Genomic DNA, 123,256 nt, shown 5'->3' on the forward strand with positions numbered 1-123,256 from the left:
ATCTTTTTGTATTGGTGACAATAGCTTTTGTTGCTGGTGACAGTAGCTTTTGTGACCTCGTTGGAAATCTCACCAGCGTAGCTTTTGTTTGTGACAGTAGTTTTTGTTGCTGGTGATAGTAGTTTTTGTGACCTCGCCGGAAATCTCACTAGCGTAGCTTTTGTTGTTGGTGATGGTGACAGTAGCCATTTGTTGCTGAGAGTATCTTTTTGTATTGGTGACAATAGCTTTTGTTGCTGGTGACAGTAGCTTTTGTGACCTTGTTGGAAATCTCACCAGCGTAGCTTTTGTTTGTGACAGTAGTTTTTGTTGCTGGTGATAGTAGTTTTTGTGACCTCGCCGGAAATCTCACTAGCGTAGCTTTTGTTGCTGGTGATAGTAGCTTTTATTGCTAGTAATAGTAGCTTTTGTGACCTCGCCGGAGGTTGCCGGAAATCTTATAGTTTGCAGGCAAAAAACAACTACCTACTTTTAGCTCAGATTTTCTCCTTACCATATGATGTTGGGCAAGGAGGTATGTTTGGATAGGCCAGACGGAGAGGACAAGCTTCCTCATATTGCTTCTTCTACTTTGGGGGGTTCTTTTTCTTTGATACCAACAGGCGCCCCCTCTTCTTGGCTGTAGGCTAGCCTTCATTTTCATCCTGCATTGCTTGTACCAAAGTATTGTTACGTCCCTTACCTTAATTTACCGGTTTACTAGTCATTTGGACGGTAGACGACAACTATTCTTACTTTTTACTTTTGTTTCGAACTTTTAGTGGACTAAAAAGTTGACTTTTTGTTTCGTTCATCATTTAAGAAAATTTTCTTTATGAAAGTTGTAGAGGACGTTCAATTAAGACCGTGGACACGTGGCACGTTGGAATCGATGAGAAAGTTATGGTCTAAAACGTAAAAATTATTGTTCCGAAAAATTTACTAAAAATAGCCCATTTACCTTTGGTAAGTTTCCATTTTCAGAAACTTACCCCACGCCGCTAACCATTTTTCTCTCCGTAAAACTCGTGAACCCAACTCGACCCGAACCAGAAACCTGACGAATCCTCCGTCATAGCGCCACCTCAGGCCGCCGGACCTGCACCATTCGGTTCGCCTCTTCTCGTCGATTCGATTTCCAGCTTCAAACTCCACCAATAGGCGGCAACGATGAATCAAAGAGTTTAAGTTCTCGGCTGACCCGTTTTCTTCTTCCGATCAGTTCTCGGTTTCTCGGCCTCCTCAAGCGGCTCCACTAGTCGGGTTTTGAAGCTGATCATTCTTTTTCCAACCATTCAATTAAGTATCTTGCGCCGACTCAAAGCAAGGAGGCAGAATCGAAGAATTGAAATTCTAGGATTTTTCCGATTCTTTTTTAGGTGATTTCCAAATTTTTGGCTTCTAGTTGGATTTTGTTGTAGTTTTAGGAATGGAAGGGGTTGTTGAGAGGAACATTTCGGCACCTGTTTTGTGATCCAATTTAGGGGTTGACTCGGCGGCGCATGTGCCTCTTCTGGCCTTCTGCCTTGGCTTATTTGATCGAGCTTGGCGATACGAAGGTGTTGATATGAATTTGTGGTGATTGGTGAACTTTTGAAAACGATCGGAATTTCAGAATTTTCGTATTTTTTATTTATAATTCGAGGAGATCCGATCGTTGAATCGTCCTTATTTTTCATTCGGATGCTAAAGTAATTAAGTTGGTGAAACTCTTGAAGTTTGGGTTGATTCTGATGTGATTTCGGAGATTCGACGAATTACCTGTGCCAGGGGTTTTCAAGTTTCGTTTTAAAATCGTATTTAATTTTTGAATTATCATTACTAATTGTAATGGTGTACAGGAAGATGTGCAGATCTGTTATCTCCAGACTCTACAAATAGAGATGATGAAGATAGTGAAGATTTTGTACCTCATAGGTCTTCTACATGGTTCTAACTTCTAAGTTACTCATGTAATTCAAGGTGTAATGTATGATATGTACAAAGAATGTATATAAGGCGTGATGGCCTAGCCTCCCATTGGGTTTCCAGCTATCAAAAAAAAAAAAGATGTTTATTTCAAAAATTTTCAGAGTTATCGGCGATTCAGCGTTTACCGTTTCATCTTAAATTATTACAAATTACTATATAACAAGGTTTATTCAAGGTCTTTTTCTATATATAATAGACAATTGATAAAATAATCATATCTAAAAGTTTCACTTAAAATTTCCATCATTTTTCTTGATTATTTACCGAAATTGATATATCCTCGATATTTCCGTCGAAATTTCCGTTTCCGAGACCATCGAAATTTCCTCGAAACTCGATATTTTGGTCCTTGGTTAAAACCGGTTCAAATTTGTCAATCACTTACTATTGTATCAAGATCAAGGTTTCAAATTTCGGTTTCGGTTTCGATTTCGATACTTCAAATTTAAGGAAATTTCGGAGAAAGTTTCGATTTCGGTGGAAAGACGAAAACGCCCAGCATGTGAGGTCAAGTTAACTAAGAAATTGGATGGAATAGCTAGAGAGCCATTAATCTTGTGCATATTCATGACCAAAAAAGGAGTAAGCACATTAATACACGAAGACAAATGCCAGCAGCAAGGCCAAGCTTCAGTTAAGCAGATGCTAGTCAAATACCAAAAGACAAACAAGAAATGATTAGGTGGCGTTCGGTAACGTTTTCAAGTCATGTTTTTCATTTTATAAAATGAAAATTGCTTGAAAATGCGTTCGTTGGTCTGTTTTCAAAAATGCAGAAAATAAAAATTGAAAATAATTTTTTATTTTACTTGTAAAACAGGAAAACGACAAATAGACGTTTTAACATTTTCATTCTCATATTTTAGAAAACACAGAGATATATTTTCCAAAACAAAGAAAAAAAAGAACGTGCTCTCTTCTTCCATATTCTCACGTCGCTCTTGCATTTGTTTGGTCTATTATATGAAGGTCTTTAAATTGTTTTTAGAATAAACTACCGGACACATTTTCGGATCTCAAAAATCCAATCTTGTTTTCTCGTTTTCATTTTCAAAATCGGTTTTTGAAAAATCATTTTTAAAAACGTTACCGGACAAGCCCTAAATGAGTCGAGGAAATACGATTTACTACGCCTACTCACACCTCACCTACGGAAACAACCTTCATATCTTCCTTCAAAATCTCTTCAAGATCAACCATCCACTGCCCTCCTTCAACAAATTCGCTTTCACACAACCGGGATGAAAAGTAGGAGGCCACCACATTGCCCGTCTTCACACAATGGGACCAGGAATTACCAGTAGTGAGCTCTCCTAAGCTAAGCTTTATATCATCCCGAAGCGTTCACTTTGAATCCAGAAGCGTTCTTCCAACAACTTGGTTAGTCAATAATTCACTTCCACCTTCGAACTCGATCTTCAAACTCTTATAATCCAAGGCAAGAGAACAAGCAAGCTTCGCAGCCTTCACTTCTGCATCGAATGGAAATCCTGCTACCACCCTGGTAGCCAAACCATCCATAAGCTCTCCATGATCATTCCGAACCAGAGAACAGAGTCCACCAATTCCTACACCACTCCTTTTAGAAAATGCAGAATGAAAATTGATCTTGATAGATCCTTTAGCAAGGGGTTGCCAAAGGCTACAAAAAATAAACAAGAAAACCACAATCAATATTTATAAACAAATAAAAATTAAACAAAGCGGAGAAAATACAAGAAGTGTTTTACTCACCTCAATTCGGAAGAAACAGCAGCATAAAGTACAACAGTACTAGAATCAACATCAACATCCTGGTCTGATATACTACAAGTCTGATATACCAAGAAAAAACTTCACTCTCAATCATTCATAGACAACAGTAAGCCTATTTCTCCAATTTTCATCCAATTTCTCCTTACAGGCAAGCAGGGCAATCCTTGAAGCAGTTCGATTCTCAAACCTTTCGCACTTACTCCATTGAATATTCTCCTGGTGGTACCGGGTGATTAACCCAGCCACCGACGGTGCCAAGGATGCGCCAAAATCTTCGAACGTCGTGAAGGGCGTTCGGAAAAAATGAGACTCAAGCACAAATGGTCGGCCTGCAAGTTGTTTTGTGGAAAGTCGTAAAGCCATGAGGCACGCTTTTGCTTCTGCATCAGGTGCCGATGTGGCCACCCCAAGCTCACATTCAGAAAAGACCAGAGAACGATCAGCATCGCGTGCAATGACACATAATCCAACCTTACAACTTGACTTGACCCAAAAGGAGCTGCAATTCAACTTAACCTGGAATGCATGAGGACTCCAGAATCTATACACAAAGGCAAAAACAAATCAGTCCTATTGAAAAATTATTGAGAAAAAAAGAAACAAATTATAAAAATAATTTATACATATCGTTGACAACCAGTGATACTGCACCTCCAGCGAAAATTTCAGCACCTAACTCTAAATCCTGTAACATTTTAAAAAACAAACATCATTTAATAAACAAAGATACACAATTTTAAAGATCACACAGAAAACGTCAAAACCACATATTCAGGAACCCAAGTAGCAGCTCATATTCCAACAAATTTCAAGCAAATGAAAGAAAATGATCACTTTGACAAACATTTGAACCAGTGTTAAAAGCTCATATTCCAACAAATTTCGAGTAAATGAGAGAAAATGATCACTCTAAAACCTATCACATTTTAAAAAAACAAACATCATTTAATGAACAAAGCCACACAATTTTAAAGATCACACAGACAACGTCAAAACCACATATTCAGGAACCCAAGTAGCTGCTCATATTCCAACAAATTTCAACCAAATGAAAGAAAATGATCACTGACAAACATTTAAACCAGTGTTAAAAGCTCATATTCCAACAAATTTCGAGTAAATGACAGAAAAAGATTACTTCGACAAAGATTTGAATCAGTGTTAATAGCTCAGATTACAACAAATTTCAAGCAAATGAAAGAAAATGAACACTTCGAATTTCAAGCAGACAAAAGAAAATGATCACTTTAACAAACATTTGAACCAGTGTTAATACCTCAGATTCCAACAAATTTGGAGTAAATGAGAGAAAATGATCACTTCGACAAAGATTCCAACAAATCTTCGAACGTCGTGAAGGGCGTTCGGAAAAAGTGAGACTCAAGCACAAATGGTCGGCCTGCAAGTCGTTCTGTGGCAAGTCGTAAAGCCATGAGGCATGCTTTTGCTTCTGCATCAGGTGCCGATGTGGCCACCCCAAGCTCACATTCAGAAAAGACCAGAGAACGATCAGCATCGCGTGCAATGACACATAATCCAACCTTACAACTTGACTTGACCCAAAAGGAGCTGCAATTCAACTTAACCCAGAATGCATGAGGATGCCAGAATCTATACACAAAGTCAAAAACAAATCAGTCCTATTGAAAACTTAATGAGAAAAAAAAGAAGAAACAAATTATAAAAATAATTTATACCTATCGTTGACAACCAGTTATACTGCACCGTACCTCTAGCGAAAATTTCAGCACCTAACTCTAAATCCTGTCACATTTTAAAAAAAAACATCATTTAATGAACAAAGATACACAATTTTAAAGATCACACAGAAAACGTCAAAACCACATATTCAGGAACCCAAGTAGCAGCTCATATTCCAACAAATTTCAAGCAAATGAAAGAAAATGATCACTTTGACAAACATTTGAAACAGTGTTAAAAGCTCAGATTCCAACAAATTTCGAGAAAATGATCACTTCGACAGTTTCGTGTTTGGTAAATAATATTTTTAAAAGTGCTGTCAGTACATAAAACAACTACCAAACGTGTTTTTATCCACAACAGATTCTAAAAGCAACCTCTAGGCTGCTTCTAAAATCTGCTGTCAGTGACCCGTAACTTTCAATTAAAGCTGCTTTTTATTTATTAACCAAACACATTAAAATCTAAAATTTTGAACAAAAGCTGATTTTTTTTAAAAGCGAAGCAATCCCAAACGGGGCCTTAGTGAGCTATCGTTGTAGGATGACACACATCAATAACCAATCGTACATTAGTATTTCGGAATATCACGATTGAGCTGAAATTGATCAGAACAAAATAACTTACTCATTGAGGATTTGAGAAAGGACGAGTAATTTTTAATTTCATTCTTAGCTATAATATTAGACCAAAAAACAAAACAAAAAAAATCCTTAGCTATAATAATAAAAGTTTGATGATTTTTAATTTCATCCTTAGCTATAATAAAAATAAAAGGAAAAATGATTTTGAATTTCATATCAAACTAAATGTGTATTTCCACTTGCATATTTGTTTAGTTTAGAAACCAAATGTGTATTACAGAAACACAAATGTACTCTTTAACAAAATTTACAGGTCGTTTGCACCTCTCTAAATTTTATTTGTTTTCACAACTTTTCCCCATCCACAACTTCAGCCACTTCAATTTCAAGCCATGCCTAGTTTCATGCTTTCATTTCCGTGGTTCCTTGTATCTTCATGTAGCATTGATAAGTTTAACATTATCATACCCCACTAGTGACTTGAAGCAAAATATTTTCCATATCCTGATAGATTACATCTCGACTTATACAGAAAACAGAAAAAAAAGTAGAAGTTAATAATGACCATAAAAGGAAATTCTACTTACATCAAGCATGAAGCCCAAAGTATTCAGCAAATGATATTAATTATTGCAATTGTCAATGTCAAAATCCACAAGCAAAAGCCTTGCTCTTTCTGCAGCACAGTTTTGTGTGTCTCCAGGACTTTTTGAAACTAAACTCTACAATAACATTTGATATGAGAAACAATACGCATTAGCATCACAATAATGTCATTTATATCTTGAGAGAAATTATGCCAAAAGTTGGGTCAGAGCAATATCGAATAAAAACAAGTGACATGGCAATAGACATGGTGCATACTTTGAATTCTAAAGTGTACACCTGTTCAACTTCCAAGGCCTCTCATTCTCTTAAGTGCTCACAAAGTGAACAAATCTACAAGGGAGCTCCTTGTATTAGTACAGAATATCAGTTTCCTAGGGAGAGAATTATCATTGTAACACAATCTATTGAACAGCAAAGCTCTCTACACAGTCACAACTTTGTATAACAAAGTGTTTAGCCTATGAAAGCATATGCACACTTTTCTCACATTAAAAAGAAGACGAGTATAGGGTTGAGTTTTGTGTTTAAAGTTTAAACTCAGGAACTGATTCCAAATTACAATTCATACATGTTAGTGTCAGGTGTGTGAGTGTGTCTAAGCTAAGCATCAAACTTATGCACTTTTCAGACTTGTGGCAAATACCATATCTACATATATAGAGAGAGATGCATTCAATTCCATTACTGACCTTTCAACTGTTGTTTCTGTAGAGAGAGATTCAACAAAACAGAAGTTATTTACTCCGTCTTCCCATTTGCAGATATAACAAGGTCACACCGATCAAGACAGATGGGAAATCAAATAAAAATGAGGAAACTGGTATGATTGCTACTTTTACAGTTATATACTTTACCATAATAAAGTCCACAGTAACACAAGAAATTAACAAATTCTGCTTGCCATACAATTCAAGAAGAAATGATCAAACACTCGTACACCACCTATATAACCCCAAAAGATCCAATATCAAAGTATAAATGACACTCTGATCACTTAAGGAACAATACCAAAGATCAATGGATATGTTGCAGATATAGAATCGAAAGTTAAATCCTGACCTGAAATTAGACTTTAGATATAAAGAGAAAATATATAACAACATGAAAGCCGTGACCAAAATCACTGATAATGTGTTAACCTATTCCTTCTCCTCATAAGCCTTGTAATGTCCAACTGAATAGCCCAAATTTCATGTGAAAGATATTATCATTGAACAAGAGATAGAGAGGAATTGAGAGAAAATCACATGAATGTAATCATATAAGGTGTCCAGTAGCACTTGAATCACGAAAATAGCCTGATTTTGTTCAAGTTTCAAACCATCTCCTACACTATTGGAGTATAGGAGGGTGCAGTTCTTGTAATGTTTCTTGTTCTCCAGATCACAAGGCAATAAGAACCCCAATCAGTGCGTCGAAAAAGATACTTCAATAATCACTCCCTCTCTACACCATTGTTGTAGACCCTTAAGACCTAAGAGAATGCTCATCCCACATAATTTAGCAAGTATTACTTTAGAATAACAAAAACTTGCAACTATAGAAACTCAAAAAGAATTGCATCATAGACAGTATAATCATAAATAGCTGGATACCGGCCTTAAGATGGAAGCTCAAATTTAATGACCAATCCAGCAGAACTAAATCAAATTGCCGAGAAACTGTTCTTAAGGACAACTTAAGGCATTACTACAGGTACTCAAAATTCCAATAAAAATTAATAACCTCACATCTACGTACAGCATAATCAGACACTAAAGCTAGCAGTGGTACTGAATGAACAGCATGACAAAAGTTCCAAATGACATACTGTATGTAATCACATCCACATTTGGCACACCCATAGATAGATTATATATGTTATGTAATTGAAAACAGCAAACATCACCATAACAATGCATATGTACACTAGAGCAACCACTCCAACAATATCTCTTTGCCAATTAATAGCATATTAGAAGGAAAGATAAAGTAAAAACAAAACAAAAAATGACCTCATTCAATAGCAAACCACGACAACATCTCAACTGTCTGCTAAGTTGAAGATATACTCCATACTATCTGTCATAGATCCATCTCTTCCAACTGCTTCTCAGCACTAACATCCTTCTCAATTTCAGTGGCAGAAAATTTTACAAAAATAGTTATCGTGTCACATCCTCAGCCCCAAACCTTTGAAAAAAGATTTTTAGCAGAATCTTGTGAAGTCTGCTGTTTCAGCAGCTACTTGTCTGTGGACTGTTTCTCTTTCATTTGAACAAAGAGCCCTTGCAATACACCTAGAATCTCCTATGACCAATGCACTTTTGTATCGTATGAGTAAACTTTACATAATGATCTATTCAGACATCGTCTAGGATTGCTTATAATTGCTCAAAAATTCAGGCCTTGTCTACAAAATGTGGATAACACATATTTTTCCCCATGTATATTAGATTACAGCAATGTAAAGAAAGCAGACTGATTTGAATTTCACAAAGGACATGAAGAAACTATGCATAATTGATCCACATATGTTCGGTTAGATCTCTAATGGCTGCAGGGAGGGGAAAAAAAGAAAAGGAGAAAACTTTGGCATCAACTAACCTTTTCAAAGCTAAAGCCTTGAGTTCCACGTGGAGAGTTTTGTAACAAACCAGCCCTGATGATGGTGTAAGGGATTCCTGAGGCCATCAGTATTGACTCATCTTCTTCGGCTAATTTTCTTTCATTGCTTTTCACGAGAGCTTGAATGCCACCGGCACCTTTGTAAACAGACAACTGCTACCTTATTAATCACAGTAAAAAAAACATTTCCTTTCTTACAGTGGTGATGTTTCTAACAGAGAGAGAGAGAGAGAGAGAGGTACTTGAGATAAGAGAATGACATGCATGGCTTACCTCTTTCAAGCTCCCAACAGCAGATAAGAAACCTTCCTGACAAAAGAAAAAACATTCAAATGACATTTTTAAGGTTCCAGTTTCAAAAGAGGTATGTGATGTTAAAAAGATTGCCACAACTAAGAAACTAAATGGCTTTGCAACGGTAGATATAGATTACAATATCACGCTCATAGCAAAATTACAATCTAAGAATATGAAAGGCAGAGTGATATAAAGTTGGCGAAATGGGATCTATGTATAATGTATAGAGCATGCTTTACATGATAATATAGGAGGACAAAATTAAGTCGGTAAGTTCCAGGTGTAGACATTGCATACATTTGGGCATATTACTGTGGAAAATCCTCTCAGAGCTCTCCTTAGGAATGGCTTGTCCCTTGAATCTCCAATCAATGACTTCGTAAACAAAAACCACAACCATGTAATGAGTGTATAAGGTACAATCACTACAATGACAAAGAAATATGAATAAAGCAACCAGAAAGACTAACAGAATATCCTTATTTCCCTCTCAGAAGAGGTAAATTTATAGCAACTAGTTCCCACCTACACAACCTTATTGGTGATACAAAGCCCCATTTACCACAGTCAATGAAAGTAAAGTATTAAACTTTTCAATTTACTTCTCCTTTCGGGAAAAAAAAAAAAAGTATCAAACATTCATATAGCATCAAAGACAAAATCCTGAGATTGTGAGAAACTGGTATTGCCAGCAATAGCCAACCAGCTGAGGAGCTGATGTTGCCAAGAATTGTCAGATGCAGGTAGCCAATAAATCCAAACAGCCATGAATATCATTATTTTGTTTTCAGAGAAAAAAAGGAAGGAGAAGAAGTGCAAAGATCGGCGACGTGCAAATCCTAATTTCATCTGCGGAGGTACTCTTCTCTCTTCATGCATCATGCAGACGAGGGAAACAAATGTCCTTTTTCAGAACCACCCGGCGCACGACGCTGGTAACACCTGTCTCGGGGGCAACCACGCAAAATATCAGAACAAATGCAGGGTAAAACCGTCAGGTCACTATTCATTTCGCTAAAAGACAAGCTAAATGAACAGTGATTTTGAGGTTAGGTTTAGTATACGTATAATTTTCTGTTAAATTTTCACCGTAGCTCCGAGGAGGAGGAGAAAAAGAAATGCTGCTCCTCTCTGGTAGTGTTCGCTCGGTTTGGCCATGTCTGTCTGTCTGATCGTGCCATTTCCAAAGCTGCTATTATAGGCCCATGTGGGGCTGGGTTCATATGGAGATCAAGGATAACAAAGGGATTAAGAACAGGTTCATGAATTGGTATATAATTCAACTTCTCTAACTCTTCTCCCGTCAAAATTAATGTGTGTTTGGTGGTAATCTGTTGCTCGATTTTTGTTTTTTTGTGTGTTTGTTAGTATGATTTATCACTACGAAAGGACGTAAACTATCCTATGGAGATTTAACTCCAGATAAAGTTCACTGCTTGTAGCTCACAACATCAGCACAACTAATGTCATATATGAATTGGGGCTCTAGGTGTTAGTTGTATCCGGATTGCCTGAACCTAAGTAGCAGCAAGGAGTTGAATTGCTTGGCAAGCTAGTAAATGGTAGTTACAGAACAAATGAAGTTCATATATTTGGACATCCTCAGTGTCTAAGCACAACGGAGACCATAACAAAATCAAGTCCCATGGAACTATAGTTTGCATCTATTGAAATACCTTCCCTTGGGATGAGATAAATTTCGAATGGTTCCAATCTCCCACTTCAGCGGAGACCATAACAAAATCAAGTCCCATGGAACTAAGTTTGCTTCTATTGAAATACCTTTCCTCTGGGATGAGATAAATTTTGAATGGTTTTCCAATCTCCCACTTCATATTGCACCTCCGGAAATTAAATTGTTGAAGACTTTGTAAGATGAAAAAATAGTTTAGAAACCAAATGCGCATCAACACACACTCCTTTTTCTTTCAGCAAATCAGAAGGATTTTATTCCAAACAAGAAACCAAAATTAGGGACTGCTGCTACGCAAATCTTATTTGATAAAAAGAAAAACAAACAAGTACGAAATTAAATTGCTATAAAATACATTCGGAAGGATCAGCTCTCCCATCATACTTGAGATTCCAACAGCCTCTGTTAGGGATTTGATGGCTCGACTGCGTCCCCGTCCCCGTCCATACTCGCAGGTGGCATTTGGTATCGGCACAAGGGACAAGTGTGATCTCTCTTCAGCCACTGGACAATGCAATCTACATGATAGTGGTGGGCGCAGGGTAAACTAGTAATCAGTTCATCAACACATTCTACAAAGTCTTTGATACAAATGGCACATGTTGGAATCTCTCGGATAACATCTTCTTCCAAACTATCAAATCTCACTTTCTTCAAACCTTCAATCGAGGATCTAGATGCAGGAATAGTAAGAAGTGACATATATGTTCCTAGCAGGGACACTGTAGAAGCATGCGCAGTAGGAGTGATAGGAGTAGGGGAAGCACGTAAATTAACAACGATCGGTTCTCTTGCAACCAAATCAATGATATCCTGATAGTCAACACTACCGAAAGAGCAAACACGGGTGTGTATTATTACCACAGAAATAGGCAGCTCGGGGACTTGAGCAAACTGAATTATTTTCTCAAGAATAGGTGGCTGTTCTTCTAGTGGGACACCTCCCGCAAAAAGTAGCCAGCGCATGTCTCTTCCGGTTAAGAATTCGGGAGTGATCCAATTGCCTCTTTGACGTACCAAGCTACGTCGATCATGCGTGAAGTTTGCAAGATCATCATGCCAGACGCGGCTTTGCCTGTAGAGAGATAGGTTGATCTGAATATGACCCTCCGGGATTGGTTGCCGTGGTCTATGTGACTGAAATACTTTGCTCCTATATATATATTCCTCCCTTCGGACATGCTTGAAGAACTGATATTAGAAGAAAAAATGGCGATTTAATCAGTAACCTGTAGTAGTAGGAGCTAGTAGTAGTAATCCTCCTTTAATCAATCTGTGAGGGTAAAGGAGTATCTTGAAGAATTGATGTTAATGGTGAATAAATCGATGGATGAGTATGTTCTACTAGTTAAAGATGAAGAGGACTATATATAGCTAGCTATCCCTAAATCAAAGAGGAGTAAAACCCCATTTTCTACCAGGATTAGGAAAAGCTGCCTCCCTAAATCACCAAGGAGTAAAAAGAAGAATTTGTTTTAAACAGATAAACATGTCTTAACGAGTTAACGACGCAAATTGAAATATTGTATCTAAAGTCAGTCTACTCTTTAGTTACTTTGGGAAGCGTCTGTCGGGGCCCAAATTTAACATTAATTGAAAATAATTTTTAATAAATGTTAAATTATGATGTCGGGCCCAAATTTAACATTAATTTTTAATAATTTTTATCGTCTGTCGGGGCCCTCAGTTTATGATGGCAGATACATTGAACGGGTTAATAAGCTTTCTGCCTTTTTGGGTGATGAAAAGATCTCCACAATTGTTGGACGGGTACTGAGCCATCGTTCAACGAAGATCCCTATGCTTGGCCTCATTAGCCTTATACTGTGAGTGAACATTTTCTTTTTAAATAATATGCATGCAATAATGTTTCCAAAATAATCGTTTATTTATATCTTGTTTTCAGAATATGAAATTTTGGCTTGGTTTATTGTTTTGGTATTCGGTGATTATTTTTCGGAATATGAATTAATTTTGGTTATTGGCTTGATCCTCGATCATCATTTTTGGAAATGGTTGACAATTGTTTACTTGATTTGAATTCTGTCATGACCTTCGGATCCTCTGCCATACTTGTTGTGAGCATGTTACCATGCTAGCATGTCATTTCAATTTTCGAGGCGATGTGACTATTACCTTCGGGGTGGAGTAACGAAAGCCCTTTTATGCCTTTGTGGTGATGTGGTGCTACCTTAGTGGTAGTATCATGAAAGCCCAGTACCCTATCCACCTCTGTGGTGTATAGGTACAGGAGTATGGGAGTACTTTTAGCCTGAGAGGCCTTTACTCAAGCTTGGGATACTCACTTGTATGACTTATACTTATTCTCCTTGTTCTACTTTTTACTTGACTAGCGGGACTAGTTCAATTTTACTTGATCAGCGGGGCTGGTCTACATTTACGAGTTATAGGAATCCTTAGTTTTCTTTCGATACTTATTCTCCTTGTTCTACTTTTTACTTGACTAGCGGGGTTGGTCCGATTTTACTTGATTAGTGGGGCTGTCCAGATTTACGAGTTATCGGAATCCTCGGTTTTCTTTCACTACTTAACCAGTGGGGTGACGTTGGTCCAAATTATAAGTTTTCAGTTTTCAGTTTTCACAAATTTATTATTCTTTGAAATATTTTTCTTCAACACTTACATGCATCATTGATTTTACAAAAGTAAATGTGGGAAAGTATTAAGTTATCATTTTTCGTTTTATTTCAGATTATTTATTTTCGTCCACTCACGCTAACGTTTTTCAATTACTTTCCCTAAGGCCTTTCGGTTTCAAATGCGCAGTTTGCAGATTAGCTGGTTCAACATAGTAGGATTTGAGGCATAGCATCTGCTGCGGTTGTATTTTGATTGTAGGCTTCCTATCAAACCTACCTATATCTTGATTTCTTTTACTCTGTGAGATTGCCTTGATAACCTGTGGGATTAAAGATTTTCAATTGAGACTTGTATTTGTGTAATTGGAGTTGATGTGATTTGGGGAGCAGGGTGACTCCAGAAGTTGAGGATGGTGTTTGATATTAAAAGTGTATATTGTGATTTCTACAGGTTTTGGGTAGTCTATCTTTAGGGATGATTCTTCCGAATTAGAAGTGTATATTGTGATTCCTACAGGTTTTGGGTCAAGCGCAAATTCTTGTCGCGTAACTTCGCAAAAGCATTTGACGAGTGTGGAACATGCTTTTGTCGCGTAGCGCAAAAAAGAAACAGTTGTTTAGGCCATGTGCAATGTAGCCATTGGTTGCTTTAGAAATTTGAAACCAACAGTCACTAAATCTGGATAATTTGTTTCAATTAATGAGGAGATCTAACTTGTAACGCCCCAAACTGCACCTCATCAGCTTGAGCACGTCACAGTGCCGCATGTCTCTAAGACATAAACTGAATGTTCAATTTACATCCTAAAAACCCGCAAGGCATTTTAGTTAAATCGCTTTTCGTAAATCGCGTAGCAGAAACGTTGAAATACTTTTTGAGGTGAAAACTTTTTAGAATCATTTATCGAACTTATTCGTCTAAAGCGCTTCTAGATCTCCACTAGGGTAAATAAGAGTTGGTACACTCCGATACAGGACGAAATAAGGAATAACAAGTTCCAAATTAACGACTCTCAAGTGATAGAGTTCAAGACTAGACACAGAACCTGAATTCAGTTACTACTATTCACCGAAACTATCTCCGCGCACCCTGCTCCGTCCGTCAATCCCGTCACCAGTGCACAGTACCTGCATCCACACTGTTGTAGGGGTGAGCTTTCGTCCTCGCTGCTCATTGGGAAATCATCTCGACTAGGTTTGAAAACAATGTAATATTGCTTTGTGGCCACAGTATAAAAACATACTCAAAACCTTGTCATTTAAAGAACTACAAACTTTAAAATATTTTTCAACTCGAAAACCGATGCATGATACTTAAATAAATACGGCGCCAAATCCAAGTATTACCTAATGGCCGGTCCCATAGACCCACTACACGACCTTACCTCAAACTAATTTATAACCAGGTAAGCGTAGCGAGAGCGTCCGCTACCTAGCTACACACATGGATCGGGTCGTCATTGTCCGACCGGTGTAGCTAACCCTCCGGAGGTTTTGGGGATCAAACCCAAGGAAGTCAGAGCCACCCTTCGCTCTCAAGCCATCACATCTCTCACGATTTGGTTAGTATGCATTGCATTTTAACATAACCAAACCACATAAACTTAACATGCATCATTTAATAAAAATCGTAATATAATAAACCCACTAATCGAGGAGAGTCTCGAATCCCCTACCTGAATTCCGATGCTTTTCTTCACGTACTCCGAGAGTCGCGAACCTTCCGTTCCTCGGGTAACTGGAGTCCTAGATTTCCGACATATTGCTCGTCAATATCTCATTGGATAAATATTAACGTTTTGATGGTAAAATAATCGTCTGATCAATCTTTCCTAGTTTGACAAGGAGTTAGACGAACATTGACCCATTTGACCAATCACAACTACATTGACAAATAATCTCAATTACTCGACACTTTACTTGAAATTAGAAAATCGACAAATTTCTATTCCTTTCCCCGAATTTTGCATCACATAGTAATTCTGTCGAATTTACTATGGACACCCATACCTATTTTAGACCATTTTCCCGCATTCACAACTATTCTTTTAACATAACTCCATTTCACAATTGTGATATCAGTTACTACTCTTAGTAACAGATTCACCAACTCGTTCAACTTGCTTCCCAAATCAAAATAACTTCAACTCACCACAACTATGACAATTTGATAGAATCAAACATATAACCAGGGAGATCAAATCCCAGCAACCATATAACCAGTTCTAACTTCAGCAACCTCCAAAAACAAGAATCAAACTCTTAATCGAAATCCACCCAAACTTTTGACAAGAATTCTCGAAAAGGACAGTACCATTCCAAGAACTTGGATTACCTTTGACAATCAATTGACAGAACCGGATCATAATCCAACTTCATCAGTTCGATCTGCTCGGTGACCCAAGCTTCGTCCAAGTGTCAAGTCGGGCTCCAGGACGTCGCAGATGAACCCAGGAAACCGGAAAAGCCACCGTCGTCAGTAGCTCCATCGAACCCGATAACACCCAAAAGAGCCAGTCGATCAAAACTCAATCAATTCCAAAACTAAACTCAGCAAGACGTAGAGCGTGATGAGAGGACCAAAATCCATATCTCATGCATCGCCGGAAATTGCAAAAACTTCGCCGGAAAACCCGAAGCTTTTGGGCTTCGATTCTCTCTCCTCGCTCCATGCATGGATGATCCGTGACCAGAGGAGGAACCACGATAAGAAGACACATCGGGCATGACCGGTGCACCGCTGTGAAGTCGCCGGACGAGGGAGATTCCGTCGGATCTCCTTTGCGGGTTACCGGGTCGAGAATCCGGGTGGAAGAGCCCAGAGACCTCTCGATCATTCTGGGATGTTTGATCTGATCCAGCCCTATTTATAGCCTCCCTTAATTGAATTTCAACGGCTACGATGAGGCGGTGAGAATTTGGACGCCTCAGATTGCACCGTGGGTTTTCTCTTTACTTAAAATGAATTTCTATGATTTTCCAACTTCAGAAATTCATAATAAATAGTTCCGGTGTAGGAAAAATTCCCTGAAAATTCTCACAGACTCGTAACGTCGCGTATTTTATTATAGACTCCAAACTTTGGAGATTCCACCTTGTGAAAAATCCTCAATAATTAGTCCCGAAGACCTTAATAATTACCGAGATCGTCAAATTTATTCCAAACTATCTCACCTTATCTCGATAGACTTTTCCGGGGCTCACAGTTCCACCCCCCTTAAATAAATTTCGTCCTCGAAATTTCATGATTGGTCAATTGGTCAATAACTCATTCCTTTATGTCAGACTCCAGTTCCCATACTACTTTTTGATTTATGATTTCTTGTGGTACAACTCGAACATTACTAGTCATATATATATATCACCATCGGAGCTAAACCTTTTTCTTTACCAAGTGTTCCTCATCTATCCTTCACAGGATACACTTCGCTCCGATCAATTACATCACATTGTACCCACAAGACTTTTCTTGTAATAGCAAGACTGAGTAATTAACAATCTCATTACTTTCCTCGCAATAGCCTCACTTGGCATATTCATAGATGACTCACGTCCACACCAAATTCTGCTCATCATAAGTACAGAGCTATTCAGAAATTTTGAGCTTCAATAGAGCTATACAAGACTACCCGTAGGTAAAATCGTATCATCTCGTGGAATCCACGCCAACTATGAAAATAAATCGACGTCGTTGTAATTCATAGCTTCCGACAGCCATTAACGACTCATGAAATACACTTTCCCTTAAGAGTTCATCGGTCGTCACCAACATAAGACTCGCAAGTCATCGTGGAAGAGTTTCTTGTCCTCCGAAAGGACAAACACGCACTGAAACTGGCTGAATATCTAATCTTTCTAGTCAAACTTTCGAGGAAAACACCATGGAACCTAACAACCGGTTTCCAAGATTTACTCCACGACTTGTCACATGACGACAATTTACGAGTTATCTCGCCGTCCATTTGAGTTCGTTACGTATCTGTTCGTGACTGCCACTTTTGCTAGCGTATCTACTCCATGAACTCATAGGCGAAATACTAATTCCGACCACGTTGACGATATGCCTAACATGAAAATCTTCAATCATGTTGCTACTCTCGCAACAGATTTGTGTCTGCAATCCACGTCAACGCATCGTTAGAACGCGTCGTTAGACACTCTTTTGTCAAACCAACTAATGGTCTTGATAGAATGCTTTGATAAGCGCTTACATCACGATCCGACGAAATTCGAAGATCACCACGTGGAGTTCATCTCTTACAGATTCGAGGTCCGCATGCCAGTTGTCGTAGTAGCGTTTCCGAAGCTTTGTCCCTACTTAACGAATTTACCCGGAACGAAAAATACGCATTGGCCCGTAGGACGACTTCCGTTCGCTACACAATAGTTCGCATTTACTAATTTTCGCTAATGTAACTATTCCACGAAGTCAAGATCGAAGTAGCCTTGAACAATGTCTGTAACACGTCGAGCGTCGAGTCTTGTAACTATAGGTTAGTGACCAACTGGTCGTAATCATGTCCACTTTCGCAGTCTAGTAGGAAGACCACCCTTATTCCTTTTACAACCTTCTTGTTTCTCCAGTGTGATGTTTTTAGCAACTACAAGGGTATAGAAAACATTCTTTCCACCCTTAGTTTACGCTGAAACAGTTGCGTTTGTACAAGGAAACCACATTACTGAACAATTTCCAAAATTTGCAGGAAAAGCGAAAGTACTCGAATAATTTCAAAGGATAGAATTTTGAAAGTATAACCAAGTTACGAAACAAGTTCACACCCAAAATTAGAACTTTTCTTTGTCAACTGCGCACTTGAATTGTGAAAATCACCCCGACTTCAATTCGGATAGGAGCAAAATCAGACATTTCCAAATCTAACCAGGAGTGGGAAATTCAAATTGTCGAAGCTGGGTAAAAATACATTCCAAGTGGCTACATCGTAAAATCAGAAAAAGTTTCAGAAATTTAGTTTCGACTCGGAAACTGTTTTGAGACATCGAGTTTCTCATTTTTAAACGAAACTTAAAATGTAAAATTCTTTGACAACGGGAGGAGAATTTGGTAAACCTTTATACGAAATAGCTTTTGAAAATGCTTCGAAGTTAGCCGTAAAAGCACAAGCTACAAGTTTTCAAGAAATCTGAAATTTTTACAAATCGAGAAATGAAACAATTTTCTTGGTAGGGAAAACTCAACGCTAAAACCAAAGAAAAACATCTGTAAAATGCATAAGATGGAAATAGGCCTATCACAATAGGGGAACAAGAGAGTAGAACAACAAATATAGACTTTAGGCAAGGAAGAAATGTTTTCGTACTCCCCGTAGACTCCTACCGAAGATGTACCTTATCCGATAATGCCAGAATCCCGAAGACTGGTCGATTCTTCCTTGAAAGACGTCCTATCTCACGATTCCCCGTTATCGACTTTAGCAACTAATGGAGGTTCAAACGAACTCAATCCCGCATGAATTGCACACGTCGACTCCTAGAGTCAAACCGTCTCGATTTCAGAAACAAGTAACCTTGTTTATCGTACGTACACGCGTTTGGCAACAAGAAACTTGAGCCAACTACTTGTGCAGGCGACACGAAGCCTCTACCATATATGTACGAGCAAATTGAAGAAGCATAATTCATAAAGCAGTAATTGAGATCGCGCCGTGGAGATACTCATTCGTCTCCTACACCCATTATGATACGCTTCCTGCTCATGCTCAAAATGCCTCAGCTCCTTCAATCGTCACTAGAATGCCCAAACGCTGTGAAATGTATCGTAGGAGGACCTTAGTCAAACCTATAAGTTCTGATGCGCGTAGCTTCCTCCGTGAATTCGGATTTTACAATCCTAAAGTTTCGACAAGCAACGTCGGACTAGTGCGAACACCAACAGAACTCCTTTCGCTTTAACTCAGAATCAACATGTTCAAGTGAAGATTGCCTTTCGCTGCTCAGTGGATGGAGAGAGCTGAAGATCCACTTTTCCACAAATCGAACGTTAAGGAACAGAAAATGTCGACGAGTTAAGCTCGACAAGATCTTTCCGAGAAGAGATTAGCATTTCGCGGGGTCTTCTTCCTTGAACGACATTTCTAGTCTAACACGAAGAACATCCGTCCAACACTACTTATTAAATAATACGATACGTGGACCTGTGGGTTATGACTCACACTATAACGATTTCATTACCAAAATCACCACCACCACGAATGAATCAATTTTTCACTACTCAGACAACCAAAAGACTTCACAATATAACTTCCAACAACATCACAGACATATATTTAGCTTCCAGGGACTAAGTTTGTCGTTCACATAACTTTTTCCTTTACTCTTCTTCTTTATACTGGGCCACACCTTTGCCGTGGTCTGTGCACTGTGGAGGAGCATTTGGGTGGCATAGAGTTCGCTTATTCTCAAGGAATTGATATACTAAAAATCAACAACTGGACTCGATAAAGTATACGAAACAAGAAAACAATAACCGAGTCCCAGCCCAAACAACCAAATAAATCGGACTCGATTACGATTACAAAATGAATCACAACAACCGAGTCCATAACTAACAATCGAATAAATCGAACTCGATAAGAATTACAAGATAGAGTACAAGCATCGAGTCCAACCAACAGTATTCAAACAAAATGGATTCACTTGATACTCGACAAAGGATATGCATAATTCAGAAGTGAATCCAACAACCCATTCAAGATTCGAATAAATAATACGTTATGAGCGCAAGCCCATAACAAGTTAATCCGGAAAACGACTAAACTTCCAAAGAAAGAATTATGATTTCCAAGAATGAATCTAAAGTTGAAAATCCATCGAAAGGACGAACATTTGTCACAAGGATTGGATTCGAAGTTCAAAGTGATAAAGCAGTTGAAATTTCAGAACCAATTGAATAAGACTTCGATTACCAAACAGATTCTATATTACAGGAAAACTTGAGAACCAAGACTTTAGACGAACTTCGAAAAACCTTTTTAAACACCACGAGGTTTTCTTTACGGAGCAATTCAAATGTTCAAAACCAAGCTGAAATAATCGCTACAACAGTAGTTTCTGCTTAAAATCTGTCTTTTCCGACAAAATGCATTTGAGTGTCGGCTCAACCAAAATCACGTCAATGATTTTAAATCGCAACTAAAATTTCAAGTCACAACGCAAAATAGTTTCTTTGCCAAATCATTTTTCTAAAACACAGTTTCCGAAGCACAATTTTGAATTTTCCGAGCCGACAAAAACATTTGTGGTACCAGAAATTGTAAATCAACAGAAAATGAAAACTTTGGAAACATTGCTCTGATACCACTTTCTGAAGCAGAATTTTCAAATAACAGGGTTTAGTCGGTAATTCTTGCACCCCTTTATTTTCGAAAATCGGTTAAAATTCCTTGAGCACATTTTGAAATAACTGTTTTGAAGTAATGTAATGTATATATGTATAACAGTAATTCCGATTCCTTGAACACTGGGCGTTCGATAAAATAGTCCACATTTACCATTTCATTGGTTGTATTTTCATAATGTTCATTACTACTATTTATTTACATCATATATTTATCATTTACAATAAATAAATTAATAGAATGTCCAATGAACGGTAACTGATCCAATAATCTAGACACAAATGATGAAAACATAGTGAACAGTGTACTGATTTACTTAACAGTGTACTGATTTACCCAATAACCTAACAGGTAAACTTACTTTAATACGTATTTTTTACTCTCGTTCATGTTCATGCCCCCGACAGATTAACAAAGTACAAAAAAAGGGATGAATGCTCACCCCTTGCCCTCTTACCCCTTGCCTCTGCTCAAATGGATCAACATGCTCTAAATCTGGTCTCTAGTTTTGCAATTTGTGAGATAATTCTTTTGTTTAGTATGGCCCCCACACCATTTTGTACGTATGTTACTACCTCCACATTTTTTCCAAACTATCGGACCTCACCAAATGTATCGTTCTCCTATAAATACCTCCCCACTATGACCACCATCATTACTCCACAACCTCACCAGCTCCTCTCCTCTGCTTCTTTTACATCGTCTTCTTCAACCTTTCCTCCTCACTTCTCCATTGTTTCCTTCCGTCTTGCATGGCAGTGAGCTTCTTGAGGCACGAGGTATCCGACCTCTGTCTAGCCAAGCCGGCTCTGAGGTCCCTCTCCGTCTCCGCCACCGTCGCCGATGCCTTAGAGGCCCTCAAAACCTCCGAAGAAAACTTCCTCAGCATTTGGGATTGCAACCACCACTCCAAAACCCTCGCCGGCGATCAGTGCCGCTGCGTCGGGAAGGTCTGCATGGTCGATGTGATTTGCTACTTTCCCAAGATGCCAACCTCGTGTCTCCCTCCGCTGCTCTAAAGGCACCCGTCTCTGAAATCATGACAGAGACTGCAGGAACCGTGATGCACGTAGAGCCTTCTTGCAGGTACTTTACCAATTCCAACCCATCTCTCAGAAGTTCTGGTTTTACTCAAATTCTGGGCTTTTTTCATTTGCAGTTTCATTTTGGCTGTGTACAACTCATTTTGTTAATAAATTTTTATACTTTTCGCAAAACTAATCTGATTTTATTTAAAAAGTTTTCAAATTTGGTCACTTATTTTGGTTAATTAGTACAGTCTCTAATCTCTGTTTCCTCTGTTTTCAGCTTACTAAAAGCCATTGATCTAATGCTCCAAGGAATCCAAAACCTGGTGGTACCAATCCAAACCAGACAAAGCAGCAACTCAAGAAGAAAGCAACACCCAAAACCCATCAACAGCACCACAAGCACCATCCACAACGGACAAGAGTTCTGCTGGCTCACACAGGAAGATGTAGTCCGGTTCCTCCTCAACTCTATTGGGGTCTTCTCACCCCTTCCTGCTCTCTCAATCGACTCACTCGGCCTCATCAACACCGCTGACATCTTGGCCATCAACTACCACTCCCCGGCTGACTCCGCCGTCCAGCTCATAACTCAGTCGCTGACACAACAAACCTCAGTGGCGGTTGTGGACATTGATGGTGTGTTAATCGGCGAGATCTCGCCTTTTACTCTTTCCAGCTGTGACGAGTCGGTGGCTGCAGCTATCGCCACTCTGTCATGCGGAGAGCTCATGGCCTACATTGACTGTGGAGGACCCCCTGAGTACTTGATCAAGATTGTGACTGAGAGACTCAAACAGAGGAAGTTACAAGGAGCTTTGGAGAGTTACTCATCAAGTACTTCAAGTTCCAATTCACCAATGTTTTCTTCTTCTTCTTCTTCATCATCAGATGAGGAGTCCTCAGTATATCCAAGTAGCACCAGAATGGTGAGGTCTGGGAGGTTCAGCAGGTCTAATAGCTACTCAGCTAGGATGGTGAGGAGGGCTGAGGCTATAGTGTGTCATCCCAAGAGCTCGTTGGTGGCTGTGATGATTCAGGCAATTGCTCACAGAGTGAACTATGTTTGGGTTATTGAGGATGATTGCAGCCTTGTGGGGATTGTCACTTTTTCTGGGATGTTAAAGGTTTTCAGGGAGCATTTGGAAACCATGGGCTAGAATGTGGAAGAGGGTATTTGGTTGTAAGTTTTGGGTAGTCATGTTTTGAGGTTTGTGTGGATGTGAATAGGGAGAGAAATCTTGGTTCTCAAAATTATCAAGTTTGTCTTGTAATGTTGGGGACCTGGGATTTGTATGATTCTGTATGTGATCTTTTCTTCTTTTCCAGTTGGGATCTTGATTTTGCCTATTTTGGCATTTTCATTATACTTTTTGAAGAGACAAAAACCAGGCTTAAGGCAGCAGCTTAAAACATTTTAGTATCTTTTGCTTTTGTTTAGGGTTTAGGGTGCTTTCTTTTGTTTTCTTGTTTTGGGTATATCTATTTGTCTGGTCATGTCAAGATGCTTATGTCATGGACTCTCAAAGTTTGGGTTTCTGGTGTATAAAAGAATCAAGAAAGTTTAACACATGGCTTCTGCTTTTCAAAGATTTTTGTCTGTGGAGAAGATTTGTCAAACTACTGTGTTGACAGCTCATGGGACATGTGGCCTCTTTTTTTTTATTCAGATGGGACATGTGGCCTCTTAAATACTACAATAAATACATTTACACATCAAAGAAGGCATCAATTTTTTATTTTTCTTTGAAATAAAGCATAATTCTTTTGTTTCAATCATTTTCATTTCCCCCAGTCTTCAGCTTTGTGGCCTTTGGCAAATTCCCAATGAGAGATTGAGAGCAGAGACTAAAGTCACTAAACTCATGGAATTGGAATTGTATGGTAATGCCAACATTTGCAGCAGAAGAATGTGGTATGCTGCTACTGCTATCCTATATATTGATTACAGAACTAAACAAAAGAGCAGCAACTAAAAAGATAAAAGTCATGGTACTGAAGATTGAAAAGCAAGACTTTTACCATGTTTTGAAAGTATACCTGACGATCGAGGAACTCAGAACATCACATAATTTGGAAATCAACAGTCTATCTGTAGTATGCCAGATTCAAAACTTGAATCTGTTTCTCAAGTTGATAGACAATTAGACATTTAAGGAAATTATTTAATATAGACCGACTAACCATCCTGGATTCCCCCATAAGTCACATGGTTTTAAATAACGAGTCAATTTGTCAGGTGCTATCCTTTATCCAGAAGCGGGAGATCAGTCATGATTACTTGCTCTCTATTTCTAATATGAGGTATAGACTTCGGAAAGTTAAAAAGACTCATTGATTGAAGATTAATCCATTAACAGAAGGGCACATGTTTATTTCTGCTACTCAAGAGTGGTTTGACAAATTAACATAAAAAGCTCATGAATGCTTGTTCAGTTGTTCACAATTGTACCTCCTTTCTGTTTTTGAAATAAAATCCAAAGTGACCAGATGTACAAGTTGGGTTAAAACTTATTACACCAATGGTATGAAGATACCTAGAAATGAAATTATCAAGCAGGTGGAGATTAGACAGCCACATGCTAAAGCATTTAGCAAGTGGGTTTCATAAGTAAAGTTATAAAAGTGTCAAACATCAATTACCTTCAGACTGCCTATATTGATTTGGATTTGTATGAATAAAACTATTTGGACTATGTACTTCAATACTTGATCATAACTTAAATAGTGGTGATGTAACATTACTCCTTGGCTATATCTCTCATCTTCATCATAGCATTTTCTTTGTCTCAACTCTCAACTTGTTTGTATACCTGCTGGGGAATGCTGATCATTGTACTTCTTAACCAAAGAAAAAAAAATTCTGAATTTTGAACTAGATCGAGTGAGACTCAAACCCCTTTGAAGCAAGATCCAATATGTTTTGAGGGCAGCCCCTTTTGTACCGATTGACAGTAGACCCCCGAGGGTTAGACCAACTCCTTGCGATAAATTAAGGATCCTTCGTCTGCCATACAAGAGGTTGGTTATTATTGTAATGGTCTAGTCTAACTATGATGTACTGGTACACTAATGTAATGGAAATTAATTTCCATGTTTTGATCTAGTCTAACTATGATGTACCGGTTCTCTACTCCTTTGGTTATTTGTACTATGTACTCTGGGAATTCACAAGCAATAACCGAGTCCTTTTGATGGATTGGATTGTGTTCTGGTTTTGCACACATCTAATACAAAAATAGATGATAAGAAGGACCAGTAACTGAAAGACTTCCTCAACAACTATGTAAAAATAAATCCAAATTGACAGCACAAAAGAAAGTCCAATCATTTTAAAACTAGTCGCCCCTTAAATGAGTTGTTAAAGACTTCAAGTCCAGTAACTTACAGATGGAAAGTTGAAAGCAACTGAAAGAAGCTTTATTGGTAGGCAACTTACAGATGAAACCCAGTGGCCAATGAAGCTGTAGCTGAAACTCACTTATGGAATCTAATTTCCCACAACAAATACACAAAAATCAATAACAAAAACTACTATCGTGTTACACACATAGCACACTATACTGATACATAAACTATTTACCTACTTACACAGTTACAAGTTTGTCGACTATCTGTTAAAACAAGTTTGTCGACGATCTCTTAAATGACGGTGAAAAATCTAAAGGTGTTCTATTAGGAAAGAAAATCATACTGCTCCATAAAACAGATGGCATCTCCCTGAGGTCAGAGGTTTTCTGAAACAAGATTCACCTCATCAGTCATTTCTGCTATAAAAATTTCAGTTGGTTTGAGGCATGCTCTCAGTGTATCGTGCCCAAGTTGTGCTCTTTCATTATCTCCAAATCCAAAGAGTTGTCCAGAGTTGGTGATAGCAACAGTATGGTACAGCCCAGTGCTAATCTGAGAAACATGATGAGGTCTTAAGCTATCAAGGATGCGAGGGCTCAAGATTTTGTCAGATAGTCCCCTGTCTGTAAACCCAAGGCTACCAAACCCCATCCAACCACAACCATATACTAAACCATTATCCATTAGAACAAAGGTCTTCCGTTTTCTTGCACACACCTAGAAAAATACAATATGTGATTAGAGCAGAGCTATGGATTTAGAATGAGAAGCGCCTCCTGAGCATGGAGAAAAAAAAGAGTGCATATTTGGTTCTTTTCAACAGGTATGCAAGTTTTGGAATATCAAGTTCATTGTTCATGTAGTATTGCATCATTTTTTTACAATTTGGGCCAACCTAGCACAACAAGGGATAAAATAACAAAACTTCGTAAAAGGAATGAAGCCAAACCTGCACGGCCAGCTGGCTTTGAACTCTGCTCAAGAGTTCCGGGGTAGTCTTGTCAATCTCATCCCCATGGCCTAATGCACCACAGTACCCTTTACCCCAGGTATATACCTGCAATTACCATAGAGAACGTTAGAATGGTTTGTATGAGAATTCAAATACATGCCAAGCAAAAGCACAAAATGTGGAAAGTTCATCTTTGGTTTAGATACTAACAAATCCACTGGAATCAAGTGCCACTGCATGCTCGTCACCTGCAGAGACTCGAACTACATGAATACCCTTCCTTCTAAATGATTGGATTGCACGTGGTTGGAACTCATCATGCTGCTCTCCATGGCCGAGACATAAATTAGAACCTGACCCAAAAGAGTAGACTACTCCGTTGTCAGTTACAGCTAAGACGTAACTTGGACCAGCAGCAATCTGAATTATGGAGCCAATTTGCTTGAGAAATTCAATAATTTTGGGAGTTGGGCTATCTGTGGTGTCTCCATGACCGAGTTGTCCATGTGTATTGGCCCCACATGTATAAACATGGCCTTGTCTTGTAAGGAAAGCTGTAAAATTAAGCCCTGCAACAACCTGAAACAAGTTGTAGGAAGAGGGTTTTACAATGTCATCGAAGAGGGAAGAACAAAGAGGAATTTGCACAAAAGAAGTTCTAAGAAAACTCATAAGGATACAACACTATGCATTGAAATCAATGGAAACGAAGAGTCTAATATTGCATCATTAATAGAAAAGTAACATAGACTCAAGTTTCAGAAATTGTTGATGTGAGCTTGCAGCTAGTAAATTTTCAGGATGAAAAGCGGGAATATATCGGAAGAATGATCAGAACTAGACCTTTAGGAACTCTACATTCATAATACTATACCAAGCTGACAACATGCTCAAATTACACAATCATTTCAATGATTTAGAGTTTCCTGTTATTGACATGAGAGGTCAAGACTCCCACCATAACTTCCACCAGTAAAAAGTCTATCATTTGCCGAGAAAATTGGATGATGTCCATCACTTATGCACTTGTTCACCTATATTCAAAATCTAATTCAAGTACCTATAACAATTTTGATAAAACTTACCTGCTTGCAAGGAATTCCCTTCATTGCCTCTACGAGCCTAGGCCTAAATATTGGCCGGTTTGTATCTTTATGCCCACAACAAAATGACGAATTGTCCCCACATGTGAAAACCTGTATCATTAAGAGGCATGGCATATATGCTTATACCAAACTTGAACTCATAATATAATATGTCAATGTCAAAAGCAGGATGATCATGCACAACTGTCTAAAATATTAAGCAATGCAGCTTCCATGCGAATAACAAGACATAGGTACATCATTACTGCATCAAGGAAACTATTAGAAGGCTTAGAGCTACTTAACATGGGAAAATAAAGTAACTTTGGTATATAAGAGGTATACAAGATACGGTGAATAAATGGCATATAGTTCCAGAAAGTAGTCATGTTAAGATAGATTACTAGATATAGATAGCAGAATCCCAACCAAACTCTAAACCTGGTTTCATGATGAGATCTTCCAGGCTAACACACATTTTGCCTCAACAGTTCTACACCTATCTCCACAATAATCTATCATTGCAAGAAGACCCCCAAGTCATGGGTGTCATAATGTTCATTGACAGTGTCTAAACCCATATTTCATTTATTTTACCTAGTTTTAGCCATCCTTTGCCAAAAAAAAAATCCATACTATCACCTGACATCAAAATCATTCATCATTCACTGCCAAGGACAAACAGGACATCACAAAAGTTGCTTCAGTTCAAAATAAGGTAGAGCAGTGATGAGGTATGAGCAGATACTCACCTCTCCAGATTGCATAACAAAAGCAGCATGGTTGTGGGAGGCTGAGACTTGGACCACATGTGCTGGAGATGGAAAACTAATCCGGGTAAATGTCACACATAGTTTAGTCTCAGGACCTTGGCCAAGAACACCACATAAGCTGGAACCACACGAGTAGACTGATGAATTGCTTATTAGCAGAGTGTGATACCTTCCAGTGGTAATATGCATCTGCTGATATAAACAATTTAAGTTAACAAATCTTTTTTGCAGCATTTAGCAAAAGTGACCCAAAAATAGTACAAAAACTTAACAAGTAGCATAAAACTTAACAACTCAACAATTCATAATATGCATCACACAATATTGCTCATTCCCTCAACACCTCCTACAACAAGCAAATCAAAATTTAAAAACAAGAAAATAGTACATTGCCTGCTGAAGTCTCCACCATGTCAGACGATTGCTCCACGGATTGCAAGAACCTCAAAATCCTCTTCCACTTGCCACCGCACCGCTCAGACAGCACTGTCTGAGCATTCTCTTCCATTTTAGCATATACAGAATGGGAAATACACAGCTGAAACGCGGCATAATCCACCAATGACCGAAACTTGTGAGGATACAACCCCTGACTCCCTCCGAATGTCCTAGAAGTCGACTCTAAATGCAAAAGATCAACGGCACTGAGCCTCCCGGAGCACAAGATTTCTAAAACCAAATGTGTCGGCAAGTCCTCAATTGAAATAGGCCTATACCCCGCCATTATACAAAGCAGTAGGGAGTAGGGAGTGTCAAATTTTGAGGCGGAATCGGAGGCAATTAAGGCAACGGATAAAGAAGATGTTAGAAGGGAGAAAAGGGCAGCAAATGGAATACAAGAAGAAGAAGAAGAAGGGAGGTCTAGATGAAAAATTATTGACAGATTTTTGGTGCACTGATTGGAAATAAAACATCAGAAGGGTCACTCAATATGACACCTTTTACCTGCAAACAAACAATCAAACAAGAGCAGTAATTCATTCAAATTCAAAATGCCTTAGACTATAATCGTTATTGAATGAAATAAATTAGTAACGGAAACTTTACCAAGAAGGAAAGGTGGGATCTTTGATTTTTTGGTTTTTGTTTTGGAAACTGAAAGATTGAAAATTGGAGCTGGGAGCTTGTTGTAAATAAAGATTGGGGTGTCGACTTTTTCGAGTTGAAGAGAGAAAATAAAGTTGGTGGGCTATGAGCTCTGTTTATGGGGTGTGACTCTTAAAGGAAACCCACATCATTAAATTAAAGAATTGGGTAAAGTTTGAAAGGGGGTTGGTTTATTTAGGGGAGGGAGAGAATTGAGTGTGATGGAATATGAAATGGGAATTGAGAATGGAAGCAAAGCAGGAGGAGGAGGAGGAGGAAGAAAGTGGTGTGTGATTGGATGGGTGATGGGTTTGTTTGTTGTTCTTGTTTCTCAGCTGTCGCGGATTTGCTGACACGTGGAAGACGGTGGGTGCTTCCAAATTCAAACTTCCAGGTCACCCCAGTTGAGAGTTGAGTTCTGCCTCACATGGAACAAATTACTGCAGCGCCGGACTACTCTCGGATTGCTGCTTGTAACACAATACACGCGCCACCGCAGGATTGTGAACTTCCTTTTCCATTTCCTACTCGGAGAAAGAATTTAGAACAAAAAAGCACCGGTTACCAAAGCAGGCAATGGGAGTTAGCGGTCAGCTCCGGTGACAAAGCTAAAATGTTAACACCATATGATTCACACACAAAAGAGGTAGTCGTGTTGCGTGGTGAGTGGTGACTTGTCTTTCATAAATGGCGTGACTCTGAGCAAAAACAATTATTTCGTGAGCTTAATTGCCCAATTGCTACCCTAGGTTTCACCTTAATGTCAATTTGCTACCCTATGTTTTATTTCAGCCAATTTACTATCCTAGGTTTTCAAATTAGTCATTTTGCTACCCTAGGTTTTATTTTAGCCAATTTGCTACCCTTCCATCAAATTTGCTATCCTAAGTATTCAAGATTAACCAATTTATTTTCCTAAATTTTCAAAATTAGTTATTTACTACCTTAGATTTTCAAAATTAATCCATGTTTGGATGAAGAAATGAACAAATTAATACAAAGAAAAGGTAGCAAATTGGCTAATTTTAAAAACATAAGGTAGCAAATTGGCAGAAATAATCTTTAGGTTAGCAAATTGACTAATTGTGAAAACCTAGGGTAGCAAATTGGCTGAAATAAAACCTAGGATATATAGCAAATTGACAGCAAGGTGAAACCTAGGGTAGCAAATTGACTGAAATAAAACCCAAGGTAGCAAATTGACAGCAAGATGAAAGGTAGTGTAGCAAATTGGCTATTATGCGTTATTTCGTGCTAGTAGCCAAACAAACTGAGAAGAATGCTAAGACATTGGTTTTGAGGTCCCAAAACATGAGATGTAGAAATATTTGCAACACTGAAAGGTGCCCCAAATAAGATTTGTAAAAACCAAACTTAGATTGCTGAAACTAATACTAAAAAAGGAAAAGCGGTCAAGTTTAATGCCTAAGGACAGTTGATAGAAGTATTAGAGGGACCCTGGTCTGTAAGCCATGTCTGAAGAATATTATGGACACATTTGAATTAGGTCTGTAGTCAATAATTATGTGGGCATAGTTCTTAATTTCCTTTAAAATATATATAATTTTTTTAAACAATACGATTACATAATTTGTCATTTTTTTTCTTTATTATAAATTCGGCGCGAAGAAATTATAAATTCACAACATTTGCTAGTGCAGCCTGCAGAGAAAAGACTCTACTTTGAGACCAAGTCTGTTAGAAGATCATTAAGATCGTTCTAAAATGCAATTCCATTTTAAAGCTTGGATTCCATTATTTAAGGTCTAAACAAGGCAGGCTGTAGTGTTCATTCCATATTCCATACCCAATTTGGCAATATTGGGAGGGATGTGTTCCAACAAGAAGACGCAATAGAATTGAAAATTGCAAAGACAACCACTCCCATATGGCTGGAATATGACCAGAACATCCAGGATCAATTAAACAAGAAGATACACCACTCGTTCGCACACCTCATCATTCAAAGTTTCAAACAGATAATATACAGAAATAAATAAATAAATAAATAGATTTCGATTTTATGGTTTTGCTTTCTTGAATATGATCTGAAAGCAATGTGATGGCTTGGTCAAGCCTTAACGAGGAAGTAATATTGTGAATAAAAAACACACATCTCATTCTGCCAGCTAAGTCAAAACGGAAAGAAATATGCAATTAAAAGACAAAACAAAAACAAGAACAGAAAAAGTCCTACGAAAAAAAAAACAAAGAAGAAGGAACATTCAGCTATAGCTTGACAGGCAGGTTATCCGTCTTTGAACTTTTGGCGGATTGATGGGGTAGTACTGGCCTTGGGGGGGGGGGGGGGGTGGTGGTGGGGTTTAGCCATGGCAGGGGTACGGTGGTGATGACAGCCAAGTCGCATTGACCCAAGTTTCCCGAACAAGATGACAAATCTCAACGTGATTTGAAACTACCTGATTCTGATGCACATTAAAGCTTTTCACATTTCCACTCGATATTAAGCACTAAGAATTGAATTGCATATCTACATGTGTTTTTAGAAACACCCTTAATTTCACGTAAGTTGAAATAAAGGGTAGTTTTAATCTTGTTAGAATAGACCTTTACAAGGAGAATTATGCAAATAAGCTAGTAACATCAACATAGGTATAAACCTCTCATACCAGTTTCACTCTTAAGAGTTGCTACAAAAGATCTACAAATTTACTTGCTCAGTCTGTGCGGATGCAGTATTAGGAGGGTCAAAATCTGGTGCCAATCTGAATTTTAGAATCCTATGAGTACGGCCAACTGGTTTTACTTGCTTGCTTGAAGATTGCTTTTGATCAACAATGCATTTGCCAGCAAAAAGGTTTGCTTCTGATGGTCCTGTTTCTTCATGAACAACAGGAACAACTGCAAATAGAAATTGCGTTAGTATGCACTGTGCTGATCAGAGCTCAACTGTACTAATGCAGGCAGATACGAGAAACATTGTAAGAAACAATAACATCTGACAAGAAATTTTAAGGGTTTTTTTTTCCTCTGATATTTTGACTGAATGAGAACTTTGGCAATCTATGTAAATAGGAGAAAACAGTTTATGACACGTTTTTTGCTAACCGCTTCACGCAACTGTAAGAATATCTATTAACAGCCCAGGAGAGTGGTAGCTAAGTTTTCTGAATCAAAAATCAAGATCATCTCTCCATATTATAGTCCATAAGATCGTTGTCAAAGAATGTAGAAGAACCATGAAAGTCAACACCAGATAACTAAAAACCTTCATAAGACACTTCAATGAAAATCAGAAGGGAATCTGAATAAAACCGGATGGAAATTCTGACAATACTCCTTTGACAAAATTCAAGTTTCCTAAGGCAATCCAGATCCTGAAGTATATAGAAACCTATTTCTTTCAGGTATGTGCTGAATGGGATGAAATGTGATTTACCTTCCTCTTTGAAAAAAAGACATGTCCCAATTGTCTCATCCCACTGACCAATCTGTGAGAAAACAACAATTTGTCAAAGGAGCTTGTTAGCCCAGTACTTTTTACACGAATCAAAGCCAGAATATCAAAGTGTGGCATTAACCTACAAAACCACTGTCCATCTGCCACGAACATTTCAAATGAATGAATGTATCATCAATATCTGATCATGGTATGGTATATAAAGCAATAGACATCACATCTTCTATCATGCTATCAAATATTCAGTGGTTCTAATATTTGCAAATGCATAGATAATACATTCCTGACCTGATGCCATCCAATATTCCAATGTAAGTATGTAACTCACCATACTAGCAATCATTCCAAAAATAATCCCATATGTTGCTATCATTTCATAAGTCCTTCTCGATACTTAAAAGACATACTAAGATATATGACGACCCTTCTAATTGCAATCATAGTTTGTCAACTCTTTTTCCACAGAACACCAGTATTGGATTATTTGTTTTTGAACTTACCATTAATTCTCATCCTTTTTCCCTCTTACTTTACTCTCCCTCTAACCAAAAGAAAAAAAGACCAACACTACAGCCTTTAACAATCAAATTTAATCCAGGTTTTTGCAGGGTTTAAACTCACCAACTTAAATTTGCCATCTAGAATCAATACCGGTTGCATTGTATCCAAACCCTGAAATCAACAGACTTGAACATTAAAATGGGCATTGCAATGAGTTCCAATGCTGAAATTAAAATAAACATAACGAGGTAGTGAAAAGAAAGAAGATCATACTGAAAGTACATATGGTGCGTTTGGTGGAATCTGAAGCTGGGAGTAAACAGAATCAAGGTCAAGCAATACATATTCTTCTTCTTCTTCTTCTTCCTCCTGATGTTCACTGCGCACTGTATCTCCCTCCATAGCTTATGTATACTATTCTGGACATGTTCAAACATATAAAAAGCATTAACCAATTTCAATTGCTCAACTAATTTAGGGAATGTAAATTACAAAAATTGATGAATTTAAGCATGAACAGCATAAACCCTTACCCTGTATCAGTTTGTGAAGATGTGAATTGAACCGGGTTGTGGCGAACGGGGTTTTTGGGTCAATCCGAAATGGCAATTTAACGGTGCCGACGTCACCGTGAAGGGCTCCGACGTGGTTAGGCCGGAGGAGCAGGTCGATTGGGTAAGTAGTATCTGGGGATGATTATACGGACTGCCAAGCCCGTTCGAAGCGAGGCAAATATTTCAACATATAATGGGCCTTAAGATTAGGAGTAAAGAAAGTCCAAACCCAAATCACAAAGCCCGTCCATAGCTCATTCTTATTATTATCCATTTGTATTTTAAGATGCCCAAAGTCTCAAACTCATAAAACTTAATGCCATATAGAGTAAGACTAGAAAAGTTGGCCGCGCTTTGCCGCGGAATTTGCTTTTGTTAAGATATAATTTAATAATTATGACTTCATTCTACTGAAATAGCAATGAAGGTTGCTTGCATGTAATGCAGGGTTCATTAAAAAATACACACATATTCAAATTACTTGCATTGTTAGAAATTGAGAATCAGACCTTTACAGAGGAAAAACTCATTCCTTGAGAGATAACTCTAAACCCAAAACCACCCGAAGCACAGTAATTATTCTCTCACAATCCGAAGCAGCAACTAGTGGAGGAGCTTATGCCTCACGGGCACAAAAACTGCAAAAAGATGCAAGAATAATGAGAGATAGCACATGACCTACAACCACCTTCAAGCAGTTTATTTCCTCTACTACTCTTGTTGTGTTGTAAGGAGAGGGTCAGTTTGGAGGTAGCCTTTTGTTGTTGGTGACTGAAAGGGTCACAACAGAGTGACACAACTTGCAACCCTTTAATAGATTCCTAGTAGCAACAGTAACATAAATTCTTTTTGTTTTTTCTTTTCTTGTTAGCAGACCTTTAAAACTGAAAGCATAGCACACTAAAAGCAAAACTGATTTTAATTTATCTTAAGGTCCCTGGAACATGAAGCAAAGCTCCGCCACTCGAAATGCAAGTTTAATGCATTTAGTCATGACAGTGGTAGTATGCTCATTTCAATATTGTCATGCTTACTGGTAACTTTTTTCCATCAAACTGATGATTAATTGACCCCTGTTTTCAAATAAATTCATCTAAAAGCAGTTTTTTTTTTTTTTTAAACGAAACATTAACAATGGGGATTTAGAGATAGGATCATTGCTGGGTAAAGGAAGGCCCTTAGTCTATTAACGGTTGGTTTAGCTGGGTGAAGAGGCTCTTCTGAATCTAGGTAGGTCCTATGCTCCATTCTTATTTGAGAGTTCACTTGAGCATCTCAAACACAATAGTGGCACTGCTTATAAGTTCAAACCTTTCACACAGAATAATAATCACACCAGTTTTTCATCCTACACCTGGAAAGCTTTCAATTTCCATTTATTCATTTTTCCCTCTATATACAAAAAGTGGAGTACATTTCTACATTTCAATGAGGCGAACCCAATAAGAAAAGTTTGCTAACCTATATCAAAACACAATAGGAAACCGTAATGAATTTCACCAACAAATTTTGCCTCTACAAATCCTTTCAGAGTTTTAACATGCTCCGAAAACCTTTTTCCAACCATCAGCTTACTGTAACTTAATTTTCATTTGGATCATATAAGATCTATGATGATATAAGATGTGCAACCAATACACAATTAAACTAAAACCATAACAATCATTATTAACTTAACTTGGAACAGAAAGTCATAAAATTGCACTCATTATTGTATAATTTTCATTCGCATGATTCATATATTTACTATTTCAGTCTGCCAAAAAAAATTCAGTTGGAAGCAAAACAGATATCCATGTCACAATGCAAGCAAAACAGAGCCAAAATATCTATGTTTTACAAAACGCAACCAGACTATCAATTAAAGAGCATACATTAAAATTTCATTTAGGTCAAAACCAAATTTCAATACTAATAAAAAAAAAACAAAGCCTGAAACTTTCAATCTAATCCCTCCTCAAGCGATATAGACGAATCCAAAAAAAGGTATGAAACTGTAAAAGAGCCACCTTCATGTTCTTCTTTTGGTTTATCATTTTCAAAACCCAGTAACGATTTTGATGAATAGAAACGTGGGTTTTGACATAAATAATTAGACCAAACAAAAATGAGGTGCTCGGAGCAATCAGGAAGGAACTCACCAAATACGAACCGTATATATCATCTGCTTCAATCACCCGCCCTTGGGCAACAACTGACAAAGAATAAATGAAACAAATTAGAAATCATGGTAGAACAATCCAAAACAAACCCAGACCCAGGTCCCTAATCTTTCCTCCTCGAAATCTTACATCAAATCCAGAATACAAAATCCCAAATTTGATATCAAATATGGCATATAAACTCTGTAAACTCAACCTGTCTTACTTGTAATCTGTTCAGAATCTTGCTCCACTAGTATTAACGATGAAGATCGATATATTCGTCCGATGCCAGCCTTCAATCGAACCTTCACGAACGCACTACAATATCAGGCGTTTATTTATTCAGAAAACTCAAGAGCAAAACCGGCATTTCCAAAATCAACCACTGTTTTTATCCATTGCGTTCGAGGGCAACACAGTCATTTAACTGTATGAACAGTGCTTAGGAACAGTGTATGCGCTTTAGTAATATACCAAAACCGGCATTTCCAAAATCAATTTAAACCAATGCTATTAGGAAATATCAGTAATAACACAACATTCCATACCTGAATCAAGACGGAACAATGAACCAATATCAAAGAACAGAAACAGGAACAGTGGCAAGAAAACAATCAAAATACTTCTTTGCATAGAAACTACAAAATGAAAGCAAAATAATCATCAATATTCTACAACAAAGAAAAAGTTAAAAAGATCAGAACCCATATTAGCAACAATTAAAAGAAGAAAAACAAAAAAACAAAAAACAAAGGGTTTTGACAGAAAGGTAGGCAAGCAATGTCTTCATAATTGCAAAGTTACCAAGTTACCACTTTGTTCTGTGTTCTTCCCAATTGACTTCAGCTTTTGACAGAAAGGTAGGCAAGCAATGTTCTCATAATTGCATCTATCTATAATTGCTTATCACATCCAACATCAAGAGTCATAACTAAAAACACGTACGTCAAAATCATTTAACCAAACAGTCATGATTAGTATCAGGGACATCATTAGTTTGATGTTAGTGATCAATGAAGGATCAGTGAGGCTCAGGCAAGGAAGAGGAGGTTTAATAATGAAATCAAGATCAAAATGCGAAGACCGAGAATAAAGCAAAAAAAGAATGTGTGTACATGAGATCCAAGACCAATAATCAATTTCCGTCAGTAAAACTAATCCACCTCTCAATCACAAATGAGCCAAATCCAATAACTATGTGAACGAAATTTGACAGATTCTGAAAAAAATTAACAACATTCAATAGCAACCAATGTAATCAACAAATCACAGAGCAAATCGTAAAAATTTGAGAAACGAAATCCATCCAATCCAATCAACCACATACCGTGTGTTGGTGCCAATTTCGGCATCAACGAGTCAACGGAAGTTCCGTTGAAATCCAAGTGTAAAGTGGTGGGGTTGTTTTCTTCAAGTGGGCCTATCTTTTCCATCGATTAGTTTGACTACGTGAGTAGCCCTGGTCGTCCACTTGTGACTGAAGGTATGCCCTGGTGGTCCTGTGCTTAGCCTTGGTCGTTCACCTCTTGTGACTGAAGGTATGGCCTCGGGCTTCCTTCACCTGATGTTAGGCCTCCAAGCTACCTTGTTTGGTGAAACTGATAGTCTCGTCTCAGACTTCCTTCACCTGATGTTGGCACTACTTCCTCCACCTAATGTTGGGCTTCCACCACCTCGAGCTGGTGGAGCTCTATGGAAAGGACTATGCATTTTGGCATAGCTTTCGGAGAGAAGAGAAAGTTGAAGTCCCCCCCTCAGCCTTGTGAAGGCTGGGTATTTATAGGAGAAGAGAGTTGACGTGGAAAGGGAAAGGCATGGCTCAATCCCATAAAATCAGGGTGTCAGCCTCCCACTCTCTGCCTACTGACACTCCGGGATGGGCTGACAGAGTTGGTACGTGACAGATGTCACTACCATGTGGTCCGATATGGTTGGTGAAGGGTCAGGGACAGGTGTCGCCTATCCAAGCTTCCCTTTTCCTGGAATTACTCTTAGGCCATGCCTTATGTCAGAACTTGACACGTGGCATGGTTGGTGAGATTTTGCTTTGATTGGTGCTCCATGTCTCATCATGATGATTACATGTGCGTGAGCTTGGAGGTCGAGGCTTTAGCCTTGGAGCTCGTGGTCATGATCCTTAGAGGTCTAGGCTTCTAAGCTTGGGGGTCGAACTCTTGGTCTTGGGGGTTGAGACTCTTGGTTCCTTTAGACTGTTCTATTCTAGTAGTGAGGTCGTGATATGCTTTTGCCTTGCCATCCAAGATGGTGAGTCAATCACACGGTGACCGTCCAAGACTTAAGAGGTGGAGATCCAAGGTTGAAGACTTGTAGTACCAAAGTGAGGCATCTCACTAGTCATGATTATTTCCATCTTAGGGTTATCTTTTCTTTCTCGATGAAAGGTTTAAGTGCGTCGAAAGGTCAGAGTCCTACGTGGACTCTTTGACATTTCAACGCGTACCACGTGGAATGGGTTGAAAAGTCAAAAGTATTTGTCGAACCAAATTATGACATCAACACCGTGCGACCCACATATATTAACTAAAAGCCAAAATTCAGAAATGATTTAAAATAACCGAAATCCCAAACTGAAGAACAAACAATAACCCTAAAACATCAAAACCCATATTATCAATTGAAAACCAACCACAACAAAAACTCTAATGAAAACCAAAAAAAACTCCAACAGAAACACACGAAGATTAGATCAAAGAGCCTGACCTGGTCAACCTTGACGAAATCCTGATGGGCCTCCTCTCTGGTTCTCTCCTTCTCCGTCTCTCTCTATCTCTGGATCTAATTTCTCTCTCTCTCTCTATCAAACACAGAACACAAAAACAACCTCAGGGGTTTCTTCACGCTGCGTCTGTATCCGAGAACAAAACCGAAAGTAGAATGAACCGTTTGTATCTGGCTGCACTCGATGGAGTCTCTCTCTCTTTCCACTGTGCTTTCTCTAGAAGCCACGCAACAAATCCATGCACTACGCAGATTCTAGAACGACGACTGAATGGCAGGGCCAAAATTGTGGAAAAGAGTAGGGGCAGAAACGACCTCTTACTGTTAAATGAACAGGGAAATGAACAGTAAATGCTAACCTAGATGAAGTAAATGAGTAATGTCAAGTATTTCATAATCCATATAATCTGCGGTACCAAGTCAACAAGAAAACTGTTTCTTCGGAATCATAATATTACATTGAACACTATTAGATGTGCTTGTTTGAGAACTTATAAGCAATGATATCAACTGGCGCTAAAAAGATGAATTATAAATAGGATTAAATACTTGTTACTCCTCAAACTTTTCCTTGAAAAACAGTTTAGTTCCTCGCCTTTCAAATTAAACTGGATAGTCCTTATTCTTTCTAATTCTCACACAATAGGTCCAAAACAGGTCTAAAATGACTATTATACCCCCGAGATCCTTTTTTTATTTTTTCTCTATATTTTTCTATTTCTTTTTTCTGCTTTTCTCTCTCTCCCTCCGTATTACTTCTCACAAACTTGAACCAGGTACAGTCAATCACACCGCAGCAATTAGGCAACCTGGTGTGGGTTTCGAATCCCGAAGACACCGATTCAAGCTCAGTCTTATTCGGAAACTCAATCCAGAACCGGTAGTTAATGCAGAGAACACGACACAATTGCTTGGAGCAAAATCTCGACACAGACTCAAAACCCGGAATTGTCTTGATATCTCGGGGTAATTGGCTCCGGTGGCCAGGCGGAACAGGCCGATTCCCAGGCGGAGGTCGGCGGAGAGATTGAGCGGGGAGCCAATCGGGTCCCTGCACTCGAGTAAGGGCTCGAGCAAGGAGCAGAGCCACTTGAAGGTTGAGGAGGTCATTCGGAAATAGGTCTTGAAGGAGTCGGGAGTGCGAGGGAGATAGAGGCCGAGTTGGGCTGGGGGAGTGGGCTCGGAGGAGTCGAGACGGGCCCGCTTGCATTTGCGGGAGGGGGAGAGGAGGGAGAGGGTGGCGGCGATTTCTTGGGAGGAGAGGAAGTGGTGGACGACAGGGAAGGCATGGTTGGGGGAGGAGGAATCAGTGGAGGGATTGGGGGAGAGGACGAGGAGGAGGAGGAGTTTTAGGTTGGGAAGCTGTAGTTCTGGCGGGGCTTATTGGTGGGTGTGGTGGAGGATGAGGAGGAGGAGAGGTGGCTAAGCTTAGGGGGACGACAACGAAGGTGGAGATGGAATTGTGGCGGCAGAGCTTCAATGAGGGGTGGAGGGGGCCCACCAAGAGTTGCAGAGTGGTAGTGAGTGCGACGGATTGAATGGATACGAACTTCGAGAGAGAGAGAACCAGAAAAAAAAAAGAGAGAAAAAAAAAGATCTCAGGGGTATAATAGTCATTTTAGACCTATTTTGGACCTATTGTGTAAGAATTAGAAAGAATAAGGACTATCCAGTTTAATTTGAAAGGCGAGGGACTAAATTGTTTTTCAGGGAAAAGTTTGAGGAGTAACAAGTATTTAATCCTTATAAATATAAGGCGTCGAACAAAGGAGGCAGCGATGGTTCTCCTCCGGCGGGCGGAGCTGTGGGTAGGGTCGGGGTCCGGTTTGATTTGGGTGCCCCAGCGATGGTCCTATGGGCCTGGGCCGTTGGCAGTATGGTTTGCTCTAGATGGATTTCTGTTTGGGGCTTTGCTAGTGGGGTGTACGCTAGCTGCTGTTTGGGTTCGCGTTTGGAATCCAGGAGACTTCTTATTGGCCATTTCTTTAAATGCATATTGGATATGGTTGTTTGGCTACTTAGGTAGAAGATTGCTATCTATTCGACGTATTATTTTGCGTGGAGTAGGCACGGTCGGTCACACTACCACCAGTTACCTTGATAGGAGGTTACCCTCTATTCGACGTATATCTTTGCGTGGAAGTATGGTCGACCATACTATTGGTACTGTTTTACATAGCCCGGATTCTATTCGGTGCCTCATCAAATGCTTAATTGCATCATCTACTATCCTTGCTAGGTTTTATTTCCTATGCTTTGTTGCATCTAGTTTTGCTCCTGTTATTTTATATGTTGATGTAGTTTCTACATCTATAAGTTGTAATTTTTCTTATTATTATTAATAAAATGGTTGACAATTACTCTCAAAAAAAAAAAAATGCAAATGTGAGTGAGACTATACGAGTAGGGTTGTCAATGGGTCGTGTCGGGTCAAGGTATTTGTCGTGTCGCAAGAGACAGACCCAAACCCAACCCATTTAATAATTGTGTCAAAAATTTATTTCAACCCGCTTAACCCATTTAATAAATATGTCGTGTCGTGTTAGACACAATGACCCATTTAAGGGTTACAATGCGACCCATTTAACTAAAAAAATGCACAAATTGATTAAATTTGCTAAAAACTCTACAAGACGATGAATATAAATAATTATATGTAACTCATAAATAATTAAATCCAATAATTATAAAGCACAATATTTCAAATTGTCTAATCTTATGATCAAATACTCCCAACGTCCAAAATTTCAAGAAGTATAGCATAATCGAGTTATACGGGTTCACTTCGTGTTGGCGGGTTGACTCGTGACCAACCTATTTATTAAATGGGTCATGACGGGTTGACCCACGGCCGACCCGCTTTTTCGAGTCATGTTATCGGGTCGTGTCAGAATTGACAGCCCTATATACGAGGGTATAAAACGACAGAGATATGAGGTCAAAACGACAACACTTTCGATTATGAAATTCAAACCTACGCACGAGTGCTAAGCTCTTCGTGGGAGAAGCCCGTCTCGTTGCCTCGAAGCCTCTCCTCATCCTCCCTACCTAACAAATCAGAGCCACAGAAACCCTCCCTCTCTATTTCCTTCTCAAATTCCCTCTCTCTCTCTCTCTATTTTATGCTAACATATAAAATAGAAGAATAGTATGAGTCCTGTAATTCATCTCAAACAGTTGGCACTTTGTAGAAAAATGCAAATTCCTTGTAAAACACCGAAAACGCACAATGAACAGATCTAGTATATATATTAGCATCATTATTCAACTTATGGAAGGTACTACAAGTTATGAAAGGGAAAACTTTCATCATTTCATTTTTATATTAGCATACATTCTGAGTTGTACAATAATTGAAATTCAATCTTGTTTCTTGCTCGATATATGCGCTTCCGTAAGTTGGCTTGCCTCTTCAAGAGACGGTTTTTCCTTCTCAAGGGATTCAAGTTTAATGGTATTAGCTCTTTGGTACTTCTCAGTGACCTTTTGTTCGTAACCAGCAGCAGCATTCATTACCTTTTTTATCTTCTCCTATTGCATGTTGGTATAAAAGTGCTGTTAACACTGTTGAAATTTATACTTCAGATGCCATTAGATCGATTTTGATAACTGCTAAACGGGAAGAAGTTGAATGTAATATATCCAAAGTCATTCATGATTTACCTTTGTTTGAACATTATCACTCATAGTAAACTTTTCAGTCATGTATCATGTATTCCAACTCTCAAAAATTGCATTAATACTTGGTTATCTGAAAAATGTTTACCGTGTCCTAAAACAATATTCCCTTAAATGCATCCAATTACTCAAAAATCAGCTTTTCAAATTTCACAAAAGACGGTGGTTGTGAGAAGTGCAAGGTATGAATAGTAAGTGAAAAGCTCAAGCTTACCTTACAATATCACTTCTTCCATATTTTCCAGATTTTTCGAATAGATCCTAAAAGCTTCAGAAATGTTTTCGTGTACAACAGACACAGCACATGTAGTTGGGGCAGCATCACCACTAAATAGAAAGTTTGACTAACCTTGATTTGATAAGAAATACAGCTTATGTTCTTTAATTGTAATCGTTAAAGTTTCTAATTGCAAGGTAAAGGAGAAAAAAAAAAATGAGCCTGCCTCTTCCATTCAGCAGTATGCTGTCTAGGAATGATGTCAAGCTTTCTATTTTGATTATCTATAGCAGTATCAAGGGCTTCCTTGGCCATACCATTGCATTTGACATATTATTGGGACTTGTCATGCGCTCAACAACATCCTTGCTTCTACTGTTCTAGAGCAAATGCCAAGACGCATTTCATCTGCCTTAGCTTCTTTAAAGAGGGCCTAAATGCAAAGAGAATAATGTCACCGAAACACTCACTCATTACAGCACAGAGAAAATCATGTAAATAGACAGCTAGTACCCTGCAGCAGCTATGAGAATATGCAAGGAAAAACTGGTGATGTTGATAATTATGAGTAGGTTTTGTTAAATCTCCTTGAAATGTCTGGAATAAGGGACGGCAGCCAATTTAAGTTTCATTGATTGTTTGAAGAGTATCAAGTTGAAAACTGTAGAAGCCAGAGGAGAGTGTGTTATAAGTATTGAAGGTGTTTTTTTCTTCTTTCGTTTTAGGTGTTATAAATAAAGTAAGGAACGGTAACCAGAAAAACCATGCACCAAAGTACCAAACAACATGACACATAATGTACTAAAAAGAGGGAAACTCACTCGGTGGCATAAACTGGCTAGAAGACTTCTTTTGAAGTTAACAGTCAAGAGTCACTAAGAAGAATCTTAAGCCTAGAAATAATATGGTAAAGAACTAAGGTTACCAACCCTTGAATCGAAAGTGGTGTAGAAAGTAATGTTTTGATGGATTGATGTTTACAAATGTACTCATATATAGCAGTAAGGTACTGCTGTTACAACTCAACCATTAAACTCTATTCACAGCTATAACAAAAGTTCAAAACTGATATGCAATTATAGCAGTATCAAAACAGCCTATGTATTCAATGGAGGAGAATCATATGGTTTGTTTCTCTAACAAGTGGTAAATTGATCTAATGCATAAATACTGAAATGTACCACCACTACGTTGTAGAGAGAGTGAATTTGAATGAAATGTTAAATCTACATGATGCAACAACAAAACACATCAACCACAAGATCTAATCATACAACACACATCAAGAACAATAAACTAGCTGCATAACAATCACATAATCTGCAGAATAGCTTTCCTAGCTGCACTAGGACTCCACCTGGATCAATGACGCTCTGGATCCCTACAGAAACAACTTGACCAAGGTTAGACATCTTGAGCAACTGGAAACGAGAATGAATAGCAGCAGAACTGGAGCAGAAGAGTCTTCTGTATGTCAACACCAAAAGCTTCAGAATGGGGCTGAACAAATGCTTAACAACTGGTGATGAATACAGGGACTTTGCTCCCTCTTTATATTGGCCAAAACCACGAGTTAGACTCATCCCATAAGGAGTCTAAAACCGACTGAATGTCTATTACTTAGAGAGGCTTAATTCTATCACAACACTTAATGCTAATCAGGTTAATTTGCTAATGAGTTCCCTACTTCTACTAGGAGATATACACCCAAATAGATAACCGGAATTAGAGTCATAACTATGTACTTCTTGTTATTCATGTTTAGTTAACTCAATTCACTACTAGAAAATTGGTCTTTTACGGCGCGCAAATTACGGCGTGCATATCATGTGCGCCGTAAAAGAGTCTCATTTACGGCGTGTTTTTTTATGTGCCGTAAAAGAATTCTCTTTCTGGTCATTTACGGCGTGCTTTCCGTGTGTGCCGTAAATGACAAATTATATTTACGGCATACGTTTTTGTGAGCCGTAAAAGACTTTCTTTTCTGATCTTTTACGGCGTATTTCTCATATGCGCCGTAAATGATAGAAAAGTCTTTTACGGCGTGCTTTATATGTGTGCTGTAAAAGACATATGTTTCTAATCTTTTAAGGCGTGTTTTTGAAGAGCGCCATAATTGTCACAAAATTTTAAGAGCCCGCTAACAATTAAACTTCCCTCTTCTTGTAATGTTCTCATCCTAGATCTCTCTCTCTCTCTCATCTTATCCTTGCGACCTTGCCTACTCCAATGAGAGTTACCGGACGGGATGTTCCTCTCCAGGAAGTTTGGGTTTCTGTTAGATCTGGAGTAGGACTCGGTTCACACATCTCTATTCACCGCAGCTCTGCCTCTCTCTCTCTCTATACATGCCGACGTCCATTCTGCGTTATCTGTAGCAGCGCTCCGACATCATTTTCAGATATGTGGCAGGGCTCTCTCTATTAGAGTTGGATCTCGAGATACTTCATATTGTGTTCAGATCTATGGTAACCTCTCTGTTATTTCTGATTTTCCATGTTTTTTGCTATCGCCAGTTGTCTCTCCTCTTTCATGCATATCGATTGTGTTGATCTTTGATTGTAATTTGGTACCGTGCGAATTTCATTCGATTTGGGTGGATTTCATTTGGGTCTATTTAGAGCTCAAGATCTAATTTTGATTCGGTTTTCTTTATGGGTTTACAGGGTTTGTGATTATACAGTTTCTATGCCGTCGAAACCCATCCCATCTTGAACTATTCCCGATTGAGCAGTCCGGTGCTTTCTCCAACTCTCTCTTACTCTTTTAGGTTTGACTTTTCAAAACTTTGTGCTTGCGGTTCTTTTTAATTCGGATTCTGAAGCTTTATTTATCTTGTTTGTGGTGATTTTGTAATGGTTTTGTTGAATTTTGCCCAAGACGAAGCAAAAGAAGGAGCCTTTCACCGCTAAAATTCCAAAGAAGCCCAAGAAGAAGGTAGAAAGGAACTGGAATTAAATATCAAGGATGAATCTGATGAGTTCAGATTACCAACTGACCAGGTTTGCTTCTTTCACATGACTTATTGGAATATTAATTGATAAGTATTAGTTTTCATTCCTGCTTAACTTTTCAACGACTTTTTCCTAATGATATAGGAACTTGAACAAGAGGCGCATCAACCTCCTGATCTTTCACACCTTCAGGGGAGGTTAAAAGAGAGTAAGTTGTATCTCCACTAGTTTATGTTTTATATGTTTGGGCTCATACTATGGCTACAATGACTTTTTGATTGGAGCTTTAGTAGAGGTGACTGATTGATTCTTTAATGTTGTGATGGAACTATTGGAAAAACTTGCATGCTAATCTCTTATACCAACATTACCTTCCCCACTGTAAGAAGCATGGTGTTAATTTCATCATGATTCATATATAACTAATCAGTTGAGTTTGTTTCATTGATTTATGACATATTTTTTAATTGTTAAAGTGGTGGTGGATGGAAGCACAGTTAACCTTTGGATTATGGGACACTGCAGGTAAGTAATTGCTCTATGTGGGTGCTTGGTTTCTACTAGTCTGCTATTTTACCATGGTGAAGATTATCAAGGTCATATTACTTATTGAAGTAACTGTCCTACATAACACAAAATGACTAATAATATAGACTGGATAACAAAAACTGTGTTATTCCTAAGAAAATGTTCTTTTAAAAGACTTCATGCCATCATGTTTTCACTTTCTGTCTGGATTATTAATTTGGTGGATTTTGCATAAAAGATGGTTTGGATTGATAATATGTTAGAATAAATACCATGAACCTTCACATATGTGCAATATCCATATGCTTAATCTGTAATTATATGATTGGGAGAAAATTGAGCGCTTGTTACTAAGTTTGGGATGTTCTAACTTGCTTCGTTACTATGTTTCAGGCTGGTCTTATAAGCGCTTATATCATTAAAACACTCTACTTTAGAAGGTATGAGGGAACACTTCTGGAATGTTGACCCATTATTTGGTGCTGCATTCATTTCTGTATGTATAAACAATATATATTCCAGGACTAGTAGTCACTTATGGTCCAGTGAATGAGATAGATTTTTTATTGTAATAGAAATACATATACAAAGAATAGGAAGAAAATGAATTTATAGAAGATAATTAAGCTCAGCGTATGCACTTACATTTACCATTATAGTTTTTGGTTTTTACTTGACATCAGCAAGATTAAAATCTGCTAAAATTATAATGGCATATGTGTTCTTGCGCTTATTATAAATTTAAGCAAAAGCTAAGTTTATTAAATTATGACCATCTACGTAGTTAGCAAATTTGAATAGCAATTAGATGGAAAGACTTGTACTGTGGAACTATACTTAACCAATTTCCCTGACATTATGAATTTATGATTCTCTTGGCAACAGGCATTCTACAGATGGTGAAGTTGCTCTCATGATGCTTATGGCTTATTTGTCATACATGTTGGCTGAGGTACCCTAAAACAGAATATGGATAACTACAACTACTTGGACCTTAATTATGAAGGTTTTAAGTGAATGAAGAAGATTATTACAAAGGAACTGATTTATGACTTAATAAATTTGTTTGTTTGCAGCTTTTCACTTATCTTTTTCATTTGCTTTTGTGCATGTTCCAATCTTTGTGGGGTGTTGTGATTGTGACACATTCTGGTTTACTGACTTTACTGTGTAGAGTTGTCATAAGCATGGAGTAATGTTGATACTTTACTCCATAAGCGAGTTTAGTAAACTTTATGCATCCACAGGAAGTATGATTGCATGGCCTATCAAGTACATCAAAGTGAATTAGCCATTTCGGAGGTAATTGCTTCTTTTTGCTTATGATACATTAATTGCTAAATTAGAATTTTAGCTGTATATGTTTTCCTTGAATGAAAAACAAATATGACAGACTAGATTTCATTGCTCTCTCTGTTTGTTTTGGTTATGCAGGTAAAAGTTGGCATCAAGCATAAATACGAAGATGTTTAAAAGGCCACAAGATGGTTCACTATATATTTATCTCGTGCAATTAACAGAGACAATGGAAATCTAAGATGCTCTCTGTTAATCTAGAATGTTTTAGATTTTAGCATGGTGATGATATGTTGGTTTAGTTAAGTTGTTTTTGTACAATACTCAATTGTTGTTGGCATATAATTTACATTTTCTAATTTGCAGTTTGTTATCTCTCTTTTTATCTCAATAAATTGTATAGATTTATTTCGATTTTGAAATGGTATCACAACATTTACAGGGAAAAAAAAATCAGTGCAAATGTTACGTGTCTTAAATATATCCTTACGACCACATTTACGGCGTGCTTGTTAATCAATCACGACAAGCTTGTTAATTAATTACGGCGTGCTTCAGATATCACTTACGGCGTGCTTTAGATATCAATTACGGCGTGCTTTCCAATTTGAAAATCGAAATAAAAAATCTTTAAAACTTTTTTATGGCGCTCATTTTTGTCTTTTACAGCGTGCTTATGTGATCAATTACGGCGCACTCATTGGTCATTTACGGCGCGCTTTAATGTTTCAAAATCGAAATTAAGAATTTCTCAAACCCTAGCGCTCTTTTATATCTTTCACGGCGCGCTCGTGAGGTCTTTTACGGCGTTCTGGAAACACGCCGTAAAAGAGGTTTGTCTTTTACGGCATGTCCATTTACGGCGCATTTTTGTGTGCCGTAATTTGTCATTTACGGCGCTCAATGTGGGCCGTAAAAGACCATTTTTCTGGTAGTGATTGTTTAACCTCAATGCATATCAGATAATGTTAAGTCCATATTTTTCCAACAATCTCCCACTTGGACTAACATTGTCTGTTTGCTTAACAACTGAACCAATAACTAGATATAAATAACAAACTAAAGTGTGCACTGAAATACATAACTACTCATTACTCATTCAGCTTGGTCAATTTGCAGAAAATAATGCAGAACCTCAAACCAACTATGATTAAATAACCAGGTTGATTAAAGATCACTAACACGAATTTCTGCAATCACATAAGCTCAAGGTGATAACAAGAGCAAAATTTGGACAAGTATATCTACCTGCAAAATCCAATGCTCATAGTCCAACAGAATGATTTTGACAACTCAAAATCTTAACAGCAAAAACTGAAACACTAGTGAACTGGTATTTGCTTAACTGAAAACTGAAACTGAAGCTGCAAAATTCCTCAATGCAAAAAAGTTCACTTGATAACACACACTGATATATTAAAGTTCAAAAACTGTAATTTGCAAGACTGCAAAAATTAAAGTAATGCTAAAACCAAAAGAACACATATATGAAATACCTCATTTATTCAGAAACTGCAGTATCAAAATTACAAGCAAAAACCAAAACCGATAATGACTAAAACAAGAATCCTATTATACAAAATAAATTCTAAAAATTAAAAGGTGGCTCCCACTGAACTCAAGCCTCCAAATCAGATAGAATTCCCATGTTCTTGGTATGCTTCTGAAAACTTGTAACTGATAATGCTTTAGTAAAAGGATCTGCAAGCTGTGACTCGGTATTGATGTTCAAAACATTTATCTCACCATGTTTCACTCTTTCTCTAACACTATAGAATTTTAAGTCTATGTGTTTAGAGTTATTGGACCTTTTACTGTTTTTACCAAAAAATACTGCAGCCTCATTATCACAAAATATTTTCAATGCATCTGAAACAATTGAATTTAACACTTTAGTATGCATTAAGAAATTTTTGATCCACAAGCCTTCACAGACTCCTTCATAAATGGCTATAAACTCAGCTTGCATGGTGGAGGTTGAAATTAATGACTGTTTCATGGTTTTCCATGCAACAGCCCCTCCTGCAAGCATGAAGACATAACCAGATGTGGACTTTTTAGAATCCGGATAATGGCCTGCAAAATCTGAATCAGTATAGCCAACAAGTTCAAGCTTCTTAACTTGTCTGTAAACCAACATGTGAGATTTAGTTTTCTGCAAATATCTAAGTACTTTCTTTCCTGCAACCCAGTGCTCATGACTAGGATTAGACTGAAACCTAGATAAAATCCCAACTGCAAATGATAAATCAGGTCTAGTGCAGACCTGTGCATACATTAGGCTACCAATTAACCTAGCATAAGGCTTGCTTTCCATATCAGACATCTTCCCCCCATTTTTAGAAATTTTGTTTTTAGACAGTTTGTCACCTTTGGTCATAGGAGCATCACCTGATGCACAAGACTCCATTCCAAATCTCTTTAACACTTTTGTGATGTAATTGTGTTGAGATAAGCCTAATAAGCCTTGTGCCCTGTCTCTCTTAATCTCAATTCCTAAAACATAGGATGCCTCACCCAAATCTTTCATGTCGAAATGTTTAGACAGAAAAGCTTTAGTATCTTTAAGCAATTTAATGTCAGTGCTAGCTAAAAGAATATCATCCACATACAGTATAAGAAAAATAAAATTTTTCCCAACTGTCTTAATGTATACACATTCATCTACAATATTTTCTGAAAAGCCAAAAGATGAAATCACTGAATCAAACTTCTTATACCATTGTCTAGAAGCCTGCTTAAGTCCATAAATTGATCTTTTCAGTCTGCATACATGATCTTCTTTTCCTGTTTTCACAAAACCTTCAGGTTGTTGCATATATATGACCTCTTCTAACTCTCCATTCAAAAAAGCTGTTTTCACATCCATTTGATGCAGTTCCATATTATAATGAGCTACTAAAGCCATTATAATCCTAAATGAGTCTTTAGTTGAAACTGGAGAGAAAGTTTCTGTATAGTCTATGCCTTCTTTTTGTGTGAAACCCTTAGCTACTAGCCTGGCTTTATGCCTTTCTATATTACCATTTGCATCTCTCTTTGTCTTAAACACCCACTTGCAGCCTATTGGTTTTTGGTTTAGGTTTGGTCTGACTAGTTCCCATACTGAATTTTGCTTCATTGACTCGATCTCAGCCTTCATGGCTTTCTGCCATTCTTCAACTTCATGACTCTCAATAGCTTGCTTGAAGCTTGAAGGATCATTATCTTCACCTAGGATATCAGTTTCTTGCAGGTATACTACAAAATCACTATCTTCTCCATACACTGGTCTTCTCTCTCTTTGAGATCTCCTAGGCTGAGGTGGAATTTGTTCTTCTGCAGGGTTATTTTCTAAATGGACATCATTCATAGGTTCATCTACATGAGGTTCTAAGACTACTGGTTCTTCTAAAACTTGATTTTGGCTTTGAGTTTCTAAATCTGCATTATCTGCATTATTTGACTGAATTAAAGGCAAGATATTCTGTAAATTTTCGTTTTCAGTAATTTCTTCTAACTCTAAAGATAAGTCTTCAAAATTAGTATTACTGTAACCTTCATCCAAAAATTTTGCTTGATGAGTTTCAAAAGTTCTGGTGAAATTTTGAGCTGCATAGAACCTATAGCCTTTAGATTTCTCACAGTAGCCAATAAAATGGCAACTGACCGTTTTGGATTCAAGCTTCTGTGTCTGTGCATTTGGCAACTTTGCCTCAGCCTTGCATCCCCACACATGGCAGTGATGCAAGCTAGGTTGCCTTCCACACCATAACTCAAAAGGTGTTTTGTCTACTGATTTACTAGGTGATCTATTGCAAATATAATTTGCAGTCATAAGAGCTTCACCCCATAAAAATATAGGTAGACCTATAGTGCACATCATACTTCTCACCATGTTGAATAATGTCCTATTTTTCCTCTCTGCTACTCCATTTTGTGTAGGATTATAGGGAGTTGTATACTGAGCCTTAATGCCATTTTCCTGTAAATATAGTGCAAAAGGACCCTTTTGTTGGCCTGCTTCAGTGTGTTTTCCATAGAACTCCCCTCCCCTATCAGATCTCACTAACTTAATTTTATTCTCTAGCTGCAATTCAACTTCATTTTTATAAATTTTGAATGCATCTAGAGCTTGTGACTTTTCTGATAGTAAATAGATATAGCAGTACCTGGAAAAATCGTCTATGAATGTGATGAAGTAAAAATTTCCACAGATAGTTTTGTGTTTAAATGGACCACATATGTCTGTATGTATTAGTTCTAATAGGTTTTTACTTCTTAAGGCCTTTTTCTTTCTGCAGTTTGTCAATTTTCCTTTAAAACACTCAATGCAGTCATTTAAATCAGTATAATCCAATGCAGGTAAAATTTTGTTTTTCTCGAGTGTTTTCAGTCTTTCTTTAGATATATGTCCTAATCTTCTATGCCATATATTTGCAATTATTGAACAATGTTCTTTTTGTACCTGTGACAGTGTTATTCTTAATAGTGTTTTGATTATTTTCAATCAACATAATCTCCTGTTGAGCAACAGAACAATTTAATTTCAAATAATCATGCATAAACACACCACAGCCAAGATAATTTGAACCCTGAAACAACTTTATTCCACTGAAATCAATAATGAGTTTGCAACCAATCTTAACTAAAAGACCTACTGAAATCAAATTCCTTTTCAAGGAAGGAATATAATAAACACTATCTAGAAAAAGAAAATTTCCTAAGCCTAAATCAATCTTCAGAGTCCCAATGGCCTTAACTGCTACTCTCGAACCATTCCCCACACAGACTTGGACCTCACTATTCTTTGGTGTCCTCCTGTTTGTTAAACCCTGCAAGGAATTTGTAATGTGTATAGGTGAGCCTGAGTCTAACCAGTAAGAGTGAGATGCTATATTAACAAAATTAACTTCTAGAGAAAAGACAGAATTTGGAAAAGACTCACCCTTCTTTATCATCCAAGCCTTGAAACCACTGCAATCTCTCTTCATGTGCCCTATTTTCTTGCAAAAATAGCACTTAAACTTAAAAGGTTTCTCAGCTTTATATATGTTCTGCAGGTTTGCCAGGTACTTTAGTGGTGGTAGTCTTCTTGGCCTTAAGTTGGTTCTTTTTCTTCCATTTAGGCTTCTCAACTAGGTTGACTGCAGTAGTTGGTTTGCCTTCTTTTCTAATTCTCTCTTCCTCTACTACACAGATAGAAATCAACTTGTTCAAATCCCAGTTAGACTCTTGGGCATGGTAGGAGGTTCTCAGGTTACTGTAGGTGTTAGGCAGTGACTGAAGTGCCACATGCACAACCTGAGAGTCTTTAACTCCCATGTCTAAATCCCTCAGCCTCGAGTTGAGGTCAATAAGCTCCATAATGTGCTCCCTCACACTTCCTTTTCCTGAAAACTCCAGCTCATTAAATCTTTTGGATAGCCTAGCAGCCTCAGCTTTGTCACTTTCCTGGTATTTATCTCCTATGGCCTCTAGGAAATCCATGGCAAGCTCTGGCTCAATGATTGAACCCCTAACTGTGTCAGACATGGAGGTTCTTATCACATTTTTAGCTTTCCTGTTGGCGCTATACCACTCCTTATAATATTTCCTATCTTCTTCTGTGCTCTCAGTGTCTAGCTCTAATGGTTGTTCCTCAATCAAGCAAAGATCCATGTTTTGATGCATAGACAGATAAAATTCAACTTGGTTTCTCCACTTCTTATAATTCCATCCATTAAGCAACTGAATTTGGCCTATAGTGACCACATTTAGACCTAATTAAAAAAACAGAAAAATAAAGAAAATAAGATTTCTGCAATAAAACTTTTATCTGTGTGTTAATCTTTAAAACAAAATCATGTATTTGAATAACACAACCAAAATAAAGCAAAAAACATAAAATTCAAAAATAGTCATGAGCTTTAATTTATGCAGATACATGATTAGTTTTTATAAAACCCCATAACTGAAACAATATCAAGTAACACCTTTGTGGCATAAAACTTAACATTCTAAAGTTCTTAATTATCACACTGTATTTAACAAAAATCTGTCATTCGATGAATCAGTCTATATCTTTGGACAAGAAAAGCTTCAAGGTATCTCAATAGATAATTGTGTTTACATATGATACTGTTCTGCATTCAAAATTACACAGTGAACAACTTCTTTGGAAGACAAAATATAAGTGCAATTTTAAATGCATAAACACAAGTTCCAGTTTTGTTAAAACTTAAAATCCTTGAAGAGTGATAATGAAAACTTGCTTTGTGCAAAATGACCAATACAATCTTACAAGAATACCAAAACTAGAATTAATAACCATATGCTCAGTTTCTGTATGAACTTATTAATTTATGCCTTGAGAATAACAATACTGCAGATTTTATGTTGGGAGATATATTTCTAATTGTTAACTAAAAACCATAGCATACTTAAAACAAACAATACTCAATCAAAATCATCAAATAATACTATCACAGTAATCATATCATTCTCAATTCCACACTTTTCATCACACGATCACAGTGAGACATTCAACCATATATGCAGAATTTCTTCAATATGCATGATCAATCATTCCAAATATGATTATGACAACCCTTTCCATATGCTAAACAGTAATTCATATGACAACCCTTTCCATATGCAGAAATTGAAATACAAGTTCTGGGATTTCCAATGAACATACCTTGGCCTCTGCTACAGCGCTGCAACAATTATTTTATAGCGGAAGCAAAAAGAAAACAAGCAACAATTTCAACCCTTTCCATATGATCCAATCGATTCTAAAGAGGGGTCTTGAATCCCATAACTGAGAATTCAATCTCAGTAAGCCCTACTCAATCCGATCCCTAAAGCATAAGTGACCGTTATGTTCTAACGGTAATACTTTAAATAATATATAAATTTTGGACTCGGGTTTTGGGCCTATTTACTTAATGAGTTGGATTAATAATACCAAAAACGGGTTAAACAATATTTAATGCCTGCTTTACAATAAATAGAAAATATATTTTATTTTCCAGAAAATAATTTCACAGTATGGTTTTCTAAAACAAAACGCATGATATGTGTTTTATGAAATTCCTAAGCTCTGATACCATTTGTTACATCTACATGATGCAACAACAAAACACATCAACCACAAGATCTAATCATACAACACACATCAAGAACAATAAACTAGCTGCATAACAATCACATAATCTGCAGAATAGCTTTCCTAGCTGCACTAGGACTCCACCTGGATCAATGACGCTCTGGATCCCTGCAGAAACAACTTGACCAAGGTTAGACATCTTGAGCAACTGGAAACGAGAATGAATAGCAGCAGAACTGGAGCAGAAGAGTCTTCTGTATGTCAACACCAAAAGCTTCAGAATGGGGCTGAACAAATGCTTAACAACTGGTGATGAATACAGGGACTTTGCTCCCTATTTATATTGGCCAAAACCACGAGTTAGACTCATCCCATAAGGAGTCTAAAACCGACTGAATGTCTATTACTTAGAGAGGCTTAATTCTATCACAACACTTAATGCTAATCAGGTTAATTAGCTAATGAGTTCCCTACTTCTACTAGGAGATATACACCCAAATAGATAACCGGAATTAGAGTCATAACTATGTACTTCTTGTTATTCATGTTTAGTTAACTCAATTGTTTAACCTCAATGCATATCAGATAATGTTAAGTCCATATTTTTCCAACATGAAATGCTTCCAAGCACAGAAATTTCTCATTCCTCAAATCACCTTTTTTTTTTGTCAGTTTGCAGACCACTTAACTTCAACATATCATTACAGAACTTGTTAGACAACAAATATTAATTCATAGTTCAAACAGTGTTCTGGACCAATAGTATAATTACCTGAAGGTATATACAATGTAAAGGTGCAGGCCTTTGGATCCCTGGATACGACGTGCAGTGATATAGTCAAGAAGTCCGCCACATAACCTTCAGCTCTGTGAGTGTCACACTATTAGTCAACCAAACCACTTGCCTGCAAAACTGCGAACTGTTGAGTGGACATTCTGTGTTGTAGACAAAAAAAAATGTACCCATTCCCATCCTTTATTGTTCTACTTTTGATCCAAACACAACTAGTTATATACTTATATCCAGCCATCCAGGACGAGAGAGCATGACATACTTGTAGAGTGCCAGAAGACTCAGGAGGGTGATTACCGAGGACAATAGAAAGTACGTAGAAAGGCCAGAATGAACGTGCATCAGCTCCTCAGAATCCTGCACATCCACCACTGGTTGGTGAACACCATCTCTTTCCACTATTGCAGTGCATATAATCCCTACCACCATTTTGCTTGCTGACTTGGGTTTTTTTCCTTTACAAAAATGTACACCGACAGTCAATGATCATCACAGTCCTCCAATATGCGTGGAACTCAAAGCTATTCTGGACAGCTGTAGAGTTCTCCAGGAGCTTTTTCAGCAATGTACTATTCATCATGTTTACCAGAACATGGTCGGGGTCCCGGGGATGGACTTTTGCAAGTGTGGGTTGGCTACTAATATTGGGATTCATTTTCTTGAATCTCCTCCTCTCCTCCACGACCTCCACAAGTCACTGAAGTTTACCTTAAGGATTTGCATGTGTGCAGTTACCAGAAATTGTAATATCTCAGCTATTAGTTAATTTGTTTCCGGGTTTTTTTTTTTCTTGTTTTTTTTTGTTTTATTGTTTCCCTATGCACGGAACCCATCATCACATCACATGGGGAGGGTCTATGCTTCAGCATTTGAGGAAACAACCCCAAGAAAGGTTTGCACACTGACTGACTATATATAGATATGGAGGAAAAAAGAAGTTTTTTTTTTTTTTTTTGGTTGGTCTGAAGGAGGGGAATAGATGTCATGTAGTTCTACTAGATTTACTAACGCGGACCTGTAATTAGTTCTCTCTCTATTTCTTCTCTTGGAATGGGTTTCCTACTTATTGGAGATAAGTTTTCCTATTTTTTTCTCTACAAGGGAATCCGTTTCCTAATACTAATGAGAGACAAGTTTTCCTAGTCCATTAGTAGGACTAGTAGTAATCACCTATAAATAGAGGGATCCCTCAACTTCACACAACGAGAAAATTAGAAAAAATCCAAAAAATGAAGCTCCTATTAAGAAAAGGAAAATGCTTGAAATCCCAAAAAATTATACCAAAACTCATTATCAAATGATGTGGCACCTGCTATGTCATCAATTTTGGTTCTAAGATGGTGATGATATGGAAATAATACAATTTTATGCTTCTCCTTAAAAAAAAAAAAAAAAAAAACAAGATAAGATTAAACCTAGACCATTAATTATCTTATTCCTTATACATTTGAGCATCCACTCATGCTTCGCTGTTCTTGCATCCACTCTTGCTTCACCCTTCCTGACCAGAACATGAAAAAGTGCTAGAACTTTTGTCTTTGTTGTCAGATGAATTAATGAATTAATTAAAAGCCATCCAAACTTACCAAAGTTCATTTCTCCTTCTCTTACTCCCTCTCTTTTCATGATTTCCTCAAGACATTTGAAGTCTAAAATTTTGAATTAAAGAATCAATTGGAGATTGGGCTATATGCAGTGCCAACAATTGGAGATCGTGTTATGCCTGCAGTTAATTGTGACTTATTGGCTATTGGCCTAACTATATTTGTTGATGGAAGATCCTTGTTGCTTTGTCATCTAGAGTATGGGGGTACCCAAGGAGTGTTGATTAATAGGCCCCAATAGTCTTATTGGAAGAAAAAGGTCCTCCAAAAATATCATGCAAGACAGGTGAATAAGGTGAGTGAAATGAGTAAAACATTGAAAATAGAGAAAAAAGCCTCACCCAACCAACTAGATCTACATCTGATGGTAGATGATCTCCTCTCGATGAGGATGGCGGCCATATATGGGACTTTGCAATGGTTTTAGGTTTTCTTGATTTTTAATTTTTTGATAAAGAAAAAATTAGTAGAGAAAGTCCATGTTAGCAATTTCTTTGATGAGTTGGCATCTGCCACATCATTCGGTATATGAATTTGGTATAAATATTTGGTGTCTCTAGCACTACTCTTAAGGAAAACTCATTCCGGCCTATATTTTCTTTTAATCTACACCTATTCCCATAATTAAACCATCCTTATAGGTTTTAAGTTTATAATTAAGTTTTTTCACGTTTTTTTAGTTTGACTATTTTACCCTTCAGATTGCATAAGGAAAATATTTCTCAAATATAGCTTTTTTTTTTTTTTTGAATTTAAATATGGCATCAGTTATAAACACAAATTAGAATTTAATACAATCAATTTATTTTCCCTTATTTAAAAACGATTAATTGCCTTAATTATAGGAAGAGATTCTGATTTGATCTATATATTTGCCATTGTTTAGTAGATATGTTTGTGTAGATATTCCTATTATTAGATATCTCAACGTGATTTTTTTTTTTTTTTGAAAGGATCTCAACGTGATTAATCGCCTTAATTATAGTATATAATTGATGCCATATTTTAGGAGATATGTTTGTGTAGATATTCCTTATTTAAAAAGATTAATTGCCTTAATTATTGTATATCTCTTCCTTTTAGATTTGATCTATATATTTGCTATTTTTTAGTAGATATGTTTGTGTAGATATTCCTATTAGATTTCGTAGATTTCTCAACGTGATTAAACATCCTTTTGTGGAGATATTCCTATTATTAGATAGCACCTAAACTCTAGGTGGGAGTATTCTTTAGCCATCAAGAACTTGTAGAATCTATTGAGAAACAATAAGAGAAAAAAGAAACATGCAATCAAGAACTTGTAGAGTCTATTATACCTATTCAATAGCAAACCCTAAAAAATCACAAAACAAATACCTCTTCATCAGGAAGACACACACCTATTGAATAGGTAGCAAACACAATGCTCATCAACCCTGCCAATCGGATTAAAGGGATATGCAGTTAAACAAAGGCAACACACCAACCTCTGATTGTGCGATCCATTTATATTACGATCACAATTTGAAATCAAAAACATAATCGCATGATTGTGGAGAATGTCGCACCTAAACTTTAGGTGGGAGTATTCTTTAGCCATCAAAAACTTGTAGAATCTATTGAGAAACAATAAGAGGAAAAAGAAACATGCAATCAAGAACTTGTAGAGTCTATTATACCTATTCAATAGCATAAACCCTGAAAAATCACAAAACAAATACCTCTTCGTCAGGAAGACACACACCTATTGAATAGGTAGCAAACACAATGCTCATCAACCGTGCCAATCAGATTAAAGAGATATGCAGTTGACCAAAGGCAACCCACCAACCTCTGATTGTGCGATCCATTTATATCACAATCACAATTTGAAATCAAAAACATAATCGCATGATTGTGGAGATATTGATACCGGCTTAGAAAGTAGAGATTAGGCTTTTGAATGTGGAGATCACATAACCTCCAACCCAGAGGAAAGTTTTCAATTGTTGGAATCAAGGGTTGAGTAATTCTGGGCAACGTCTATGGGCAGCCGTTTCATGACTTCCATCGGCAGCAAGACTGGATTTTAATATTAATCCTATTTAATAGGTGAATGGGGAATTTGATAGTGGCAGCTTTAGTAATTCTTAACAACATTGGGTTTTAATATTTATCCTATTTAATAGTTTTTTATTTTGAATAAACCTAATTAATTGGTTTGGGTGTATATTAAAACAATCTTATGGATGGGTTTATTCTAAAAGGGGTGTGTGAATTTGGGTGTAGAATCAAATTCCCCTTTAAACAACATATCTAATCTAAAGAATTGCTGGGCTCTTCCCTCGTATACACCTATCAAATCTCAGATTTAACAACATAAGATTGTTTGATCAAAATCTTTTTCAAGGTTTCAAACTATGGACTCCTCAGATTGTGGAAAGCTGCCTGAGCACCTGTTGGAGTCAGTTTCAGAGAGATTATCGTCAGCATTAGACTATGTGCGGTTCAGTATTGTTTGTAGGTCATGGAATTCTATAGCAAAGAATGTTCTAAGCAATCGCAGTAGGTTAACAGGTCCTCCACTGCTCTTGACTTATACGGGGAAAGAAGAGACATGGAATTTATGCGACATCAGGAATGATAAGGTTCTTGATTTGCAATTGGAATTGCCAAACAAACGATTCTGTGGGTTTTCTAATGGCTGGTTATTAACTATATATGGATGAGGATTTCGTAGTAACTCTTATAAATCCGTCATCCAGAGTTAAAGGGAGGAAAACAAAAGAAAATTCAATCATTCGGCTTCCTCCACTCAATCTTCTCAAGACTGATGAAGTATTTAAGGCCAAATGGGCTAAATTCTGTGATTATTATGTCTTCAAGGCTACAATCTCAGCAGATGCAATCTCAAATGCAAAGGATTGCATTGTTGTGGTCATACATGAGGACTCGCGTCGAATGGCTTTTATTTATTAGACTTGATAAAGACACAACATGGACTTATATTAAAGAAGGGATTGGATATATGGAAGATGTTGTTTATGTGAAAGATAAACTCTATATATACCGTCGATATTTTCGACCAACTTCATTATTTTGCCGCTACCACAGGAGCCAAGTCATTTGACATAAGCAACATTACAACAGGTTTTGTAGAAGAAGGCATCATCAAGAGATATCTAGTCGAGGTAAGTGGTTATAAACAACCACTGATGGTTAAGAGGTATATGTATTTTGAACCTGATCGAGGTCACCTAATTGGCAGGCGTATGACAACGAAATTCGAAGTTTTCAAATTTGATACTCGGTATCTGTGGACTGAAATAAACTCTTGATGTGGTGTTGCTCTTTTTGTGGGGATTCTTCAACCTCTATGTTGGCTCCAGAATGTTATGGATATCTACCAAATTGTATATACTTCGTACATGATTGGGATCGTTGACAATATCATTATGGAAGTCGTGGACCACGAAATTTTGGTGTGTACAACATAAATACTAAAAGTTTTTTACGGATTGGTAGCACAGCTGCAACCATAATGAAGATGAGTAATCAAACACCAATCTGGATTACGGCAAACATTGAGCTGTAAAGAGTGTGAATTTAGAAAGCTTTTTAATTAATTTTCTTTTCACAATTTGTGACTTCAGGATCTCTCAATATTTTTCTTGTATAAGGTTATTAAATTGAAAATGAATGATTTAATCTTTGAAATCTATAACTACTACTGTGCTGGATAGTAATTATAACATTTATAAATGCCTACTTTTTGCGTTAAAAGTCTACTTCACAGGAAGAAAACCTTTGCACATTTAGATCTTTTCCTATACAATTAAGCGGTAGTCGAATTCTAACCAACTTAAACTTTTTAATTTACTCTAATATCTCAAAACAATAGATATATGCTCTATAATTAATAGCACATCGTTGCTTAATTGAGAACAGCATATTTGATGATACTGGGGTAATCGAAGAATATAGTGATTAAGAAGTTCAAAGCTTTATACAATTTATCACACATTCTTATTGATTTTGTATCGCATCTCGACTAACTTATAAGTGATGAGTTAACAAATAGTGTGAGTCCAGTAGCATGTGACATGTATGAACAAATTACAAGATCTAAAAAGGCAGAAAACAAATTAAAGTCATTTAGGTTCTGCTCGACAAATTTGGGTTGAAACTCGCAGAAAATTATACAATTAGTTCTCCTTTTTAGGTCTCCTTTAGAAGGAAAAGGAAGCAATACCAAAAACCCTGAGATTGAGAAAAGCCCTTTAATGAGCGAGCGCAATCCTTGGTTCTCCACATATATAGAGTTACTAATCTCTGCTATTGAAGTTGCTTCATTCTGACGGTCTTATTTGCTTCCCTTGAGTGTGACGACAATGCCTTTTTCCGGTGGATTTCATGGAGGTGTTTGTGCTGACTTCCTTGATGACAAATATGGTTTGAATTTTCCTCCGCCTCCCATTTGAAAGCACCAAATCCATGGAGGTTTTGCCACAAAGAACACTACTAGAAATTTCCCCATTCCACACTGATTTGAATTAGTCCCTATTGAGACAAAGCACACTGATAACAGTTGCTAATGGAATTAGTCACTATGTAGCCACTAATGAAGAATTAGTCCCCTCTATAGCAGGTGCCATTGGGGCAATAGGCACTGATAAAACAACAGTGGAATAACTTCACTCAAGGTAAAGTCAGCATCTAAATTCACACTGATATTAGTGGCTTTGGAATGCCACTGATATCAGTGGAAAATTTATGAGGTTGTATAAAAAAAAAATAAGATGCCATTTGGCACCTTTACTGTAATACCCCGAAAAATCCAAATTAAATTCCGTTGTTTTTTAGAAATGATTTCACGATAGTGGGAGCGAGTACGAGGCTTGGAGAAGTGGTGGAATTAGTTTGAACGATTTTATTTCGAAATCGTACGTATTTAGGAGCGTCTCAAAAATTGACTTTTTATACGTATGGAATTTCAGAAAACTTCCTTCATGAAAGTTGTAGAGCTCGTCGATACGATCTCGTGCATATGTGGAACGTAATATTCGGAGTTCGTATGATTAAGTTATGAATATTTGAAAATTGGGAATTTTCTATAAATAGGAAAAATATCTGATTTTTTTCATTAAGGACGAAAAAAATCTGATTTTTGCGGAATAGTCCCCCCCTCTCTCTCTCTCTCTCGCGCAAAACCCTCCCACCCTTGCCGACCCGCCGACCCGACCCGACGCCAGCGGCGCCGTCGCTCGTCCTCCGGCCACGACCCGGCCCTCCCCGAGGTCGCCTCGAGCCGTCCAGCCGCTCCCTGCCACCGCCTTGCCCCGCCGCTGCCCCCAGATGGAGATCGAAGACACCCCAGCCATGCAAACCCGACCAGGCCGGAAATCCCCGATTCCGGCGTTGCATGGGCCGATCGTTCCCATTTTCGTGATCTCCTCTTCCCCCTGATCATCCCCATGTAAGCCTTTCATCACGATTTTGTGTATAGAACGCTAGATCATGGTTTGACTTTTTCGACGTCCCTGATTTAATCTGAAATCTGATCGGACGCACAGGATTAATCCGACTTCCAAGCTTGATCTAGAACGATCTAGGCCAAACCAGACTTAGCTCCAGGTATGGAAGTCGATCACCCTTTCATTTTGAACCAGTTTGTAGTTGGTCACTTTGCCATCTGAGGTGGTTGACCGGCGTTGACCGCCCACTGACCACCGCTTGTGGCAGCGCATTCGACCATATTTTGAATTTTTATTATCTAGGCTATGTTCTACGCATCCATACGAGCGTTTTGATATATTACAAGGTTAGGTTAGAAAAAGTTGATAAATAGTGGATTTACGTTTTTACGTTACTATTTAACGTTTTTACGTTTTATCTTAAGTTTACGATCTGCGAAGATCTGACCATCGGTTTTACTTCAAATTTAGATATGTTGATCGTATGACTGTCCCGATGACTTTGTGTGGTCATGGGCGAACATCCGACCGTTGGATCTTCGTATAATTGTGAAATAGTGATTCGGTAGGCGATTCGTGAGAATCTAACCGTCGGATTTTCGTATAATTTTGAGGAGATGTTTGTTAGAGTGATTCAAGAAGATCTGACCGTTGGATCTTCGTGATAATTTTGGAGGATGATCCTAAGGGCGATCCGTGGGGATCCGACCGTTGGATCATCATATAAATTCGATCCGACCGTTGAATCATCATATAAATTCGATCTGACCGTTGGATCATCATTAAATTAGAATCCGACCGTTGGATTTCCGTATATGTGTGATTCATGAATGATTGCTAAGTTAAGATCGTATCTGACTAGGTGATTGACGGTTTAAGTTGGTGGACGATTGTGGATCGTATTTTGAGCTGTTAAGAAGACGCAGCGGAATTAGAGGTGAGTAAACCTCACATGGTTCATATTACGAACCGAATATAATTAATTGATTTTTTTGTCGTAATTGTGTGGAAATTGTTTATGAAATAAAGATTTGTTTTGAAATAATATGAACTTGATCAACTACGGTTCATAGGGCTGCGGCTCACAGGTAAGAAAATGAATTTAAGTATAAAATGAATTTATTTCTTTAATGCGTGTGAACTATAGTTGGTATTAATAGGCATTCCTGTGCGAATGTCTATGCATATATATTATTTACGTGAAATAATATGTATTGTTGGAGTTGTGTTGAGTTTATTGTTGAGAAACAATATATTGTGAGAGGTATTGAGTTTATTGTTGAGAAACAATATATTGTGAGGGGTATCGAGTTTATTGTTGAGAAACAATATATTGAGAGAGATGTTGAGTTTTATTGTTGAGGAACAATAAATTGTTGTGATCTGTGGAGATCAATAGGTCACGGGGTGACCATGGCATACTATCAGCGACCCACGCTCTCGCGCCGGGTAGGTGGAACTGATAGTATTAAATCGTGAACCACGCTCTCGCGCCGGGTAGGTGGAAACGATCAGTTAGAGCTCTAGTCTGTCTGCCAAATGTTGAGTGATCTTATGAGGGTAACGGGGAGTGACTCATAAGTATATATATATATATGAGAGTGAGAAAGTGAAGTGGTTTTGTGGTGGTCGTTGTGATTGTGATGTTTCTACATTTCTATACTTGAGTTAAAGGAAATGTATTTTAATAAATCAACAGTTCATTCTTGTTTACTCATACTAGCTGTCAAAAGCTTACCGGGTTTGGTGTTGTTGCAATCCCGGTACACTATTCAAATTGTGTAGCGGGTACTACTACAGGTCAAGAGAATCAGGAAGGTGATCGAGCTGCGTAGAGTAGCTGCAAGCGTGTTATTCTGATTTTCTATTGTGAGGTTTGTTATGCTCATTTAGAGCTTTACAATTTTACTTGTGAGAGTGAATTTGTAATAATAAACTCGAGGTCTTCGAGACTTTATATTTGAGTGGCGAGTGGTGTGTTTGTTTTGAGAAAAAAATTCAGAACGTTTATTTGATTAAGTGGTTTAATTCATGTTTCGGATTTGAATTTATTATTCAAAATTCGGGGCGTGACATTTACATTCTTGTACTGTACTTTATATTGTATTTTAAAATGTATAATACAATAAATGTACTGACTACAGATTTAAAGATGCACCCATCAATATATAAACATCAAGACTCGATCTTCATCCCACAGCTGCAACTCTTCTTTGATACGGACAACCTGCACATTACATCAGGTTAGTCAATAATTTTGTGGGCGTAGTTCTTAATTTCTTTTAAACTACATATATTTTTTTTAAACAATACGATTACATAATGAAAATACAAGGACAGAATACGTTTTCTGGAGAATGGGGATTGCAGTATACGGATCAATCCCTACTGGGCAGAAATTAGAAATAACGAACCAAACTCCAGATTTTTGGTTACGCAGTGAAAATCTCAAATATCAGATTAAAAACACTGCGGGGCTCTTACTCTTGAGAACCCAAAATAAGAACAATTGAATTATGATGAAGGATATGTTCTTTACAACTTCAAATAGCACTAGCGCAGCTACAATGAATAGACAAAACTAATATGCAGTTTGTCTTCAATCTCGAACTGCTTCTTCACTTGATTGTTCTTCGATTTTTCCTTTTCTTGCTTCACAGCAACTCTTCAGATCACAAGTAACTCCATATGCATGAGCAACTGACCTATAACACTTAACCAAGGAACAAGTGTTTAGGATTTTTATCACGACACAATATCAAGCAAGACTCTCAATTATTCTTGCGTTCCTCATCTGCTGCCTGTGCAGTTTGCATCCTCTATATATGTGTAGAAGCAACACCAACCCTAATAGACTCCTAATAGGAAAGGATCTTGGTGATTGAATATTGACCAAATAAAATATCAAGTCCTAGAAAACTTAGGATTACACTACATCACCTTAAAAGCCACGGGAATACCTTTTCTAAATAAACATTGAAACCAAAAGATAATTTCCCTTAACAGCATCTTTAAAACAACATATCAGTTTGTATAGGAATGCCAATAAAAAAAACCGTATACCAACACATAATTTGTCATTTTTTTTCTTTATTATAAATTCAGCGCGAAGAAATTATAAATTCACAACATAGTGTTTTACTAATGTCCCCTAAGAATAAATTGATGATATTGGGGGAATGAAGGAATGTTAGTAATTAAGAAACTAAAAGGTTGATACCTTGATATACACAATTTTATCACAGATTATTGATTGTGTAACAAACTTGTAAGTTGTGGTCTAACTAATGTTATGAGTTTTCCAGTAGCATGTAACATGTATGAACAAATTACAACATCTAAAAATATACAAAAATCTTAATAAAAATAAAAACTCCTTTTAAGTCTATCTGGAGGAAGCATACCCCTAAAGCCTAAACCACTAGGAATTAAAACTTTCGTAAACCAGACACTTCTCTCAACTCCCTAGGACTGAGGAACTCCTGGAATTTCCAAATGAGAACCATTAAAGTTTCTTGATTCTCAGCTCAAGATTTTATATATTTGATTCCTTGAACTCCAGGATTTTTGACACATCCATCATTATATATATATATATATATGTTAGAATAATAAAGCATCAAAAATATGCCCAAAGCACTATAAACTCGAATTGAGAGCTTAAGAAAAACAATTTATTTGCTAAAATGTGAAATTCAAGTGAGGCCATAATTTTTTTTTTTTTTTTTTTTTTTTGCACTCAGACCTATAGAATCTCAGGACCAGCTTTGGACAAAAGTTTCCAACCAAAGCACAAACTCCATGGAGGTTTTGCCACAAAGAATAAGAATGTGACGTCAGTGATTCATCTTCATCGATCAAAAGCATTGACTGTGGAACCTCTACGTAAACTGCATCCTATATGCTGTAATTGTTTCTCAAATCAATCGGATGATACATTCATATGGGATGTCAGCCAACATATGCTGCTAAGAAGAGTCATGTCGCAGTTTAATCCTTTTCAGTTCCTTTAACTATATATTCATCTCAACATAATCAAGATCAAAATGCTTTGCAAAGACCTTAATGGACGATATTCCTGAAAACATATTCAAATAATTAATGATGCATTGAGAAGGAAAAAGTGTACTGGAAAAACATATATGCTGTTCTTGGTGGAATGTGAAGCTTCGGGTAAACTGAATCAAGATCAAGCAACAGATATTCTTCTTCATCCTCACGTTCATTGCGCACAGAGCTAACTTTCAATCGTTTGAAAGAAGAAAATCGATTATCTCATAAGGGAAACTTATCTTTTCCATTAATCCTCACAATATTAATGGTGGGATATATATTAACTCTATGTAAATAATCCATCCACTTCCTTCTATTAAACTTGGATACATTTGTTGAGATGCATTTAATTAGCTATTGCAGGTTTGGGCAGTAGCTAAATTAGCTTTGGGCTTGTTTATGATCATCAGACACACAGGGCTGCAATGGTACCGTTCAATTTTACCTAACCACAAACTTCCTTTCATTGCAGCGAGAAAGCGCGGGAAATTCAAAATTCCCTATTAATTTATCAGGGCAGAAAAAGTCCAAAACAGTGAGTGAACATCACGTCCCAGAGAGCGTTTGGGTCGTTGAAAATCCGCAACTGCGTCGCCGGAAAAGCAATAAAACAAATCATTACTACAGCTTATTCAATATTTGTTGGCCGGAAAAGAAATATTATGTTCAGAAACCCATACATGTCATTCTGCCAGCCAAGTGAAAAGGAGAAATATGTAATTAAAAAAAAAACAAAAACAAAAAATGGAACACTCAGCTATTAGATTAACATGCAATTTATCCTTCTTTAAACTTTTGAGGATTTGATGGCAGTACTGGCATTGGTGGGGTGGTTATGGGGTTTATGGTGGTGGCCATGGCAGGTGTGCGGCAGTGATGAGAATGGAGGTAAGAAACATGCAAGTTATCTAAACATGCAAGTCTTATTCTGAAACTTGGAAATCCCTTTCAAAGTTTCCCGAACTGCCAAATCTCTATATAATCTGATGCGCATAAAAGCTTTTCAAATTTCCAATCAACATTAAGCACTACGAATTGAATAGCATTTCTACACATTTAGAAGCACCATTAATTTCTCATAAGTTGAATTGAAGGGTAGTTTTAAATACTTTTAATCTTGTTAGAAGATACATTTATAAGGGAATGATGCAAATAAGCTAGTAACATCAACAGCTTCATTTATACCTCTCATAGTCTCGTACCATTTCAATCTCGGAGTTGCTACAAAACTTCTACAAATTTACTTGCTGAGTCGGTGCAAATGTAGTATTAGAGTCAAAATCTGGTGCCAATCTGAATTTAAGAATCCTATGAGTGCAGCCAAGTGGTTTTGCTTGCTTGAAGATTGGTTTTGATCAACTATGCATTTGCCAGCAAAAGAGTATGCTTCTGATGGTCCTTTTTCTTCATGAACAACAGGGACAACTGCAAATAGAACTTGCATTAGTATACACAAGTGCTGATCAGAGCTCAACTCTACTATTGCAGGCAGATACGAGAAACATTGTAAGAAACAATGACAACCGACAAGCAATTCTAAGTTTTTTTTTTCTTGTAATATTTTGATTGAATGAGAACTTCAGCAATTAATGTAAATGATGAAGAGGAGGAAACAGGTTATGACATGTTGTTTGTTAACCGCTTCACAGAACAGTAAGAATATCTATTAACAGACAATGAAAGTGGAACCTAAGGTTTATGTATCAAAAATCAAGATCATCTCTCCATATTGCAGTCCATAAGATCGTTATAATAAAAAAAAAGGTAGAAGAACCATGAAAGTCTATCACCAGGTAACTAAAAACCTTCATACGACCCTTCAATACTAGAACGGAATCTGAATAAAACCTGATGGATTTTCTGACATTACTCCTTTGACAAAATTCAAGTTTCCTAAGACAATCTAGATCCTGAAGTCTATAGAGGCAATTTCTTTCAGGTGTGTGCTGAGTGGGATGAAAATGAGATTTACCTTCTTCTTTGAATAAAAGGCATGTCCCAATCGCCTCATCCCATTTTCCAATCTGCGAGAGAATAAGAATTTGTTAAAGGAGATTGTCAGCCCACTTCAAAATTTATCCCATTCCACTCATTAGAAATTCATCCTGCTCTTCCGAGCATAGCATGCTAAGCACCAATAACAGTTAATGCACCATCCCACACGACTCAAAAAGAGAATATCAAAGTGTGATATTAACCTATAAACTACTGTCCAACTGCCATGAACATTTCAAATGAAAGAATGAACCATCAATATCTGATCAAGGTATATAAAGCAATAGATATCACATCTTCTGTGATTCTAATATTTGCAAATGTACAGGTAATAAATTACAATGACCTGATGCCATCCAATATTCCAGTGTCATTCACCATACTAGCGATTATTCCAAAAATAGTCCAATATGTTTCTATCATTTTTTAAGTCCTTCTCAATACTTAAAAGACATGCCAAGTCTGCCCAAGATATGACAACCATTCTAAATGCAAACATAGTTTGTCGCCTCTTTTTCCACTGAAAAGTGAAAACCAGTGTTGGATAACTTACATTAATTCTCATCCTTTGTCACTCTTACTTTACTCCCCCTGTAACCAACAGACAAAAAAAAGACCACAACTAAAGCCCTTCACAATCGAATTTAATCCAGGTTTTTGTAGGGTTTAAACTCACCAACTTAAATTTGTCATCTAGAATCAATGCTGGATTCATTGTGCCCAACCCCGGAAATCAAGACACATTTGAACATTAAAATGGCATTACAAAAAGTTCAGATGCTGAAATTAACATATAACAGAACGAGGTACTGAAAAAGGAAGAAGATCATAAGAACATATGGTGCATTTGGTGGAATCTAAAGCTGAGAGTAAACAGAATCAAGATCAAGCAAATAAGCAATACAAATTCATCTTCTTCCTGATGTTCACTGAACATTATCTCCCTCCATAGAGTATGTATACTATGTTGGATCCCGGACACATTGAAACATAAAAAGCATAAAAGCACTAACCAATTTCAATTGCTTAATTAATATAGGGAATGAAAATTACAAAATTAATAAATTTAAGCATGCACCAACAGCTAAACCCTCACCCTGTATCAGTTTGTGAAGTAAATTGAACTGGGTCTTTGGTCTCAAACTCTCAATCCGGAATTTCATATTAACGGTGCTGAAAAATCTGGACACCGTGAGGAACTCCGACTGGGTAAACCCTCACAGTCACAGAAGCCTCCGTCACCGTTGCTTTATCGACGCCGAACAAGCCACCGCTCCGAGTGGGTCGACCACGATCTTCCTCCGATTTCTCCGATCAAAACCTTTGCGAGGCTCTAGCTTTTGTGGAGGAGGACCCACTCCCTCCGGTAGTGTCAGAACTCAGACTCCCACTTCCACTCCCTTCCTTGTCTCACCTCACTGACTCACTCTTACCCCCTTCTCTCTCTCTCTCTCTCTCTCTCTCTCTCTAGGTCCTCTGTATGCCTCTCTCTCACCTCACTGACTCACTCTCACCCCTCTATCTTTCTCTCTATCTAGGTCTCTCTCTCTCTCTCTCTCTCTCTCAGTCTCTCTATACACTGTAACCAAGGGAAGGGGAAACGGGACGTGGCACCCAAAACGAAATACAGTATAGTAAAACGAAACACAGTATTATTCAAAAAAAAAAAAAACGAAATACAGTATATCGAATGCAAATGTAATAAAGTGAAATGAAATGCAAATGTAAGTGAGACTATACGAGGGTATAAAACGACAGGGATATGAAGTCAAAACGACAACACTTTCGATTATGAAATTCAAACCTGCGCACAGTGCTGAGCTCTTCGCGGGAGAAGCCCGTCTCGTTGCTCGAAGCCTCTCCTCATCCTCCCTACCTATATAAACTCCCTCATTTCACCAACCTAACAAATCAGAGCCACAGAAACCCTCCCTCTCTATTTCCTTCTCAAATTCCCTCTCTCTCTCTCTCTCTCTCTCTCTCTCTCCCGCTCTCCCTTCCTCTCAGAGCTCAGGAGGAGCAATGGCGAAGAAGCATCGTAACACGAGCGAAAGCAAGGTGCAGATCTTCACCTCTTAATTCTTTCTTATTGCCTCTCAATTCTTCGATCTATTAAGTCTTTGGAACTAAACACAACGTTTCTCTCTGTTTTCAGACAAAGAAGTGTCCGCACTGCAACTACCATGCGAAGGTTGTTGATCTCGCGAGTCACATCAGGTTCAGGCACGAGAATCGAAATGCAAATGTGACTGCAGAATTTGATGACAAAGGCAAGCCAAAGGTGTTTTTCTGTGCTGCTTGTGCTCCATTGCCGAAAAGCTTCAGCAGCCAAGCCGGTTTGGATCAGCACAAGCTTGACAAGAAGCATTGATGGAGAGATCTGATTCTTTGGTTCATTGAAGTGATATGTGGACTGTGCTAATGTAGGAATCCTTTAACTACATGCACTTTAGTTCTATGTGTTGATCTGGTACTTCTTATAGTATGATCTGAATATTGATTTAGTTGGAATATCATGTAGAAAAGTAAAGAGCCATATAGAGGCTGAAGCTAAACATATCATTTTCTAGTATCAAATTCAACAATATTAGTCGAGATTGTCGAATTATTGTACTGGTGATGCAAGGGAAACACTTACTAGATTCATACCTTTCCATTTACATTTTGTTTTGAAGTGATAGGATCAACTAATTAATGCTATCATTAATTAATTGATCCTTCTTATCCTTGTTGTTTCTCATATATATGTTTGATTTGCTTTTCCTTCCTCCTTTTAACATATAAAATAGAAGAATAGTATGAGTCCTGTAATTCATCTCAAACAGTTGGCACTTTGTAGAAAAATGCAAATTCCCTGTAAAACACCGAAAACGCACAATGAACAGAGCAAGTATCATTATTCAACTTATGGAAGGTACTACAAGATATGAAATCATTTCATTTTTATATTAGCATACATTCTGAGTTGTACAATAATTGAAATTCAATCTTGTTTATTGCTCGATATATGTGCTTCCGTAAGTTGGCTTGCCTCTTCAAGAGACGGTTTTCCTTCTCAAGGGATTCAAGTTTAATGGTATTAGCTCTTTGAATCTTCTCATGCAGTGACCTTTTGTTCGTAACCAGCAGCAGCATTCATTACCTTTATTATCTTCTCCTATTGCATGTTGGTATAAAAGTGCTGTTAACACTGTTGAAATTTATACTTCAGATGCCATTAGATCGATTTTGATAACTGCTAAACGGGAAGAAGTTGAATGTAATATATCCAAAGTCATTCATGATTTACCTTTGTTTGAACATTATCGCTCATAGTAAACTTTTCAGTCATGTATTCCAACTCTCAAAAATTGCATTAATACTTGGTTATCTGAAAAATGTTTACCGTGTCCTAAAACAATATTCCCTTAAATGCATCCAATTACTCAAAAATGAACAATTCTTAGGCTCACCCCTGGGTGAACAAGCATATTCACCCCTATTATCGATTAACTCACTTTTACTTAATAAATTTATAATCCAACGGTCCATATCTTAAATTAGCATTTAAAGATCATCTCTGTAAAAAATCAATCGAATCGGAAATCGTTTAATTATCTAATTGAATCAAATAAATGGACGGTTCTAACAACACTTACTGCTATTATGATGAACCGTCCATGTATTTCATATAAATGAATAATTAAAAGGTCTTCAATTTGATTGATTTTTTACAGAACTAATCTTTGTATTACATTATACAACTTGAATGGTTGGATTAGAAAATTAAAAAGTTATTATGCGTTAATCATAAGAAATGATGAATATGCTGCTTCACCCCAAGGGGTGAACCTGAGAATTGTTCCTCAAAAATTAGCTTTTCAAATTTCACAAAAGACGGTGGTTGTGAGAAGTGCAAGGTATGAAAAGTAAGTGAAAAGTTCAAGCTTACAATATCACTTCTTCCATATTTTCCAGATTTTTCAAATAGATCCTAAAAGCTTCAGAAATGTTTTCGTGTACAACAGACACAGCACATGCAGTTGGGGCAGCATCACCACTAAATAGAAAGTTTGACTAACCTTGATTTGATAAGAAATACAGCTTATGTTCTTTAATTGTAATAGTTAAAGTTTCTAATTGCAAGGTAAAGGGAAAAGAAAAATGACCCTGCCTCTTCCATTCAGCAGTATGCTGTCTAGGAATGATGTCAAGCTTTCTATTTTGATTATCTATAGCAGTATCAAGGGCTTCCTTGGCCATATCATTGCATTTGACATATTATTGGGACTTGTCATGCGCTCAACAACATCCTTGCTTCTACTGTTCTAGAGCAAATGCCAAGACGCATTTCATCTGCCTTAGCTTCTTTAAAGAGGGCCTAAATGCAAAGAGAATAATGTCACCGAAACACTCACTCATTACAGCACAGAGAAAATCATGTAAATAGACAGCTAGTACCCTGCAGCAGCTATGAGAATATGCAAGGAAAAACTGGTGATGTTGATAATTATGAGTAGGTTTTGTTAAATCTCCTTGAAATGTCTGGAATAAGGGACGGCAGCCAATTTAAGTTTCATTGATTGTTTGAAGAGTATCAAGTTGAAAACTGTAGAAGCCAGAGGAGAGTGTGTTATAAGTATTGAAGGTGTTTTCTTCTTCTTTTGTTTTAGGTGTTATAAATTAAATAAAGTAAGAAACAGTAACCAGAAAAACCATGCACCAAAGTACCAAACAACATGACACATAAAGTACTAAAAAGAGTGAAACTCACTCGGTGGCATAAACTGGCTAGAAAACTTCTTTTGAAGGTAACAGTCAAGAGTCACAAAGAAGAATCTTAAGCCCAGAAATAATATGGTAAAGAACTAAGGTTACCAACCCTTGAATTGAAAGTGGTGTAGAAAGTAATGTTTTGATGGATTGATGTTTACAAATGTAAACATATATAGCAGTAAGGTACTGCTGTTACAACTCAACCATTAAACTCTATTCACAGCTATAATCAAAAGTCAAAACTGATATGCAATTATAGCAGTATCAAAACAGCCTATGTATTCAATGGAGGAGAATCTTATGGCTGGAGTTGAGGAGAAGATTTTGTTTCTCTAACAAGTGGTAAATTTATCTAATGCATAAATACTGAAGTGTACCACCACTATGTTGGAGAGAGAGAGAATTTGAATGTGAATTTGAATGAAATGCTTCCAAGCACAGAAATTCCTCATTCCTCAAATCACCTTTTTTTTTTTTTTTTTTTTTTTAGCTTGCAGACCACTTAACTTCAACATATCATTACAGAACTTGCCAGACAACAAATATTCATAGTTCAAACAGTGTTCTGGACTGGAACTCTGAAAGTATAACCTGAATGTATATACAACGTAAACGTGTAGGCCTTTGGATCCCTGGATACGACGTGCAGTGATATAGTCAAGAAGTCCGCCACATAACCTTCAGCTCTATTGAGTGTCACAGTATCAGTCAACCAAACCACTTGCCTTCTGCCTCAGACTTGGTAGCATCATGGCCATTGATTATATAAATTATTAATGTAAATGCAACTATATAGTGATCCTCTAGTGATTGGTTAACCTGGGAACTCACCGTCAAATTCAGAAAACCATAAACTTCTAGACACTGGAGAATCATAGGAAGACAAAACTGGGTCAGAAACATGAACGCCAATAACCCAGAGCTTTAATCGAGAATTAGATCAAACCTTGAATGAAACGAAGCTTTAAATCAATGAAAAACGAATCAGAGAGAGAGAGAGAGGAAAACGGAAAACGAATCGGAGAATATTCGGGAAGAGAACGAACCTGAAGCAGAGAAGAAAAAGCTTCAAAGTGAGAGCAAGAAAGATTGGTTTGCGAGGAATAATGGGTCTGCAACTTTGTGTTGGGAGAGGAGAAAACCCGAACAGAGACGAAGGCCAATCTGCTGCACCCTAGTGACCCTACACACACGAACAGAGGAGACTAGAGACGTGGAGAGTCATATTAGGGCAAAGGACTACACCTGTGCAAAATAATGGGAAAAGAAAAGAAGATTCGTATAAAAAAAATCAACCAATTAGAGGCAATTAATTTACAGCATATATAGTTATTTACTATATATTTTTTAATTAAAAAAATTTAGAAATAAAATGGATTATTAAATTAAGTACGTTACGCCCCTCCCATAGTTTCAACCAATCAGATGAAAAAGATTGCAACAGATATCTAGGACGTCAATCAAGTCAACGCAATTGGTTTCAATCAAAAATTAAATTTAATGTAAAATACTTTCTGAATTGAAAAATACAGACATCATTAAAACCTCTCCGCTAAACCTTACGCCCCTCTCATAGGCGTGTGGTCGAAAATCGAATAGAAAAGATTACAATTAGGCCAAAGTCACCTAAATTGGTTTCAATTAGAAATTAAAAATTATATTCAATATAAAATGCTTTCTCAATTGAAAAGAAATCCCCTCTAAGTGTATTTGGGTGAGGGCAAATTATCTCAAAGTGAAATTAGGTGAGAAGTAGCTCCTTAAATACAAATTTGTGTGAGGAGAAATCTCTCATCTCCTCAAAGTGAATCTGGATCTGGGTAAGAAATATTCCCTTCGAAGGAAATCTGAGTGAAGAGTAGAATCCAAGTGAGGAGAAATCTTCTCAAAGATAATTTGGTGAGGAGTATTTCCTTCTAGAGAAATCTGAGTAAGAAGTGGAATCCAGGTGAGGAGAAATCTCCTAAAAGAGAATCTAGGTGAGGAGTGGAATCTAGTTGAGGAGAAATTCCTTCTAGACGAATCTGGGTGAGGAGAATTCAAGATGAAGCAATTTTTGCAAAAGAAAACAAACTTGATTGTTTGGCTCCAATTTTGCTGCAGCTGGTCAACAGTCTCTTTTCTTGCGCGGGCGTGCCAGCACTGTTCGGGTGCGGTCGTCGGGGGTGTCCCTTGACCTGACTTTTATCAAGCGATTGTGGACGAGGAGAGCACCAACCTCGTCGTGGGATTCTTTGTGCCTCGTGGTGAGGACTTTTGCTGAGCTTCTTGAAAATCACCAAATCGATACTCGATGTTGTAGATCGAGCAGAGCGAGAACCACCGGAAGTGAGGAGAACTTGCTAAAGCGTGACTTTAGCTTGGCTGGGTTGCTAGGGCGTTACCCTTGCTTGGCTGGTTCTGTAACCGTTGTGGTCGCGGCACTACCGTCGGCTCCCGAGGAGACTAGGACCGAAGCACGTTGACAGAGGGTTTGGTGGCACTGAAAGTCGGCTTCTGAGAAGACTAGGACTAGGAGTGTGATCACCAGTAAGAGAAAGAGAAAGAGAGAGAGAGGAGTTGCTCTTAGAGAGGTTTGCTCTAGAGAGAACTTAGATCATCTTAGAGATGTTGTTGTTGAATGTGAATGTGTGAATTGTGTTTCAATGTAACCTCTATTTATAGGCTACCATGCCAACTACTTTGGCATTAAACAAATGAAAGTGGAGCACTAATTGGAGATAAGGGAGGTGGAGGTGTAGGTGGAGCACTAATAGGAATGATGAATTTGGGAGATAAGGGAGGTGGAGATGGAGGTGGAGCACTAATAGGAATGATGAATTTGGGAGATAAGGAAGCATTTTCGGCTCCTTTATTCCTTCATGTATATCTCCATCAGAAATTCAGATTCTGGCCATGATGTCTTCATAAAAAATGTTCCACTATGAATCTAGATCATGCTGACTAAATTTCAGAGCTTTCTTCCATGTGGTTGGGCCGGAAATGCTGCTGGACCTCTTACAGGTCCAGTTTTCCAGTTTTGCTTCTGCAGAGAATTGGACTGATTGTTTGAAGGCCTTCAACTCAAAACTAGCTCTGGGACTCTTCATAAGAAATGATCCTTGGGCTGTCTAGAATGGATCTGCAGAGTTTCAGCTCATTTAGAGTTTATTTGGTCAGGCGGCCGCTCCTTCTGTTTAGCTCGGTTTCTCCTAGCCGAAGTAGGAAAATGTGCTAAAGTTAACTTTTCATGCTTCTATGCTTCCATAGTAGGCTTTATTTAGCCTCTAAATATATATTTCGAGCTTGTCGACAATATATAGCTTGAGCCACTGACATTGGCTCAATTTCTCCAACACATGCCTTGTCAGGCCAAAATGTTCATTTTGGGTCCAAACATTGATGAAGCCATGTTTCAAAAAGTAACTCATTGTAATTTAAAAACGTGATGGAACCACTTATAATCTGTTTTTAGACGTAAATGAAGTTGATATTCATATTTTGATACTTTGTTATATGTAAATCTAATAAGTTGACATTCATATCACTAATGATTGAAGACTTCGATCAAGCTTGTTGAGGTCGGACTATCTAGAGACTCAAATCTTTGTTGCGCATTGACTAGGGTAAATTTTAATTAAAGATTAATTATATATGATAAATATAATTATGAAAAAATAATAAATAGATAACCATACATCATTTTTTTTACGTAAATACCCCTTATACATATACAATGAAAACCACATTCATTTGGAAGGGTAAATAAGTAAAATTAGAGATTAGAAATAATAAGGAAACCCCAAACCATGATTTGGTCCTACGCTACAGAAATTGGCAGATGAGAAGCGAGCCCTTGCATTTGGCTAATCAGCTCGTACCGGGCTCTCAGCTAAAATTGAATGCACGCATGGTGTTCGTAAAAATGGCTCTGAGAACGTCCCTTGGCCATTTTGAAGGAAGAAATATATATATATTTTTTTTCCTGGTACTCACCCATTGGCTCTCTACGTTTTTGGGTTTTCATCCATTATTCATTTGCTTAATGTATGTGGTCTGCGTCTTGTAGCTCATATTTAGAGGCAAAAAATATTGTCCTTATTTCTTTTCGACTAAATTTTGAAATTCAGCATAATTTCCCGCTCAAATTTTTACCAATTATTTACGAATTAGAAAAACATAGGAGACCAAATTAAATCTCATCTCCAATTAAATTTTGGGACAAATATTGTTTGTCCCCAATTGAAATTTATTTGTCTCTAAGAGCGTTGAATAGACAATTCTGAAAAACAAAACTTTTAGGGACAAAATCAAAGAATTTGTCCCTAATTATGTGTTTGGGGGACGAAAAATTGGTCCATCTCAAAAAAATTTGTCTCTAAATGGATTTTCTCTAGTAGTGTCAGCAATGTACCATACATCATGTTTAATTACCAGAACATGATCGGGGTCCCGGGGATGGACTTTTGCAAGTGTGGGTTGGCTACTAATATTGGGATTCATTTTCTTGAATCTCCTCCTCCAGGACCTCCACAAGTCACTGAAGTTTACCTTAAGGATTTGTGTGCAGTTACCAGAAATTGTAATATCTCAGCTATTAGTTAATTTGTTTCCAGGTTTTTTTTTTTCTTGTTTTTTTTCTTTTATTGTTTCCCTATGCACGGAACCCATCATCACATCACATGGGGAGGGTCTATGCTTCAGCATTTGAGGAAACAACCCCAAGAAAGGTTTGCACACTGACTGACTATAGATATGGAGGAAAAAAGATGTCTTATTATTATTATTTTTTGGTTGGTCAGAAGGAGGGGAATAGATGTCATCTAGTAGAACTACATTTACTAACGCGGACCAGTAATTAGTTCTCTTTCTCTATTTCTTCTCTTGGAATGGGTTTCCTAATTCTTATTGGAGATAAGTTTTCCTATTTTTTTCTCTACAAGGGAATCCGTTTCCTAATACTAATGGGAGACAATTAAGTTTTCCTAGTCCATTAGTAGGACTAGTAGTAATCACCTATAAATAGAGGGAGGGAGGGATTTAACAACATATCTAATCTAAAGAATTGCTGGGCTCTTCCCTCGTATACACCTATCAAATCTCAGATTTAACAACCTAAGATTGTTTGATCAAAATCTTTTTCAAGGTTTCAAACTATGGACTCCTCAGATTGTGGAAAGCTGCCTGAGCACCTGTTGGAGTCAGTTTTAGAGAGATTATCGTCAGCATTAGACTATGTGCGGTTCAGTATTGTTTGTAGGTCATGGAATTCTATAGCAAAGAATGTTCTAAGCAATCGAAGTAGGTTAACACGTCCTCCACTGCTCTTGACTTATACGGGGAAAGAAGAGACATGGAATTTATGCGACATCAGGAATGATAAGGTTCTTGATTTGCAATTGGAATTGCCAAACAAACGATTCTGTGGGTTTTCTAAAGGTTGGTTATTAACTATGGATGAGGATTTCGTAGTAACTCTTATAAATCCGTCATCCAGAGTTAAAGGGAGGAAAACAAAAGAAAATTCAATCATTCGGCTTCCTGCACTCAATCTTCTCAAGACTGATGAAGTATTTAATGCCAAATGGGCTAAATTCTGTGATTATTATGTCTTCAAGGCTACAATCTCAGCAGATCCAATCTCAAATGCAAAGGATTGCATTGTTGTGGTCATACATGAGGACTCGCGTCAAATGGCTTTTATTAGACTCGATAAAGACACAACATGGACTTATATTAAAGAAGGGATTGCTGATATGGAAGATGTTGTTTATGTGAAAGATAAACTCTATACCGTCGATATTTTCGACCAACTTCATTATTTTGCCGCTACCACTGGAGCCAAGTCATTTGACATAAGCAGCATTACAAGATGTTTTGTAGAAGAAGGCATCATCAAGAGATATCTAGTCGAGGTAAGTGGTTATAAACAACCACTGATGGTTAAGAGGTATATGTATTTTGAACCTGATCGAGGTCACCTAATTGGCCGGCGTATGACAACGAAATTCAAAGTTTTCAAATTTGATGCCGATGAGTATATGTGGACTGAAATAAACTCTTTATGTGATGTTGCTCTTTTTGTGGGGGATTCTTCAACCTCTATGTTGGCTCCAGAATGTTATGGATATCTACCAAATTGTATATACTTCGTACATGATTGGGATCGTCGACGATATCATTATGGAAGTCGTGGACCTCGAAATTTTGGTGTGTATAACATAAATACTAAAAGTTTTTTACGGATTGGTACCACAGCTGCAACCCTAATGAAGATGAGCAATCGAACACCAATATGGATTACCCCAAACATTGAGCTGTAAAGAGTGTGAAATTAGAAAGCTTTTTAATTAATTTTCTTTTCACAATTTGTGTCTTCAGGATCTCTCAATATTTTTCTTGTATAAGCTTATTAAATTGAAAATGAATGAGTTAATCTTTGAAATCTATAACTCCAGCACAGTAGTATAGTAATTGTAACATTTATAAATGCCTACTTTTTGCCTTAAAGAGTCCACTTCACAACAAGAAAAATTACTTCTTCTTCTAAAATCTTTGCAACATTTAGATCCTTTTCTATACAAGCGGTAGTCGAATTCTAACGAACTTAAAACTTTTTAATTTACTCTAATATCTCAAAACAATAGATATATGCTCTATAATTAATAGCACATCGTTGCTTAATTGAGAACAGTATAGTGATGATACTGGGGTAATAAAAAAATATAGTGATTAAGAAGTTCAAAGCTGTATACAATTTATCACCCATTCTTATTGATTTTGTATCGCATCTCGACTAACTTACAAGTGATGAGTTAACAAATAGTGTGAGTCCAGTAGTATGTGACATGTATGAACAAATACAAGATCTAAAAAGGCAGAAAACAAATTAAAGTCATTTAGGTTCTGCTCGACAAATTTGGGCTGAAACTCGCAGAAAATTATACAATTAGTTCTCCTTTTTAGGTCTCTTTTAGAAGGAAAAGGAAGCAATACCAAAAACCCAGAGATTGAGAAAAGCCCTTTATAAGGGCGAGCGCACTCCTTGGTTCTCCACATATATAGAGTTACTAATCTCTGCTATTGAAGTTGCTTCATTCTGACGGTCTTACTTGCTTCCCTGAATTTCTGGAGTTTTGAGTGTGACGACAATGCCTTTTTCCGGTGGATTTCATGGTGGTGTTTGTGCTGACTTCTTTGATGACAAATATGGTTTGAATTTTCCTCCGCCTCCCATTTGAACAAAAGTTTCTAACCAGAGCAGTAGAGCACCAAATCCATGGAGGTTTTGCCACAAAGAATAAGAATGTGAAGGTGACTCATCTTCATCAAAATCATTGGCTTTGACCACAACGCCCATATGCTGTAATTGTTTCTCAAATCACTCATGCGTTCATATGAGAGAGATGTCACCAACACAGTTTGAAGTTTCAATTTTATACTTTTGAATTCCATTAACTATTCATCAACATAATGTACGTTACTCTCAGTTTTGGTACTCTCTAGACAAGTCAAGATCAAAATATTGCATTGCAAAAATCTTAAAGGACGCTATTATGTATTGTAATGATCGTGAAAATTCACTAAAACATTGTCGTTAAAATTTATTTTGTCGTTCGTTACAATAATCATCTACAAGCATTACCCATTTCAATTTTATTCAATGACCTATATATCTTTAAGAATTTAGGAACTACCTAAAAGTAGGGTTTCTTCCTAGAACGTGCCTCCACATGCGGCTCCTTTGGTGTTCTCTTCGTGCCTCTCCTACTTCTTGTCTGGCGGCTCCGTCGCCAAGGCATGCTTTGGTCTCGTCGCGGTGAGTATGTTTTTCTCACTCATCCGATGAGGCTTTTAGGTTGGACATTGTTGTGGTCGAATGCTTGATTTGTTCGGATCCGTTTGGATTCATTTTGGCCGTGTTTGTTTTCCTTCATATAAGGACTAGATAGGAAAACAAAAATCAAATCTGACAATTTGTCATGTTTGGAGGCCCAGATATGATTGGGCCGAAAATCTTAAGTCCTATCAAAGATAGATAACAAATCCAATTAAAATGGTATCATAAAACAAAGGGAAATTCGTCCAAACAGTGTCTGAACTTTTCCAGACTATTAATTTTCATACCTATACTTTGAAAAATGTCATAATGGTACCTGAAGTTTTGGCCCCGACCCAATTTTCGTACCTAGCAACAGTAAAGTCGTCAATGACGTTAAATTTTCAGGGATATTTTCGTCATTTTACTATTCATCTTCTCTCACCACTCGTCTCCATCCTCTTCTTTTCCTCCACCGAAACCATGACATTCCCAGAAAACCCTCTGTGCTCAAATCTCTCTCTCTCTGTCTCTCTCTTTCTGAGGATGGAAATAGACGGCTTTGATCGGCTCCCGGACCCCGTGATCCTCCAGATCTTCGACCTGGTCTCGGACACCAAGACCCTCATTCGCTGCCTCGCCATTTCAAAACCCTTTAACTCCCTCGTCCCCCACATCGACTCCCTAGTCCTCATCGTCAACCACCTCATCTCCTCCGACTCCGACAACGACGTTTCCAACCTCCTTGCCTCTGCACTTTCCGTCGGTGTCGGTGATGCGATCGATACAGGGTTCGGGAAACGATGTGTCGTTGTCCCAGACGAGCTCGTCGTTGATGACGATGTGTTTGCCGACGCTGCTTAGTCTTTCGCCCATGATTTCCGGGGGACGCTGGGATGCAGGGTGGAGTGGGTTGCAGTGTTCAGAGCGTCGTCTCCTCCGACTCCTACTCCGAATGACTGGCGACGGTGGCAGAGTGAAGCCCGAAAGCTTCTCGGGTTTTCCGATGTAGTTTCTGAAGAGAGAAGAGAGAGAGACAGGGTTGGCCTCGGCACAAAACCGAGGCATTTTGTTCAAAACCATCTACCGAGGCAAATACACCATACAAGCTGACGAGTTTGAGGTTTGATCTCCAGATATATTAACAGATATGGAGGAGAAGAAAGGAGATGAAGAAAACAGAGAAAAAGAAAGAAGAAATAGAAGAATTGGAGAAGGAACAATTGAGATTTTGGGCTACTGGTATTTGCAACTTAAGAAGAAAAATTAATAGTAAGAAACTTTGTGGCTGGGAATCTGGAATGAAGGAGGAAGAGAGAGAGAGATACTTGCAGAGGCTGCAACACGAGAAGGAAGATGACAGAATGGTCAAAGAAAAAGTGTTTTTAAACTAAATGATATATATAATTTTTGTTGACCAGATACTAACGACAGGCAAGCATCCTGGTGGTTGGGGCGTTCATTCCCATATGTGTTGGGATGGGTTGGGGTTCGAGTCTCCCCAACGTTAAAGTTTGGGGATTATTTTGGATTTTCATTGTTTTAAAATTAATTTACTGTACCAAAATACATGAAGTACCGCTTTTACCCCTGAAAATTTAACGCCGTTGACGACTTTACTGTTGCTAGGTACGAAAATTGGGTCGGGACCAAAACTTCAGGTACCATTATGACATTTTTCAAAGTATAGGTATGAAAATTAATAGTCTGGAAAAGTTCAGACACTGTTTGGACGAATTTCCCTAAAACAAATCCAACTTCTTAATTCTCTTTTTCGACTCATCCCGACGGCGCAAAAAGCTTCAGCCCTTCATCTTGCTAATCTTATCGTACCTGCTCCGTCCCAATTTTTCGGCCATATTTGCAGCCATTTTCGACTTCTTCCGATCGTCTTCGATCTGTCCTCGGTGTTTCTGGAGAAGCTATCGTCGCTCAAGGGTAACAATTTTGCCAACGTGTTTTTGAAGCCGAATATTACCGATCAAGTTCCACCTCTCAGGCCTCAGAGTGACGGTGAAGCACAAGAGCGAGACGGAGCATCAAACGCAGTATCAGCTTCTTCTCCAGGTCCAATTGCTGGGACTGCACGGCGGTCCAGAGTTTTTTCAAAGAGAAATGACTCAGATTCATCGAGATAAACGTCAACGCTTATCCTCAAAGAGAGCAAGAGCTAAGAGGATCGGGCGACCAGTAGTCGTCGGTGCTTCAGATTTTCTTCAACTACGGTGAGTTTGACCAGTAGTTGAAGGAGATGATTGGGTCGAAATGCCTTGACGATGCGCCAGCTTCGCCTGTTTACGGGTTCGATGATCTCGAGGAGGAACTGACAGATCAGATGATAGGGATCGTGAGGGTGAGCTTGCCGATTCAGGACTGTCTGATGAAGATGAAGATTGTGAAGACTTCTCCAATCAGCCAAAAAAATGGTTGTTTTTGGCTTATCCAATCAGCCATAAATATATGCCTACCAAACATGGTATTGGAAAGTTGCAAGACTTCTCCAATCTTATCTAATGAAGTCTGATCAGGATTGGATTTCTAATCCAATCCAATCCATGGTGCCAAACACAGCCTTTGGGGAGGAGCTCATGCACTCAGGGCTGCTGCCTTGGATTTCAAGGGGAGATGGAGAGGCTGTGTGTTCCGTTAGGACGAGATTCTATAGGGAGCGGGTTTGGCCGCTCGGATCTTGATGGATCCAATTTTGGTGTGTGTGCAGCTTTCTTCAACTTGGGTGGCAATTCGTTGGCGGGTGGGCATCAGACTGGGTCGACGGCGGCGGATACTACGGCGGTGTTGGTGCAAGTTTATGGGGTCTGTCATCTTCATCGGAGCATTGGCTTGGGATTCTGGTGGTGGACTCAGTGTGTTGGCCTCGTGGTGTTGGGCCGTGGCTTTGGGCTAGTCTACTGGTTTTGTTGGGCTTAGTGGGCTATTTGCTTTTTAGATCTAGCTTGTTGTTCAATAATTCCCTTTTTTGGGAGGTAGTGGGCTCCCGCCAGGTCTAGACATTTTTTATCTTAGTTTTTTTTTTTTTCCCTAGTTCTTAGTTACCTCGATCACTTTTAACTCGATTGGGTTTGTCTTGTCTATGCTAGTTGAAGCTCCTCTAGGAGCCTTTGTAGAAATACTTGGTTTCAACGTACCACAATGGCGTGCTCAGCGTTTGGAGTCAGGTAGAATAGATTGCCTACGAGGCAAGGTATTTTTGTTAGCATAGACTATTCTGAGCTACAAATGTCAAAATATAGTAATTTTTTTGTACTATTCTTTGCCCATGAACCAAGACCGTATTAATGTATGTGCACTTCATCTAAAAAAAAATGACCTATATATATCTTTAACATAAGAAGTATTTAGACAATCAAATGAAGTCCAATTTGACCATACAAACATGTTTGTTGTAGATAACCAATGGATTCAACTAATTGTTTTGTCATTAGAAATAGGCGATGATTTTGAAAAGGCCTACCATTTTCTTTATTCACCCTCAATGCTCAGTACACCCTACATATTAATTTTGATTATTAAATTTACTTATCTAACCCATTTCTGTTTCCAGAAATATCATTTATATGACATATCTAAATAAATAAATTAATTAACGAAAATCTCTCATTTAATTTATACCAATAAAAAAACTAAAATATATTAATGTTTCCTAATGAAATCATAATCTGATTTACTTCCTTTTTTTTTCTTTTAGTTTCAGTGTTCGTCTATTTCAATCCATGTCAAAAGATTAGTAAGTTAACAACTATAAGCAGTGAAGAAGGGATTGATTTTTTTTTTCTTTCGTGTTTTAAATTTATACTTTCAGTGTTCACAAAGGGTATTCCAAATATTTTGATGAAATTAACATTAACAATTTTGTGAACTGAATAACGAATTAATGTTGAGGAGGCAACAAAAGACAAAAAAATAGTAATAAATGATAATTTGGGTGGAGAAGATTAAGATTGATGATATCCAATGAGAAATTAATGCACTTATTAGTATGTAATTAATTAGTTATGTATTTCGTTTTCCCTACAGATTTGTATTTTAGAAAATTAGTGCACTTATTAGTCATTTTGCAGTTGGGTAATATAGTCTTTCAATAATTCAAATGTCTGTAGGGTGAACTAAGAAAATTGTAGGGTGACAATAGCCGCACCCTTTTGAAAATCCTCATTTATCCTCTTTTATGTATTTCTCACTTTTATGGTGCGTTTGGTGCACAAAATTGAATTGGATATACAACCCCTTCGATTGAAGAAAAAAAGAAAAATAGAGGCTAGCTAACTTCCGACTTTCATAAAAGTTGAAGGAAGAAGATCGATTATCTCATGAAGGAAACTTGACTTTTCCAATCCTCACAAAAATGGTGGGATATTAACTCTTTCTAAATAATCAATCCACTTCCTTTAATTATACTTGGATACATTCGTTCAGATGCATTTATAGGCTATTGCAGGTTTGGGCAATAGTCTAGCTTGGGCTTCTTTATCGTTATCATACACTCAGAGGTGGCATTGTTATAAAAAAAAAAAAAAAAAAAAAAATCTATATATATATATATATATATATATATATATATATATTAAAATAATAATAATAATAATAATAATGGTGCTGTTCAATTCAAAGCGAGAAAGCGCGGGAAATTTGAAATTCCGTTTTATATAATATCTATCAGGGAAGAAAAAACAAAAAGTCCAAAACAGTGAACACCACGTCCCAGAGGGAGAGCGTTTGGGTCGTTGAAAATCCACGCGCGCGCGTCGGATCACATGCCCGTTTATCACGCAAAGCAGCGTACATGAGAGTGTGTGTGCACTGTGCAGAGAGTTCGTACAACTCTTATCTCTCTGCAAAAATTCGCGACTGTGTTGCCGGAAAAGCAATAAAACAGACCATTTACCAGCTTACTTTTTTGACGGACAATTTGCACGCCACAACTGGACCTTGGTTAACCAGTTAAACCCAACCAGTACCCATTCACCAATGAACTTGCAGAGCACGAATCCAAGTTTTGAACCCAAAAACAAAAATCTGGAATATCTGTTTGTTTTCCGTTTAATGCACCACGTGCCATTACTTTTCATGACCAAATTGACATCACCAACACCATTACTAACACTAACCAAATTCAGCAAAAATATATGCAGAGTGAAATGAATTAAGCCACAACAACATTCAGGTAATTAAAATGCAAAGTTCAATTGAAAATGCAAAGTTCTCCAGTACTCTTCCATCACCAAAACATGAACTGAGTAATAGGCCACGAAATCCACACAGTAATAGTAGTCTAGTACCAAATGCAAATCCAGCCACAACAACTTTCAGGTAATTAAGAGAGTACGATCAACCAATAGACTTAATCCTAAACCGGAAATTAAACTAACAGACTCAACGTACGAACGAAATTATTCAAGCTAAGGGATATAGTAGTACTACTCGATCAGTGCTCATGAGGATGGATAGATCTAGCTCCTTACTGGCTCCTTTTGGTGGTTTTCTTCTTGATCTTCTTCTTCTTCTTCTTGGAGGAAGAGGACTCACCAGGACCGTCCATGGCCTCCAGAAGCTTGAAGCACATCATCAGGCGCAGATAAGCATCCACAGTGGTGAACATGACCTTCTCGCTCGTCAGCCTATCGTAGTCTTCGCGGTAAAAAATTCCCCAGCGGTTGCAGTACGCCTGCCTCCGATACCAGTAAACCCTCTCCGGCTTGATGACCTCAAACGCCTTCCCGAGCACCGTCATGGTGAGCTTCTCAAAGTCGTAGCGAGCCACGTCCAGATCGTGCCTCTGCATCCCTTTGACGGCGAGCTGGTTCAGATCCACGGCGTTCTTGATCTGGATGCCGTGCCTGGCCTCGAGCCTCTTGGCGACCTTGGCCATGTTGGTGCCGAGGACGACGACCCTAGGGTTTTGGAAGAAGGCCTTGACGACCTTGGGCGCGTCGTCGTAGGGAAGCTCGTCGGACCACCAGGGGCGGTACTCGGAGCCAGGGAGCTCGTACATGAGGCAGTGAGAGCCGACGCAGAGGGTGAGGAGGTCGAAGGTCTGGTCGGTTTCGTCGTAGGGGCGGGAGCCGTAGAAGGGGGAGTGTTGCTCGGCGACGAGGCCGACGAAGATGGAGTCGGGGCTGAAGGTGGTGGGGGCGCCGGGGAGAGGAGGCTTGGTGTTGGAGGCTTTGGAGCGGAGGACCTCCTTGAGCCACTTGGAGGCGACGGCTTCGTTGTCGGTGAGGACGGTGAGGATGCGCTTGGAGTCCACGTGGACGGTGTAGAGGTCGTGGAGGTACTCGGTGTAGACGCGGATGACCTCCGGCTCTGCGATCTCCTCGACTGAAACCTCGAGCACCATTTTTGCACAGCTTTTTTCTCTGAAGAGAGAGAGAGTAGTACTGGTGTGGTGGTGGAATTGGCGTGACCTCTACACGGGTGGTTATATAGGAAAGAAAGTGGGGCCTGCTCGACGATGAGTCACACCGTCACAGCACTGTTACCGTATCATATACTTTTGTTTTTTTACCTCATTTTTTACCTGCTGATAGTCTCTCTTTGTATTCGAACCTTCTGGATTGGGTTTTTTTTTTTTCTGTTTGACCGGGTATATTTTACTGAGAGTAGAGGCGTGGTTTTACAGTGGCAGCACCCTCGTGTCAAATTTGGAAAATTTTAGTTCTTAATTACTCCATTGACGTTGATCGAGAGTGCACAAAAGGAATGGATTTGTTAACTGCAGAAGTAGGTTAAACTGGTAAAGTTATCGAGTGAGTAAGTTTTTTGGCAGTCAAATTACGCTTTTAGCCTTGAAGAATCCTTTTCTGAGTTTAAGAGCTGACAACTGTTATATACCAAAAAAAACAATTGCTACCACATAGGCACATACCAGCAGGGTTTGCCATGAATTGCATAAAGACTAGAGCTAGCTCTGACCTTGACCTATATAAACAAGGAGGGCTAGGAGTGGTGGAATCTTTTTATTACTGCAAGTTGTTGAAGGGTAAAACTAAAACTGAAATAGTAATCACAAAGAAAAATAGAGACCAAATAGAAAAAGCCGGAACCGATCAAAATGCACCAACTCTTATTACTTCGGGTAATATTCGAGTTCCAATTAGCGGATATAAAGATTAGTCCAAAAATAAAAATAAAATAAAATGTTCTGAAAACCAAAAAAGTAAAAACATTTGCACCAGCCGGGAATCGAACCCGGGTCTGTACCGTGGCAGGGTACTATTCTACCACTAGACCACTGGTGCCGTAGTTGACAACAAAGCAAATTCAACAGACAAGTAGACAGTAATGAGCTTACACGTGTAATCATATACACTTTAGGTTTGCCGCACTGGTTTTTTGGTTCAAATGTTCACATTGGAATTCTTTTACAAGAATTGAAGAAAATGTCACATGAAATCAAGTATCTCTCTTTCTTTTTTTTTTTTTTTTACATTGCACTTTTACTAAACTCGACCATGTTTAAGGAGCGAGGAAAACTGCAAATAGCTAGGTTGTACATGCTTGAGTCCCTCTTATGAACACTTGCATCCACAAAGTGTTTCTTCGGGAAATAGACAGTTTATATGAAGAAATATTTATATAAGAGTGTTTTCAGCTGAAGCAGAAGTAGATTTGTGTCTTGTGATATGAAAAGAGTACTCCACCATAATATCGTTTTCCATAAGGTTTGGAAATACAAAATTAGAGAGGAAACGCATTAGACATTGACATATCCATGTGGTGTGTATAAAAAAGAAATTGACTTGCATCAAATGTTATGATGTTAAAGGACATTCCCTCTAATTAAATTCACTCGAACCACATGATCATTCCCTGGCCTCTTTTCATTCTTACTATTTTCAAAAGTATCCATGCACTCTTTTATTGAGTGATAGTTCATTTTGATTCTTTAGATATTCAAGTGATCAGTTGCATAAGACCAGATCTTTATCACCTAAATTCTGTTCTTCCACTATTTTTCTATAAGTTAGTATTTAATTCTTCTCTTTAAATTGAAATGGTCCTTGGAAACATTATTAATAAAGGCAATTGTGTATTTCAAAAACAGAGAAGACAAAAGCAAATTTTCAGAAACTCCTTGCCTTCGCTACTAACCCTAATAAACGAGCACATTACACATCCTCCAATGGCGGATCCCTTCTCTGCAATGCAGACAAGGACTAGATCAATCTTACCGGAAAAAGGAAACCACTCCGTCCTACAATTAATGTTACAGCCTAGTTACATTTCCGGTAAAACTACAGCTAAGCGTTAACCACTTAATTAACTTCTCGAGGAAGCCACCTCCTAATAGGGCCGGAAAGTAGAAAAGTCAATACCTGAATTTTTTTTTCATTTTTGGTAAACAAAATTTAATTCCAGCAATAAATCCAAACTACGGGCAACGGATAGAAAAACAAAAGAAGTGAAACCACGCGCGCGCGTTGGGTTCATGCGTTTCCCAAACGGGCCAAACCAGTACCATCACGCAAGGCATTGCAGACTCTGCAACTCTCGCCGGAATAGTAAAAGAGAATCTCTACTTTTTTGACGAAAATCACAGGCCACAGCTAAGCAATAGTGACCGGAAACCACTACTGATCGAGGAAGCAGTAATATTAATTAACAAGCCAATTAAACCAAGCAACAACAACAACAACCTTGAAATTAATTCAACCAATTAATTGTAAACCCTAATCATGCAGCTAGTTCACCAAGAGATTTAACCAGGGAATTAATTAAGCTGAAACAAAATGCAGGTTTTCTACGGATTTTTAAGACTAGATCCGAGTCCAAATTAGAAGAAACTAATTAAGCAAACACAATTAACAACGACCTTGAAATTATTCAACTGATGAGTTTAATTAAACCCTAAACCACTTAACCAAGAGATTAATGCTAACCAGGTTAGCAGACCAGGCAATCACTACCGGCTTACTTACTGGCTCCTTTTGGTGGCCTTCTTCTTCTTCTTGGTGGCGCCGGAGAGCCGAGCTCCGTGAATGGCCTCCACAAGCGCGGTGCCGATCAACAAGCAGAGATGGGTGTCAAGAGTACTGAACTTGACCTTCTCGTCGCAGAGCCGCTCGTCGTACGAGTCTTGGCCGTAGAGGCCTTCTTCGTAGGTCCACCACTCGTAGAGCTTCTCCTCCGGCCTGATGACGTCGAAGTGCTTCCCCAGCACGGTCATGGCGAGGCGGTCCAGATCGTAGCGGCCGAGGTCCAGATCGTCCCTCTTCATCCCTCGGATCGCGAGCTCGTTCAGATCGACGGCCTTCCTGATCTCGATCCCGTGCGTTTTCTTCAGCTTGTTGGCCACCTTAGCCATGTCCCTTCCGAGCACCACCACCCGGGGGTTCTCAAAGAAGGCCTTGACGACCTTCGGCGTCCCGGGGTAGTCCGGCCAAGGGAGGCGGTACATGAGGCAGTGGGACCCGACGCAGACGGTGAGGAGCTCGTAGGGGTGGTCCTGGAGGCCGCCGGGGCCGTACACTTCGTAGTCCATGTCGGCGATTAGGCCGACGAAGATGGAGTCGGGCCTGAACTTGGGGTTAGGGTTCAGCGGCTTGGTGTTGGAGGCGGTGGACTTGAGGACCTCGGTGAGCCATTTGCCGGCGATGTTGTCGTCGCGGGTGGCGACGGTGAGGATCTGCGTGGAGTCCACGTGGACGGTGTAGAGGTTGTGGACGGCGGCGCGTCTGTGGTAGAGCTTTGGGACTACGTCGAGTTCTACGGCGGTTCGAGGCTCCGGCTTCATGAACTTCACGGCGATTTCCAGCACCATCTTCGCTCTCTCTCACTCCAAAGCTTTGTGAAACGAAATCGGTTGCACAGTTGCAGAGAAATTTTGTGGAGCAGTGAGGCTGAATTGGCGTGACCGCGGTGGTAATAAAAGAGGCGAAGCCATGGGGTCCATGCAGCTTAGTCACTGGACTGTTCTCTTTCGATCGGGTCACTGCAGTGTGACCTTATCAAACCTGCAGGAGATTCAGTTTCACTAAAAGTAACCAAAGGCAGGTATGGTAAATTACTCTCTTACCCTTCAAGAATCATTTTTCTTTGACAAAATAACTGAATTACCCCAGGCTTATACCATGATTATCAATTTACCCCCTGACATTTTAATTTTGATTATTTACACCCTCACTTTACTAATTGTTGCCGATTTAGTCCCTACTGTTAACTTTTAGACGTTTCATCCAATTTCTCCATTAACTTAGTTAGCATGTAGGGAGCATTTTCGTCTTTTCAATTGTCTATCGAAAAAAAATTAAACAAATAAACAATCAATGTCAGATTTTAGGAGAGAGGGATATGGGGAGAGATGAAATCTGTCACCAACAATTCTTCGTTAATATGTGACTATGTGAGAGCTTTATTGGTCTCTTACCTTGAGTTAATATGTGCCTAAATTATGTTGGACAGTAAATATTATCCTCCATTGACGAGAGAAATGAACCCAGAAAGCCCACAAGCCTTCAAGTGCGATGGAAATATGATGCATATTAGATCAGAAACACAATTTCTCAAACCATTGTTCGCCTGCAACCAAGTGACAGTAGTGGGTAAGATCTAATTCGATTTCTACTCAACCACAAGAATGGTTGAGACTAATTATGTAGTCAGAGATATGAGCAAACGACACCTAGTCTATAAAATGAATTATTTTTTCCAATGATTTTAATTTAATTAAACAACTAAGCAAAAATCACACCCACATACATAATGCTGGCTTTGCCAAATTCATTGGCTCCAACAAGTGAAGAAGTCTCTCTCGCCAGATCCAGATGCCAGAATGCTCATGTATCGACTGCACCCTTTCATCATTGGGTTCATCGATCGGTGGCATGTCTCTCTTCAGATCCCTCTCTCTTAAAATTTGACATTGATTGTTGGTTTGATTTTTTATTTTTTTTTTGCTAGACAATTGGAAAGACGAAAATACTCTCACATGCTAACGAAGCTAACGGAGAAATTAGATGAAAAGTCCAAAAATTAACGGTAAGGGGTAAATCAGCAACAATTGAAAAAGTTGGGGTGTAAATAATCAAAATTAAAATGTCATGGGGTAAATTGACAATCATGGGATAAATCAGGGGTAATTTAACTATTTTGTCAAATAAAAATTTAGCTTGGTTTATCTTTGCTTTGCCATCCTTAGCATAAGGTAAGTCCTCAATTTCTCAAGGCCTGATAAGATAAGCTTATCTCTTGTATCCAAAACTGCAACATTGATTTTTATTTCTCCACTTAAATTTTCTTATATTGAACTAATATAATGTAGAAAAATTAAATATACACACCCTTTTTTTATTGATACACATCCCCAATCCTACTTATTTTTTGGAACAAAGTAAATTCCAACAATACCCTACAAACACAAAGCAAAAAAAGATGATATAGGGTTATGGATTGATGAATGCCAGTGAGAGAGGCTGTGAACTAGGTGGGGCAAATCACAATGATGAAGGGCGATGCTCGACAAAAGTTAAGAATGACCATTGGGAGCCAACAGGTAGCTTGGTAGGGAGATGCGGACAATCTTATTGATTCTGACAATATATATATATATATATATATATATATATATATATATATATATATATATATATATATATATATTGAATATTTCTTCAGTTTGGTTGAATGGATGAAATATCAGTGTTTTTTTTTTAAGGGTTTGGAACCCAGCCTAGCTGGGAGGCTCAGCCTCACGCCCGGTTCCAATTATTATAGATAAGCTACGAGGGGGACATAAACCTAAACCCCGTGCCATACAAAGAGAACAAAGGAAAACAAAAAATGAAAATGATACAAAAAACAACTTGGAACCCCCAAGGGGCCCAAACAAAAAGGAGAGCTCTAAGAGATCCGATAACTAGTTCGTGAATTATAATCATGACTGTACTGAGCATTGATGAACGAAGGAGGGGAAATCCACCAGACAGATCCTTCATTCAATGCGCCGTAGTTAGCCAGCTTATCTGCCACACTGTTGCCTTCTCTATAGATATGTGAGACATGAAAAGTCATTTGACTAGCTTGAAGCAGACAATTATGCCACCGAGTTCTAACTCTGCAAGGAATAAGGCTTGGGGCACGAAAGTAATGCAGGACAAGCATTGAGTCCGTTTCCAACCATATGTGAGTCCAACGCCTAACCGAAGCCACCTGAATGGCTTCAATAACGGCGAGAACCTCAGCATCTATGGTACTAGGAACATCAACTCTGGTAGAGAAAGCACCAACAAATTTTCCATCTACATCCCTAAAAATACCTCCATACCCAGCCCTTGTAGCATCTCTAAAGGACCCATCAGTGTTCACTTTTAGCCAATGATCAGGTGGAGGACACCATTTCACAGGTTTGAATGATTGTGCACTGCACCTCAGCGGTGATATTTCCAGTAGCAAAAAAATTGGAAGAGCCGAAGCAGAATTGGTATAGGGTTTGAAAACTATGTGAGCAGCTTCTTTTAGAACCAAAATGAAACGATGTGTAAAGCGCCCCAAATTAAAAATAATGTCCTCATTTCTGAGTCTATTCTGTTCAGTCCAAGTAAACCAAAGCAGGCTACACACAGCCATCCTCCACAATATCTTCGAAGCTGGGGATAGGCGCTGAAGCAAATCAGCAGAAAACAAGAAGTCCAGGTTTGGTTGCTGCCAAAGAGGGAGACGGAAAAGAGAGAACAGCCAAGCCCAAATTTTTTGTAGATAACTATCAATTTTAGCCTTTCCATTAAAAACTTGCCATGCTACTAGGCTCTTTTTTGGCTGAATACACTGGTGCCAAATTAGTTTTCCCCAATGGACGGTCGCATCATGAGGAGACAAGAAACTGTAGGCCTCTTTATGTGAAAAGAAACAAGTTTCAGACATGCTGCAAATTCCCACATATTGGCCTCAATCTATGGACTTGCATAATCCAACTGTGAATGGGAACAGATAAATTATTGGAAGCCATGGCCTCAGCTTCAAAAATATTTTACCCCCCAAGCTTTCCAATTTCAGTCAGCCGTGTCCAATTTCAAAAATATTTTATTGTTTTCGTGGTAGCTTTCCAAACGACATTAGTGTTTTGGAAGGTTTTGCTTATGCTGCAGGAAACCTCTCTGAACTACACAAATGTCATTCCCAAACTGGTTATGTGTTCACCATGGATAAGACCGTGATATCTTGGACGTCTACAAAACAGACCCTAGTCGCTACTTCTTCGAACCATGCAGAGATTATTGCTCTTCACGATGTGGTTTGTGAATGTATATGGCTTAAATCCATAATTACGCATGTTCGAAGCAATTGTGGTTTGAAGTCTACCACAGATGAGCCTACAAACATTTATGAGGATAATGCTGCTTGTATCAAACAAATGAAACAAAGCTACATCAAAGGCGACAACACCAAGCATATAATCAGCAATAACAGAAACTCCTCAAGATCAAAGTGAACCAGGTTCGATCTAAGGACAATGTGGCAGACTTGTTTACTAAGTTACTGCCCAAATCCACTTTCAAGAAACATGTTGCAAGCATCGATTTATCTGAACTCCCATGATTGTAGTCATCAGGAGGAGATGCAGACGTCAGGAGGAGATGTCTACATGTTTGGTATTGAAACGTGAAGGGTGTATGTTGTACTCTTTTTCTCCTTCGACTGAGGTTATTTTTGTCCCACTGGGTTTTTGTTACTCGACAAGGTTTTTGACGAGGCAACGAGAGAAACACAGGGTTTGGGTGACACAAGGGGGGTGTTCAAGTATATCTGAATTATTATTTTTTTTTTTTTGAGAAACTGTCAACTCAATTTTATTAATAATAAACATAATAAAAATTACAACTGATAGATGTAGAAATTACATCAAAATATAAAATAGCAAGAGAAATACTAGATGCAACATGACATCGGAAATAAAACCTAGCAAGGGTACGAAGGGATGCAATTAAACATTTGATGAAGCACCAGACATAATCCAGGCTATGTAAAACGGTACCAATAGTATGGCCGACCATACTTCTACGCAAAGAAATACGTCGAATAGAGGGTAACATTCTATCAAGATAACCGCGTAATATGACCGACCTTGCCTACTCCACACAAAATAATGCGTTGAATAGAGAGCAATCTTCTACCTAAGTAACCAAAGAAGCAATTCCAACAATCAGATAAATTTAGGGCCGAAAAAAAGTCTCCTTGATCCCAAATACGAACCCAACCAGCTTCGGGCTCATTCACCAGCTACACAGCCCCAAGAAGGAAGGCCCAGCCCAAACTCCTACTTGAGCAATCCAACAGAGCAGAGGCCCAAACCCACAAGGGTCTACAGTGGGCACCCAACACCTCTCTGGGCACCAGCCGTGCTCTCGACCCCGACAGCTGCACCACTGCCCATCGCCGGAGAAAGCACAATCCGGTCCCACCAACGCGACTCTACTCGCCTCCACCAGATGTAGCGCAGGTCTAGCCTAAAATCCAGTCGCTGCTCCACTCAGATCTCCGCCTCCCTGACCTCGGCCCCGACCGCTGCTCCACCACCCTTCGTCGGAACCTGACCATCTCGGCCCCATCTGATTGACACCAGACGCCGCCCTCCACATCGGTCTGCCTCGTCACCGTCAACAAACTGAACATTGCGCCGCCATCACCTTCTAAAAGTCGCACCTCCATCATTTGCCGGAAACAATCCGAACCCATTCTGCCCAGATCTGGGACATGCCAAGCGCCAGCAGCTCTCCCCCATTCACATCTGATAGGAGCATAAAAATGCGACATTTATAATATTAAAACCCTATATTTCGCTAAGTTATTTCCTTTAACTTGATCAATTTAACTTATTAGGTGTTTTATAGGTACATTGTGTTCGTGATGATACTTTAAGAGCTAAATGGAGTCTCAAAGTTCAGAAATGACTAAGGAAATGATGGAGAAAAATGGAAATGTACTAAAAGGTCAATTTTACACATTTTCCTACTCAGGCTAGGAGAAACCAAGCCAAGTAAGGAAGAAGGAGTGGCCACCTAACCAAATGAACTCCAAATGAGCTGAAACTCTCCAGATCCATTCTAGACATCCCAATGATCATTTCTTATGAACATTTCCAGAGATAGTTTTGAGTGGAAAGCCTTCTAACAATCAATCCAATTTTCTACAGAAGCAAAACTGGAAAACTTGACCTGTAAGGAGTCCAGCAGCGTTTCCGGCCCAACCACATGGAATTTAACTCTAAAATTTGACCAGGATGATCTACACTCATAGAGGAACATTTGATATGAAGAAATTGAAGGCCCATTATGAAGTCTTGGTAGATAAATAATTGAAGGAATAAAGGGGCATAAACTGACCTAAAACCAGCTCAACATTCATCATGTTCATGTTCCCTACCCACATGAAGAAAGCTAGATGCTTTTCTCTTTTTCTTTGGATATATTTTTCTACTCCAATCTCTTTAATAGATCATCATCACTTCCATATTTCTGCACCTTCATGCTTTGCTTTCATTTCATCATTACTCAATCTTTTCCATATTTTACAAACCACTTCCATACTCCACTTTCATTATTTTGCTTTCATTCATCATTTCACTCTTCTTTTTCTTCCCTATATAAACACATTCTCCTCTCACTCTCAAAGACATTCCTTCATCCATTTCATCTTCTTTGTCTCTCCATTTCCTTTCCATTTCCTAGTTCTTAGTTTCATTTCTTTTTCATTCTAGAAAGAGAAGCCATGCAATACATCAATTTCCTAGCCGCCATATATCCACCCTTGTATCGTCCCTAGAAGATTGCTTGCTTTCAAAGATCTTCAAGTTCTTCATCTCAAGGTTTTATCATTCATCTTTCAAGGTGTATTATATCCTTTCTCTTGTTTTCTTTGTTTGATTTTGTAAGACTATGAATTCTAGTTAACAAATAATGTTAAGGGCAAATTTTAAAGCCCGTTTATATGTTTTGAAATAAAGTTGTGATTTTTTTATGTTGATTTATATGTTGCTTATGTGAGATTGCTTGATTGATTTTGGATTACATAAAACTTTTGCATGTTTATGTTCTTTGGTGGCCAACTTAGGATATATGCATGTAATTAGAGCTAGATTTAAGTAGTGAAGGCTTTGGACAAAAGTCGAAATCAATTAAGGAGGATTGCAAATAGATGAACTTTTTCATACTAGGTTGTGCACTTTGGTTGACATCCTTTCTTTATTCTTCATGCATTGAATGTGTTCTTGATTAGCTAGCTTTCTAGACTATGATTGCATGTTCAATAGGTTTAATTTAGGTGCTTTCACTTAGATTAAACATTCAAGGAAAGTAAAATATGGGAAATCGTTTGCCTATTAATGTTTCACATGGTCAACTTATTTCTCATGACATAGAAAATCAACTATAGGAATTGTAATTGGATTTCATGCATATGATTGTGATTTTGATCTTTGTTTCTTACGTTTCATCCTTGTATATATGTTTTTATGTTTTCTTTATTTTATTTATTTTAACTTTTGATTTTATAATTCTAAAATCCCCCCTCTTTACGTTAACTTGTATATATGTTTCTTTTCTTTATTTCATTTTTGTAAATAATATTTTATTTTTATTTATTCTTTATTTATTTTTGCAATTACATGTGTACCCTCAATCCCTGGTTTGAACGATCCCTACTTATTCTATACTAACAACTACATTTTACAGGGTTAAATTACACGCTTACTTTTAGCATGTCAACATCGCCTTACCAACCCTAACCACAATCCCACCAGACCAGACCCAGCACCATTCAAATCCAGTTTCAGCCGTGCCCGTCTTGGACAGAGATGACTAACTCTCGGTGACAATCTGATCCAGCCAATCGGCGCAACCTCTTCTCTGCCCAGACAAGATCCATCACGAAAAGACAGAATTGGATAACTTGAAGACTTCGCTGGCAAGAGTGCGAGCCACGCCCGATTAGGAGACACGGTATGAATCGTGCGCCAAGACAACGACGCCGAGATCGGTGACGGAAAGGTACTCCATCGATGATGGAGAAAGGTACATAGAGGCCAGGAACAACGCTCTCCCAACCCTAGCAGAACGTTAGGTATTTTCATCTTTCATTTGATAATGACTTAAGTATATCTGAATTATGTGTCTGGCCCAAACTCTAGTTACTTATCTGAATTGTAATAGGGTTAGTCTTACAGATATTCTCGGAGATATCTTCATCATTGCACAATTCAGTTTCCTTGTAATGAGATTCTATGCTTGTAATCCTTTATATAAAGAGTCTTCTATTATCAATGAAAGATACAGCTTATTCTCTCCCAATTTCGATTCCCTAAAACAAAAATGACAATATTACCTCTTATTTTTGGATGGAAAACATTGAATTTGATAGAGGGGTGCAAATTACAGTTTTCGCCAAGTTCAGATGGTTAATTTATGCAATTACAAGTTCAAGGTGTAAATTGACAATTATTAATTACCAAGATTACGGTGTATTTTTTTTTTTGATCGGAAAGTTTGTGGTGTATTTTGACAAATAATGTCTTTCTTTTCTTTTTCATTTTTTATTTATTTATCTATATTATCATTATTATTAAGAGAACCCACTTTGTCAGCCAAAATGATTGTGAAATAACGTAAATATCCTTAAACTATAGTTTAATTCAAAATAGTCTTTAATATATAAGGGATATTATGGTAAATAGTAAAATATAAATGAAAATAAAAATTCAAAAGAAGAAGGAAATGATAACTTCTCATCCCACATTTTACAGATGTAAACTTCCCAATCCCATTATCTACTGATATAACTACTCACATCTTACAGATGTAACTTCATACTTTTTTTTCCTCCGAAATGTAAAAATAAAAATAAAAACAAAAAATATTTAACACATGCATCACATTTGTCAATAAAGACTAGTTTATTTAAAGAGGAGAGGCCTACATGAAAGTTTGATGAAAAATGAGAAATAGGGAGTATGCATTAAGTAATTCGGGAGGTGTATATAAAATTTCTTCTCATTTTTCTGAAAAAAAAAAAAAAAAAAGAAGTCTCTCTCATTTGATTGCATATTCCAATATACGAGCACTTAGCTGCCTATAGTGCAATGGTAATTATCACAAATGAGTTGACAATGATCGATCTTCCCCCAATGGGCCGGGATCCTCTTTATATTGAAACAAGAGCTACCCAATTTATTTAAGCAAATACATGCTGGTACAAAATACAATACAGGCGTTTTCACGGCCGAACATATAGTAGAATTAGGAAGTGCATACTTAATTCATATAGATATGGAAAAGGCCGAGGCCTGATGTTATGGGTTTGATTATACGTAGAGTTATGCAGTCGGATAGACGGGATGCATAGCAAGGCCGCACATACCCTCTGGGGCATCACTGTTTCTAAGAATCTTCAAATACCCACTTTCACCCCAATCCTCCCCCCATGAGTTCTTCATTAACCAATAGGGGATTCCATCTTCAGTCGTCCCATAGCCAATGGCCGTGATGGCGTGGTCGAGGTCCGTCCCACATTCGCCGGAGAACACCCCACTGCCGTACATCTTAAAATCTTGTCCATAAGCTTCTATGCCAACCGATACTGGTTGCATGGCCACAGCCTTCTGTAGATCGTTTTCACTGCTGGAAGGGACGCTTTCATAGCCAGTGATCTGTGCCGCACGCTCACTTTCCTTGTTAGTATCGCATGTTCCCATGTCTGTTCCCTGGTACGGGTAAGTTTCTTCACGAGCGAGTCCTCCGTTTTCCTTTACGTAGGAATAGGCGTATTCTAAGTTACCACCGCCGCACCCATGGTTCTGATGATCGCAGTCCACAAGTTGCTGCTCGGAGAGCGAGATCAATTGGCCGGTTTTGATTTTGGTTAGCCCTTCCACAGCTGCTGCTACTGTAAATGCCCAGCAAGCACCTACATGTATATACATACAAAAGTTAGTAACAAGGGATAATATATGATCGATCAAGTAGGTTTGACGTATGCATGGCACTATACATATGCACGGTGCATGTGATTCACTTACCGCATGTTTTTTGATTCTTTATGGAGGTGACAGCTTGTTGGTCCCTCCAGTCCACGCTAGTTGGAATATCAGTAGCAGCCAAGCTTTGGTAGCTAAAATTGGATGACGTTGAATTTAAGCCGGGGGGCATTTTGAATCCGGTATGATATCTCCGGAATTCTTCGTCGGTCATATCAGAAAACTTGTTGATGTTCAACTTGTAAGTCTTATTCGCTTCATTGTTGAACTTCTCCACGTATTCGACATTCTTCCTGAAGATGTCGAAACGCCTTTTCTTCTCTGTGGCATTGGGGTAAACGCGTCCGTGCTTTGCCATCCATTGCTCATGTTTTTCAGCAAGGGAAGCTTCATACAATGAACGGGATGTGGCATGAGAAGCCAAAGTCCCCAAGGTAATGAATATGGCAATAAACACAAGGTTAATGCGTTGAAAAGCCATTGTTCACAATTCTAGTACCGGAGGCCGGGTACCTTTGTGACAATGGCTTGTTTTATGAAGTGATTGGCAAACAAGCTGTGAAGCAGCAAGTATTATAGTATTGCGTTTATATAGGAGAAACCTAACGTGTATGATTGGCAAGAATATATATACAATTTGATGTTTTCGTTTCTTATGTGGAAAATTAGCACAAGGAATTTCTGTCAACTTCTAAAGACTTGGAAGACTATGTACTCCCGCTAATCAAGACTTGGCAACTAGTACGTGATTATCTCTATCTATTGCCTGTAATTCCGTTTAGTGACTATCTATTGCCTCTTGGTGCTTATGGAGAATGTAAGCTCCATATTTTGTTATTGCGCTTTTAGCGTTAGGAAGATATGTATTGTCTATGGCTCCCCTTGGTATTGTAATCCTACTTGTAACACTTCCATTCCATCATTCCATGTGAAAGAATTTGATGGCTTATTGATCCAAAATAATAATAATAAATAAATAAATAAAAAATCAAGGCTTGGCTTCAATATCTGAGAATGGATTCACATGACAAGTGAGTCTATGATCCGTTCATCACATTTCAACATATCTAAAGTTTGAACCTTCCGGTCAGTGACGTGAATTTGCATGAAGCTTCCAAGTTGACGGTGACATCCTACAAGTCTTCCGGTCAGTAGTCTTCCAATCCGCAATGTAAATTCGAAGTTTCTTTTCTTTTTTTTGCTCTCTGTTTTCGGCTCTTCTTTCTTTTCTTTTGATTTCTCTAGTCTTGCTTGTTTTGGCAATTGACCATGTAAATCATGCTTTACGGAGTTTGTGTGTATTGGGCTGTGTCCCTTGTACTACTGTTGTTTGGCCTTGTGCCTACCCTATGACCAAACAAAAAATAAAAAATATAAAAATTTAACAATGGCAAATGATTGCTGTCTAGGGTGTGTGTGTTTGGTGGGGTGGTAAGGTTTTGGTCTCATATATAAGAGGTCAGGAGTTCGAGCCTCATCAAGGGTGGGAATGGGGTGGGGTTATTTTTTTTTTTTTTGTCTAACTCATAGTAGTGGTGAATTCTAGAATCCTGATAAAAAAATGCAAACTGAATGGATAAAAAAGGAAAATCAATATAAAGGGGAAAAGAAAGATAAGCTCGAAATTGGAATAATGATCCTGTATAGTTGATTGTAATCTTATAACACTTCTTTTAGTCAATATTTATATTGTCGATGCAAGAGGAAGGGGAGGAGAAGTTCAGGTACAACCGTACTAGTCAGTTTTTGAAGTTCAAAAACTGACTAGTACAAGTGAACAATAGAGCACAGGTGATGAGGTTAAAGTCTCCTGACCATTGACGAGCAGTGAATTTTTTTTTATTTTTTATTTTTTATTCACTCACTTCTAGTTATTGTTTCTTTTAACGGCCTTGAATCACCTTATAATTGACCTGACAAGCTTTCTGAAACACCAGTTCAGGCTAAATGGCATTACGAGAGAACGGGAAAATCCAACGCCAGTTATTTCTCTGATTCAGTGGTATCGTTATACTCATTATACATGTGTGAAATTCAGGCTTCAATTACACCAGTAATAAAACAACAGACATTACAGTTTTTTGAAAATGAAAACTATAAATCCGAAATTCAAGTGGAACAAGCTGTCATACATAGTGATACAATGATACAAGCATCGACCTAATGCTTCGTGAAATCAAGATTCTGGGCACGTGTCAGGACAAGGAGGGAGAGGTAAGCAGAACTCATTCCACAATTTTGTCCTTGAGATATTGCAGAACAGCTTTGGTTCCTCTATCTAAAACCGTCCGCCGGATGCTGTTTTAAGTATATGCAAAGAAAATGATAACGATCATGATGCATTAGAACCAGCAATCTCGGAACTAGAACAGCAAGTTATCAAATAAATGAATTGTATTATCATGAAAGTCTTCAGGGTGTGTTTTTACAGTGCGAGGAGATTGGCAGTGAACCAGTTATAACACTGAATATTTATGGACTTAATTTTTCTGTTTGTGTAGGAAGTTTGGTACTATTAACACCAAAAAATTAATGGCAAATAGGAGGAAATGTGGAAAAGTGTAGCATACCTTCTTAATGGATTTCCATCAAGTCTTAAGGCCTGTAAGCTGGGTTCAAGCATACCCTGATCAAAAAAATCTGTAGGCTTAGAATACAGTAACAACTTAAGTACGCACAAACATATTACTTGAGCTAACAGACAAGTCAGTGGCATCTGGTTACTCGTGCACCATTTATAATGTGACATTTGTACTTGGAACAAGTCAATTTTGATTGAAAAATTCAGAAGAATAGGAAAATATTTCTAGTTGCATATGGAGAAATCGATTGATAAAAAAATTGTCAGTTAAGTTTGACTAAGAAAGAAAACTGTCGAGTGATTTCTCACTCATCTGAACCGAGCCAAACACTGCAGGACCATATTTTGTTGGTGTAAACACAGGAACTGTGAATAATTATTAGGTAGAACTTTATAGGAGACAAAAAGGTGGTTATTCAATGGATCTAGAATTACATGGTAACTCCACAAATCCATGCTCCTAGGATTTTTTTATAATTACAGTCAATTTGCCTGGTAAGGTTACTCCATTGCAACCATGGTATGAAATGAGAAACAATCTCTCCTCAAGTGAGCTAGTATCTGACCCTCTCTAGATTCTGCAATGGCAGGAACCTCATGAAGTGGACACTGTTTTTATATAGTCAAACTTATAAGTCTAATTATGATTATTTTCTTTACAATATAGAATCAATCTGCTAATTTTTGTAGTCAGTTGAAGTCAAAACATATAAGATCAACTCAATAGCAAGAGGTTCTCGTGTACTGACCAATTCTGGAGGAAGTGTTGATATGTTGTTGTCAGATAGGCCTAGCTCAGTGAGTGAAGTAAAATTTTTGAACTCCTGCGTGCCATTATTAAGAAGACAATAAAATGTGAATAGCAATAGAGTTAACACAAGAATAAATGAGAAGTACATGATTTAAGAATGTTGAATATAACCTACAATTAGCACTGGAACTGTGAAGTGTCCATTTTTCTCTAGTATATTAAAGCATGACTTATACCATATATAATGTGGCATTTGTTAAAGCACTTGTATAGATACAACAGAAAGCAGATCGTTATGATATTCTTACCTACGCATTCGTATCCTATCATGAGGAAGTCAGCCTCAATCTAAGAGCACTTCTTTCGACCAAAACAAAAAAATCTAAGAGCATGAGTTTGCACGCAATAGATAGCTTCTATTCCTTGGCATAAAAAGATGACTCCTATTCAATATCTTAAAATCACGTGTCTCCTAACAAGTCTTTTAAGTTTAAAGCTATGAAGGTAATGCATACTTGTTTCTTAATCAAGGAATATATTACCACTGGAACTGACTGCAGGGAATTTTGGCTGAGGTCTAGGATCCGCAGTTGCTGCAAACTCAAGATATCTGATGGGACTTCGTGTAGCTGCATTCGTCTATCAAGTGAAATAGATGTAGCTTAGCCTAATGATGAAACTGTGGAAAATAGATATATGCAAAAAGCATAGGCATTATTGAAAACCAATATTTACAAGCAGACACAGATACACACGCACACCTACTCTCAAAGTGTGTGTCACAAGTTCACTAACCTCAGGTAAAGCTCTAGCAGATGCGGTAAGCTAGAAAATACAGGGTGTTCTGGTAACGAAGCTGCATTACCACTTAGATCCAGAATCTGAAGCATGGGGGTTGCTTGGAATCCATCTGATGGTATCTACAAGTCAATAAGTAGATTTCTTAGCTACATATAAATTGTTTCCCTCTTCCTTGACAAGTTAAGTTTTTGGAATACAAGAGTAGTTATATTGGAAATTTGAGAATAAAATATTTTCCTGGACCACATCCCTTGTTTGTTTCTCATTAAACCTCTGATCTCTTATCAGGGTTAATATATTAACAAGACAAGAAAAGATGAATGTACCGGTTGCATGTATTCACCTGTCTTAGTGGATTATTGTCCAGCTTCAAACACAAAAGATTACGAAGCGAGCTTAAAATTGCACCTGGCCACTCTTTAATCTTGTTTCTGGACAAGATTAGTGTCTGCACATTGACATAGATATAGATTAATGACTTGGCATACCCTATCAACTTAACAATATGCAAATCCCTAATAACCTCTCCCCCCACACCCCACCCCATCTTTCCTCCCACTAATTAAAGATTCAAGAACCAATAAGATATTGCCACTTCTGATTGAATATTTCATTTAAAAGATATACAAGGTACTTCAAAGGGAGAACAAAATATCAATCAATGGAGGGCATTCAGAAGCATTAAGACTGACTATGAGTTTGGATAATTTGAAGCAGCCTGCATAACCATACTTTATATCACTAACCAACCGAAGCTCCATATTTCATAATTGATAAAAGAAACTAACAATATGACCTTACTGCAGTAAATATCTAATATCCAAGAAGTAAATCTGTCAGTTGACATAATCCCAACACTAGTGATTAATAGGCATAATAGAAGTGGATCAACCAAGCAACCAAATCCTACTAAAATCTCCTTTATTGTACTGTAAAAGTCTTAAATAATATCAACCAAACCGTAACCTATTTATCCTTGCACAGAGTTCCCAAGACAGCCTATATATTCTTCTTACTTTCTCAGGGTATTGCATGAATTAGTAAGGCAGCGTTCGTACAAACAGGACTTACTTTATCATTCTTTCCTCACAACTATTAAGAAAACAGATATATGCACAAAGACATTTACCTGGAGGTAGGTACATGAAGAAAGTTCAATTGGGAGCTCTTCAATGGAATTCCTAGTTAGATCGACTTTTATGACCTCACTCGATTCCCATACTTCTGATGGGACAGAACTCAAACCCAGCCCTTCCATAGAAAGTTCCTGAAAGTAAAACCACTTCTGAGCATAAATGTCCAGTATTGAAAACAAAGAATAAAATGAAAGGTGAATTCTGAGCTCAATACTAGAATAACCAATATCATGAACAGGGGTGTATAGTGCAACCTCAGACATAAACCATATACAGGGCATAGAGATACTATTATTTTCTAGGTAACCCCCAACCCAACACAAAATCACAAGAAGCTATAGAATCATCATTTTCAGAAAAGATTATCCTCTTCAGAAAAGTTAAAGAGCAGTACCTTTGAAGCAATAGACAATCGAGCTGCCATGGCAATCACATCCTCTTTTGTTGTAGTTGAAGCTTCAGCATCTATTATATTAGAATTTTGTGTAAAAATCAATTAAGACAGTAGTTGGTGCAAAACTTAATTTATGATGAGTTTTTGCAACTTTTACAATGCCGGAAGACAATCACCCTGTGGTACTTTAAAAAAAAAATTCGCTTGCATGCATTATTGACCATGTTCCCTAACAGCTTAAGCTTTTGAGTTTTAGTGAGTGTCTAACATGCAATACAGCAGAAAAGTAAACAATTAGCATGTTAAGCAGGCAAAAAATATGCTAATGCATAAGTAGGCAAATGACTGTACCTTCATTCTGAGAAAGCCTACTTCGCAGATACTTCAATAAAGTAGGTGTTGGTCCAGACACCAATGTACTGGGAGAGAAATTTTGGTTGGATAAGTACTTATCAAGAGAATCATCATGTAAGAAAGGGTAATCAAAATGCCTCTCACCTTCGTAGAGTTCGTATAGGGTTTCCGGTAAGTAAAAGTCTTCGCAAGGTAGTCATCTTGCCTAAACAAAGAATAACAGTCAAGAGAATTAAGATATACATTAGAGCTTTGTTGAGATGAATATAATGATTCGGGGTAGTTATCATTTAATTTCTCACCCGCACTCTCTCACCACATCTATACGAGATATAGCTGAAACTAGTGCACTAAATTGTGCCATATTTTAGTAAAAGACCAACTTCTGCCACTATACAATCCGGACATTTCTTTTCCAGACAAGAAGTAAGCCCCAATTGTTTTTAAAGCACACTACTCTTTTTGGAAAACTGCGACAAGTGGCATTATTTTTTAAAAGTTAAGATCTTTTTAAGCTAATATGTTAAAGTAGGACATGGTGCTGCAAAAGATGGACATTGTGGTCTTTCCGTAAATAAATAGGACTCATCCATGCTTAAAACAGTTTGTTTCCTAACTGGGTGTATGGGAGTAGAATTCTATTTCCTTCATTTACCTCAAAATGTAAAATACAAAACAAGAGGGTTTTAGAGCATCAAAAGCTATGCAACATTTTAAAATTTCTGTTGAGCTATCATATACCAGATATATTGTTCAATCAAACCTACAACAAGCTAATCTTACCCAATTCAGGGGGCAATCCAGACAATGAATTGTTTGAAAGATTCAATAATGAAAGACGCAATTTACATGCCTCCACTGGATACTCCTTCAACTGCATACAAATGAAGCAGTTAGCAGACTTGAAAAATCCAAAGATGACGTAGAACTTCTACAAGAACTCATGTAGTTTTTAGAACATCAAAACCCCAAATAAAAGCCCACTAGTTAATCTTCTGAGCTAGCAATTGTCTTTTTGGAAATAATTAAAGTCACCATCCCCACTTAATAAGTTGTTTTTGATTCCTAATGTAGCTAGGATTATCCATCCCTTCCCTCAAGTTGTTTTCTTGTATAATGAGGTTATGTCCACATTGTGTGGGTGCCTCTGCAATGTGTAGTGTAAAACCATGGGCACAAACAACCAGTTTTCAAGAATGAGTTCTATAGTTTTACCCATGGATTTTACAAGGTCAAAGTAGCTCCCAATTGATGGGTTGGGTTCATACCTCCTAAACTGAGTGGCGGGGGATGGCTGAGTGCTTGTTATGGCACTGAGGGGATTGTTATTATAGTCTGATAAAGTAACAATTAATAATTCCAAATAGATGGATATACTTTACTTTAAAAACGTAAATTATATTGAGATGCAAGAAATATATTTATAATCTCATGATTCAGCAACTTTGTAAGAAAAAGGATCAGTATACCTCAGGCCAAAATACATTAGAAATTAGTTGCTCTTCCCACATAAGTTCACAGTATCTATAGAACAAAAATAAAATGAAATTCTAGCTACCTGGTTTGATTGCAGATCTAGAGTTCCTAGGCGAGAAAGTTCCCCCATCTCTGATGGTAAAGTAGAAAGTGCATTATTCCTGAAATTTGAAGTTACAAGGACAGATAAATCTTAAAGATGCAAAATTTATCTTGCCATATGCTCCTTAAAAAAATAAAAATTTAAAAATTTAAAAAAAGGACCATGTAAAAGTTGGTACCCCATGTGGACCTCCGCAAGGGAACAACAACCCTTTATTGAAACTGGGATCGCTGAGATTTCTGCAAAACTCGTAAAACATAGGCAACTTAATGAAAAATGAACATGGCTTGCAGGAGAGTAGAGAAAGGATGTTTAATGGATTTCATTTCAAATTGACTCACTGTTCTGGTGAAGGTCAAGACGAATAAGACGAGAAAGGCTTCCAATATTCTCTGGTATTCCACTCAGCAGATTTTTTGCTGCATATCCCAATAACAAACAATGATTCAATATATTAAAGATGCGCAAATAGAGATGAGCACTTAATGAGTAAATCTGCAGACATTTTACATGCATTGAGTTCTGTAAGCAAAGTCCACGATCCAATCAACTTCTCAGATAGGTTTGTTAACTTGTTTCCCTGGTACATGCAGATGATAAAATTCGCTTATAGGCCCAAAAATTATCAATCACTAAGGATTGCATCAACAAAGAAAAAAGCTGAACAACAAAAAGGACTAATTCACAATCCTCAGGTGCTGAAAGTACAAATCTTTCCCATACCTCCACATCCAATTTCATCAATTTTGAGTAGTTTGCTAGATCTTCTGGCAAGCTGATGATAACATTGTTTGATGCCTGTGTAAAGAGTGCCATAACTTAGTTTCACAACTGGACATGACATCGACAAAGCGAGGCAAGAATAAAACATCACAGAATCTTCAGTGCCATAACTTATATTCTACCAAAACTGGATATGGCGTTGATATAATAAGTTAATTTACAAGATAAATAACTTCTATTTTTGCAGGCATATAGATTAAGGCAGGACACACCACAATGTTAGGTAACATTCCTGGGTCAAATTTTACTAACCAAATGGACATGCCCACACAAACACTTCTATAGTGAACCCAAGTATAGTTGTACCTTGAAATCTGATAGATCTGAGCATCTCCCAAGTGAGTTTGGGAGGTCCTTAAGCTGATTATTTGAACAATCAAATCTGGAAGGATCAACAGCAGCTCGATTAACTCAAACTTTGGGGGAAATTCAGCTCTTAAGTTATTAAGAGAAGTAAGGAACCACAACCAGGAAAATAGGTGCAAGATAATTAGGCAGGCATCCTTTAACAAGTAACTCCAAAACTTAACAGGTAGTGGGGGCAACTTTTAGAAATGCAAACTTAGCATTTCTCCACGTTCTATATGCAACAAACTGTAAAATCCCTTTCTTTCAATTAAAGCACCATTGGCATTAGGATTTACGCTTGCCAACCTTCTCAAAAGCGTGCCAATCTTTTAGTTGATTGGGTCAGAGATTCTAGTTTCCTTCTATTTCAAAACATGGTTGTTTCATGTTTATTTTGATTTCCAAAAATTATTAGCAGAAGCTCATATATCTCACATTTGACAAACAAACATGAAGAAACGCATTGATAAGTAAAGGCAGTCTAGACCTATAGAACTAAAAGGCCGGGGATAGACATAGTGAGTAGTGATACAAGCAGAACCTGATTGGATAGGAAATGAGCCTATGCACAGTAACAAAAAGAAAGAGATGTCTAGCAAGCCTCCACGGCTTGGTTGCTATATATGAAATCTACCAAGTCCTTTATCGCACTCTAGTACAATGAAACAACAAAGACACAAGAGGCATGCACTCCCACACACAGAAAGCTATGCCAAATAGATAAACTCTACTAGTTTCCATAGTACATATATCTGTATAAGGAACCATACTTGACAAGAGCAGTTGCTGATCCAATTTCTTCAGGTAGCTCTAGAATCGAGTTGAATGACACGTCTAATGATTTCAGCATAGTAAGCCTGCCAAATGGTCCAACATTTCAATAAAACAAAAACATAGCCAAAGATCACCAAGCAAGAACACGACTAACTACAATTCGAAAGAGAACTCACTCTCCGATTGCCGCCGGAAGCTCGGAAAGTTTATTGTGGCTGACATTCAACACAGTCAGTAGAGGCAAATTCCTCAGCTCATCTTTGAGCAATTCAATCTCATTATGAGCTAGAATCAGCTTGTGTAGCTCCACAGCCTGAAACCAAGTAACAGCTCACATGTCACATCAATCCGCTTCAAAATTAGAAGCTCCGGTTTCCGAAATTCAAAAACAAGAACGAAGAAACTTACCTCCCACCACTTCTCGTCTTCACCAACCGCATTCACGCTTTTGTATACCTCATCGGGCACGAACCTAATAAGCGATGTGTTAGGGATTAGATTGCGGAAGAGAATCATGAAGAAGAATGATAATGCAGCGATCGGTTTCAGTGTTACCTGAGAGAGCGATTTGAAAGGTTGAGAGAACCGGAGGCTCTGGCGGCTTTGATGACCCGATCCATGGAAATGTAGTGAGCGGGAGCTGTGTTAGGTTTTAGATCTGCATTTGAGTCACTGGCTTGGTTTCGTGATTTTCATCTGATAATAACTGGTGACCAAATTGGGACAGAGCGGAGCAGAGCCTTCCTTTTCTATTTGCTACTTCCCCACAGACCACAGTACATGTTGTGCTGATTTTTTTTTATTTTTTTTTTAAGAAGAGCTTGTGCCACTCTATCAAACCTGCATTCATTAATGAAATTGCTGAATACAATAAAGAAACGTAAAGTCTAAACTCCGAATTACAGTAAATATTAACTATTAAGAGAACATCCTGAATAATAACAGGAGTTTCTACTAATATTATGCATTCAATCATGCACCAACTAGCAAGGATTAGTCTTCCGTTGCCCTAAAAAAAAAAAAAAAAATCATGCACCAACTAGCAAGGATTGACATATCAAATATCTAGACAACACCACTTGTTTCACAATAGTGACACAACGGAAAGATTAAGCTCATACAAAGCCATAGAACCAATAAACCTGTTTTCTCACTATGTTGTCAACCAAAACTATACCGGCAACACTACGTTTCATCCTACCACTAGGAGGTTGTGTCCATTTGATAATGACTCACCTCCTCTCTATGACAAACAAGACACTTTGAGTGCATGCACATACATTCAGCCGGACTCTCCCTACAATAGCATTTTAGGGACTTAGTTTAGACAAATACCTAATAACTATAAAATAAACAAGACAACCTAAACAAAAGAGACCATAAGCTCATCAACAAGGGCCCAAAGTCATAAGCCCAGCCCAACCACCTCCATCCTCACCAGCCTCCTCGATGATCGCAGAGAGAGAATTGGAACTGGAATTTTAGAATTAGAGTCATGATTAATTAATTCTGAATGTTTAGAATGAGTTAGAGAGAGAATAAGTGAGGAAAGATGGAATTCGGAAATGAGTCACTCATGTTAAAATGTTTACGTCAAATAATGGTAAGTGAACCATCTTTTTTGGGGTATCGCATGCATCTCACCTTATGTGACAATTGATGTGATATAGCCACGTCATTTATGAAATTATCATTGATTAAGATTTGTATTACATCAGCTGGCACATAAGATGTTATGTTAAATAGTGTTAGGTGAATCATCTTTTTAAGTATTACATGCATCTCACCTTATTTGGCAGTTGATGTGGTATAACCACATCATTTAATGAAATTTTCATTTATTGGGATTTATGTTACATCAGCTGTCAGATAAGATGAGATGCATGTGGTACCAAAAAATAGGTTACCTAGCATTACTCTCACATCTTCATCCCATGTAAGTGTGACAAGTTTATCAGATTAACGTTTAGTTTCCAAAAACACATTTGCTGAAATTTACAATGTTGTTATTAGCATTAAATTAGTTTTCATAAAATTTTTGAATGACCGACTTTGGATTGAAGGGAGGTCAGAAATTAGGATAAAAAAACCAGGCAGCATCTTCAATTGGGATTGTCAAGGAAGGGGTTGTCTTTGTAGTTTTGAATTTTCTAATTTCTTTCATCAAAAGATATGTTCTTAATAAAAAAAATATTAGAATAAAATATAATCTTGTTCTGAAATCCAATGCAAGGTAGCATATTACAACTCATGACATTTAGAGACTCCAAGTCACAGTTTGAAGCAAAATTAAGGAGCAAGGAAAAATTTTGGGGCTTTAGGGTTCAACATTCTGAATGTAGTCAACACAGGTCCGGCAATCACAGTCTTTGAAGTGGCTCATGCTGTAACCTAAACACACACAAGAGGTGCATCCCTTGCATGTTGGGGCACGAGGGCAACTTCTATAACATTTTCGATTGACACGCTCTTCTTCTTCAGCACAATTTCTTCTGAAAAATAGCACCGAAAAAAAATCAAGTTTTTTAACTAGTACTGCACATATATGAGACATTAAAGATGCAATATCAATAAGAGAGGTAACTCACTGGTCGTAGTGGTTAGCATATCTCCAACTTATGTTTTTCGAGCCGTTATGGAAAGCTTTGCACTCATCCACCGTGCGCAAACGAAACCTTCGCTCTTTCTTACACTCACAACAACAAATAAATTCATCTCGATGGACGAAACTTGATCTGCAACAGTCCCAATTGCTTTCATTTGCAGCGTACTTATAATATCTCAACAGCCCCGATTTATGAAGAGACTTTTTCACCTTTTTTCATAAACTAGATGTTGTTCTTCCATCTTCTCTCTCCACCCCTTACATGACACTCAAATTCTTTGGGTGTCATTCTTTTCGGGTCAGTAGACTCAGTATTCTCTGCATTAAAATTATGGAAGCATTAAGTTGACATATGAGAGCAAGTAGTACAAGTACAAAAACTAGTAAAGAAATGGCGAAGAAGATATGTACTTTTCTCTTTGTCCTCTTTGGTATGCTTAAGAGGGCATTTACAGGTGATCATAAACTGCCCGGTCGAGAAAACCGCAAGCGTCCCAGCAGTGTCACCATATTTTTTTCCGGTGCAACCACACAAGACTTCAATGACATTTTCATCTTGGTTGAATTCGTCTATAGTCCGAAGCATATTCAACTCTTCTTCTGCAAACAAATTTTGCACTGGTCTTTGGATCTGAATAGAATGGTGTCATTATTTTGAGCTGATGTTCTCTTTGGACCTATACAATGTAATTCAAAGAAACAAACAAATTAACCCTTTGAAGAAAAAAAAAATTAAACTATCTCTAGATAGTCATCAAATTTAGTCAACCAAGATCTCAATAGAATCAACTAACCAAACACAATGTTGAATGAGGTTCCAAGCTTAGATCTTCTACTTCCCAAGAAGAAAAAACTCCATTGGTAATAACATAAGTATTTGTTCAAAGACTTGCGAATTGTAAATTATATGTGTCTATGCAATGTCGGAGCTACGATTTTAGAATGGGGTGGGCTAAAAAAATATTTTTATAAAAGTTTACTAATTCTTTTTTTTTTTTTTTTAAGTTTTACAAACCACATCTTATATTAAAGACATATCAAACAATCAAATAGCTAACTGATTAAAAAAATGAACATTATAACGTTTGATAGAAACTTGATAACGGAAGTCTAAGACAAAAGAACATACCTACTCAAATTACACCTTACGCCCTTGAATAGAAACAAAATCTTTAATTATTGAATCTGTATCATATTTCTCGGGCAACTTTTTTTCAATGTGGACAATCATGTTATCAGCCAAAAAGTCATTCTCCATCTTGTTGCGCAATATTGTTTTGATATGTTTCATAGCTAAAAATGCTCTTTCTGTAGGTGCTGTAGAAACCGGCAAATAAGTGACATGATGATGCTCATTAGATGCAAGTGGTGTTCTGCTATTCTGATCTTCTTTTATTTTCTTGAGCCATGAATCAAGAGTTTTTGCTTTCTTGGTTGGTCGATTATGATCAGACATTATATTTAAATATGTAACCATCACCAATTGACAAATGCAACAATAAAATCAAGTAATCAACTATTATAAAATCAAAAGTTAAACACAAACACTACTCTAACAATTCATTAAACGATAAAACGAAGAGCCAACTGATCAGCAAAAAAAGCAAACCCACAATCCCAAACCTTAATTGAAAAAGAAAAATACAATCTAAGAACTGATAAATAATCCAACAATACATATGGAGTCAAACGTTGGTCAATAAAAAAAATATATATACCAGTAGCATGTACACCTCTTAAACAAAGTCAGCAAGCTAAATTAGTATATTAATCAAGTAGCAATAGCGCGATAGGACTCCAATGGATTTGATTAATCAATTGTGAACTAAAAACAAAAAAATATATGAATTAAAAACCGAAGAGGTGCAAAAGATCATATACCCAAAAGAAATAGAGGATAAACTTATACCTGAACAGTGAATAGGGAAAACAGCAGTTGACAGAAGAACCAAAGTTTTTCGTCTGGGTCTGATTGATTTTGGAGAAACAGCAAGAGAAAAAAGAGAAAAAAGTTGACCTAGTTTACTAAAAAAAAGCAAGCTTTTTATGCGACTATACCTCTTAAAGCAGAATAGAAAATAGAATCAAATTAAATACCTTAAGAAATATATTATCTATTATCTGATAAAAAAAAACGTAACTAGAACTAGGAGATCTTACTCCTCTTAGTATTTTCTTTGTTTTTGTTTGGGCCTTTTAGGTCCCACTTGTAACCAAAAAAAAAAAAGTTTAATAACATATAGGCTAAGTATAGAAATTTGGGGTGGGCTAATTTTTAATATTTAATTTTTTAAATTAAAATTAAGCTACAAAGTAATGTTTTTCAAAATTTGGGGTGGGCTAAGCCCATCAAAACCCGTGTGTAGGCCTTTGTGTCTATGAATAGGAAATATGGGTGGGAGAAAAAGCTGAAATGTACTCATCAAGTGCATCTAAGCAACCATATAAAGCGAGAAAAAGATGATTGAGACTAAAAGTAATTGGGAAAACAATTAAGACCTAATTTCTGAGTAAAATCTAAGGAAATGGAGGAATCCTATTAACCTGAAGAGCACAAATAGGCAAACAAAAAAATGAAAAAATGTTGGAGAAATTGTCTCTAAGTATTCTTACATATTATATCAAAAATTTGGATGCCCTTTGTTGCCTGGACAAAAGAATTATATATAGGCGTAAAGATACATTTTGCAAATTTATGTACATGACCCATTTATAATACATTAAATACTTGTTCAAATATTATTAATGACAATTGATTTTGGGTGCTGCTATTCGCACACCCATTTTTTTTATTCACACACCCCCTCTATTATCTATTATTTTAATTAATTTTTTTTTTTACAAAGTACCCTAACGCAATTCTGTTTATTTATTTATTTATTTTCTTTTTTCTTTTTTGGCAAGTCAATTATCCCCAAATCCTAAACCCTTATTTTCCCGCAGACACAAATTACTTCAAGGCTCTCTGCAATTTTTTTTTTTTTTTTTCTATCAAAAACTTCTCTAGCATAGTCATTCTATCTCTCTAACGTGATGTTTTGAAGTTTAATTATGGTAGAACAAGCAACTTTAGACCCATCTTTGGAGAAAATTTTACATCTGATTTGTAATAGAGACATGAAAGAAAAATATGAGTTTAATGATCATTCGAGCCCCTATCCATCATTCCTAGTAAGATTCTACTAAAATTATTTGGTGTATTTCAATCCATCGCTCTCCGCTAAAAAGATCAATTACTCAGCGATTCGGTGGATTGAGAGCTTTAAATGTGTGCGTTCTGTTCATCTTAGTTTGATTTTGGTATGGCTTGCTTGCTAATCATGATTTTGACTTGAGTTGATTGATAATTTTGAAATTGTTGACGCTTTGATTTCATTTTGACTTTAGTCATATCATCACTCTGCAGAATGCTTTGTCACTGTGAATGGTATCTTAAATCAACGTTGCTTAATCAGATGTGAAAGGTTTTGGATCTCCTTTAGTTTGGGTGATATGCTTATAGTTTTCTTCAGTTTTATATAGCAATCATGACATACCTAAATCCCCAAAATCAGTTACATCGTGATTTTTCATTTGAGCCCTAAATGTTGCCGCACTAATTGCAGAATTTTTGACAGATTGCATTTCGTCTTGCCCAACATTTTTTTCTTTCTAAATCAGCAATGACATTCATAAGAAAAAAATTAGTTTATTGTATAATGATGTTTAATTCATGATTGACTTGCCAAATAGAAAAAGAAAAAAACAACATAATTACAAGAGAGGGTAGTTAGGGTAATTTATAAAAAAAATATTGTATTAAAGTAATGGAAAATTAGAAGGGGTGTGTGAATAGAGAAAATGGGTGTGCGAATAGCACCACCATTGACTTTTTATTTTTTTTTTATTTTTTTTTTTAATCAAGCCCACAGGGGGAAATAATATATTCATCACAAGCCAGAATAGGTCATTACATACCCTGCCGCTATCATTTAAGGACATAGACAGACAAGGAGGTAGTGGTAGTACCCACAATGGTACGTAGAAATAGATCCACTCATTACACATTTCAGATCGTAGAGATAGCGGAGATCCTCCATTGGTACTATGCCGGAGGCGCTAGAGATCTAGGTTCCTAATACAAGGAAATTAGTGAATTTAGATAAAACTAAAAACATAGAATTGGGCCAAGAGCCTAAACCCTAGCCCAAATTGAAACTACTGGACTAGGGTAAGACCCCAGCCCAAGAAAAACGTACAACCCAAATAGAGGACAACCACCAAACAAAGGCCCACCCGAGGCCCATCAGCCCAGTCCGGTCTAAGTCCACCTTCTCCAGCCTCCCTGTTGTACGAACCAGCCAAGCCACGCCCCTCTCCGTCAGCCGCACGCCGCCGCCACAACCCATACAGCCTCAAGTCGCCCCACGATCACATCACTTGCGACCCAAACCCCACGGGCCACGCCGCCTCAAACCACGGCAAGACGGAGAAAAAAACACGACCACCACCATTCACCATCCCAGCCGGAACAAAACTGACAAGCCCCGAGCAACACTCGATCTGATGGCCCCCTTGAGCAATAGCGACCCAATACCCGTCCGGCAGCCGACCTCATGACGACGACTAGGCCCAGAGGCCAGCCCGCACGCCCAGGCGCCGCCGAACGAGGAGGATTTTGCAGAGCAAAGAATCGGCCTTTAGGGTTTTTTTTTAGGGAGAATTAATTTTATATTGATTTTTTATTATGTGTGCATGAACACATTTACTATATGTTCATGAACCTTGTCATCAGACAAAAAGAGAAGTGACCATTATTTTTAGAAAACTTTATATATTCAAATTAAAGAAATGATAATAAGACATCTCAAATTGTTATTAACACACAATTTATATTTTCAAACGCAACTCTTCTTTTGTAACTCCCCAAACTGCACCTCATCAGTTTAAGCATGTCACAGTGCTGCGTGTCTCTAAGACATAAACCGAGTGTTCAATTTACATCCTAAAAACCCGCAAGGCATTTTTATTAAATAACTTTTCGTAAAACGCGTAGCGGAAATGTCGAAATACTTTTGAGGTGAAAACTCTTTAAATCATTTAATAACTCGTTCGTCTAAAGTGGTTCTAATTCAACATTAGAATAACAAGATTTGGCACATTTCAATACAAGATGAAATAAGAACTATTCAATTTCCGAAATAATGACTTTCACGATATGAAGTTCAAGACTTGACACGGAACCTGATTTCCGTTATGACTGTTCATTAGAGTCCTCACACCCAGCTCCATTCGCTACAGTCTCATCGCTAGTGCACAGTACCTGCATCCACACTGTTGTAAGGGTGAGTTTTCGTCCTCGCTGCTCATTGGGAAAACATCTCGACTAGGTTTGAAAACAATATAGTATTGCTTTGTGGCCATAGTATAAAAACATACTTAAACCATTCATTTGAAAAACGATAAACTTTATAATATTTTTCAACTTGAAAACCGATGCATGATGTTCAAACACATACGGTGTCGAGTCCAAATAATACCTTATGGCCGGTCCCTTGGACCCACTAGACGATCTTACCTCGATCTTACCTCAAATCCACTTATAACTAATAAGTGTTGCGAGAATTTAAAGGTGGAAATCCATAAGGACCAACATTAGTCACCAGGAGTGGATTCGAAGTTTGAAGTGATAAAGTAGTTGAAATTTCAGAACCAATCGAATAGAACTTCGATTACAGAACAGTTTTCATCTTCAAATAACAAAAGGAATTATGGATAATTTATACAATAAAAACATATTAAAAATACAAAAATAGTGTATTAATAACAATTTGGGATGTATGAATAACAACATTTTGAACTTATCATAATCTAGACGTTTCCACATGATTAGAAAAAGGGAGGTTCTATTTATACCTCCAAAATCGGTAGTTGGACCTCATTCAATTTTTGAACATTTCATAATCCTATTTTACCCTTGCTACAATTAAGCTGAAAAAAAATTGAAAAAAAATAAAACTCTAATTGGTAATCGTCTCTCTCTCTCTCTCTCATTCATTACTATAGTATCCTTATATAATTCTGATAATTAGAATTACTGTAATAACCCGAAACTTAGTATCACTGTAGAGCACTCTAAGATACCTTAAACTTAGAAATAATCCAAGTATCTTCTAAGCATTTATTTTCCCGTTTAGAAACCGATGATACCACATGCTATACTTACAAGTTATAATAGAGTTCTAGGAACTTACTAAAATACCTTAGTTCGTATTTCTTGTGTACACTCGATATTTGTTATTGAGCCCAATACTATTACCTATATTATTTTTGTGATGCATGTCATTTTAGTACTAGTTATTGCTAACACATATTTTGAATCTTACGAAATGACATATCAATCTTCGTATTAGTTTGAGAAAATGTGTATCTATGTGTATATATGTATACATGATTCAAATGCCAATACATCTAGAAGAACTAATCTGATTTTTCTTTCTAACAACCATAACATTCCTTGGAAATTTCTTGGAAATTTCCTTGTAAATGCTTTGTAGACTTTCAACTCACTTTTGACTTACAAGTAAGATGCTAAAGATTAATTTTTAATGCATCTTTCTAGTCTTTATAAACATGAAGCTGAATCATTTTTCCTTCAAGCCTTAAGATCAAGTGCAAAACTGATTTGGAAGTCTTAGTTGTAGAGAAAACTCACCTCACAAATCCTTCATCCTTTTCTTTCAAGAAACTCCCTTTGTTTTTCTCAAAGAAGTCCAAGCTTGGATCCAAGACCAAAATCTTCACTTCACTTCTGAGTTTCTTAAGTAAGTACATGAATACATTCCTATATTCTTTTGCCTTTAAGATTTATCAAAGTGCATAACCGATGATAAAATGGAAAAGAATCTGTTTTGCTGCAGTCATATATTTTCGTGTTTGATAAAAGTTAATCTTGTCAAAACTAATTATATTTTCAGTTTCTTCATGAAAAATCCTTCAGTTTAGGCTTTTGAATCACTAAAAAAGGTTAAGAAATGAAGAAGTTATGGCTAATCAAAGTTTTCAATTTTTAAACTAGCTGGAAATCTCATACCGCCATCACAACTTCAAAAATTCATATCTCCCTCATTTCTTATCCATTTTCTACAAACTTTATATCAATTTGAAGCTTAGGACCTCTACTTTTATTCTGGAAAGTTTGAGAAGTAATGGTAAAATACACAGTACGTAAAGACTTAAACATCAAAGGTCAGTTTCAAAAATATCGGTTTCAGCACTGTTATGGTTCTTTTACCATTTATGGACTATATCACTCTGATCTGGACTACATGACTTATTCCATTGAATTCCTTATGAAAAATCCTATGACTTGGTGTCTTCACTTGACTATTTCGGACATGAATTGAACAAGTTATAAAAACAGAAAGTTGACAGTACTTGGTACTATTATTTTGATTGACGAATGGACACTTTGGACTAAGATTTCCAATACTATGGAAAAATGACTACTGACTCTTTGACTACTAACTAATATTCTCTTACTACTTTTAATTTTCAGTACCTTTATTTTATCGCACATTTACTTTCAAGTTTAATTTACAGTACCTTTATTTTATTGCACATTTACTTTCAAGTTTAATTTGCAGTACCTTTATTTTATTGCACATTTACTTTCAAGTTTAATTTGCAGTACCTTTATTGAACAATTACTTTCAAGTTTAATTATAGATATATATATATATATATATATATATATATATTTATATTAATTTGTCCACACAATTTCAGTTATATTTACTTATTTGTGTTATATAATTATGCTACATATGTTTTCAGATGAGGTTATTCCTGAATATATGCATGTCTCTATATGTGTGTGTACATATACATATATTATGATCTATAATTTATAAAGATTGTATTTTGTGAATTTGATTATGTCTGAGAAGTACAATTGTGAAGCCGGGTGTTATCTACAACCCCGTGCTTAAGTGAATTACTGGTAAATGTGTTTTGGTGTTATGAGACGTTAAGCCTGGGCCCTAGTCCCTTCAGATAGTGCACTATTATACTCTTAGGAATTGGTTGCTTACTTTGAGTATACATACTTGGGTATAGTACGTTGGACCCTGGTATGCTGCGGCTTACCCATGCTTTGGTATTATGGACCCTAGCATGTGGTTTCCCGTGCTTTGGTATTATGGACCCTAGCACGTGGATTTATGAATTGTTACAGTCAACCTGGCTTTCCCGTGTTTTGGTATTATGGACCCTAACACGTGGATTTATGATTTGTTACCAGTTAATCCGAAAATTCACTAAAATGAAAAGTGTACTTATATTGTTTTGATCAAATATCTATCTGTGATATATTGTTAATATGTTATGGTGTTAAGTGAAAAGAGAATCGAGCATGCATTGTTTTGAGGTTATTTGCACCTATTATTGCTGCAGTATTTGTTGATTCGATAAAAGAGATGTGACTATGTGATATTATTATGAGTTTTACAAATATTGATATATGTGTCTGTTGTGTGTATACAAATACATACTTAAGATTTGGTGTGAACATATAAATGGTTCTCGGTACATTTTTACTTGGTTGTTCAGTTTTGATTTCTTATAAGACACATTAGTATAAGAATGTAAGCTGTACTTACTGGGTCTGTGTTACTCATGATGCTACACCTTCATGTTTTCAGGTAACGAGTAGATGCATGGGGAAAAAGGGGATGAACCTACTAAATAAAAGAAAGTTTTTTCCTACTACTATTTCAAGAGAATGAGTACTGTAATATATTTTGCTAAACTTTGGTATTGTACAAATAATGATGTCATTTTCTAATAAAAGTACTATTCAGATATATCTATATATAGTCTTTTACTTTCTTTCAAAAAGGAAGTTCTATTTAGTTTGGCTCACATCCCAAATTCGGGTACCATATTTCAGTACAATATTGGTCTCAAGTTTGGGGGTGTGACAATTACAGTTGTTCCTGAAGCCAACAAAGGGATTGAACTTGAGATAAGTAGGCAACAATGGCTTCTAAACGAGTTGGGGGTGGTAATAACAGCAAGAGATGAGAAAAAGAGCCACAGATCTGCTGAAAAACATTAGGCTTATGGGTTCTCCGATATGGTCCAAAACAATTGAAATAAAAATATAAAATAGACAAATTGATGTTGCATAGATTGCTCTGTTTAATGTTCTCGTTTGAATAACATAGGATGTTGTTGATTCTCCTGAGATCGTTTCTATAGACGTAGGGGAGTCAACTTAAGTAATGAAACTATCGTTTGGAGTGGGGAGAAAAATCTCTTCGATTGAAGATGTTGATGCGCCATATCGTAGTGGAGGTACAAAGGGAGCAGGGAGGTGTAGAGAGAAACCAATAAGGGCAAAACTGAAAAAATAGTGGTAAAAATCTCATTGGAGGTCCAAATAAAAATAATGGAGGTATGAATAAAAGCACCTTTAGAAAGAAATTATATAGATGTAAAAAGATATTGCATTCATCATTAATGAATGCAAATTCTAATTGGATATTATACATGAACCTCATGAATTTCTTAATAACAAATTAATTAACTATCAAACCATTGACCAGTTAAATTATGAAATGGGGCCGTGCCCACTTACCCAATCTAACATCTATTGACAATTTTGCCCTATCAATTCACCTAAAACTCATCGATCTCTCTCTCCTCTCAAACTCTCTCACCTCCCAAAGTCTCTCACTCTCTCTCTCTTTCTCTCAAAACTGCCTCCTCACCCAAACCACCGTCGTCGATTTGGCAACAGGTTCCTTGGCGGCTTCTCGGCCATCACCGCCGGCTACTCCATCGTAGGAGACGACGGGCTGCTCAGATTCAAGTTCTTCCTCAAATTCTCTCACTTCAGACACCTCTCGATCAAATCGACGCCGACTCGAACATATGGATCACACTCGTAACCAACGTCTCTCTCTCCTCCAGGTCCCAATTCAAACCCTAATTCTCCGCAACCCCTGTTTAATTTCAGATCAAAACCAAAAAAACTTTTCTAGCGGCAGAAATCTGATCAATTCCAGATTCATTTTCAGGCGGAGAAAGAATCGCAGGCGAACAAGTCTCAAGAGCTGGCGTTGAAGCTCGCGAGCATGGGGGCGATGGAGCAGCGGTGCTTGGTGCTGGAGCAGAAGATTGCGGCCCAAAGCTTCAAGATTTGGGCGCTCCGGTCCGATATCGAGTTTCTTCGTCCCCAGTCGATCTGATCTGGTGCCCAGAGAATTTTTTTTTTTTTTTTTTTTTTTTTTTTTGGATTCTGTGAGCTCCGAGAATGGGGAAGGAAAAAAAAAGTGAACGTATACAATTGAACATATAAATTGATCAATTGTGTATTTAGTGTATTCATTTTGGTTCACTTGAGGGCAATAATATGATTATTGAGAGGCAATAACATGATTATTGTGAGGCAATAATATGATTATTGGGGGGCAATAATATGATTATAAATTGATCAATTGTGCCTGTAGTGTATTCATTTTGGTTTTGGGAGTTTATACAATTCACTGGACGGCAATAATATGATTATTGGAGGCAATAATATGATTATTGGGAGGCAATAATATGAGTATTGGGGGGCAATAATATAATTACTGGGGGCAATAATATGGTTACTGGGTATTATTAGGGGGCAATAAATTCAGACGCCAGAATCCGGTCACCAGTCCTGTAGCTGGATTCCGGATTCTGGTGAACGGTCTTCGGATTCCGGTCACCGATCGCCGAAGTCCGCGGCCGGCCACTGGTCACCGGAGCACAGCAAGGTGGAGGATGACTTTTCTCTCTAAGTGAGAAAGAAGGAGAGGGCAAAAAAGTCCCAAAATAAATAAAAAGAATAAAAAACGAATTAATTGGGTAGTAGGGAAATAATCCCTTAGAGTGTTTTGGGTAAATGAGGTTAAAAAACTGTTAGTAGAGCAAGTGGGCAATTTTGTTGTTGAAATTGGGTAAATGATCATTTCCCCTTATGAAATCCCTACAGGCAAAGGCAATGAGCAAAAATTAGTCACACAAAATACTACTAAATAGATACATATATGCGCATAGGCTACACAAAAAAAGAGGAAAAAAAAAAGAAAGCAACAAACATATTCTCAAAAACTAAACAGATACAAAAATAGACGAGTAGAAGCATATAAATTTTTTAGTAAAAAAAACTCATATACATGTAGGAATCCCCCTCTAAGT

At 37.6% G+C, this 123,256-nt stretch overlaps 9 protein-coding genes, 3 long non-coding RNA genes and 1 other non-coding gene across 34 annotated transcripts; 3 read left to right on the plus strand and 10 right to left on the minus strand.

The window, feature by feature from the left end:
- Nucleotides 1-2,993: 2,993 nt before the first annotated feature.
- On the minus strand, nt 2,994-5,469 carry LOC133728401 (uncharacterized). The gene is made up of 5 exons (XM_062155816.1): nt 5,403-5,469; nt 4,982-5,316; nt 4,329-4,390; nt 3,685-4,246; nt 2,994-3,592 (listed from the first exon to the last, which is right to left on the minus strand). The coding sequence occupies exons 2-4, from the start codon at nt 5,219-5,221 to the stop codon at nt 3,796-3,798; spliced, it is 753 nt and encodes a 250-aa protein (XP_062011800.1). The 5' UTR covers nt 5,222-5,316; nt 5,403-5,469; the 3' UTR covers nt 2,994-3,592; nt 3,685-3,795.
- Nucleotides 5,470-11,414: 5,945 nt separating this feature from the next.
- On the minus strand, nt 11,415-12,393 carry LOC133728069 (uncharacterized). The gene has a single exon (XM_062155485.1). The coding sequence runs from the start codon at nt 12,160-12,162 to the stop codon at nt 11,602-11,604; it is 561 nt and encodes a 186-aa protein (XP_062011469.1). The 5' UTR covers nt 12,163-12,393; the 3' UTR covers nt 11,415-11,601.
- Nucleotides 12,394-14,233: 1,840 nt separating this feature from the next.
- Nucleotides 14,234-16,879, minus strand: LOC133732561 (uncharacterized). Its single transcript, XR_009857183.1, has 3 exons — nt 16,132-16,879; nt 15,473-15,542; nt 14,234-14,935 (listed from the first exon to the last, which is right to left on the minus strand). It is a non-coding gene; the product is annotated as an uncharacterized LOC133732561 (long non-coding RNA).
- Nucleotides 16,880-21,790: 4,911 nt separating this feature from the next.
- On the plus strand, nt 21,791-23,604 carry LOC133732002 (CBS domain-containing protein CBSX5-like). Its single transcript, XM_062159458.1, is given in 3 exon segments — nt 21,791-22,126; nt 22,129-22,237; nt 22,460-23,604. Coding segments are annotated over 3 exon segments (1,212 nt in total). The 5' UTR covers nt 21,791-21,903; the 3' UTR covers nt 23,340-23,604.
- A 1,889-nt stretch (nt 23,605-25,493) lies between these two features.
- LOC133727884 (PH, RCC1 and FYVE domains-containing protein 1) lies at nt 25,494-29,708 on the minus strand. 2 transcript variants are annotated; one of them, XM_062155297.1, is made up of 7 exons: nt 29,388-29,708; nt 28,729-29,285; nt 28,320-28,532; nt 27,568-27,678; nt 26,693-27,061; nt 26,480-26,587; nt 25,494-26,247 (listed from the first exon to the last, which is right to left on the minus strand). In XM_062155297.1, exons 2-7 carry the CDS (start codon nt 29,062-29,064, stop codon nt 25,906-25,908), a joined length of 1,479 nt encoding a protein of 492 aa, XP_062011281.1. In that variant the 5' UTR covers nt 29,065-29,285; nt 29,388-29,708; the 3' UTR covers nt 25,494-25,905. The 2 variants fall into 2 exon arrangements, with proteins under 2 accessions (XP_062011281.1, XP_062011282.1); XM_062155298.1 differs by having other exon boundaries at nt 28,320-28,529; nt 29,388-29,706.
- Nucleotides 29,709-31,858: 2,150 nt separating this feature from the next.
- On the minus strand, nt 31,859-39,068 carry LOC133727885 (uncharacterized). 8 transcript variants are annotated; one of them, XR_009855411.1, is made up of 10 exons: nt 38,768-39,064; nt 36,595-36,684; nt 36,270-36,364; nt 36,044-36,096; nt 34,412-34,540; nt 33,882-34,101; nt 33,622-33,767; nt 33,469-33,519; nt 32,827-32,878; nt 31,859-32,288 (listed from the first exon to the last, which is right to left on the minus strand). XR_009855411.1 is itself a non-coding variant. In XM_062155300.1 (7 exons), the coding sequence occupies exons 4-7, from the start codon at nt 33,748-33,750 to the stop codon at nt 32,089-32,091; spliced, it is 432 nt and encodes a 143-aa protein (XP_062011284.1). In that variant the 5' UTR covers nt 33,751-33,767; nt 33,882-34,540; nt 36,044-36,096; nt 36,270-36,422; the 3' UTR covers nt 31,859-32,088. The 8 variants fall into 8 exon arrangements, 2 of the variants coding, with proteins under 2 accessions (XP_062011284.1, XP_062011285.1); XR_009855409.1 differs by having other exon boundaries at nt 33,882-34,053; nt 38,768-39,061; XR_009855413.1 differs by having other exon boundaries at nt 33,882-34,540; nt 36,261-36,351; nt 38,768-39,068.
- Nucleotides 39,069-44,814: 5,746 nt separating this feature from the next.
- On the plus strand, nt 44,815-47,823 carry LOC133732315 (sodium/hydrogen exchanger 2-like). 12 transcript variants are annotated; one of them, XR_009857045.1, is made up of 8 exons: nt 44,815-45,148; nt 45,347-45,682; nt 45,779-45,842; nt 46,111-46,159; nt 46,556-46,602; nt 47,048-47,114; nt 47,337-47,464; nt 47,597-47,786. XR_009857045.1 is itself a non-coding variant. In XM_062159843.1 (6 exons), exons 2-5 carry the CDS (start codon nt 46,213-46,215, stop codon nt 47,451-47,453), a joined length of 249 nt encoding a protein of 82 aa, XP_062015827.1. In that variant the 5' UTR covers nt 45,849-46,063; nt 46,160-46,212; the 3' UTR covers nt 47,454-47,464; nt 47,597-47,823. The 12 variants fall into 12 exon arrangements, 3 of the variants coding, with proteins under 3 accessions (XP_062015827.1, XP_062015826.1, XP_062015828.1); XR_009857041.1 differs by having other exon boundaries at nt 46,111-46,602; nt 47,597-47,823; XR_009857042.1 differs by having other exon boundaries at nt 47,048-47,464; nt 47,597-47,823.
- An 18,663-nt stretch (nt 47,824-66,486) lies between these two features.
- On the minus strand, nt 66,487-70,020 carry LOC133732666 (uncharacterized). Of its 3 annotated transcripts, none has more exons than XR_009857260.1 (4): nt 69,504-70,020; nt 68,385-68,436; nt 67,615-67,837; nt 66,487-66,998 (listed from the first exon to the last, which is right to left on the minus strand). It is a non-coding gene; the product is annotated as an uncharacterized LOC133732666 (long non-coding RNA). The 3 variants fall into 3 exon arrangements; XR_009857259.1 differs by having other exon boundaries at nt 66,488-66,998; nt 67,598-67,837; XR_009857258.1 differs by lacking the exon at nt 66,487-66,998 and having other exon boundaries at nt 67,114-67,837.
- A 2,620-nt stretch (nt 70,021-72,640) lies between these two features.
- Nucleotides 72,641-74,344, minus strand: LOC133729966 (uncharacterized). Its single transcript, XR_009856565.1, has 3 exons — nt 74,209-74,344; nt 73,754-74,026; nt 72,641-72,767 (listed from the first exon to the last, which is right to left on the minus strand). It is a non-coding gene; the product is annotated as an uncharacterized LOC133729966 (long non-coding RNA).
- Nucleotides 74,345-78,297: 3,953 nt separating this feature from the next.
- Nucleotides 78,298-79,612, plus strand: LOC133730911 (F-box protein At2g17690-like). The gene is made up of 2 exons (XM_062158413.1): nt 78,298-79,056; nt 79,523-79,612. Exons 1-2 carry the CDS (start codon nt 78,298-78,300, stop codon nt 79,610-79,612), a joined length of 849 nt encoding a protein of 282 aa, XP_062014397.1.
- Nucleotides 79,613-88,145: 8,533 nt separating this feature from the next.
- Nucleotides 88,146-88,216, minus strand: TRNAG-GCC (transfer RNA glycine (anticodon GCC)). The gene has a single exon. It is a non-coding gene; the product is annotated as a tRNA-Gly (tRNA).
- A 10,796-nt stretch (nt 88,217-99,012) lies between these two features.
- LOC133732861 (zingipain-2-like) lies at nt 99,013-100,483 on the minus strand. The gene is made up of 2 exons (XM_062160463.1): nt 99,982-100,483; nt 99,013-99,869 (listed from the first exon to the last, which is right to left on the minus strand). Exons 1-2 carry the CDS (start codon nt 100,418-100,420, stop codon nt 99,280-99,282), a joined length of 1,029 nt encoding a protein of 342 aa, XP_062016447.1. The 5' UTR covers nt 100,421-100,483; the 3' UTR covers nt 99,013-99,279.
- A 1,417-nt stretch (nt 100,484-101,900) lies between these two features.
- Nucleotides 101,901-110,210, minus strand: LOC133727894 (plant intracellular Ras-group-related LRR protein 6). The gene is made up of 21 exons (XM_062155308.1): nt 109,996-110,210; nt 109,849-109,912; nt 109,617-109,753; nt 109,437-109,523; nt 108,625-108,700; nt 108,259-108,333; nt 108,046-108,115; nt 107,877-107,954; nt 107,714-107,774; nt 107,515-107,593; nt 106,740-106,830; nt 106,101-106,161; nt 105,954-106,021; nt 105,603-105,673; nt 105,202-105,339; nt 104,416-104,520; nt 104,067-104,191; nt 103,814-103,910; nt 103,270-103,344; nt 102,510-102,565; nt 101,901-102,237 (listed from the first exon to the last, which is right to left on the minus strand). The coding sequence occupies exons 1-21, from the start codon at nt 110,058-110,060 to the stop codon at nt 102,165-102,167; spliced, it is 1,752 nt and encodes a 583-aa protein (XP_062011292.1). The 5' UTR covers nt 110,061-110,210; the 3' UTR covers nt 101,901-102,164.
- Nucleotides 110,211-123,256: the final 13,046 nt, after the last annotated feature.

The sequence above is a fragment of the Rosa rugosa genome, chromosome 2 (genome assembly GCF_958449725.1).
Source record: "Rosa rugosa chromosome 2, drRosRugo1.1, whole genome shotgun sequence".
NCBI classification, from domain to species: domain Eukaryota; kingdom Viridiplantae; phylum Streptophyta; class Magnoliopsida; order Rosales; family Rosaceae; genus Rosa; species Rosa rugosa.

Excerpts from the sequence above, each read along its gene's own strand:
- LOC133727894 (XM_062155308.1), bottom strand. The coding sequence starts at position 110,060 with ATGGATCGGGTCATCAAAGCCGCCAGAGCCTCCGGTTCTCTCAACCTT. Across the intron at positions 109,913-109,995 it reads CTTTCAAATCGCTCTCTCAG|GTTCGTGCCCGATGAGGTAT; the intron begins GTAACACTGAAA and ends ATCGCTTATTAG. Across the intron at positions 108,116-108,258 it reads TGATGAAATTGGATGTGGAG|GGAAACAAGTTAACAAACCT; the intron begins GTATGGGAAAGA and ends TGCATGTACCAG.
- LOC133732861 (XM_062160463.1), bottom strand. The coding sequence starts at position 100,420 with ATGGCTTTTCAACGCATTAACCTTGTGTTTATTGCCATATTCATTACC. Across the intron at positions 99,870-99,981 it reads AAAGAATCAAAAAACATGCG|GTGCTTGCTGGGCATTTACA; the intron begins GTAAGTGAATCA and ends ATATACATGTAG.
- LOC133732315 (XM_062159844.1), top strand. Across the intron at positions 46,603-47,047 it reads AAAACACTCTACTTTAGAAG|GCATTCTACAGATGGTGAAG; the intron begins GTATGAGGGAAC and ends TCTTGGCAACAG. Across the intron at positions 47,115-47,336 it reads TGTCATACATGTTGGCTGAG|AGTTGTCATAAGCATGGAGT; the intron begins GTACCCTAAAAC and ends TTTACTGTGTAG.
- LOC133730911 (XM_062158413.1), top strand. The coding sequence starts at position 78,298 with ATGGACTCCTCAGATTGTGGAAAGCTGCCTGAGCACCTGTTGGAGTCA. Across the intron at positions 79,057-79,522 it reads TCAAGAGATATCTAGTCGAG|GATCTCTCAATATTTTTCTT; the intron begins GTAAGTGGTTAT and ends TTGTGTCTTCAG.
- LOC133728069 (XM_062155485.1), bottom strand. The coding sequence starts at position 12,162 with ATGCGCTGGCTACTTTTTGCGGGAGGTGTCCCACTAGAAGAACAGCCA.
- LOC133727884 (XM_062155297.1), bottom strand. The coding sequence starts at position 29,064 with ATGGCGGGGTATAGGCCTATTTCAATTGAGGACTTGCCGACACATTTG. Across the intron at positions 27,679-28,319 it reads TTGTTATGCAATCTGGAGAG|GTTTTCACATGTGGGGACAA; the intron begins GTGAGTATCTGC and ends TTAATGATACAG. Across the intron at positions 27,062-27,567 it reads AGGGAATTCCTTGCAAGCAG|GTTGTTGCAGGGCTTAATTT; the intron begins GTAAGTTTTATC and ends AACTTGTTTCAG.
- LOC133727885 (XM_062155300.1), bottom strand. The coding sequence starts at position 33,750 with ATGGAGGGAGATACAGTGCGCAGTGAACATCAGGAGGAAGAAGAAGAA. Across the intron at positions 32,879-33,468 it reads TAGATGGCAAATTTAAGTTG|ATTGGTCAGTGGGATGAGAC; the intron begins GTGAGTTTAAAC and ends GTTTTCTCACAG. Across the intron at positions 32,289-32,826 it reads TCTTTTTTTCAAAGAGGAAG|TTGTTCCTGTTGTTCATGAA; the intron begins GTAAATCACATT and ends TTCTATTTGCAG.
- LOC133728401 (XM_062155816.1), bottom strand. The coding sequence starts at position 5,221 with ATGCTGATCGTTCTCTGGTCTTTTCTGAATGTGAGCTTGGGGTGGCCA. Across the intron at positions 4,391-4,981 it reads CAAATTTGTTGGAATCTGAG|GATTTAGAGTTAGGTGCTGA; the intron begins GTATTAACACTG and ends AAAATGTTACAG. Across the intron at positions 4,247-4,328 it reads TCACTGGTTGTCAACGATAT|ATTCTGGAGTCCTCATGCAT; the intron begins GTATAAATTATT and ends CTTTGTGTATAG.